At 39.8% G+C, this 144,179-nt stretch overlaps 3 protein-coding genes across 6 annotated transcripts in view; 1 reads left to right on the top strand and 2 right to left on the bottom strand.

The window, feature by feature from the left end:
• The window catches only part of LOC134883005 (ras-related protein Rap-1A-like), an 18,658-nt gene extending 3,654 nt beyond the window's left edge, over positions 1 to 15,004 (top strand). For 2 of the 4 annotated variants that reach the window (XM_063911080.1, XM_063911083.1), the window contains exons 2-8: positions 2,136 to 2,224; positions 3,215 to 3,283; positions 3,563 to 3,619; positions 4,396 to 4,536; positions 8,417 to 8,560; positions 8,966 to 9,092; positions 13,890 to 15,004. In XM_063911080.1, coding sequence (XP_063767150.1) covers positions 2,168 to 2,224; positions 3,215 to 3,283; positions 3,563 to 3,619; positions 4,396 to 4,536; positions 8,417 to 8,560; positions 8,966 to 9,055 — 558 coding nt within the window. In that variant the 5' untranslated portion in view covers positions 2,136 to 2,167 and the 3' untranslated portion in view covers positions 9,056 to 9,092; positions 13,890 to 15,004. Of the gene's footprint in view, positions 1 to 2,130; positions 2,225 to 3,214; positions 3,284 to 3,562; positions 3,620 to 4,395; positions 4,537 to 8,416; positions 8,561 to 8,965; positions 9,093 to 13,889 lie in introns of all 4 variants that reach the window. The other 2 variants (XM_063911082.1, XM_063911084.1) reach the window with 1 other exon arrangement.
• A 28,854-nt stretch (positions 15,005 to 43,858) lies between these two features.
• On the bottom strand, positions 43,859 to 57,806 carry inka2 (inka box actin regulator 2). The gene is made up of 2 exons (XM_063910059.1): positions 57,302 to 57,806; positions 43,859 to 47,384 (listed from the first exon to the last, which is right to left on the bottom strand). The coding sequence occupies exons 1-2, from the start codon at positions 57,371 to 57,373 to the stop codon at positions 46,134 to 46,136; spliced, it is 1,323 nt and encodes a 440-aa protein (XP_063766129.1). The 5' UTR covers positions 57,374 to 57,806; the 3' UTR covers positions 43,859 to 46,133.
• A 3,892-nt stretch (positions 57,807 to 61,698) lies between these two features.
• On the bottom strand, positions 61,699 to 133,870 carry LOC134883132 (potassium voltage-gated channel subfamily D member 3-like). The gene is made up of 7 exons (XM_063911331.1): positions 133,786 to 133,870; positions 131,342 to 132,516; positions 77,053 to 77,215; positions 69,850 to 69,951; positions 66,602 to 66,694; positions 65,367 to 65,623; positions 61,699 to 64,663 (listed from the first exon to the last, which is right to left on the bottom strand). Exons 2-7 carry the CDS (start codon positions 132,445 to 132,447, stop codon positions 64,426 to 64,428), a joined length of 1,959 nt encoding a protein of 652 aa, XP_063767401.1. The 5' UTR covers positions 132,448 to 132,516; positions 133,786 to 133,870; the 3' UTR covers positions 61,699 to 64,425.
• Between the last annotated feature and the right edge of the window lie 10,309 nt (positions 133,871 to 144,179).

Raw genomic sequence — 144,179 nt, 5'->3', positions numbered from 1 at the left:
CTTTGCTGAGCTCTTCAAGTACCTTTTTGGTTGTGTATTTTAAGTTGATTGCAAAACTACTAATTATGACGTTTATTTCCCAAATGTCTATTGTCCCAATGCTTTATTTATGGATTGAAAATAGCATATATTCAGTAGCATCAGAATTTGTTATAAATATTAAAACATTTAACGATACAAAGTTGGGTACACTTCAAATGCTATCTACCTCATCAGATTTTGCACCTCCTAAATCTCTTTACTTTTTACCATACATTTTTCTACTGGTTACATATATTTTTAGCTTCGGTGATACTTTTGTTAAGATGGGAAATGGGTAGGGATTTATTTTTTGTCTCATACAATGTGTATATGTAGTCACCCTGCCTTTCCTGGAAAAAAGTCAATCAGTTCCTCAATCATCAGAAAAGTAAATAAATAGTTTTATTACAAATGCAAGGGATTCAGTTGGAACACAACCAGTCCCTTAAAACATTTTTGTTGTAAAATGAAACCAATAAGCCTGAGAAATACTGCATCTTTGGGTCCTCCCACATATCTGCAGCACCTCAGCTTGGCCTTTCCTTTGAGGATATTTAATCACAGATAAAATTGACTGTGCACTTTTTGGACGAGGAATCATTCTCCATAACGTCCTCTGAAGCAGTGGCATAATAATCTAACAGTCACTATCACAGAGTGGGTTCCTGATGTCACCTCTCTTGAATCCTCGGCATACATACAAGACCCATGACATGTGGATAGCTGACAATCAGGCCTAGCCTAAACTCAAGTGTGACATTGTCTTTATGACATTGTATATGTTACGCCGTGCATGCACTTGACTCTGTTCTTGAATGTTTACATGAGTGCAGCAGGGAGTATTTGCATAGCACTCGTGCGCCCTGGTTCGTTTTTTCCCCCTTCCCTTGGCTCCTCCCTAATCGTGCAAGGAGAACTTCTCTTTGTTGTGTAGAGGATTAGTGAATATGAATTATTCACAGTCCGCTCTTCATATCCCACATGGTCACTGCTTGCGATTGAAGTATTTTAACTGATTGTTGCAACAAAGGATTATTTTAGTCAAATATTTATTTTCCTAATTATTAGGTCTATAACCTCTTCAGATCACTAGTTGTGTTGGAGTAACATTTCGAAACAAACCACAAAGGCATTCAGTTGACTGAGGAGGAGTTGACTGGGGGAGCAAAGAACCCATATAATGTCACTCTTAAAAAAAGGAGTCTCGAAACAATCTATTGGTCATCTCACTTACTTTGGTTCCAATTAACTCCCCTATTTCTTGAAATTAAAAATCAAGACAAAAACCTAGGAGTTTCTCGTGGCAGAGTAAGGTTTTTTCTTTGTTTTGCAGTCCAAACCGGTCTTTTGTTAGAACAATAGCTTTTACATTAATATCATTTGTTATGATCCAGAAATCCCCCTCTTCTTTCAGCACCATCCCTCAGTGTAGCGGGCTCTGCTGACACAGTTGGCCAACCCTACCGACTTTATCCTTTAGTAATTAGGAGCCTCTGCATCACTTAAAGGGATATTCCAGTTATTTCCCAATTTCCTCCCCACTGCAGTTTCCACTTCCCTCAGCTGTTTTCTGTCATTAGTCAAAAAGGCTGCCACTATACTGCTGTTTTACAAAACCCAACTGGAGTGACTCCAACATCTGACAGCAGGGTGTGTTTTGGGATGTGAATGCCAGATGATTGTGTCATTATGAGGAATATCTGCCAGATCCATGTATCATCTCCTTTCAGTTCCCTCCACACACACACACACACACACACACACACACACACACACACACACACACACACACACACACACACACACACACACACACACACACACACACACACACACAGCTGGTTTGTGTTAGAGAGGGGTCACATACTATTCACCTCCTCCACCCTGAAGCAGCTCCACTTATGGGTGTTCCCTCCATTGTTGTGCTGCTTCTTGTCCATAACCTCCAGGAATGACTAGAATCTTTCCTCTCCCGAGTGGAAAAACTCTGAGAGACTGGGAAATTCCTTTGTTTTGCTTGAAAAGTTAGACGTTGTTTTGTTTTGTCCTCTATCTTTGCACCCCTTTCTCATCTTGTTTCTCCCATTTGGCTTTTCTTCTTTTGTCCAGTGCAGACTGTTGGGCTGTCCGGTGAAGCAAACCCGCCATGCGTGAATACAAGCTCGTGGTGTTAGGCTCTGGAGGTGTGGGCAAGTCCGCTCTGGTGAGTATTCCCTCCTCAACCCCTTCCTGCACCCCCCCCACTCTAACACCTCTGCAGTGTGTTTCTTTTAGACTTCGCTGGGACTACAACAAGTGAATAAAGCTTTTAGTTGTTGGAGAAAAGTTTGTTGTTAAAGAATTTAGGGAATTTTTGACACAGGCTGCCACAACACCACATGTGAAAGCGTCTGATCCTCTTTTTTAACCCCAACATTTTTGCTTTTGCTTTTCCTTTATGGGTGCTAACATGCTTGTGTTTCCTGACAAATGTCTCCGTTCCCAGAAAATGCTCAGTACAGTTCTTTCAAAAGACTAGATAAAGAATATAGAGATAAACGTTTGTATTCCAAAATAAACTGATTGTGCCAGAGATGTGCTGATGAATTACAACATTAAAAAAAAAAGATATAGAATAACAATAAGTTACAAATGAGGTATAATAAAAAAGAAGACCAATATTTCTCGTGGTATAAGGTTAAGCTAATGCTAGCCTTGCCATTGGTTCTAGATGTGAAAATCCATTTCCAATTTTAACATTTTCATTAAGAAAAGACACCAAGTCTTGAACTTCTAAATATCTTGTTGTCATTAATAATTTGTAAATTTTCAGAAGGCCATAATCGTCTGTGAAATATGTCCTTCTGAGCTAACTTTGACCAGGTATCGCTGTCGCGCTAGTCTCTGAAACTGGCAGGCTGACATGTTTAGTCCTTAAGACATTATCAGGTGAAATGGGTCCACCCTTAACGTAAACTCAGGTCAGGCGCAAAGCTAAATGCCATGTGTGTCCATAAGATTAATCAGAAAACACTGGGCTTCAGTTGAACTTATCTTCCGACGGGCTCCATCACGAACATCCTCTTCCTCAGTGCCCTGCCGTGTTGTTGTGACAGCACAGCGGGAACACGCTTGCCCCTCTGGATGTATTGCTGTTGTGGCCCGGCAGGTCACATTGATCTGACGTTGTCTTGCTCTGTGTCTTCTCTTACAGACAGTTCAGTTTGTACAGGGAATCTTTGTGGAAAAATATGACCCTACAATAGAAGACTCGTACAGAAAGGTGAGTGTCCCTTGAGGGGGGAGAGAGAGGGGGGAGAGTGCTGGAATGAGCTGATTGTTAGCAGCTGCTCTTCAGGATCATTTCATGATATTGAGCTCTCTCATCTAACTCCCTTCATCCCTCTGTTTCTCTCCTTTTTTTCATTCCTGTCCTTCTACATGTACCATCTCCTCCACTGTTGTATCTGCCTCTTAGTTTGTATTCAGTGCAGTATTTTACTGATGTGCCCATTGACCTGAAATAAAGCTTGACATTATGTTTCCCTTTTTTTTCTCACAGCAAGTTGAGGTAGATGGGCAACAATGTATGCTTGAAATTCTCGACACAGCAGGCACAGTAAGTGAACTCTTTATCACTGAAGTCTCTATCGATTCCATGCACGACTGTATTAAACTGTATTGACCACAGTATAGGTAATGGGGAAGCTCCTTTCTTCTAGAATAGTGATTTATTTTGGGATAAAACAGAAATCACCGGCACAAGATGGGAGGTTTTGTAGGACAAATTAAGAGCTGTCAAATGTCTTGACTATTAGATGGATTACCATGATATTTGCTGCAGATTTTCACCTCTCTGTTAGCGATCAATTTAAGATTTAACTGATCACTTCAAATCTCACCAACATTATTGTATGGTTCAAGTTTATTTTGTCATATGCACAAGATTTAAAGTGAAACTAAATCCTTAGGCACGTAAGCATGCTCACATACTGAGCTAATATGGTGAATGTAACATAGCTTGTTTGTAAGCTGATGTTGTTAGAATTTAGCTTAAAGCCTTACAGCATGTCTGTAGGCTCACAGTCTTGTTGTCAGGAATATCTCCATCTTTAATCCAGCAGAAGCAACATGCATGTTAATGTGCGTTTCTAGTGGAAAATCGTGGGCTGCTGGTATTTCACACACACTGCACAATGGTGTGAGTGTGCTGTGGAAAGACTTGACGGAGATCCAGCAACACCACCACCACACTTAATCTGTCACTATGTACAGAATCTCAGAACAGGTCACAATATTGTGATTATGTGTTATACGTAAAGGACATTAACAATAAATGCTCAGGGAAAATATGACAGAGCTCATGCCTTTCCTGTTTTATTTCCTGCTTTGCAGGAGCAGTTCACGGCGATGAGGGACTTGTACATGAAGAATGGCCAAGGCTTCGCTCTGGTATACTCCATCACAGCACAGTCCACCTTCAACGACCTGCAGGACCTGAGAGAACAGATTCTACGAGTAAAGGACACAGAGGATGTAAGTCTGCACTCTTTGGCCTTTTAGCATATTAGCATCAGCTCATCCGCATGTTCACAGAAGTTTTTCCTCATTGTGTATCAAGGTTAAATGGGTTGTAGAGACACAGAAAATGTAAAACAGCACAGAAACAAGCTTTGTACTTCTCGGTTCTCAGCCGCCTACATTGATCAGGAGCTGATTGTACTGTTGCTATGGTTACTATTCAACTCTGTAATCACTGCATCTTATGCCAGTAATTACACATTTGTATTACCTAAACATATTGCACACGGTGTCATGTCTGTGTTATATAGTGAAAACTCTTACTGAAACTAGTGTATTGTACTCAGCCTAGCACTGGCTAATATTAGCGTCACGCAGGTCTCTGTGGTTTTTCTTCATCTGTTTAACATGGACAGAGCCAGAGTCCCTGCTAAGTTAAGAGGCCAGTAAAAATGAGGGGAATGTCTTTTTCTCTTTAGTCTTGCTTTTAACAGACATGCACTGTGGTTTCCCCCTCCATGTCTGCCCCTCAGCTTGGATCTGTAACAGCAAATAAAAAAGAGGACGTGTCACGTCATTATTTTCCCGGTTTGCTTTTTCTTCAAGGCACATTTCAATTTTTTCTCTGGTAAATTGTGAGGCTGTAAAGTGAGTAAGCTCTTCATCCACTCTGTACTGGCCCAGATACTGCGTCAGCAGGATTTCAGATGCCCTTTTTTGGTGATCTCAAGAGAGAGTGAATGTTACCATAACCCTCTCTCTCCTTACTCTTTCCCTCCCTTGCTCTCTCCCTGTTCCCTGTCAACCGTCTAGCCGCTCTGCAGCCGGTCGCAGAAGTTCTAAAATCTTCTCTGTCCATCTTTTTGGTTTGTCCCTCTCTTGCTCCCGTTCTTCTGTATCTGTGCCAGTATAATCCTGTTACTCTGTGCCCCCCCCCCCTCTTCTCAATGGCCTTCCTTGTGGTCTTAATGTGGTCTGGCACTCTGTGTGGGTGATTGGACTGTCAGGGATGATGTGCAAGGAAAACCTCAGCTCATCAGAAACACACTGGATTGTGGGGCTGCGGTGCTTCATTGGAGCGTACTTGGTTATGGGGCTGAGGTGAGCCTCAGGCTAACAGATGGATTGCAGGATCAGTGGCTGCAAGAAAACAGTTGACGTCCCTTTTTTCTTCTCAAACTGGTTCCATTTGATTATTTCCTCGGTTTGTTCTTATCTGGGTACTATGGCCACCCGTTAGCTATCAGACCGCTGGTTATTCAAGCTTTTAACTACAATGACCAGAACATCTGTTTATCTTTCTTTGCCCTTTGCAGGAATGCACTACCTAAGGAAATGCTTAAAAAAGGTCTCTTTCCATCCAAGAGGACAGTCTTTTTTTTATTTGGTGAAAGCTTTCAAACTATTTCTAAAGCAGACCTTCTGGTTACTGATGCAGCTGTTCTCATTCTCAGCTTTTCCACGCACCATTTACTGCAAAGCTTGCAAAACGTACGGACTCACTTGAAATTTCCGAGCTCAATTAACAAGCCTTTAATGACTGCACATTTGAACACAGTAGGGTGAAATTCCATCTCCTTAAAAAAAATCATTGGACAATGAAGTGCGTGAGCCCTCACCAGTGCATTAAGAGCTCACTCCCTTTACTTCCTTCTATAATTCTTATGTAAGAGAGATCTTGTGACTTTTCTGGGGCCATCTCCGTCTCTACTTGTGTGACTCTGATGGTACTAATGCCTGACTCCATTCTTGTGACTCACAGCTCCATTCATTTGGGCTACTCCCCTTTTCTGAGTTCCCCACAATCAGATCTTTAGCATGCCATTGTGGGACAGGACCTGTCTGTAGCACGTTAACAGCGTCTGAACGGTCTCTCTGTGGCCTGCCCGGATTCCTCCAGTCTGCTTATGCTGCTGACTGTGAACATTTTTTCTTCCCTGCATACCTCTATCCTACCATCCCCTCTCTCCATCCTTTTTATCCCAGCTTGGCTCACAGTTTGTGTTAGCAGGGCATACCACTGGTTCTCCCAGGACCCCTGGGAGAAATGTCATTCAGCAGTCCAGTGGGCTTGTTTGGGTATCAAACATCAAGCAGCAACCTCCACGGGGTTAATCTAAACATCGCAGCTTCCTGTCGTCTGCCCCACAGCCCGGAGAGAGCGAGGGAGAAAAGAGAAAAAAAAAGATCCTGGAATATTCATCCAGTGCTTTCAAAAGTGTTACATTTTCTGGAGGAGCGTGGCCACACCGCTGTCAAAAACGACCCCTGAACAGTAGCCTTGTGGGTGGGAGAAGGTCTCAAGTTTAAACAAGTTGGCGCATGTTGGGGTTTTACCATGTTGCTTACAAAAATTCTGTTTTTCCACAAGACATATCTGGGTGTCATTTCTGGATCATGAGAAGTCCGCAAAGGCAGGATTTCCCATGCATGGATTTATTTGTTGCAGTCCCACCACCACAAATAGATTTCCCCAGTTGATATTATTGGCGCCTGTCGTGCTGCCTGCCAAATTTTCCACCAGTTGATTACGTCTCTCGGTTGTTAGGCTTCACCACACAGACACATATCCTGTGAACCCCTGGAAAACTTAAACATACATTGGACTCTATCTCTGACTTGAGCCTTTTTCTGTTGTCATACAATTTTACAGCGGCTGTTAGTATAGCAAGGCTAAGTTTAAATGCAGACTGATCGCAAACGCACACACACTGTCTATCACACACATTATCACGTAATTCCAGAGAGCAGCCGGAGCGTGGAATCCAGCTGAAATGTTCAAATTCAGGAAGGAAAGCGATGTTATCCCGGCTGGGCGGGGCTGCATTGACTTCCTTTCAGGCCAGCATGCTCCCTAGATAGACGGTCAGGAAACGGCAGGCAGGATGAGACGCATCCCGACACCCTGGCTGCCCTGAGCTCGGCCCGCTGTGACAGTTTGGGTCCGATGTTATGCCCAGAATATTCTCTCTTCCTCAGAGAGTTTTTGTTTTTTTGACCTTGGCTGGTAAAACATCTGACTTGTTCCACAAAGAAGAAGTGTCGGGTATTTGGGAGACTCCAAAACCAACTGCACATGAACAGTGGTTGTGTTCTCAGCTTAGGATTTCCTTTTTCTAAAGAAAGAAAACCAAAAGAAACTGCAAGTCCATATTGATTTCTTAATTTATTTTTTAACCTAAAGGATTTGACTGCCTGCCCCCAGGGATGGATTGATTTTCTTCATTGTCTTTGTGACCCTGTAATCCAGACTTCAAATGGAAATGAATAAGCTCTTAATAATAATGTCCCCACTGTGTACTTTATGGATGCGCATGAGTGCATATTGTGCTGCTTATACTCTCACTTCCTCCTTCCCAACGTCAATACTTTGCACTGGACAGTTATAGACTTTTATGTCACCAGTGTTCTCCGCAATTATGTTAAAGGAGAGCTGTGCCTATAGGATTTAGATTTGTTGTTCATCTTTTAAGGGGAAATTCTTTATCGAACACGCATATGTTCGTATGTACTGCACTTTTGTGCAATATCCAACCTTCGTGTAGAATTCCTGGCATTTTCACAAATATTCCTCTCTACTAGTCCCCTTTCCCCTTTTTTTCCTCCTGTTTATTTTTATGGGCTTACTTATGAACCTATGGGTGTTACCACTGAGAATAATTGCAGGATACATCTGTGTTCAATTAGCATTTTTCAGTGCTTCAGATCTGTTCTTCTTCCACTTAAAGGTGCTGTCAACTTTGTATTTATTAAGATAATAACAATGCTGCCATGGTATATAAATGAAGTTTTTTAAAGAAAGAATGCTATTTATATTGCATGTGTGAAATGAATTGTATTTTTATGACACAAAGTCACAAACACGCCTCACACTCTTTCTTCTGCTTGTCCTCAGGTGCCGATGATCTTGGTGGGGAACAAGTGCGACTTGGAGGATGAGCGTGTGGTGGGGAAGGAGCAGGGCCAGAACCTGGCCAGACAGTGGAACCACTGTGCCTTTTTAGAGTCCTCTGCTAAGTCAAAGATCAACGTCCTCGATGTGCGTATACCCAGAAACGAATCACTGGTTAACCTGCACAAACATCTAGTCTTCAAAGATCAGTCACAATATTATTTATTTCTCAGGGATTTATTGAAATGCTGACCTAGTTGTAAAAATAACCTCATCTGAGTTTTGTTTCCTGTAAACAAAGACTGGTATGGTGTATGTAAGATGCAAGAGCTAATGAGCTCAGTCGGATTAAACCTGATACTCGGTGCTACTCCCTTGTTAAATCTGAAGTGTTTAAACAGCGGCATCAATCCATTAAGTAATGAGGCTTCAAGTGATTTCTTAAAGGCGCCACAGTGTGTTTGAACCTGCCTTGTTAGAAAGAGGAGATATGATTTTACCGATGTTCCCTCCCTGAAAGTCTTTGTTTTGCTTTTCGCCTCTTTTTCGCAGATCTTCTATGACCTGGTCAGACAGATAAATAGGAAAACGCCAGTGGAAAAGAAGAAGGCGAAAAAGAAATCCAACTGTGTCCTGCTTTAAAAGACCCCCTCCAGCCCCTGCAGCAGCTCTGAGCCAGGTGTGTATCTAACATTTCACATAGTGTGAGTCACAAAGGCCCAGCAGCTCACCTTTTTGTGAGGTCATGATGCACAGGCTGGCTGTCAGGTTAATTAGTGTTGCATAAGAGCTTTGATCTTTCTATGTCGTCCCTCATGATGCTCCTCGGTTTTAGTTCATCACAGTCTATGATGGGTCTCTTGGCCTGCAGTGAAGTGAAGTCAAATGAATCTGATAGCCTGATTTTACATCATGTAAACAGTGGTTACTGTGCCTTCTTGAGCTTCTTAAGTAGGACTTGAGAAGCTAGGAGAGAGTGGAGAAACAAGGAGGAGCAATTAAGAGAGAGCCCCCCCTTATCGCAAATAGATGTGCAACAGATACTATAACTGGGAAATGGTACAAAAAAAAGTTTCTATTGGTTCCATTTATTCTAAATGAACTCACTTCACATAAACACCTCAACTGGATTCATCGAACCGGACTGAGTACAGGTGTTATGGATTTATTATATTATCCTATATACTCCTTTAATGCTCTGCCCCGCTGTAACCTTTTGCCTCTCAGCTACCTGAGGCTTATGCTGCGTGGGCATGGAAATCCTGACCGGAAACAGAAAGTCATTAACTCCCAATAAAAAACGTATAGCCCTCAGGCTAATGACAAACTGCCAAAAAGGAGCCAACGAGACGCAGCAGAAACTTGGTGCTCCTGAAACTACCTTGTGCAACCCACAGAAAACAAATGTGCACAAGGAAAGTACCTGTGGCTGAAGCCGCCCTCGTCAAGTGGATTGATAACGCCTGACGAAAGGCATAATACTTGAGAGTGAGCCAGTAAATACAACTCTGTCAATTGAATGACTCTATATTCATGAAATAAATATACAAACATAAAATAAATGGTAATCTGCAAGAGAAATAAAGAAAAACAAAACAAATGATGCCATCAATTTTCACAAACCTATCACAATAAGGGGTTTTATCTGTTGGCATTCCAGTGCAATTTATTGGAGTTGCAGGGTTCTTCTTCTGTGTACTGGGTTAGAAAATGTAGTCATTATCTGAAGAGGAACTATTCCTTGTGACAACAGATCAGATGTCTATTATAAGTTGTATGTCTGGAACGTGTCTTGTCCCGTGACAGAGAAAAGCATTTCTTTGATACTGATTAGCTAAAGATCCAATAAATGTTTCAGGACACATCCCCTGCGTCGGCCTTCAAAAGTGTGAAGTGCTTTCATTAGCAATTCCTTTGCATCCTTGTTGCTGTTGAATGAATGAGTCACTGTATGATGGCTGGCTTTAAATGTGGACCTCAGCAGAATGCAGCTGCGGGTTTAGTCTGAGGAAATCCAAATCTGTTATTTAGATTGTTTCCCAACGAAAATCAGAATCGCTTCTTCTTTTGTTTTTAAAAACCTTTTACAACATTTTTTATAATTATGTCGGACAGTGAATGAGGAAGTCTGAGAAACAGCCTAAATCAGGCTGCTTATTCCCGTCAGTCCTTCCTAACTAGATACTTTTGACTGGCCTGTTAATGATCTGTATTGTATGAGATGCAATAAAGATACTAGGCACTGGATTGCTGCTTGACAGTACATTTAAATTATCCTGGAAGCTCTTTTTGTAAATATTGTTTTCCTTTTGTCCATCCTACTGTAATTGTAAGGACATATTTATACATTCAGTTGGTCTTATGCAGCCAGGAATGGTTAAGGAAAAGCTTATTTAGTTTTAGTTTCGTAGCAAAATCTTTTTTATCATCCCACAGTATATTTGGTCATATTTCCCAATTCTAATTTTAGCTGCTGCTCATATAAACAGAAGGCCAGGGGTTATTATGCGCTCCTGATAACATTTCACCCCTGTTAACCCTCTGCTCAGTCTCGGTAAAGATGTTTCCACCCTGAAGTGGAAAGATGACTGTAGGTTCAGTTGTTTGAGCAGGTCTAGATACATATGATGACCTTTCTCCAGACTCACATGGAGATTACTACTCTTGGTGTCAGTATTTCCAAACATTGAAGGTAATAGCCTAATGTGTTCCCTATGGCTGGTTGGAAAAACCTGCGTCTACTCAAAGGCCTTCATGGTGTTACACTTGATTGTAGACTATAAGAATGTGTTGAGGGGAAAAGTTTAAAAGGAGAGCTTGACAACAAAAGGCTGTTATGAAGATACATGTGGACCCCTTTTTTATTAAAGTTGACTAACCATTTAAGAACAAGGATTTCAGTATCATTGTCATAGTAACTATACTCTATGCCGACATGAACCTTTGATGAATCTCCTACAAAAGTCAACAGTGACCTTCCTCAGACCGCATTACACACAGTGTTAAAGGTATAGTTTGGATTTGGTCTGGGGTCGTATGAGGTTCTGATCCAGGGTCAGTGCATTACCTACAGTAGATGAAGGTTAGCGCACCCCCACTTTGGAGAAATTGGCAGCAAAACAAAAAAAGTGGTTATTTGCATAAAAACAGACAATACAAAAGATCTGATTTCCCCTGTCAATCTACTGTAGGTGACACCATGGAGAACTACCTCATACAACCCCAATTCAACATATCAGAACAGTTCCTAAGACACATTTTGGGCCTTGTTGTCAGAACAAAACCCCAATGTTGCCAAAGAGCAGAGATCGTATACCCACCTCCACTTTTCACTTCACAGGTTGGGTGGGAAATAAAATGTTTGATATGACAGATAACAAGGGATTAGTTAACAGACAGTGCCATTGTGCCCGGCCCAGACATCAGGGTTACTGAACCACCCACTGCGTTCCCCGTCTGAATCCATCTGTGTTGGTCATTTAGTGGTCCGGTGTGTGTGTGAGAGAGGGGCCTCTGTCAGCAGGCCCTGGGGCGGTGTCTGCCCCCCACACCCCCCACTCCACCTTGCTCCGTTCACACACTGGCCGGCCCAATGAACCATCACTAATGGGATTACAGCCCCACTGTTCCACTGCTCACAACACAATCTCATTCACTGTATGAGAGAGAGGGGTTACAGTGCCAGCCTCGGACAGCACAGACCGAGAGAGTTAATGGGACACTTCACTTTGTACAACATGGGCACTTTCCAGTTTGCTGACCTCATGAGCTGAACCCTTTTGATTTTAGCTGCTGCTGTGTTCACTAGGACAGAAATTCAAAGGAAGCTGATACTTGATATGATGGCATATTGATTCCTAAGATGCAGGCTTGGAGAGTATTTACAGTTTTGTGCTGACATTTTTAAACGTGGCCTGCTGGATTCAAGGTGTTAAAGTAAGACGTAGTTACAGGCATCCTTTTTAGACTTTTGTGCACGTACAGTTTGTTCTTCTCTGCTCAGTGTTGAGTCAGATGTGCCCACATGTTGTTTTATCACCACATTGCATGACTTTGCCATTAGAGTTTATAGACTTGGTAATTGCGCTTCGGCTTTTCTTTTAGAACTTTGTAGTCTAGGACTTCACTTAGATGTTACTCCCGCTGGAAGCCTTGAATGCAACTTTAATAGACTTCACAATAAACTCTTTTCAAAGCTGAAGCGCAGGTGAAACCAATGGCATTGAACATGGCTGCTTTCCATGTTAGCGCCCTGGTTGGTCATGCCAGCGAGCTGCAGTAGATTGCATAAGAGCACGGCCCTGGAACATTTATTTGGAGCGTAGCCATCGGTAATCTTGATTATAACCTCTGTGCTTGGTAAATATCACAAGTCAACATGTCTGCTGTGAAAACACTCTACTGGTTTACCTCCACTCTGGCAACCAGACTACACCCCGTCACTGTTCATGACAACCACTTTGCTTTTAATAAAAAACACAAGCCACTTCCCCAACCAAAAAATTAAACCGTTCCATTAAAGTTTACAAATAATTTACTTCATTAAGAATCAAATTAATCTGTAGTCATTTTATCTGCATTTTTCTTGGATGAAATCCATGATTTTTATACAACTAGGGCAATAAATCATCCAGATACAAACTCAGAGCGGCAGACACATGGTCGAGCTTTAATGGCCAAGGTAAAAGGTGTGTGTCTGCTCAGCTAATACGTAATGAGTGCACCTGATTTTTACTTTCTTTATAAATGTACAGCCTATTTATTATTTTGTCATATTGAGTGTCGGTTATTTTCATTTCAGTGAGCTAAGTGCAAATACCATGAGGATACAAATTCTGAACATTAAGTTATTTCTCAAGCACAATAGCAACCACTCTTTGAAGGCTTTTCTTTTGGGGCTCTATCCTTGTCCAAATCGATTATCTAAGGAAAGAGTGTGTTGCATGCTTTACGTATTGTAAAGCCCCTCAAGGCACATTTGTCATATTAAGCTATCTAAACAGGATTGCCTTTATCTTAGTTCTAAGAATATACATTTGGAATGTGTTTCTCACCTTTTAAGACCAAAATATTACTCCGAGTAGCTTTATGTCCTGGCTTTTAATGTCCCTGAATGTTCTTTTTTACACCTACGTTTTCCTCCCACAGATTTAATGCCATCCACCGACCAATAGAGGGCATTACATTACATTTCACTTAGCTGATATAGCTTTTCTCCAAAGGGACTTAAAATAAATGCAATAAAACATAAGGTTACGAACTTGAAACAATAAAAAAAGGTGCAGATATATTGGCTTCAAATAAGCAAAGCCATTGAAAGTGCTGGTGCATTAGTTTTATATAGGTTTAACCCTTCAAGTGCTACATTTGCATGTCTTTGTGTGAGGTTTAATGGCCCAAAACAAGGGCACAGAGTGCTTGTTTTTTCTAAATCTGTCATGCTGAATGTGTACTTAACCACTTTGTTGTGTTGCAGAAATGCTGTAATGAAGAACTGTTGCCCTGATTGGAACGTGCCAGCATTCCAACAGCCCCCCCACCACCCACTTCCCCAACCCCTCCATCAGCCATACACGGTGAATCAGCTGAACTGCTCCTATCAAAGACGAGGATGACCTGCACCAGAGAGAGAGAGAGAGAGAGAGAGAGAGAGAGAAAGGGAGAGTGAGGGAGAAAGAAAGAGAGATGGGCAGAGTGAAGAGAGAGATGGAAAAGACAGTAAGAAAGAGAGAAGACTGTTCTCTCGCCTCCGAGGACCTTCCTCTGTGTCTCAGTTTCAGTGTGAACCCTTAACAGACAGTCTCCATTTTCTCCACCAACAAACGCCACAAACTTATGATGATAAAAGCCTCTGAAAGTTTAAAAAAAAAGTGTCCATGAGCCGCCTACATGGCCAAAGATCAGCCCCCCCTCGTTTTCATTTTTGGACCGCTAAACAAAAAGATAATAGCAGCGATGAAAAGAAGGAAAACAAAGTTAGAACTTCAGTATTTTTCATCTTTTTCAATATCAATATCGTAGTTGAAAGACATGGAAGTTGACCTCTTTTTATTTGTATGATTATAAATATTCAAAAACGAGCATGAAAAAAATGCATCAGTTATTAAGTGTAGATGTTTTCAAGTGGAAAAGTGAGATTTTTTTTATAGCCATACACCTATTCTCCATGCCTGTCATGTCAGTGATGATAGATCAAGGTCTATAATATGTATTATTATTTTTATTATATATTTTTTTCTTTGTTCGCCCTGTTGTTCATGGACTTCTCTTCTGCAAATATCTCTCTCTGATGTGACTTAATTTTATACTCCGTCACTGGGATTTCATAGCTCCCATAATATATTCTAATGCCATTTTTTGCATAATAATGCTTCAGATAAAAATGGGTCTTTTATAGAAGAAATATGGGGAAAAATAAGGATTGATTTCTATGTCTCTTGAAGCTGAAATATATTATACTAAACCAACTCTAATAATGCTTCGTGTTTTTCTGTCAATGATGTTCCAGCTTTTATGGATTATTAAAGTACATTTTAGTACATTTTCATTATATTGGTCAATGTATTTTTGTGAATTAAACTTTTATCCAAAGCAGATTTGACTTATTTGAGAAGAGTGTAATTAAACGTTTTTGTTTTTATTCAAATGTTTGGAAACTTATATGGGACAAAAGTGAGTAACTTGTTGGGAAACGCAAGTTATATATTATAGAGAAGACATTACTGTACTGTTAGGGTGGTGGCTAAGTCCATAGGGACTTGGCTTGGGAATCTGAAGGTCCCGCAGAGACCAAGTGCTCCCCGGGCGTCGTACATAATGGCACTAGTCCTAACACTAGGATGGGTCAAATGCAGTGATATCCTGAATTTCTCCACGGTATAGATAAAGGTCCATCTTACAACCAGCCTATTTAAGAGTACTTATTACCCTTTTCAGCAGTTTCCTGTAGTCCTGTAGTTGTCTGTAGGTTTTTGTGCATGTAATTGATCTGCAAAGCTAAAATCTCAAAGTTTTTGACCCCATAATGATAACATAACGGCGTCACTATTTAACAAATGCGCTTCTGTTGCCTAGAGCTCAAACACATTGTACGTGATAGGCTAAGGGGCTGGACATCTCTAAGCGGTTGACCACTCTCAACAGAGCCAATCAGAGCAGATTAGGCTCTAGTTTCAGACAGAGGGTGAAAAGAAGTGCAGTATGAGGAAAAAGATAATGAGCATAATATGGCCCCTTTAAGTGTATGATGCTCTGTGTTGCACATCATGTTTGCCTTACTTCTAAAGACCACTAGGTGTCAGTATAGGTACAGAAATGTTTCCCAGATTCAAAGCCTGCAATCCCATCACTTAGTTATATAATGTGGAATAATGTGACTATCACGGGGAAACTAGGGCATCTTTTCCATGATAATTATTCTTTACACAAATAAAGCGTGCTTAGTCAAAAGAAGGGAGGATGGGGCCGTCGTTTAGCTCTGTTGATAGAGCTGACGGACCATGTACTGGGGTTTGGTCCCCTGGTTTGGAACCATGTGCTGCGTGTCATCCCCTTTGTCTCCCCCTTTCATATCTATCACTCTATTGAAGGCACTGTTTGCCCAGAAAAATCTTTAAAAAAAAAGAAGGATGGCATATATGGCCATCAACCCCCACAGTGTTGCTGCTGCTTTACACACCGAGCCCCCACCTGGATTATATCTTTCCTCACCTGAAAGACAGGATTTACTGTAATCTTCTCTTCCTGGTTCTTACAGTTCAAAGTGTAAGGAAAGCAGGTGGGATTTAAAAATCCGGCTACATTCAATGAATATTACAGGATTTTTGTTTGGCTAATTTCTTGAGTATTAAGTGAAAGTTAGGTGTAATAGCACCGCTTAAACAGAAATGGTGGATTTGATTGGGATTTCAGCTTGAACTGCATGTTTAGGATACATGTTTAATCACTAACAAATCGAAGCTTGTGCTTTTATACCAGGAATTGCATCTGTGATTGTACTTAAAAAAAAAAAAAGAAGACATTATTCCTCTTAAAACTGAATTGCGGTCATATGACACTACAGAGGTTTTACAGCTGTATTTGCTCTGGTATGACCAGTGAGTTTTGGGGGCTAAAGTAAGCTTACATGCTTTAGCAATAAACAACTTACAACATACTGCCTGTAAGGGCTTGGGCAATATGGATAACATCCTCCACCAATGCGTTATTCATTTACTCATTTGATACAGTATGGGCTGTATAGGGCTGCATTATTGGTTATTTATGCCAAATATTTCCTTGAATAATAGCTTGATCTTAAAATATTAAAAAGTAGGAAGACATTTTAAAATATGTCGTCAAGCCAACGGATTAAAACTTACTGAATCATCTAGTGTTATTAAAACTTGTGGCATTTTTAAAAGAAGTGACAATGAGTCAAAATAGATATACATTATATTTTCTATATTATGTTTTCTGGAAAAATCTATAACAAATTATTGGATTTTTTTCCAAATGTCCGATAATTGCACTTCATCTAAATAGTGCAAAATTTGTTAAACATAAAAAAATACTGCAATAAATCTGAATACAGTAATCAAATACACCCATAATAAATAGAAAGATACCTATACACAGTTAACTTGTCTGGTAAATGATATGGAACATACAGTATATTAAAATCAAACCCTGTTTATGCTATATTCTATTAGTATTACCAAAAGTGTCCGTGTTTTATCAGGAGTTTTATCAGCCAGCAACCCATGAGCACAAGTCTTTAAACTTTTTTTCTAGAGGAAAAATGAAACTGCTGCATCATCTAAGCTCCTTATGTCTCAGAGGGGACGTGTGAAGCAGAGGAGGATGCTAAATGTCTGCTGGTGAGGACAGTGCAGGGGGGATTAGAGCGTGTGACTCACTTCTTCTTCTTGTTTTTTTTACTCTTATCACCTACGCTGCAGCCTTGATCGGGCCCTTAATCCCTTTAGTGGTGGAGACACGGAGTAATACCAAAACACTTTTGCATTTATTATCCTCTCTGTGATATAATGCCTGCTGTCATCCTCCAGACTCCCCCAGTCTGAAGTTTCTACAGCGTCTCCGAGTCCCATCGGAAAAGCAGAAGGATGTTTTGGTACCAGGTGGGCTTGAGTTGAATCAAAGCACTTTCTTTCTGAGACTTACAAAATGTGACCCTCACTAGTATACAGCAACTGGAGCCTGGATCAAACACAGTTTAATAAGCTTAATATCTTCATGCCTTTACTCTGTATGACCAAAAGTAAATGGACTCCCGTCCTCATTGTGTGCTTTGAAGTGGGGGTATCATGATTTGGATATGCTACTTTTTGTTAATTTTAAAAATCTTAATGCCACAGCAAACAATAATATTTTAATGTGCCTCCAATTGTGTGGCAACAGTTTAGGAACCAATATCTACCTGTTTCAACATTCAACAATAACCTCATTTACAAAAACTATCAGCAGTTACTCCAAATGGGACAATTGTGTTGTTGCCGTTTCTAGCTCCAGTTTTGTTCACGTGGAGCAGACAGCAGTTTGCCCCCACCTTAAAAATTACATTTATCGATGGAAAATGTACAAAAACACAAATAATTCACTAAACCTAATATTTGGACAAACTACTTCAAGAAGAATTCGCCATCAACAGATATAACCACAGATATCTTCATGCGAAAATGATTGGGTGTTGATGTGTTATGTTAAAAGCAGACCTGTGACATCACAAGCTGAATTTTTGCAGCTGCTGGTGAGCGTCATGACATCTAGATGCTGTTGATTAGGTTTTCTTTTGTAGGTCTTCTGTTTGATTGGCCTCCACCTCATCAAACATCTTTTGGAAGAACTCGATCGTTTTAATGTCCAACTCAAATGTCCTACCTTACTCGAGCTGTTGTTCCTGTTCTGCAGTGTGGTCCAAAAAGTGCTATGGAAAGACTTCCTAGAAGATTGGCAGAAGATGTATGCCCTGGCATCGTCAACAATCACTTATGACATATCTCAACAACTATTTGACAAATTGCTATGATTTTCATATTCCCCAGAGGATAAAATCTTAAGACTTGATGGTTTTCTTTTACTTTTTTGTGAAATTTCTCAACAGCTGGAAGTAAATGTAATGAATTGTGATACAAAAAATAATGCTCCCCTTTAAGATAACGCCTAAAATGTCTAATATAGAGTCATTATCTGTTACCAAGTTTTAATTTGTCTAGTCTTCTGCTACACTAATGGCATCCCATCAATTCGCCTGTACTTCAAGATGGTAACGCCCACTTCTTCATTGGAAAATATATTGTTTCCCAGGTAGTGCTATTTGTCAAAAATGCCCCCTTTAAGCATCTAAATCACATCTTCAACAGAGTTTGAGATCTTTATTGTACAATGGCGCCATAAAACACTTACTCATAATTACTGGGATGGATGAATATTTAAAAAGGGGGCTCATAACAACAGCAAGCTTTGATCCATTAAAGGTCCCTGAACCTATTATAAAAGATTATATATTTCTGCTGTAATGTCATTCCCCCTAGACCCCCCCCCCCCCCACACACACACCCTTTCCCCTTTCTCCTCTTCCCCTCCCCAGATCAATTAACAGATTAGTGGTTGTGTGGAGTAGATTGAAGGGCTGGGCTCGGCATATCATCTGTGTCTAATGCATTTTCTGGAGAGGAGCGAACATGAGCTTCACTGTCGAGGGAATATTGACAGTTTGGAGTGCAAGGTTACGTTTTCCCTCTGAGGATTCATCATCTGCTTTTTCCTGTCTATAATTTATTTATTTAGGTAATTCTCTTATTTTCCACATAAGGATACAGTTCTTTATCCTATTTTATTCAGCATATGTGTTTCACAGTAATGCAAAAAGGCTGTGAAATTTATTTCTCAAATTGTTATAAATTCTGTCTTTTTTTTCTATAAGATTTACAGTCTTTTTTCTATGAATGATTTTGTTGTTTAGGTGCATATGAAACTGCTATGTTTATATTTCCTAATTAATGAATATTTAAAGATTTAAATCTGCACTGTCTCTGCATGGCTTCTACATAACCCACACTCATATGTAGAGTTAACACGGTCTACCCTGTCCGTTTTACTATAACCTGCTTTCCCTATCGTAGTTTATTCCCTCCACACGTTGTTGAACATATCATTTTTCTATTACCATGGATCGCCTGCCTGCCTGTAATGTGATTGCACAGTTTTGTAATTAAAATGAAGGGCTTCAGTTCTCATTAGCAGTGGCACCTAATTGAAAAACGAGGAGGTTTCCCCCTCCGGTATTCCTTGATGTTTGAGCAAGGAATAAGAGGCAATTTGTTCCCAGCAGCTTCCACCTGTATTTACACAGGCAGTCTGTGTCTTTGTTTACACTCACATATATAGCTGCACAGGTTCGGGGCGTCACTGTTTAGACAGCAGTGTGACTCTTTCATTATTTTAGTCCAAATGCAGAAAATTGGAGGCACTAGGTCTATTTAAATGATCAAAATTCAAGTTATGTTGTTTATGCAACGGCAACATTTAAACCTGTTGTACTGTTATGTAGTATTTCTGTAAAAATGTATATGTACAACTTATGTAGCTATATGTCTGAGATTCATTTCAGACATATTCTGTATGATAATACTGCTATGTGAAAGCCTCAAACTTAAATCTTGTAACTTCACTAGCCCTACACCTACGATAGTCCATATGTATGTCCTAACCTTGACCGAAGACTACCTAATTAAATACAAGTTAGTATAATTACTTTGATCATTATTGCATTCCTCTAATATTTGCGCAGTAGATCTTATTTGAAATGCTTCACACTTCAAGCAATCTTTGAGATATATGAAACATCACAAAGTGCTTCACCTGTAAATGAAGCTCGGTCCTGTAAGGCTTCTTGATTCACGGCCTTTAAGCTTTGTGATGACAAGAGACAATAGAAAAATCAATGGTAATGTGTTTAAAAGCCAGAGTGGCAGCGGCTTTCTGAGGACGGTGCTGTTGGCAGCAGCTCCAGTCAATTACTCTTTAGTGATACGTCTCAGCAGCACTGTGTCTCTGTCTGGAGATTGTGCTAATGCATCACCGCCTCTGATCGTGAATGAAAAATGACCTTTGTGAAGTGGTTTCATCCCAATCATCAGACAGAAAGGGGGCAGCTATTGTTTAGAGGGAATTAACAAAAGGGAATATTTATCTTGAGGTGTTTCAGTAGATAGAATATTGACCGTAAATATAAATGTTTGTGGCCTCATAAGGGGTAATGTCTTTCTTTCAAGACTTGCTGTTTTTTACAGATATTTTCACAGATATGCAGACTAAAGCTGATCATAAAGACGACACATTGTTCTAATACAGACATATAATACAACGCATTATCACCTTTTCACATTCTGAACAAAGCTTTTGACTTAATTTTAATTACTCACTGATTCTATATTCACATTTTTTCACTATTGCTTCCTTTCAACTCAATGACGGTAACAAGTTTAAGCAGCATTTTTTGACAATCATGCGTTCATTCTTTACCTTAAAAATAGCAGTTGTATATAACCTTTTCAAATCCAAAGTTCTTCATAACTTTGCTCGGTTGTCATTAAGATGGAATTGTTGAATTATGATGATTTTATCCATAACAACTGTTTAATGTGTTTTATCTTTTTAGCATGTATTTATAGTTCAACACTTGCAAGCTCATGTGATACAGTATTTACAGACGGTGAAAAGTGGTTAATTACTCAGAAATACAAGCATTTAGATGCACCAAAGGATGAAATTACAGAACAAAACTGAACGCTCAACCCATAACAAGAGTCCAACAGTCCACAGTCATGCTACCGTCTCCGTGAAGCTGTATTTGGTTTTAGTTTTCATAGGTATTTGGTCATGAACCAAAGAAGGGGATACATTTACATTTTGAACAGATGATGCCACAACATGAAAAGTTTATACCATTTATTCTGATTGAAACGTGATTACATGACAGTCCAATGGTTGTACCAAAATTGCCTCACAGAGGGGCACAAAAAGCAGTATGATTTATCCTCTGGGGATCATGATTGTAAAATGTTCTTTTGTCAAATAATCCACGTTTTGGATCAGATTACTTGCGAAAAACACAAAGAAATGTAATATATGACCCAAAAACATGATATAATAAATCCCAAACAACACGTTTTGCACCGCATCTCATTAGACAGAACACATGTACAGCAAGAACTCTCCAAGGGCCTAAACATCAAGGCAAATAAATGCACACAGTAATTAAAAAATGTTTGTAATCAGGCTTAATTTTACACAAACAACACACATTGCAGTAACAATCAAAAGAAGAAGCAGCTCTTGAGAAAATGTCTTTCTTCTTCTTCCTTAAATTACAGCATTACATAACAAAACAACCTCCCTGATGTTGAGTTTACATTATGGGTAGTGTTTGTATGATTATTCAACACATCACCGTGCTTGTGCTGAAGAAGCACAAAAAATACCCTAATGGGAAATCTCAATGCGGTAAAGTTCTTTCTGGATTCTTAATGAAAAGATTTGGGATTCAGATCATTACTTGCACATCCTCTGATTGAGTCGCTCGTCCTCCACGATGCATGATTTCATTATTGATTCATCTCTCATTGCATTTTTGGAGCCCGATCTTCAGATTTTTATATTTGTTAGGTTTTCAATTTTAGTCTGTAACATCCCAACCTCTTTGTCAGGTGAAACTTAATGCATTTTTTCTGCTGTATTCACATGCTAAATGATTGTAGCATATTTTTTACATGCTAATCATACATGACAGACTGATACTCCAGCTGCTAAACATGTCTCCTCTGACTCATCCTCTGGAAATGTCAATAGCTCATTAGAAGAGGGCTCTCCTCTCTTGTTGTCACGGGGCTCTTTTCATCATTACCTCATTTTCCCTCCTGGTCACAAGCTCCCACATGTCTATTACACTCCACAATGAGTGTGTATATGTGTGTATGCGTGTGTACGCGTGTGTTTGTGTGTGTGGTCATTAGAGGGGGGGGGGGGGGGGGCGATAAATGCAGTGCTGTTAGTAATGTCTCAATAGCAATTCTCTCCAAGGCCCTGACTGCGCTGCTCCCCCTCTTTGCTAATCTAACCTCGTCCCCACCCCTCTGTGATATAGTAGCAGGTCATTGGCCTGCATAGTTATTCGTGGAGGCGAGGACACATGATGTACCCGTATAACCTCTGTCACCACATCTATTCTGGGATTTAATAAGACAAATCTTTTTTTTCTTCATTTTTTCTTACTTTTTGATACATCTTAATGAATCAATTGCATTAGGGTCTAATCTATTTATCTGTTGAATACCTGCAATCTCCTGCAGTATATTCTTTATTGTGTAATTGCTCGTTCGGGGGTTGATTTTACTGGAAATAAAAATCTATTCTTGTCACTAGCAGATGCCGTAGTAAATTGTGTCCTTGAAAAACATTTTGTAGTCTTTTGTTTTTTTTGGTGCTTCACTATTTGATGTATTCTTTTTATTTCCATTCATTTATTTATGCTTTTTCTTGCAGACCATAACCAGCCGTGCACTACAGTAAATGGGCTTTGCCCCTGAGGTGCTCCTCAAACACAGACACACATTCTTTATGATGCAGCTGCTGACGTCTGGTCGTTTACAGACAAAGCGTCTGAACATGGAGTCTGCTTGTCGAGACACATTTTACATGCTTTCCTCAATTAAATCATGTAGTCATGTACAGAAAAAGGCTGTTAAACTTTCATGAGATGTGAACACACAGGTTACAAAAAAGTTACACACTATAGCAACAATGTATGTTGCAGGGAAACTGAGAGGCAGTAGACCTTGGGTGTTAAATATCTGTGCCATTAACCACCTTACACCTAAGTGAGGGCTGAAAAAGCACTCTGCCATTGATTTTACCCCAACAAAGAAGTGGAGCGGACCTTGCATTATTACATGGCTTCAAATCATAGAGATACAGGAGCATTTTCCTCATGGATTAAGCCACATTAAGGGCACACTCTCTGTCAAATGAGCTCTTGTCAGGGGATGAAACCCTATCCCTGTGTAGCTCATGGAGGAGAGCTTCACCCTCCTGAGTGTGATGGCCACTTTCTGCATGCAGTCACGTTTGCAGGCCGACATGGAGGAGGAAAACGTCTGGAACAATGGAAAAACAAGGGTGGGGGTTGGTGTAGTGTTTTTTCCGCAACCAGGGGAAATGCGGCTTGGAGCTTGAAATCAGAGCCAATGGAGATCGCTGTGCTCTCATTGAGTCCCGCTCTCCTGTTCTGCTGACTTGGACGTTTGTGGCTGTAATGAATATCTTGCCCGGGATTGTGGAGGCTTCCCTGCTCTGTATTCAGCTGCAGCTCAACACAAAGTAGACTCCATGACTCTATGGATGGATGGTTGGACCTTTTTTTCCCCCTCTGCTCTACTCTTTGATGAAATTCATTGCTAATGTATTAAGGGTTTTATTGTGCACTGAATTGGTTTTCATAATCTGCTCTCAGTGCATAGGGCAGATAAATCAGGCCTCAGAAAATACTTTTCCAGGTATAATTGCTGACACATCCAGTCCTCACCTGGGGAATGTGATTTGGTAACACTGTCACGCTTCACTTCTGGTGGAATAAGAATGACAACACCAGAAAGTGCACTGAAATGTGAAAAAACAGTATCTTTGGTTAATATGGAATTGATTTAAAAGCTTGCCAAGAAAAATCTTATTCTCAATGAGAAACCCTTTTGTAAAAAACAATAAATGAATAACTAAATAACACACAATGACATATTCTGATTCATTCCAGGTATTGTAAACATTCACTAACAAACATGAGGCTATCTTCTTTTCATCCCCATGTGGTTCTCTGCTACACAGTCAGAGATGACTGAACTGAACACTGAGCTGCTTATTGGAGCATGATTTCACACTGAAGGACCCACAGCTAAATATCACCCAGATGAGCAGCCATTTCACCACAACAATAGCTAATTGAAAGCAGCACCCAGGCTCTCCAAGGCAGGGTTGGGCTCTATTGAAATCGTGCAGGTTTATATTTTGTTCCAAGGAGATTCTCAAGACGTGAGTGTCCACAGCTGCTGTCGGCGTCAAGTGGCCTGAGTGGCCCTAATTTCCTGCAGTGTAACACAGTCTGCATATAAGGCTGCTGCATAGTCACTTATAGGAGCGAGGTGAGGTGGGAGTGATTTTGATTGATGATCCTGCAGAGATCGCAAGGATACATGATACTAAAAGACCTTCACATTGTGGGTGCTGCGATTTAGCATTTCCAAAGTGATGGTATTTTGTGTTTTTTTTTGTACAAACGACTGTACAGGTTTAAAAACGCAGACTTCTTAAGACCACCAGATATGCAAAAGTAATTAAACAAGTATAAGGCAGTGAGTAAGGTATCCAGCAGAAATGCAATGAATTGTGAACAAAAATGACAAATCATGATGCTAAAGTCTGTCCGTGTGTGTGTGTGTGTGTGTGTGTATGTGTGTGTGTGTGTGTGTGTGTGTGTGTGTGTGTGTGTGCGTGTGTGTGTGTGTGTGTGTGTGTGTGTGTGTGTGTGTGTGTGTGTGTGTGTGTGTGTGTGTGTGTGTGTGTGTGCGTGTGCATTTGTGTGTGTTTGTGTATGTCATAAAAGCATTTACAGCCTAAGGCAAATTGCAACACTTTAAAATGCATATCAAATTATTCGAAATGATGATATGAAATGATGTCTCTTTTACATTGTTTGCTATTTTTTGTTTGTTTGTTTGTTGAGTTTCTCTTTTAATTATGTAAAAATGCAAAGCCTACCTGAAGCTGTGATGTTGCACAATAACATTCATTTTTAAACACGAATGTATGATTCCAATCTTTCACTTTTAGTGTAGACTGTATTTTAAGGGACTAACAGTTCATAACACACTCACTACTAAGTTCAGATGGAAAGGTGAGAGGCGTGGGTGGGAAATGAATTTTTGAAAGCTGGAAATCTCAGCAACTGGAAAAGTAATCACTGGTCTGTGTCACTAAACTGAACCAAGATATCAAAAACATAGCATGTTTTGTTTGAGTAAGGTTTGTCACTGTCTAGTGATGCTGCTTTCATTCAGGGCATACAAAAAGATGGACAGAAAAAAAGGAATACAGATGTTTTTATTTTTCTCCAATGCAATAACACCTCAAATCCCTCACAAATACTCACCATGGAGCCTCACAGCTGAAGTACTTGTTGCAGGGCTGTTGCGCTGGATTGCATATCGCCGTTTTGTGTCCTGCTGTTACTGATAGAGGCTAAACTTTGATATCAGAGCCTAGCATGTTGTCTGAATGTTGGACGTTTTGCATCCATGTGAAGCAAATCTGCTTCCATTGGAGCCAACCTGCCAACATCAGGCCCCTTCTGAGTGTGTGATCACTCTGGAGATCCCTGCTGTGTGGAGAGTGTGTGTGCATGTCTGTGTGTATATTTCTGTACACCAGCATAAATGTTAGCAGCGTGCAATCACGCATGTTGATGAGTTGGATGTGTGTGTAACATTTAGCAACTGCTAACATGCTAATAACATGGAACAGCTATGAATACATGATGTGGATAAAGGAAGATAGATAGATAGAGTGTGTGTGTGTGTGTGTGTGTGTATGTGTATGTGTGTGTGTGTGTGTGTGTGTGTGTGTGTGTGTGTGTGTGTGTGTGTGTGTGTGTGTGTGTGTGTGTGTGTGTGTGTGTGTGTGTGTGTGTGTGTGTGTGTGTATGTGTGTGTGTGTGTGTGTGTGCGTGCTTCCAGGTGATCGTGCTGCTCTTCCTCGGTGGTTTGAAGGTCGGCTCAGGCTGTTTTGAGCCTGCAGGGCTTTCTGTCAATCTGTCTGCTCCTATCACATCTCCATCTTTATAATGATGAGATTGGGGCTCTGAGAAGGCTGAAGGTACTTTAATTAATGCATTCATTCGCTCTGGCAGGCCGACAGACAGACACACACCTGAATATGCACAGAGGCAGTGGGATGTAGCATTTTTATAACTGATTCAGTGGCCTGTTGTAATGATGGTATTGGCAGCACAAAATGAAGATGTTGATCCATGTGGTACTTATTATTGTAAAATTAATCTTTTAAAGAACACACATTTTTTGGAATCAATCAAATTGTGTTTAAAACATGTCCCTCAAAACCACTAATGTCAGTCTTGTGTTGGTGCTAGAGTTAAAGTCAAAGCATCAAAAACAGCATAATGATAACTCAGTCTGTGTGACCGTGCTCACATTTCTCCTAAAGCTGAAGCTAAGACTCAATTAATAATGTAAGATCTAGAGCGAAACCCTGCTGCTAGTCCTCAACCACTAAATGTTTGTGGGATTTTGGGAGAACAGTGGACATGCTGAGAGCGATTTTAAGGGGAAATTGACCTTTTTTGGTTCAGACAGTTCCGTTTGCTCATGTTAACATGAAAGCATGAAGAAGCCCTGCTGAGGGAAATCCTTGATTAGTGTTTATGTTATGTTTTTTTTTCTTCATGTTCACAAATGCACAGCGGCATTAACAGGCATGAATGAAGAAACTTGATTTCTCCGCTTTTTTCTTACATCAGTGGCCCATATGAGCATATCAATGCGCCTCCGCCTTTCAGTGTGTGCACATGTTTCTGCTGAAGATGCACTGATGTTTAAAAGTATGTCATCTGGTAAAATCATTAGAGCTCAGCCAAACGCCAACGGGATAATCATCAACCACAAACTCGTTGCTTCAGAAAGCAACACACCATCCAGTTTCTGGAAAAAATGTTAAGCCTTTGTCCGAATTACCACCTTCAAGTGGTGTTTGCCTTGTTAAAGAGGAATACAACTGAACTTGAGGGGTTTGGATGAAAAACAAAGAGGTTCAAAGACCCATCATCATCATCATCTCTGGGCCTCTGGGCTTTGAGTTTATTGCCAGAGTTCCTGCTTTGTAAATAAACTCCAAACAACCGCTGCTCTGTTTTTTACTTTACCACAGGGAATGTATCAGTGTGTGTATTTAATGAATGTGAATGTGAATCTGCATACGAGTGGAGTTTTGGACTTTTTTGTGGATGTAATTAATGTTTTAGTTGATCCATGTGTCTATTAGTGTGCTTTGTGTGCATGCCAGCATTCAGGGTTTGCTGTGTGGGGTTTCATGCGATATAAAGGAAATATCTCCCAGACCGGCAGCAAAAATAGTTTTGGTGTATCCAGTCAAGAGGACTTGCCATATTTAACACACAGTGCTCCTACTGATCAAAACAAGACACTTAAGCAGTAACAATTACTGTCAGTGTGCTGTAATAATTAACATGTATGTTAATTGTCCGCACAACAGGGAGCATTCAGGGTAAGGAACAATCTGTGTGTCTGTCATTTACTTTACAGTGTTACAGCTCAGCTGCAGCTGTAACGAAGAAGACAGGCCCCATTTAATTCAGACATGGTGGCTGAAGCAGTATTGGGGGGGAAGGGAGCAGCCATAGGGTCTTTTACACACTCTGTCACATGTCCTCCCTGCACCTTGGGCTGCAATCGCCTTTCTCTCCTCCAGTGTTGCTGGAGACATGATGAGCACAGAATACCCGTCTGGCTTTAATTACTGCTTCATCAAGGACAAAGCGGTATTTAAAACACCGAAAGGAGTGAGGATAACAAAAGCATCAACAATCAAAGATTTGGACTGATTAGATGTTTTGCACTCAGGTTTCGTTGTTTTTCAACAGACATTAGAGGATGTGTGGATGACATTTGAAAAGCAGCTTTTATTCATATTTCATTGAACATGTTGAATAGTAGTAGCATTGGAAAGGGAGAACACATAGCAGTTTCGATCAACATCACAGGGCGGTTGGATACATGAATTATATATTATATATATTTCACTTAGCTGAGGCGCGTTGGCATTAGCAGAGGTCTGTGCTCTTGTGCTGACCTTAAGTATTATTATGATACAGTTTTATTCTACTGATGCCTTTTCATTTAAGCACCATCTAATGATTCAGCCTGTTGGGATGGAACAACATGTTTTTCAATTGTGAGTTATAAATTGATTAAAGCTTTCCACATTATGATTATGGCTCATTATTTAACAATTGATCATACTTGCTACTAAGTTGATATTTTGTTTCATATGCAACTGTTAATTAACCACACACTATAGCTGTCAAAAATGTAGTGTGCTCACTAGTAGCCAACATAAAAATGCTTTAAAAAGGTACAAGAACAAGTACTTCAAAATGTACTTAATATAAGTACATTTCCTCACAAGATGTATGTGTCTTACATTGCAGAAAAACAATATGAACATGAATTCTTGACTCTGGGGACAGTTGATATGAGAAGTTAAGACCCATCGGAGTTGTACATCAGCAACTCAGTGATGTTTTGTCTGCTGAAAACAAGCTGAACTGTGTTTCCATTTGGCCCTGAGGAGCAACAGTAATAAAAGCAGCAGGACAGTCTGTAACACCAGGAGCCCCCTGGGGCCCTGCTGCCTCCACCCACACACACACACACACACACACACACACACACACACACACACACACACACACACACACACACACACACACACACACACACACACACACACACACACACACACACACACACACACACACACACACAGATCTGTACATACATGCAGACATGGGGATGCAGTAAACACACACACACATGGCCTTGTACTTGAACATTTATAAGGACACACATGCAGTACTCTCTGGTTGCATCTCAGGCCAGGTGAAGCTTGAATATCTCTATCATAGCTCACAAAAGGATGAAGACAAATCTGTGATGTATCGGGAAAAATAATTCTGCAAAGGATTTTACCAAGGAAATGAAAGTCTTTGCCCTCTGTATGATTCCTTTTAGCTCCTGAGAATCAAACCTGTGAGGTGTTTCTTTTTGATATTACATGCTAGCCTGATGCTGCTATTTTTAGCTCCTTAAGAGTCTTAGTGCAGCACAAAATCTCCTCTCTCCTAAAATGAAGAAATTCAAAAAGATATAGCTTATTTATTATTGAAAAGAAGTCTCCACACTCATGCAGGCTCTGAGGCAGAGCTTTGAGCTAAATGCTAATGTCAACTTGTTAGTTTATCATTAGAGCTAATGCAAAGAACAGCTGAGGTTGATTTGCAGGATTTTTTGTTATAAAGTACTGGACAATTTTACATTTCGATATGATGATGGCGATAAATGAAAATTGATTTCATTTATTTATGGCACTGCGCATTGAACTTGCTTTCACAAACAGCCCTTTACATTTCATATCCCTCATTAAATTAAGCTAGAAGCAGGAACTGAAATGTCCTGACTCATTTCTTGTGCAAATAGGGCAACATGAGCCTACAGGTTCAAAAAGTATGGGCTTGTTACAGGGATGAATATACCAACTGGCAAAAGTGGTGAAGTGTATCTATGAGTAATTTTCTCCCATGGGGAATACTACTGTTGCCTTTGAGCAAGTCACACAACAGAAAAGCACTATGATGTAGCTGGGCAGCTCCAATAAAATATATTTATAACTGACCCTAATTTGTCATGTGGTTTCATGTGATTTCTGTGTCATTGCGGCTTTTGTTTATCTGTGGCTCAATGAACCTCAGTGACTCTGCGGAGCTAGCTAGCTTATATGTGATGGGTTAACCAAATGATTGGTTTGTTTTAAAGTGCACTCCATATATTGATCGCAAGACTCTTTAGTGCTATAAATATATAGATTGTGCTTCTCATTGTCTGGATACAAGAGGTCAAAGGTCTAAATCTCTGGACTCAAACATATCTCTTTGGATATATATCACTGTCAAACCGCTTGTTTGAAACTGAAATTTGATCTATTAGGCACAAAATAAGTCCTGATTCAACTATGATGCATCCTAATGGCTCTGGTGATCACTTTAATTCTGTAAAAATGTTTGAGTTAACTTTCATTGACTTTTTCATCTAAGTCTACCATGAGGTCAGCATTTAAATTTGTCCAAACCTTATGAAGATAATGTGCAAACCAAATGTAGAGCTGCTTTTTGAGTTTAGTCCTTAGTAAACGTGTATGGAATTAAACCTGCTCAAATCAGCACATCTTACTTAGATATGTATAATCCTTATGTTGGCATATAGCTCAGAACAAACTGTCTTGCTGCAAGCGCACTGTATTTCTGGGCAATGTAACATTTCAAAAGAGAACTAAATGGTTTTATAGTATAGGTTAAATTGAGGCCACTCTAAACTTCAACAAGTATATATTTCTGTTGATATATTTATCCTAAACTACAGTAGATCATGTTTAATCGTATTGCATAAAAGCTTGTCAAAACCTTCAGAGCTGTACGGGACCCACAGACTGATGTGAAAGAAAAGGACAGCTAGTGTTCAGTGGGTCATTGCTACTCAAGAGTTGTCTGTAAATTCCTGTCACTACTGCAGAGTGTTGGAGTCCTACAGCAAGAATACAGAAATAGAAACATTTATGAATCCAAGTAGAGAGAGATTCACCCACCTGGGGCCTGCCACATGCATTCCAGCTAAGATGACACAGAAAAGGAAGCTTTGACACAGAAATAAAGCCAGCAGAGATTGTAGCCTAATGGGTTAGTGTTCCAGTAGTGGGCTTTTCTGCACCAGAAGATGATGTGATGTAAGGCTACACAACAGCGGCTTTCAGCCAGCAGTGTAACCGTGCCCTGGTCTGACTTCATACAGCTCATGCATTGACACACTCTCCTTGCATATTCATGTGCCGAGGGAAAAGGATTTTGTTGCTCTGAAGAACTATAAAAGTCAGCCGTTAAATGTTTGATAGCGGCTGCTGTGCTGAACTTTGAGGATGAAGAGCAGCATGGAAGAGGAGACAATGTGGCATGAACTGAGACTTGAGCCAAGCTAAAAAGCAAAACTCTCAATATTCTCCCTACAACAAGATCAAACGGTGTATGCTGCTATAAATACAAAATGCAAATTAGCTGCATTTTCTTTCCTTTTTTTCTCTACTTCATCAAGTTTCATGATTGGTTCTGAATCTGGGGTCGTGCTTAACACTCACGATAGTAGGCAACCAGATACTGTTAGATGAGATTGGGTTGATTTATTTTATAACCCTCGGTCTCTTCCCAGCTGGACGTGCCTGGAACACCTCCCTAGAGAGGCGCCCAGGTGGCATCCTCACTAGGTGCCCGAACCACCTCAACTGGCTCCTTTCAACGCGAAGGAGCAGCGGTTCAACTCCGAGTCCCTCCCGGATGACTGAACTTCTCACCTTATCCCTAAGGGAGATGCCAGCCACCCTGCGGAGAAATCCCATTTCGGCTGCTTGTATCCGCAATCTCGTTCTTTTGGTCATGACCCATCCTTCATGACCATAGGTGAGGGTAGGAACGAAGATGGCCCGTTAGACAGAGAGCTTTGCCTTCTGGTTCAGCTCTCTTTTCGTCACAACGGTGCGGTAAAGTGACTGCAGTACCGCTCCCGCTGCTCCGATTCCGATTCGAACAAGACCCCGAGATACTTGAACTCCTTCACTTGTGGTAAAGCCTCATTCCCTAGCTGGAGTGGACAGTCCATCGGTTTCCTGCTGAGAACCATGGCCTCAGATTTGGAGATGCTGATCCTAATCCCAGCCGCTTCACACTTGGCCGCAAACTGATCCAGTGAGTGCTGAAGGTCACAGACCGATGAAGCCATTAGGACCACATCATCTGCAAAAAGCAGTGGTGCAATCCTTAGCCCACCAAACTGCAGACCCCCTCCCCCACGACTACGCCTCGGAATCCTGTCCATGAATATCACAAACAGGATTGGTGACAAAGCGCAGCCCTGGCGGAGGCCAACCCTCACCGGAAATCGGTCCAACGTGCTACCGAGAACCCGGACACAGCTCTCGCTTTGGTAGTACTGGATTGGAGTATTGGATGGCCCTGAGTAGAGACCCCCTCACCCCATACTCCCGCAGCACCTCCCACAGTATCTCCCTGGGAACCCGGTCATACGCCGTCTCCAAATCCACAAAGCACATGTAGACCGGATAAGCGTACTCCCAGGCCCTCTCCAGGATCCTTGTGAGAGTGAAAAGCTGGTCCATCGTTCCACGACCAAGACGAAATCCGAATTGTTCCTCCTCAAGCTGAGGTTCGACAATCTGCCAGACCCTCCTTTCCAGCACCTTAGAGTAAACTTTCCCGGGGAGGCTGAGTAATGTGATGCCTCTGTAATTGGCACACACCCTCTGATCCCCCTTTTTAAAAAGGGGAACCACCAACCCGGTCTGCCACTCCTTCGGTACTGTTTCCGACTTCCACGCAATGTTGATGAGACGTGTCAACCATGACTGTCCCTCAACACCCAGAGCCTTCAGCATTTCTGGGCGGATCTAATCCACTGCCTAGGGTGCTCTGGTACCACGTACACTTATGAGCATCCTTATGTTCGAACATGGTGTTTGTTATGGCCAATCCATGACTAGCACAGAAGTCCAGTAACAAACCACCACTCCGGTTCAGATCAGGGGGGCCGTTCCTTACAAGAAGTAAGGTTCCAGAGCCGACGCTGTGCGTAGAGGTGAGCCTCACCAGAAGTGACGTTCCACGTCCCCAAAGCCAGCTTCTGCCGCCCCGGTCTGGTCCGTCGAGACCCTCTGCTTTCACTGCCACCCTTCTGGCAGCTCACCCGACCCCTTCGCTGTTTCCCGTCGGGGAAGCGGAGGTGTTACCCACTTTGCTTATTCGAACTGTGCCTGGCCGGGCTCCGTGGCAAGCCAGACGGTCGCTGAAGAGTCCTCCTTCTGGGTCTGGCTCCAGAAGTGGACCCCGGGCTTCCTCCGGGCCGAGTATCCTCACTTTCATGTATGTTTTCCATGAGGTCTTTTGAACCAATCTTAGTCTGGCCCCTTACCTGAGACCAATTTGCCATGGTAGACCCTACCAGGGACACAAGGTTCCAGACAACACAGCCCCCAGGTTCCTCGGGGCACACAAACCTCTCCACCACGATAAGGTGCTGGTTCTCGGAAATATTTCTCATAAAATGCATTTATATTTTAAACATTTAGCTGAAGTATTTATGCACTTCCAACAAGCTGGTTGCTATTTACTCTGAAAGGAATATGCGTTTGAGTCGACACACTTTGTCTGATATGGAGAGTGGAACAATGACTCGCAAATTACAGGAATAATAAAGCAACAAAGCTTTTAGTACAGCTTTTTTTCTTTTGTAGCAGTTTATGTGTTATTATTTTAGCTTGGATTTTCTAGCCAACTTGTATATTCAGAATATTAGTTTTTTTAAATGTATGTCCCCCAAACCCTTAAATCCATATTACAGCCTTACTAGTATAGCTCATAGTGTATGTTGTAGCTTTTTTAATTTGCACATTTTTACTTTATGCTTTTCTCAACAGTGTTTATTAGGCAAATACTTCACTCCTGAAAATGTTTTGACGGTGTAGATGATCAGGAATTTCATTGCAATTGAATGAAGTTGAAAGAAAAGGTGCAATGGTGTAACATAGCACAAACTGTCTCTCAGTTATATGTGAAGCTTTTGCATCTGTGCATATGTGTTTAAACTCTTTAATGGTGCAATGCTTTGCAATAGTCATCTTGTGTCGACTGTACTTTGAGGGTCTTCACTCACTGTCCATTTCCTACTTTAGTCTCAATCTCACCACACTGGGTTTGTTTCGGATCAAATCAGTGTGCCCTCTAATCACCGGGCCCCAACAGCTGCACCGGGTCTTTGTGGGGCTGTGCCATGCCCAGCTGCTCCACAGGGGTTAAAGTTGAAACCGCACATCTTTAATTTGGGATATATCTGGGCTAGTGAATCACAGAGCTGAAGACGATGAGGTTGACTGAGGGTCATTCATTACCCTGCTCTCTGCACGCCCTCACACACAAACACACACACACACACACACACACACACACACACACACACACACACACACACACACACACACACACTCACACTCAGAATTTCTACATGAGTTTGTGTGAAATTCAAGTGTACACATTGCCCTTTTGTTATTTTGTCTCATTATTTTCATTTTTATGCATCTAATTTAGAACCTGGTTAGGTTTTATGCACACATGCAGTGACACACACTCACACACTGTGCCCTCCACGTCTCATCAGGCTTCCCCATACTGCTGTTCCTCCTCAGGGACAGTGCTGGATGTCTCATCTCATCCTGTCACCCTCCTCTTTCTCCTCTCCCTCCATCGACTAAAATAAAGGGCAGAGAAGCTTTCCTCCCTTTCCTCCTATCCCTTTTACCGCTTTGCTTTTGCTTATACTGCTCACTAAACACAGTAGGCTGGGAGATCACCAAAGGTTGAGGAAATGGTCTAAAATTCATAACATTATTGCAACTATTTCTCACCTTCTGAACTGATGCAACACAAGGGTTATGTTAGCAATATGTCTATCATACCCACAACGTCTGCACACTGTGAATGTGCCGTCTGAGAGCAATGAGGACATACACTGCAATTTAGTCACTTTTTAAACATCAAATACTCAAAATCATCAGAAGGATCGACATTCTTATCTAAACTAAAAAAAAAAAAGCTTATTATTTTCAGTATATTTATGAACTCAGGGCTTATTTACAGCAGCTCCCCTGACAGACAACATGAAGAACTTTACATTTTAATTTCATTAATGTGTATTCATCCACTTGGTGACAAAGACGTGCTTAGCACCAAGCGAGGTGAGATCTGAGAGAAATTCTAGGGAATATAATTACATTTTTATCAAACTTTGCAATTTGTACTAAGCCGTTTTAATTTGCCATTTGCATGAAAAGGCTTGGATGTAATAGATCCAGAACTTGACACTGCATAGCTCGCACTTGGCTGTGCAGCAGACTCTCTAAGCTCAGTTTTATTTTCTATTTCATGTTGAAGAAAAGAGGTGCTGAGGGTTAGCAGCAGGATCTGCCCGTAACATTTCAGCTGTGACTATCAGTGTTCATCAAACTGCAGCTTAGAGCTTTTGTGTGTATTATTTTGACTCAAGACGACTGTGTTACCAAGCACAATGGTCTGTCACTGAGAGTAAGAACTCAGGAGAAAGTGAGGGAAAGGCAGAACAGAAAGGAGAAGTAACTGCAGGAGGAAATTGAAGGGTGTGGAGATAAAGGAAAAGTGGGTGAACGGAAATAGCAGGGCAGCAGCAAGAGACAGATTAGGGATGCAAGTAAATTACATATGTGGGTGTGTGTGCTGTGTGTGTGCTTGGGAGGAGGTGGGTCAGTTCTAGGGCTTAAGAGCAGGGAAAGGTGACTTTTAAAACTATCCAAAACAGAAGTAACAATATTTTGTATCAGGGTGCTTTAAAATTGGGCCACAGTTTCATTATTTAGCCACGGAAAGGGCTGAAACTTTTAAAATCTGATTCAGTCTTCCATCTCTATAAATAATTTACCCAGCATTTTCCCCTAGAGTAGAGGGCAGAGTGAATAAATAAAGTTCACAACTAAAAGATAAATGCTGAGTCACACGGATGGTAAGAACAGAGTTGTAGTAGAATAATAATTAAACAAATATGTAACCGTCCTTAAAAACTCAAAATGCTTTGTATGTCTTTAAGGGAGTCAGTCATGCAGAGAAGACTCTCCAGCATGCATGAGAAGGAAGACGATGGGATTTTGTGGGCCAAACAATCCCAGGGTTATGATACCAGACAGAATTAGGGCCATGATATGCGAGTCCTTTCCTAGAAACCAATGAAGTGCGAGAGAAGGTACATTGTGAGGAAAAAGCAAAGCAGCACAAATAATTATGTATTTCTAATATTTTATGTTCAGATTCTATAGTTACTTAAATGTATTCTACTCCACAAAAATGAGATCGGATTCTACTACTCTCTACATAAGAGCTATAGTAACCAGTTGATCATGTGATCAGTTTATGATCCATTATTAGAGATTTAACTACCAAATGTATTTGAAGTACCTAAAATGAACCCCACACAATAATCTAATAATTTGACAATTAAACCCACAGTTACCATTCTGCATTATGAGTTGACTAGTTTGAGTACTTTTGATAATTCAAGAACTATTTGTTGCTGATTCTTTTCTACTTAGTAACTTATTTCTAATGGATTATGTGTATACTATGTTGGCATTGCTACCTTCACTTACATCTGAATTGTGTAGGTATACTCACACATGACACACTGTACCTGATGCAACATAAATCTAATGCACCTTCAGTATGAGAGCAGTGTATTTAAAGAGACAGTGCCCCGCCCCTCTGATTCGCTCTTAACCCACCTGTAAACACCTGCTGCTGATAGAGCAAGCATGCTAACGTCTTAATATCATAACTTCAAGATTACGTTGTGTAGGAATTACTGGGGTTACCGCTGCTGCTGTTTAGCTTTTTTGTGCATCAAGTATTGCCATTTTAAATCTAGAAGAGTTTCCCTGTCATTCCTGCTCTTGACCACCATACCCTTCTCCTTCTCATCTCAAAGGTAGGAACTAGCTGCTTATGCTAACGTGCATTTTGTGAGTTGTTGCTGTGTAGATTGGCTGTTTGATTGAGGGTTTCCCAGCTGCTGTATGAGGCAGCTAAAGTTGATGTGTGTGTTTCCCTTGGCTGCTAAATGCTGCTCCTCTGTTGCTGGCATAATGGCATGTGCAGGTGGCTTCAGTATTTCTTGTTTATGGCACAGTGAGTTATGCACTTCATGCTTTTCATTTTACACAGTGGTGTAATATATGGATACTTATGTTGAGTATTGTGAGAGTTATGGCCTAATGTTGAGTTGCTTGAGAGGTTTTCTGTCACATTGGAAACCAGATTTAGCTTAAAGTAGAGGGTACTTTTGTTTATTCTCAATAGGGAAGATGACAATGCTGTTATCTCGCACACTGTTCATTTGTAGCATTGTTTTTCTTAGTTATTGGCTTGATGAGATGCTAACATGGTCTTGTTACACACACTTCAAGTGATCACTGTTAAACATTTTATTTTGTACAAGAATAGAGATCTTTAAGGCAATGCATTTGTGCAGTCGATTATGCAGTGGAAGGCAACTCCAACAAACAAATATTTGGCCCCATACATTTCCCCTTTTATAGATTGCATTACACATTAAGCTAATTATTTCACCAATCTACTCTAGGTAGCCATGCATATGCAGCATGTGCAAATGACAAAGAACAAATATATTTTGTTTAACAAGCAAACAGTTGTTTCATTAAAAACGAAATGAACTGGTCCTGTTTTAACTGATTGTGGACCACAGTATCAGTGTCTTGTAGTGCAACATAACAAATACGTTTGGGTCAGCATTTCTGGCCAAACATAAGCCGCTGTAATCTTTAGCACTCACCAGCTAATAAGAAAAACATCTGCCCTATTTAAATTAGTTTATGTATTGTTTTGCCACACAGGTAAGCTAGGAAGTCTACATCTATATGTGCATCCATTATCACGTTTCTTAGTTTCCTGTGAGAAGTCAACTTAACCCTGCAAAATAATACTTCCAAGGAACAGATTGTTGGTGTTGATACCCCCAAAGAGACCTTGCAGCTTTGCTTCAGCCTGGAAATACATTAACTTTAAGGCTCAACTACAGGCATCTCTCTCTCTCTGTCTCCCTCACTGTGTACTTTAGTATTCCTCTCTTTTAAAGAAATGTCTTCTGGCTTCGAGATGAACATTGAGGAAATTGTGTGGAGGCGGCAGGGACAGACTGGTTGCTGGGTTTGTCAGACTGATCTGTTTTTGAGAATAAGGTTGAAAAGAGCAGACATTGAAAACCTTGAGTTATGCAAAGAAAAATATCAAATAATAAATGCCCAAATAGAAGACCGTTGATGACTTATGTTGAGTAACAAGATGCAGCGTTAAATAACTGTCTGTGGGTGTGAGTCAGAACTGGAGATTTGTGTTAAATCTGGATTAATGATAACGAAGAGCACCCATTGGCTCGCAGTTTTTGATTTAATGAAAGTAGGGAAGAGGGAGACCCCCTGGGGCTGTGTGTGTGTGTGTGTGTGTGTGTGTGTGTGTGTGTGTGTGTGTGTGTGTGTGTGTGTGTGTGTGTGTGTGTGTGTGTGTGTGTGTGTGTGTGTGTGTGTGTGTGTGCGTGTGTGAGAGAGATCTGGGTGCAAGTGTGTGTGTGTTTGTGTGTGTGTGTGTGTGTGTGAGATCTGTGTGCAGGAATGACAGACAAATTGAGAGAGGAATAAATTACTTGAGCAAAGAGTGGAGGAGGGAATGAGGGAGGGAGGGAGTGTGTGTACATTAGTGTATATTTGTGTGTGTGTGTGTGTGTCCATTTGTGTTTAAAACAGTGAGAGAGCAAATAGCCACTTCACGAGAGAAACACCCTGCAGAGATAAGTCCGGCTGAGTACAAGACTCAATTATTTACTGTTTGAAGGGTTTAGGAGAATTGGGTGGGATTGGAGGGGCTTCATGAGAATTGATGCTTTTGTTGCTGAGGGGGTGGAGAGGTTTAAACGGAACCCGCTGAGATGTTAGCAGGGGTCACCTCTGATCTGAGAGCGTGTTGGTCATGTTGGTGTTAGTGGGTTTGTCTTCCCCTCCGCCTTGCAGCAGGAAACCAGCTCCTGTTTAATGATGATGAACGGTCTGACGCTGTTGAGGGGAAATAAAAAGCTTCACGCTGCGGCTCTGCAGGCAGTCGCATCAGAAGGTGCTGCGATGAAATCATCCCCTAAATTATAGCAGAGGAACGGTGAATGGGAACAGCACTTAATAAGATGTTGTCAGTGTGGGAGGCAGCAGGCTTCATGCTGCCTGTGTTGACATCATTTGAATAAATAGAAACAAATTAGACCCCGTCTTTTTCCACATTGTCACTGCTGCAAATGTGATGGTGGCTGTGTTATTCATGTTATAGAGCGACACTCATTATATAATCTATCTGATGATGATTTCCAAGATTCATTGTTTGGTTTGAGGACCATCTTGGTATTATTTACTGTACCCACCATCTAAAACAGCTCTAATGTGAGAAATAGTTAACTTTCATTTAGCTTTACACATTACATTAAGGCTTAAACTAATTTATTTTTGAATGATTCTGTCTTGTTCAAAAGATTGAAAAGTTCAAGCTAAAAGATGTCTTTAGATTCCTTGCAAATACACTCAACTATACACATTTTAAGGAGACACAAACTCTAAATGAGTTGATTTTATGTACCACTTTAAATCTTGTATTTACCAGAGATGTGCTGATAAGATTCTTTCTCATATGAAATAACTAATTCAGCATGTAAAAATCCGAGGAGGTGGGAGAGAAACCCCCTCTAGAGGGAACTTTGGGAATTAAGCCTTTGCAGACCCTTTACATGCACACAAAAAACGTATATAACACTCTACAGGAAAGAGAAAACCCAAAAAAAGCAATTAGTCAATAATGTAAGACAGAGAAAAATAGAAACCCCTCACATTTGTCAAGTTTCATTTAAATTGATTGTTTATCCTCTAAGCAATCGACTAACTGTTGAAGCTCCAGATAAATTCCAACAGCAAAACGTCACTCCATCAGATTGAACCCCCCATGAAGATCACATGGGGAGGACACAGCAGGAGTCAGAGAGCCCTGAAACAACAGCACCAACACTTCTGCCAGTCTGTGTTGAGTTAGAGCAACGTCAGACTCCATTTGTACAAATACACGTTGGATTCTTCAGATTCACCAAAGAGTGGCAGGCAGAGAGGAGATCAAAGCGTGGAAACATTCCTGGGTATTAGGTTCACCTGTCAGAGTACCTCAAGACATCAATCTGGTCTTCAGAGGAGGTCGCTCTGCGCAGAGCTTCATGTTGCATCCAACAAAAAAGATGGTGCTGTTTTTTGTCAGGTTGAAATAATGGGCACTGCTGGGATCTATCATGAAACACAGGTTCTATGTTCAGAAACGTATCCCCTCGTGAAGAACGTTACAGATTAAGTTTGGGGCATTTTATCAAAGGAAGTCAACGGGTTCATTTTACTCAAAACGACTGACTGTAGTTCTCCTGCACTACTAACTCGCATCATTACCAGATATTGGTTTGTTGGTCATTGAAGTTAACACATCTATTCACATCGATGGATTGCTACACCCTTTGCAAATTACTAACACATTAATTCAATTATCAAAAGAGGTGATTTATGTTCAAGCAATCCACTTATTGACTCTCCGATGCAGGATTTTATGCATAGCAATGGAACGGGGTCAATGCATTAAGTATTATTTTTGCATGGTTGGCCTAAATGCAACATATATTGATCTCAGAAGATATGATATCAGATTGATATGTTTCGCTATAAAATAGAAAAGGAGTGGGGCTTTCTTACTACTATAGAGTTCACCAGCACACATTGTAAGTCTACAAACATTTTGTTTTGTCTCTTAAATTGCATATCCTTTTTAATTAATCTACAAATGACCATATATTTGTTTTATCTCGTGCGTGCAGTACACCCCCTATCTTACACATTTATTTGACAGTTGTACACATTGATCATGTTAAACTACACATACATAAAGGACTAAGAGTGTATGTTAGTGCCATGAACCTTTTGAAAGCGTTGTTAATGCATTTCTAGTGTAAAGCTGCCCCCATTGCCCCTTATTACAAGCATGGGTTAATAATGTTTAATGCACTATCATTTCATGTGTGAAGTTCCACTTTGCATGCATTAGCAGAAGAAGAGAGAGAGAGATTTATCTTGTACTATAATCTTCGCACCACAAAGAGGCCAGATGTTTAATCCTAAATAATTCCCCCTAGATTTAACTGTTGCATTTATCTCTTTGCCAAATCTGTCTGTGCTTTGTGGCTTCACGATGTAGTCTTTCATTTCCAAAAGTGAGGGTGTTTATGTGCTACTACAAATGACCTATGTTTTTTTTTTTTTTTAGCTTCAGCATGTGTGTGTGAAGAGAGCTCGTGTTTCCTGTGGGAACTCCTTGCAGAAAGCCGCACTGAGTGACAATTCTGGACTTTTAGTTGCTGACGATTATAAAAAGTGAAACGTGAGCACATTCCTGAGGTTCAAGGTGGAGCTGTGTGGCGACACAGCTGAAGGCTCATTGAAAGATGAGCACTTAGCAGGAAATTAGCGTACAGTGAGACCCAGGGGTCACAGAAACATACATGCACACACATAAATGCAAATAACCGATTGCCTTTACACCTCCCCCCACTGATGATGACCCCTTTTTTATATATGATCATCACATGCATCCCATCATTAGGCAATACGCCATAGTTGACAGCTGAATTGTAACACGAGTGCCTCTGTGTTCAGTCCTCGTTTTAATCTGAGCTCTGCAGACTCTCTGATTTATTAACTTCTACACTGCACTCAGGCAATGCGTTTCCCAGATTTGGGAAGGAAGTGTTTTGCAGTGAGACTGTGAGAGAGCGACAGCTGACTAACCAGAGAGGAGAGGAGGGGGGAGAGAGAAGGGGGTAACGGGGGGGGGGGGGGGGGGGGGGGGTAGTGGACAGTCAGTGTCGACTGCTGAGGGATCCCGGGGGAAGCCAGAAGAGAAGGGACTAAGGTTGCAGCTGTTGTTTTACACACACACACACACACACACACACACACACACACACACACACACACACACACACACACACACACACACACACACACACACACACACACACACGCACACAGCTTATTCTTAGCCCACATCTAAATGAACTCGGACTCTTATTATAATCTTGAATGCTCACTGACCTGTTCGAGGAGTGTGATGTAAAGTTGCAAGTGTTCCTGTGAGCTGGTGTTAAAGCTGATCCGAACACATCCGGCAGATGAATAGTTTGTCAGACTTCACTTTATTTAGGTTTCAGAGTATGAAACATTAGCACAACAAACATAATGGCCTTTTATTCATGCTGATTGTTGCTTCGAGGAACTGATGACTTATGTGGTCTGTGAATTCAGAAAATAACGTAACACATCCTCAAATTGCTTCCCATGATTGGATTCTTTAGATTTTCTGTCAATTGACTTATTGATTAATCAACTGATGATGAATGTGCGAGTTAAAACCAGTGATGTGGCCTTAAAACCACTCTACAAACTGCAGTAGGGAAGGCTTCGTGTTAAATGCATCTTTGTTTTCAGCCACTTTTTTTGGAGGATTAAAGTTATTTTATTTATGTATCTTTGAAAGAGAATATTGAAAATAACTCAAAAAACGAAAAGCTTACTTATGTCTAACTAACAATCGTACGAGAAAATTATGTTATGTGGTATGAAACAACAGAAACTAGTCTGTTTTTCTTTAATCTGCAGATTATTTTAATGATTAATTGAATTATTTATATATATATATATATATATATACACAATATATATATATATATTGTGTATATATATATATATATATATATATATACACAATATATATATATATACACAATATATATATATATACACAATATATATATATATATTGTGTATATATATATATATATATATATATATATATATATATATCTTTAGATATATTTTTCTAAAACATCACTCAATTAAGTTTCCTGTCAAACAGTCACAAAACAGAGATATTTAGTTTAAATTTGAATACAAAAGTTGAATACAAAATATTCAAAAACTAACAACCTGTAATTAACACAAATAGTTTGACTCCACTAGTAAGTTGTGATAAAAGTAGTTGTTGAGTTTTTGGTTGATCTATTAATCAGTTATACGATAAATAGTTTAAGCCACAACATATCTGGAGAGTTATTTCTACACTGTACAGCAGAGCTGTTTTACAGCAGCTCTCTGACTTCGGCAGTAGGTATGACTTTTTCTTGGTTTCCTCAGGGACAGAAAGATGATTGGGACTGGTTTGATGTGGATCTCATAAAAAGCATCTCAGGGATTGAGTGTCACAAAGTGAAGAACTGCAGGTCTGTAGAGTTCATGATGCTTTTCTTTTATTTATTGAAGAACTGGATGGAGATGTTGTACGGTTTTAGAATTGATTTAGTGCACAACTTGATGCAGTGAGTGACTTGCTGGCTCTGCCCTTTTAGTCATGCAGCAGCACTTTACAGTAGTGAGGATGCAGAGCACAGCAGAAACAAATCAGAGAGCTGCGGCTCGAAGCCAAAGCTGGTAGCTAAAGTCTGACATTTAATTTAATTTACTTTTTCTGTTTCTCACTTTTTAGTCTATTAATTTACTTTTTTTGATGCTAGGCTCTGAATGTATGAAAAGTAAATGTGGTGGTTTTTGAAATGTGGTGATAATGTGTTTGAATTAAAAAGTAAACATCTCTGCAAATGTTACGAAATAGGATCGCTTGATTCCCCTAAAAGCTGTAGAAAAGTGTCACAAAACTCCATCGCCAAGTTGGTTATTGAAATATATGTGATTATGTAAGGACATCTTATCCATTTCAAGCTTTGCCAGAAGAATCACAAGAGAAAACACAATGAAAACACAAAGTTAAGACGCAGAAAACAATTCTTTCTGAAATCAGATTTAATTAACAAAAAGTCAGTGACAGTTTTACAGTGCACATGACACAAAATCACTACTGAAGGTTCGCAGAACCCTGATGAAAAATATCCACAACAGTGCTGAAAATGACACTTAGACAACTGTAAATAGAAAGTAATAAATGTAACCCTTACATACACATACTGTGTAATATGACATCTCACACTTCTCAGCAGAAACCAACTGTGTGAGTTGGACCCTCTGAATGTACAGTTGTGTGTGTATTGACCTGAATACTGAGACAACACCATATGGATCAAATGGCCAAGACACTCAAAAGACCTCAGGCCTAATCCCTGCTGGCTAACTTGATTGGTCTGGGATCCTATTTAATCTGAGTGAAATTAACAGATTTTTTACATAATGATATATTAGAGCATCAGATTGTCCTTGCATAACAGTAGTCCTCTAAAAACAATGTATTTAACTTCAGAGCGGGCAGTGCCATCCATTATCCTGAGGGAATCCTGAAGTTTCAGTGAAATTGTGAAGGAAGCTTTAGTTTGTTTTAAACTGTTATGAGGCTGCTTGAAATCAAAAACACTGAGTCAGTTTATGATTATACTAGAGAATAGATACTGCGACATTTACTCATGAGTTTGTGGTTGAAGTACGGTTGTTTAATGTAACCTTCCTGTGATATACAGAATAATGATAACCATGCAATGGGAATATTACATTAAATGTTTGTTATTGCTGCTGCTTGGTTGATGAAAAATATGTACAATGCTCTGTACATTGATCCTGTGTGATGGAGATTACAGGTCTTTACAGGTCTTTTTAACTGTCTCATCCCTGTGACAGTCCTATTAATTATTCACCTGTGTGTATATATACAGTTTATAACACTGTTGTCAAAACTCAGTTCATCCTCACAGCTTTGGGATTAAACAGGCCGTGTTTGAATCTTCTTGGAGGCCGTGGCGAACAAGCTTTACATAACGACTGGGTACCAGATGGCAGTCAGTCAGTCAGTCAGTCGGTTCTCCATGTTGGCTCTGCCATCTTAACCCCCTCCTCTCTCTGACAGTTGACTGAACATGTGCCATGTCTACGCAGCAGAGGAGAAACTAGCATTTCTAAATAGGGCTGAGCAATTTATTGATAGTTTATCATTTTCGTATTGTCATACTAGTTATCATCTTAAATGTTGCTTATGGTATTATCACAAGAGTTGCCTTATCCTGAATTTGAAGATTGTGTTACAGTAAAATAACCATTCAGTCATTATAGTCACATTAATGATGATGTGTGACAGCATCGAAAGTCAACACAACAATATAATCAGGATATTGAGGTATTTGATCAATGATATCCTATTCTAAGATTTTCCTAATATCGCCCGGCCCTATTTCTAACATGACCACAACCTAGCTGATAACGAGGGAGGAGTCTCAAAGCTGAATGTGCAGTATTGGAACGAGTCATGCACTGTATTGCTGTTACGTCTTTTTAGGCAAGATGAGACTTCTCTTAACTGTACTGTAAATACATTAAGCGGTGTCTTGTAGTACACTCCTGTGTAACATTCATACCCTGAGCAAGGTGAATGAGGATGCGTTCAGTTAAACCTGAGTTTCCAAGTCACTCAAGGCCTGCTGGAAACAAAAGTGAGCTTATGACCGAGTTCAGTGGCAGTGCGTTCAGTAACAGCTGTTGAAGCATCACTTATAAAAACTGTAACCATGCAATCTAACAGTTGGTGTTTCTATTCATAGATCCAAAGAAGTATGATATAGATAGACAGATTCCCTTAGCATTAGCAGTAAAAACGTCTATGGATTATTAAATGGAAATCTGTAGTAATGGTGACATTCTGAGAAAGATGTCCATTTTAGTGTACCGTCTTTTAAATTATAAGGAAAACCCAGTCATACATGCACTCACAAATAACCATAAATTGGAATAATACAAAACTTGCAGCGTAAGTGAAAAAAAGTCTCTCTTTAAAGCTGTCGCACACTCTGGAGCACACACCCACACACTTGGACGCACACACAGCAAACAAGGTTTAGTTTTTTTGGATTGTCAGACAAAATGTTGCCCTGACAATGTTGTTCTGGGTGAAGATTTCATCCGTTCATTTTTGGAAGATAACTGTGGCCAAGCCTCTTGTTCAGTCATTCATTCATTCCCACTCCAGCACCGCCCAAAACCCCCAAAGCACCTGTTGCTCACTCAGTTTGGCATCACTGACAGTCTGTAGGCCAGAGACTCACTGTCAGACCCACACAGCTGTGTTGTAGTCAAACAAGGGCTGCATTTTCTCTAGACCAGTCTCTGGCTGTCTCCTGTCTAAATAAATCCCAGCAAATGGCTGCTGGTGGACTTGGGGAAAATTGTGTTGGTGGTTTCTCTCTGCTTCAGCTAGATTAACACACGGCCTGCCTTTGCCTTGCTGTCCATTTGCCCAGAAGGGCAGATAGAAGCTGCCTTTTGAACTTTTGGGAGCCACTTTCTTTGGCCTTTTGAAGAGGTCGCCCTCTGACATCTCAGGAGCCATCCAGCCTGGCCTCTCCTTGAGCAGCTTGTCCCTGTCGGGCCGGACGCTGCGCAGGAACTTCTTGAAGATGTTTGTGGTTAAAGAGAACTTCCTGCAGATCTCTTGTGAGCGGCTGATGCGTAGAGGGTGAGCTGGAGTGTCCGGCCTGTCCACTGCTCCGTCTGCTATACTCCCTTCCCTCATCTTCCTCCTTTCTTCTTCTTCCTCTTCTTCACCCTCTTCCCTCTCCACCTCCGGCAGGTCAAGCCAGTTGCCCACAAGGTCTGCGAAGACGTTGTCGCCCAGCACTAAGGGCTGGCGGTTGCGGCTGCGACTCATGAGTGAAGAAGTCCAGTCACTGGCGTCGTCTGTGCTGTCCTGGGAGTATTCGCTGTCCAATGAAGGGCCTTCTCTGGACAGGCTGTACAGGATCCCAGGCAGGTCCACTGCCTGGGCACGAGGGGGAGCCTGTGGCTGAGCATAGGGCTCCGGTGGAGGGTTCCCCACCATTGGTCCGTAGAAATCCACCTGCGGGGCTGAATATCCTGACCACCTCTTGGCGGGTATGGACTCAAGGTCCTTCTCACTTTGAATGTTTCGGTCGCTTAGTTCACTTCCCTCAGTCTCGCTCTCCATGCTGGATGCAGAGGAAGACGAGGTTCCCAGGCTGCTTCTGATTCGAGATAGACTCCTGTTATCTCGGCTGATGGTGTTTCTGCTTCCCATTGAGGGACTTGGCATCGGACTCATGCTGGAGTCCTCGGGCGTAGTTTGGATAAAGCAGCGCCCACAATCCTTGCCTGAGGTTGAAGATGCTGTAGCTGAGGCTTCAGGGGAAGCTGAATGTTGTAGTCCTCGGTTTATTGGCCGACCTGAAATGTCAATGTTCTCTAGGGCTGTCTGAACCTGAAGGAGCTTGAGTTCCTGAAGGGCTCCCATCATTGAATTCATCTGTTCGTGGAGCCCATCTCCGGCTTCTTTCATGCACAGCTGCAGGGAGACAGAGAGAAAGAGATTAAATAAGACATGAGGCAAAATCTAAAATGTCCAGTTTAGTTTAAGAGATAAAAGCCTTGTAGAGATCATCAATTCAAATAATTTGACTCCTCAGCCGCCTGCAGGACCCATGTAACACATCAAAGGATTCATAACTGCCCCCCTCTTTAAATAATTTATCTCAGCACCAGCACAATTACACACCGTTAATGAATAAAAATCACAGTCATATTCCTGCTTTTTGTCTGTCTGTCGGTTGAACTCCTCTCTTTTATGTTTCAGGCTGCATGTTGTTTAATTATGGGTCATGTGACCTAGTTTGGGATGACAGGCCAGGGTCCCATATGGCCTGTGTATGAGACAGGATCCAAACCATGACAGCTGTGAAATAGACTAGCTTTCTATTTTTTTCTCAGCCTTTATCTCTTTTACCCGGTTTCAATCCATTTACAGTACTTGAATCCATATTGGCTCCTTCCCAAGAGCTCTTTGTCTTCACTCTTACTTCTCTGTGCAGCAATAATTATACGCTCTGCTTTTTTCCTCTTCTTACTCTCTGCTTTGATCTGTTTAAGAGTCTGCGTCATGTGATCTGCACTAACCGTCTTCTCCTGAAGGCAGACAGAAAGCCCAGAGGCAGCATCTTGACCCGTGTCTAAACTTGTAGGCTTGAATCATTGACCTAGACATTCTGCATTGTTCTGTTGATATAACAACAAGTTTATCTTCATCTCAGAACATGCTCACATTAACATTTATGGCAACTGTTGGAGTAGTAAACCTGCCGTGAACCCTCCTATTATTAAAAAAAAAAGAAAATTGAAGATGAGAGAAGGCATGCAAAGAATTACAAAGCCGTGCCAGAAGTCTGTGGGAAAAGTTTGATTCAAACTTCTAAGACACACCTACAGCAGATACCAAGATCAACACTTTTTTTCCCCATCGTACTTGTAAAGAAACTTTCAGTTAAACCATAACAACATAAATGACTCTCAACTGAACAGATGCATTTTAGTAAAGAGCACATTAAACAGGCCTCCATGACAACAACATCATCTGATATACTGAGAAACTTTCAGGACTGATTCTATAAAACAAATTTCTATCTCTACATATCCAAACCCACACCTTACCTTCTATAAAGTGTCACAAAGCAGGAAGTATAGTTATCCCGGTCTGCCTCTCTGCCAGCCTGTCACTGTCTCTCACCTTTCTAACGGATCAGTCTGACTGCCCCTATATGTATCCCTCTCCAATCGGGGGACACCGCTGGGCGTGACAGCCAATCAGCGCTGCCCGTCTAGACTTTAATCCTCAAACCATAGGGGGGTGGGGTCACTCAGGCAGAAACGGACTGACAATGAGAGGAGTGAGAGGAGAGGGGAGACGGCGAGTGAGAGTCAGCAGGATATGCAGGGATGGAAAGAGGGGAGGGGGAGAAAGCGCGGGGGGGGAGGAGGGTAGGGATCCCTCGCCATATGCTGAGATGTCGAAGAGAAAACTGTTGATGGATTTAATTATGGATGACACCATAAGAACACATGAGGGGGGTGTATGTGAGGGAGGGGGTGTAACAGCACCAGCCTGTGATACTTAATCTTGAGGGAGCAGTGATTTTGTTGACCCCAAGGGTGGGAAAAGTAGCTGCTACAACAACTGACGGTACAGCATCATAAACAGAGCAACTTATAAGCACTGTGAGAGCAGGGACTGTTGCAGGATGTGGGTTTTCTGGGAAACAGACACATGGGATAGATAGAAAAACATCTTGGAAATGAGTTTTTCTTAGACACTGGGATATACAGTATGCGGTCAGTTTGGTCCACTTCTTTGCCCAGAATAAAATATTGCAAATTTTGTATGGATATCCTTATGGAAATTCATGGTCCCTGAAGTATGGTGGCTGAAAGGGGCAAACAGCCAAAAATACTTCTATTAGGGGGTTTTGTTTATGCAACGCTTTAAGTAAACAATGCACATATTTTTTAAATGCTGCGTGTTGGTAAAGATGTTTCTTCATTTGCATTGCATTTGTGTTTTTTTTATTTGCATTGTTTTTGAACCGGAAGCACTTTTTTCCTAATGGTGTTTTGGGCGGTTGTAACTCATTTGCCCCCGTCAGCCATCTTTCTTGAGTTTGATGCTTACTGATTATGTTACTGACTGTTTTTTCCCCTAACTTTTACTTTGGAAACATGACATTTTGGACTAATGACTACATTTTTAAATCATTTGATGAATAAATCATAAGTCATTTAATCTGTAAAAGGAAACTTGAATCGCCTTTAATTTAGAAAAGGAAAAAAAGGAGGAAATATTAAGAAGTTGATAAGCTGTTATCGGCTGTATGACTTGATAAATCATTTAAAACCATTATCAGTAATGATTCATTTTCTGCTAATTTATATCAGCACTATATACTCAAGGTCACCTCACATAGTCTGTATCTTGAAATTTACCGGACCCCCTGCACCATTAACCATAATTTGCTAGGGTTAAAACACTCTGATCATCAATAACATATGGCTGAGTAGGTTCTCTGGGAGGAGAACAGCCTTTAAGATGAGATAATAAGCCTATCAATGCACATGCTGGGTACAAAAGCCTCCGAGCTTCCTGAAGGCTCGCTAAATTAGGCAGTGAAGGTACGTGTAATTAGCACAATCAGGTTGTCTCTTGTCTTTTTGTCTTCCACATATGGTTGACATCATTAGCTATAATTGGCTGTGCCCAGGGAGAGGGTGGGAGAAAGTGCATAATTACGGTTTACTTTCCTCCACATCAAAGGTCAACAAGTCTGGAGACGAGATGATGTGCGGAGTTATGTATTGTCGTTACATCCTCCGAGGCAGACATGTGGCTTCGATGAAGTTTATGCAGGGATCAGCTGAGGGATTACCGCACACTGAGCTGCCTCTGAAATCGGCACCACTTAAATGCATTAAATCTGTTTTTGAAATATTATCTGCTAAGCACACCATTCTCATGCAGTGTAAAAGGGCTGCACCTGTTTGCACACGGAAAAAAAAAAAAAACTAATTTAATGCTCACATGCAACTTCTCCATTATTCCCGCAACGCAGACGTTTCCCTTGGCTATTTAAAACACACTGAGTTGTTTACTTGATTTTCTATTCTAAGGCTACATTAATAATTCATATTGTGCCCTGCGGAACAAACACAAGAGCAGTAGTAAACTAACCCCTTACTATTCAACCTTTTCAATGCCATCTTACTCCAGGCGCTCCGCTGCCATTTCAAGGCTGAACTTTGTGTCCCAAATATGTCAGCCTTTGCAAACTTCATTCTGCCATCGCTCATGAGGATAAAAGTGATTTTGAAATAATGTCACGCTGCATTATTTTCTAGTTTCAACACAGACTTTTTCATCCTGAGATTAGTCACTGTATTAATGTGTGAATCAGCTCAGGGTCTTACTAGGACAAAGACACTGAGGATGCAGACGTGACAGGAGCCAAACAAGCACCTTGAGGCTGTCTTATCTTATCTAGTGAGAGAAGTCGAATGAAATTGGGACTGCGTGGGAATGTCTGTAATGTCCAGAAACACTGGCATCCTTAACCTAGTCTTATGAAATCTTTCTTTTGAACTCAAGCCTCCAAACAATTCAACCCATTTATCAAGCGTATATTTCTATTTAAGAGAGCAGGCAGAGTGAAAATTAGCTGAACGCATAAAAGAAACCCAAAAAGCCGCTGTCCAGATTCAACCCCTTCCCCCCCACTGCTTTTTATTCTTTGGCTGCTGTGATGCCAGCCAACCAGACATAATTGCCAATTAAAGGCTGAATGCTTCAAAGTTTAAGAACAATGGCCAGCAGTCTCTCAATTAATGTCGAATGAAGGCTTATTAAAAGATCTGGCAATTGTAATTTAAGAATAATTGATTGGCAATTCATTTTAAAAATATTTTTACTTTAAGATCCTTCTACTGTGAAGATGCATCCAGAGTCTGTTCAATACGCATTCGAGTAAATAAAATACCAAAGTGTAAATACATCAACGTGTCTGTTTAGATTGAGCTCCCCGCCTTCATATATGCACCCTTGTTATAACCTCCTTCAGTAATGGAGGGAACAAATAAATTCACTGTGCAAACACACTGAGCTCACACATCCGCACATGCCCAAACACGCCTCGCTTGAATGGAGCTAGTGTCTTTTATAACGCACGTTTGAATGCTGTGTTCACTGACATACATTAACTGGATTGTTGAGTGAGAAATAAACACACAAACAAGAACTCAAAAACAAACCAGCGCTCTGTTCTGGCTATAAAATCCAACCTATTCACTGTTGTTGTTTATTTGTTATTAGCTAGAGGGGGAGGAAGCAGTGAGGCCAAGGTTACCAGGCCCAAAATGTCTTGTTTAGAAAGGGCTGGCCAGCAGCAGCTAGTTTACTCCACCATCCCTCCACCTCTATCCCTAATTAAAAATGAATGGTGGGCTGTTTGGGTCAAGGATAGAAATGGGGTCTCTGTCCGGGGATACAGAGAGGGACTCTGTGCCTGAGCCTCTGGACACGCTGTGGACAGCCCCGAGGTTGCAATCAAAAGGGCAATAAAAGCTGTGCTTGAGCGTTCACTGAAAGAAATGATTTACAGTGCAACGTGCCAATGAATGCCTCTTTTGACAAAAAAGGTTACTGTACATGGTGGCCCTGTTTGGTCCTCAGGGTCAGGAGAGGAAGAAATGTGAATTATGTTCAACCAAAGAAAGTGGCACACAAATAACTCGTGTATGATGTCATGACAAATTGGTCTATATATTCACACATTGTATTATATCGTGTCATTTTGTGATTATCTTCTAATTTTGCATGTTTTGCTATATAATTGTTCTTAACATAGGGGTTTGTTATCCTGAATTTAAAAAACAACAACAACGGTGTCACTCCCTCTCTCAGTAGTAAATAACTTTGCATTTTTACTAGCTTGTTTTCTGCAGATTTTGAAATAATTGTTCCACAGATTTCTGCCTCAATTCCCATTCAATTAAGCTAGATAGAATTTATTTGTTGATTCCCAGCACCAAAAAACCCAGCAACAACTCATCAGAATTAGTGTCCTGGCTCCTGTGTCTATTCAGAGACCTCCCAAGAAACAGATAGCACCTGTCCTTAGTGCAAATGCGTGGATACAATGTCTAATTTTAGCTGACAAAGTCCCTTTAGTGGCTACATGGCAAGGAGACAGTGGGTGGTTAAATAGCTTGTTTCCTGCTAGGGCTCATTAATGCCATTACAAAAAACGCTCATGTGGGACACACAAGATGATTAGGATATGTATACTCATCTTTGGCAGATGATTTTTTTTGGGGAGAAAATCTGGGACCCAAATCTGTTTTCTTGCTGGCTGAAATCTTCAGTGAAAGCAATGATCATTAGTCAGATCTTTGATAGCTCACGAATTGACGTCAGCATCTTGTAAAGTATGTGGGCAGTGAAAGTGCGCAGCCACTTCTCCTGCCCACAGTTTTGACATCGAGTGTGACGTGTTGAATCTGCCTCATTTTAGTCTCACAATAAGTAACTTAATTTTTCAGCAGCAACAAAAGTTCATTGAGTTAAAAGATTTATCAAGAGTGAATGGGGCTCCATTAATGCATTATATACTGTATAAGGCACATCATAAAGTGCTAATGTACAGTTGTCCGGTGGGGCATACAGAGCAGACAACATTTAAAGTTTGTAGTGTATACAGATGCTGTGTTATAAATACAAAGAGGGTAAATGTGCCCCTCAAATCTGCACCAATTCATATTTCTATATTCACAATTGACTGAATGAGTATGTGTAATCTATTAATGAACCCACTGAGAATTACCTCCCAAATCTGGAGTTTTCTATCAGCTAAAGTCTGCATCTTTATCTCCTCAGTTCACTCTAACCCTTTCAGTGATTTTTTTCAATCGATTTCACTAAGGATAGCTGATGACTATTAAGGAGCATTTCAAATTATAACGAATCTTGAACATACATTTGTCAGGTATATAGAAAGATGACTCTTAATAAATTCCAGAGTTCTGATAATAATATCGCCTACACTCAAATAAGTTTATAAAGCGATAATTTGTCAGGTTTCTGTTCAAAGCTTCTTCCGCAGCCCCCAAGTGGCCATAAGAAATCAATGACTGCTGCTTTATTACATTCTACAAGACATCTTCCTCTTAGTAGCAGAACTGTTCCAAAAATCCAATTTCTTTTTGCCACTGAGAAAGCAATAATGTCAGACAAAATGTAATCTGAAAGCCCCAAAGACACGACTACATGAGAGAACACAATGTTGACCTAGACCTCGGTCAGAGCAACACCCATGTGAAATAATCACATATTTTCCTTCAAATGAAAGCAAACACAGCCCGATCATGGACCAGCGGTGTCACATTTACCACTGAAGTGTCTCTTCATACAGTGAATCCTAAATGTCTTCAGGAGTCATGTCCACTCTGTGAACTGTGATGAAGCAGGTTATGTGCGCACAGTCTCATAATCATAAAGAGGCTTTGCAAAAAGGTTAGCGGTTCCATCTCAAATACAATGATCACTCATGCAAAAGCCCACAGCTGCCACCAACAGCAAGGCCAATTTTAGCCTAGGGGAAGGAAGGGCAGGTTGGAGAACAGTAGCCAGGAGGGAGGCTCCATTAAAAACAAGCTTAAAGTTATACCACTAGACTTCTTTGTATTGTGTGCACTTTTCTAATCCCACACCCTAGGGGTAACAAAGGTCTTGGAACTTTGTGGCACACATGCTTTACAGACTAAACTCTATTTTTCCTCAGATTTCATGACCTCATGCTTGCTGTCTTTGGTTTCGAATTCCAAGCCATGTCATGTTTTGAAATGCGCCTCAGGTGTGAGAGTGATAAAGGAGGATGATGCATGTGAAGTCAGCTTCAGATGCGATGACACCAAAAGGTTTGACTTATGCTTTTCATGTCTGAAATGCAGGTGTGAACCCTGCATTTAGACAAGATGACTCAAAGGCATGTCAGCATTTGTATCTTCGACTCTTAGCAGGCAGGAAGGACTTATGTTTTTTTTTTTCATGACTCTTTGTGTGTTGTGTGAATAATGAGTCATGCATGTTGGAGCTTAAGAATATTTCATTGTTAACCTTATATCCTCAGGATTTCTATGGAGCCTTGCAGGGCTATTTATAGGAATAAATGGTAGCCAACAGCCTGTTGACAAACCGTTTACAGTTGGTAGAAAGCTGGAAAACCGTGATACAATTCTGCCTTTAGAAATAATCTGTCAGCTTTGAGCTTTAGTATCTCTGGCATGTTAGATGTGGTCAGCAGTCAGGAGAAATAGCCCGGGACCTTGTCGGGTGAGGGGTCAAATGTTGCAGTGTGAACTGACACTACCCCACACAGAGTGACTTCTGACCCCTGACACAGTGTTCACACTTTCATATGGCACTATTCTTCTTTTGGAACTGATGGTGTATTTGTTTTCCATGTGATGGAGGTAACAGTTGTTATTTACAATAATTTAACAATAGGAATGCTAGGCTAATATTTCTCTCATGCTGCAGACACTTCAAAACATTGCACATTTGTTATTAAAACGTGTGCTTTCCAAAGTTGGTAAGCATTTTCAAATGAATGCTGTACAGTTTAAGGACTCTGGATTTATATTTCCACCTATTCATGGCAACCATCATTGTCCAAATTTTGATTAAGATATGAAAATCAATGAGTAGATTCCTAGAAAACTTTGCCGGGTTCAGGACCTTTAAATCAATGCCTACATCTCTAAATCTTTATGTGTTTCAGAGAGATTTGGTATTGTACTCTTTAATAGCTCTTTTTGAAGATTGGATTAGAAAGAGGACATTGTATTACTTTGAAGGGCAGGGAATATACAAGAAGAAAAAAGGCCATAAAGAGATGATAAGTGGGGATGAGATTGACGCAGCCGTGTAGGATTTTATATGGTTATTTACAACACTTTTAAATAAACAGAAAGCGGCAAAGATAAACAGTCAATCACAATAATGAAGTGAAATGAGTTGATAATCGTCTGAAACCTCTGGATCATTTAACTGGCCTCAAATGTGCATTTGCTTATCACGCTGAACATTAAGTCTGCATTCATTATTGTCTGTTAAAGGGGCATGGGTAATGTGCATTCAAATCATTATGCAATTAAGCTGCATTATCACAATGATGAATCTTTGCCTAAATGAAGTGAGACTTAATATTGAATGTGATGGATTACACAACTCAACTAAATTCAACTACCTTCCAAGTGATCTGCCTACAACACAACATGTAATGGAAACCAATGGCTTCCTGAGACTGAAAAAATGTCTTTAAGACAGCACCATGATATGAAACATGGTTCTCTGTGATTTAGGGTGTATGTGATTTGTAGTTAATTACTAAAACATGCAAAACAAATGTAACGTCCTTTTGAAGTGATATTGAAGACTGATTACTCGGCACGCAGTAGGTGTAATACGATTGTTAGATGTCTGCGTTACAGATGGAGCTGGTTTATTGCTCTCCAGTGGGAAGTTGATGAAAATCTGTCACAGTATAAGAAAATTGACAACCTTGGCATACACAGCCCTCCGTTTTTCTGAACAACAGATTGCATCCCACATGGTCCTTTGCAGGGGGACCCTGCCTCGGCTTTTTAACCGGCATCTGCTCTCTGTTCTCCTGCTTGAGCCCCGGCATGGCGAGGCCCTTTTTCTATCATGTTACCAAACAGCGATATGGCAGCTTTAACGCAACATGTCCTCCTGGCACTAACGTCTACTACCCTAAAACCTCAAGTGCCACTTCACAGACGTGTGGCTAATTTGGAGAAGTGAATTCACAAAAGTCACAGAGCAGATCATGTTGCAATACACGCTGCCATGCAAGGTTTTTCTGTGGGCCAGTGGCTGGGTTTAAAAAAAAAAGAAAAATCTGTGTGTGCTTTGAAGATGATTCCAAATGAAATCTGTGCCAGTTAAGGCTCCTTTGAAAATGGGTCTACATTTTGTAACTGCCAGATGATGTGGGTGTGAGGTGGCAGCTTACTGATTTTGTTTCTACATTTCAAGGATGGGGGGTAAGAGATAGCACTCTAGATTTGCCATCAAACCCAATAGTTTATCAGAGGGGAGGAGATCATATTCAAGCCATAGTAATGTGATGAAACTCGCTGTTACTTCCAGTTTCATTTAAAGTGAGACCTTACAGCAATCTATTGTAGGGCTGCAACTGATCATAATTTTTTTAGGTGGTTAATCTATTGGTTATTTGTTAAAATAAATATGGTTTGTTTCCCGAAGCTTTTTGTCAATAAACATTCTCAAAACCTAAGATGTTCTGTTAACAGTGATATTCAACAGATCAAAGCAGAAAACCCTTAGCACTTCCACTTTAAAATTACATTATTAGACTATCAGACTGTATTTTTTCAATTATCACTCAATTATGATTCTTAATGCATACAACTATTTATTTTATGACCCATCCTAGGAGTATTCCTCATTGAGAGAAAAGGAGAAACAATATTGAGCTCATTAGGATTAAAACATCTGTCCCAGATGCGTGGACAGAGAGGAGGAGATGCACCCATGCCTCTGGTATGCTAAAAGCTTTAAGCCTACAAAGATTAAGGCGATTTAAAAATACACATGCACCCCCAGCTGAAGCGAAAGAACTACAGTATGACAGAGGTTTGTCTGGACACACAATATGCAAAGAAAGAGCCATGACGTTATTTTGTTATTTATTTCCTAAGGATCAAGCATATATATTTTCTTTGCGCGCACTTAAATGTGCCAATTTCCACGTTTAAAACTACATGTTTCATATGCACAATAATAAAGTAGAACAAAATCATTCAGAGTCGCTTGTAGTAGTGGAAGTATACAGCACAACATACCAGTTCTTGTTTCAGTCGCCTCAGACACGAATCCATGTTTTTGCATTCTGGTTTGGAGAGTGGTTGTTCCATTTTTTGAAAAACAAGAATTTCAGATGAATTGCTTCGCCAGTCGCCGTTTGAGCATGACTATGAGAGCATTCTGCTTGCAGCACAATTAAAACAACGCTCTCGTGGAGAGCAGCAAACAAAATGCAATTGGAGATGCGCAAATCCTGCTGAGGAATGCGCGCGCGTCACTTAATGACGCGAAGCCTGTAGTTAAATTAAAAGTCCTGATGACGAAAATGCCTTTACTCCAAAAAATAATAATGATGTCCTTCTTGTGGCTTCATCAGCAGACTCAGTCCGTGTATGCGTGTCTCAGTGGCTGCTGGATGACTACTGTCAGCCTGCTGTGAGTGTGTGTGTGTGAGTGTGTGTGTGTGTGTGTGTGTGTCGTTTTTTTCCCTCTGCTATTCCACCATTCAAGAGGAGCGCTTACGTTGCCCATCCAATTTCCTCCAATGAGCGAGCCTCTCAGGAAGGCTAAATCTTATTCAAACTAGGATCCGTCATTTATTATGAAAGAGTAGCCTAGATTTGTCTGTGTTGCTTGTAATGATTTCCAAGAGATACGAAGGGATACAAAAAACATCTGGAAATAAGATCAGATAGTTAAAGCTACTAAAAAAAAGCACTACAACAGTTAATGTCTCTATTCCGTAACATTGATTGACCAGTAGAAGCCAATGTGACAAATCTTTGGACTGGAAAAGGAAGTTGGAGGAGGAAGTGTCTAAAAGAAACATATGTGTCATGTAACGAGTCATAGGGACAGTTTCCTGGCTACCTTCACTGCCTCACACAGGAAACACCTGAGCTGAGGCTTTTGTTGCCTGACCCGGTTATAATGCTTCATTAGCAAGGGAAGGAAGTAAGGATCCTATTCTGGAAGTTGTTTTTCACTCTCACAATATAGATTCAACATCTCTAAAAAGATAAAAAATCACTTACTGCATCTCCTGAAATCAGAAGTTGTCAAGGAGCTATATTAGGTCTGCTTTACTATGAAATTATTGTTTTGCTGAACAGAAAAGGGGGACATTTTATAGAAACTACTTAATAGTCCACACAACTACGTTATTTACATTAGGGAAAATGCAATACATTCTATATACATCCTTAGCATTTTCATCATTTAAATAACATAAATATGTATACTCCATTTGCTTGATGTAATGAAGACTGCAGCCTAAGAACTGCATTAATTATCTGCAGACATAAATGTATCTCATACAGTGCACAACTTGATTTTAAGCCATCCATTTGAGTGTGACGATGCCATGCTTTATATCTTAATCAGCATCTGGATGACGAAAGGGGTCAAGTTAATCTTCCAGCGGGTTGCTTTATGATTCGGAACAATTGCAGATCCAATGTGACCTCCAACCTGCAGCTGCTTCTCCTGCATTTGTCCACTTCCTCCCAGCTGTCAGCATGCATGCATACTGGAAAAGGATGTGTCTCCTCGGATCACTCAGCACTGGCAGCACAAGCAGCGGCAGCAACGGTCTATACATCCACACTTATATTACTCTCTTATAATATCATCCTGTTTGTGAAGTGTGAACGGTTATTTTCACATTTTCATCGTCAGGTCAAACATAAATCAAACTACTAGTAAAAACTAAAAAAATGTATAACTAAACTTGTAACTTAAAAGCACTGCAGTGTTTTGGTTGTTGGAGTTTAAACCTAAACAATGGAAAAATTATATTCTGCCTTGTTTCATCAACATACCAAAGCATATCGCAAGATGGGAAACTGAAGACTTGCTTTAGCTGCAATATGAGAGTGTCTCAATGCAAGAGCCCTGTTGGACTTCCACCTTTTTAGGCAAATTGCAAGCAACCATCATTTGTGGACATGATGCCGCTCTGTTTGTGATCTGTGCATTGGCATGGCTTGTGAATTCCTTCTGTGTAACAGGTCCTTGAGCATTAGTCTGCTTTTTATTCAAATTTTAAATCTGGAGTTATACAAAGTAACTTCAGGATTAGTCCGCTCTGTTTGAAGTTCATATAAATGATTCATTAGGTCTATTAATAGTCTTACTACAAGAAAGCAGATATGTCTTAGTGTTATGTCACTCCTCTGTAGTGTAGCAGTGGTAATTAAAGAGAAGATGATATGGCTTTCATGTTTTGAAAAAGGACCAGGCAGTGTGATCATGCGGTGTCTTCTTAATGTAATGTAAGTGCCATTCCTTAACTGTTAAATAATATATCCACGTCAGTCTCTTTAACTGTCATGGTATCGTGTCTCTATATTATCATGTTACACATACCAAGCTCACACAAGGAGGGAAATAATTCTATTACTATAGCGCTTTTTCTTTCAGAAATATGTGATTTCTTGTGATGGGTCCATAGGTTATGGATAAGGTTTTGTAACAGGTTCTTAGGTTGTTTAAACTTAGTTGTAAAGTCTAACAGCAGAAAGTTAGTCTATAATATATTGATGATACATTTAGATTTGAAACAAATTACACTGACTCCAGCTCCTCAAATCTGAATTTTCCATTTTTTTCTTAAATGAGTCAAATTAATATTTTTTGGTTGGACAAAATAAATATGAACACTTCTTCTCTGGCTCATTTGGCATTGTTTCTGGTGTGATCCCTGTGAAGATAGTATTGTTACTCATTATTTACCTAAGGTACAAACCTCTTTTTCCATTGTGTTTTCTTTAAGTAGACTTGCATGTTATAGTCTGTCCGCCAAATATGTTAGTGCACTGCCATCTAAATGCCAGGATGTGTCACTGCAGACTTGCGTCGATCTCTAGGAGCTTTTCCGTAGGAACCTGGCGACCTAAAGGTTTAAGATGCTGACCATTTTCATCTTTTTTTTAATCTCAAATGAAGGTAAATTGCATGTTGTATTTTCAATGCATTGTGTGGCAGCAGTTTAGTGCCAAAAGGGTTTATTTTGTAATACAATTTACTGTGTAGTGACAGAAACCTTTGAATAAACTCACTCACATTATCGTACTTTTGCATCTAAAACGTATTGTTGTATTTGATAACCTTTTGTATAATTTCTACCAGACTGAGGCTGATCAAAAGCCATTGCCTACATCCAACTAGCCCCCACAGCAGTGAGTGAGTCACAGTCTGATGAGTCCTCCCGTCCCCCCCTCTGTGTGATACCGTGAGCCATACGACCACTAATGATGGGTTATGAGCTGCCAAACATCGCAGTCTCTCTTGTGGCTGGGAGTGAGTTGAGAGTGAAACACCTGGTTAAAGACATGAAAGTGGTGTTTAGGACTTTAGTCAGAAACATAAAGCAACGTTGGACTTTGTGCATCATGTTATATTACAGCACAAGAAGTGCTCATTCTTCTTCTTCTCTATCTTTGCCTTTGCAAAGTTTGTGTTAACATAACGTTATGTTCATTTATGATGTCTCATTTGGTGACTATTTTATTGAATTACTATTGAAGATAAAATCTGTTTTATTATGTCTACATTTAAGATGTAGGTAGGTGTAGGGAGATGCTTTTTGAATACACCTTCACTTATGATTTGTAATGATACATTGCTGACAAATATCTTAACATTTTATTTCAGATAATAAAAGTTGAAACGGTCCATTAAAAAGTGATGACTATTATTGAAAAAGCCTTTTAGTTATTTAAACACCTTATTATTGGATGTCATCACTGAATCATTTTCCTGTTATAATAAATAAAAACTTCAGTAATAAAATCAATCAGATAATCTCAACGAAATATGATTTGTGTACCATGCTGACACCTAGTGGGACATGGTTGCATGTGGGAAAATATTCAGTGTTTGAAACTAGGTAATAGAAGAAAAATATGTATTCTTTTAGTGATCGGTACATCATGTGCAGTGGTGGTTGAATTATTTAGTTCCTTTACTTAATTATTATACTTGAAGTATTAAAAGTACTAAGTGTATAGGCCCATTGTGGGTGATATGCTATGTATATTGTATATCAATAGATTATTGTTTCTTATCCATTATTTTATAAAGCAAGTTCTACATTTGATTTGTAATTGCTGGATTTCAGGCTGATTTGAACTATTTCACAGAAAGGCCTGCAACTAATGATAATTTTCATTATACAAGTTTAATGATTTAGCTATAGTGCTTACGTTTACTTCAGTAACAACATCGATCAATTCAACTGTGTTAATTCAACTTTTCAACAAGCTTTGAACTGTGTTGAGTTATCTAAAAAAAGACTTATATTTCCATTTAAGTGTTATGAAGTTGGTGACAGGAGCAAGAAGAAAGGACAGGCTCCATTGTTGTGGCAGATTGTATTTCTCATCAGTCACTTCATAGCTGTTATAACAAATAAACTGACAGAGTACCGTAAAGACAGAAAAAGACAGAAAGCTCAGCTCAAAAAGATTAAAAAAAAACACAAACAGCAATGCCAAGACTTTTCAAAAAGCGACCCCCACAATGCCCTTTGATACCAACTCCATCTTATAATCACAACAAATGTTCATCAAACATCATCATCCGTGTGAGAGCAGGGCTTTCTGTTGTTGAAGCCGGTGTAGCCTACTGTGTGAAACTGTGAGAAGCTCTAATGTATAACGTGTCAATCAAGATCCAAGTTTTGGAGTTATAAATAATAGCTTTGAGCATAAACACTGAAAGGAAAAAGTATCTAAAGGGTTGTCAGTTTTTTACCTAGTTTTATTATAAAGAGTTGAACTACTTTATTTTTCCTACAGAGGAAGGAAAAGTGTTTCTTTTGGCACAAGTACGTTCACCATGGTTTTAAAACATGACACACTACAGGAAAGAACACAAAGTATACCGATACAGTCAAAACTATTTCATTTGATCGTAGCTTCCACTTTAACAAAACAATGAAGACAAATACACACTTAATCTAGTTGATACATATAACCATAGCACACTTTGCAAGAAGTCACAAACTATTCCATACACCGGGCGTCAATCCACTTCAAATAAAAAAGTTAGGTTAGAACATAAACCTGACACAATGACCTTTAATTAATTCCTAATTATTTTTGTTTTAGTGTCAGAATGCATCATTGCTGCTATCTTTTGGCCATCTTTGAGATTGTCATGTTCGAGCTGCCTTACTGTCCAAGTCTCAAAGCTCCTTATTAACCTCGGACGTTTTTTTGAGAGAACTATCCTGGCTCAAAGTCCTCTTAGTGGCCTTTTTTCAAGGATTTTCTACTCTATCGCATAATATTTTACCCAGTTGTCAGAGATAGATCTGTTAAAATGTATTCTCTGCCGCCATTGTAATTTCATTCCCAGATCTCTGTTTTCTTATCTATATTTACCTAAATGTAAAGCAATGTTGCATTGCGGTGGATGCTATATAATAACCAACATGACAACAAACTTGAAAGCAAACTACAATCCGGTGGTGAAAAGACATTTGAAAGCACAGGAAAAGCCAGAAAAGGGACCTTGCATTTTGATTATCTTTCAAACAAGCACATTTGTAAATGAGAATACTTTAAGTTTTGAAATAAATGTAATACCTGTTCTTAGCATACTCTAATGCAGCTTACATCTCCTGAATCCACTGCAGTGAAGTATCGTCTCTGCATTGACAGTTTAACTCAATACACAACATGGTACAACCAATTGAGCATTTACATTTTGGCTTTGTTAAAATGATCAGATGCCCCAGATACATTTTTATATTTGCATGTTACCTTTTTGTAAAAAAAGAAATCTGGTTTTAGTGTGGCTTTTACGTTTGAAAAACATGGATTGAACATCAGTTGCCCTCCCTGTACTGTTATGCAGTGGCTGCTTGAAATGAGAGTGGTGCTCAACCTTTTTTGCTTTGATTACCTAAAATGCCCACTCATGCTCATGATGAACACACACATTATTATTTTCTCATGTCCCTTCATCCTACAACACTTAACGAGTACAAGCAGCGCAACAGCTGCAGCTTTAATTATTCCACACGACTAAAAGCACCAATCACATTTATACAGCATCATGTAGTCGTCTGGTAAAAATGTACTGTATGCATTTAAGGGATATGGCTGTAAATATTGAATATTTTTCACAGGCCAAAGCTTATTCCTTTGTACCGTAGACCGCTATAAACACACATCAGTAATCTAAATGTTGTTTAATTACAGTGAACATGGACACTGACGCTTTCCCACAAAGACCTTTCTGCTGCCCTCAGTTGCAATCTTGGTATGTATTCATCCGCAGCTGGAAAAATCCCACATATCGGCACTATTTATGCTTGGTATGTAACATTTGCTTTAAACGTCAGTGCCAAGATGGTTAATTGATTCTGTCTTTAGTAGGAACAAGTAGTCTTGAGTGCAGACTTGTTTTTTGAATCATCATCATCATCATTTAAAGTAATTGTGTTGAAACTTCTCACCTCATTTTGAAAACCTTTAAGGTATGAAGACAGTGTCAGGTCAGCCTCAGACTCAGTCAGAAATAAACATTTGAAAAAAAAACCCTGGTCTCTTTTCAGTTTTAGCTCAATTCAAGCTCACATTTCAGTCATATGATATCAGCAGCATCGTACCTTGACTTTTCAAATGATGCTGTAAATAAACTTAAAACTTTAATTGTTTTTTTACCTCAAAATACTCAAGACAAACCACACATAAAACAAACGGGAGCATTCAAATTCAAGTAAACACATTTAAAAACGTTTCTGCATCTTTCTTTAAAAACATATTGTAGTCAACAAAATATCTTTACAGTTTCACGGTGAATTCACTTTAAATTTGACTGTGAATTTGTGGTACTTTTACAGCATCTGCTGATGTACGGATATGCTCACTGCAGAATGTCTTTCAGTCTTTTCCCCACTGCCTGCTGTCAAACATCTGCTACTGCTGTTAGAAACTATTAGAAATGCAGTGGCTATTTTTTTCAATTCAGATATCTACAATCCTGTACCTCAGTAATGTTTACACATCATACGTCTTCTTTAAAACTCCTCTGGAGTACAGCCTCTCTCTGACCCTGTGAGACGGGACGGGGTGCGTCCATATGACTTGCTTCGCTTCCTCCTCCCTCCGTTTCTCTCCTCCAGCTGAGATGAGTTACCCCTGTCAGAGGGTCACAGAGCGGACACTTTGAAGATGTTGGTGACAGCTGAACTCGCTGTGGTCTGGATGCTCGGAGCTGCAGGGTGACCTGGGGGAGGGGGCGGCCTTCTCTGTGGGGGGCCCCGGAGGCTGTCGGCATCGAGGTTTAAAGCGGGAGGTGACGGGAGGCTGATGATCGCTGTGGTGATACGTCCGCCTTTGCAGTTGATCCTGACATTGTCGTTAGTTTTCAAGTTGAGTTTTGAGCGACTACAAAAAGGGAGATGTAAAATAAAAAATGAACAATGTTATGATGTATGTTAAACAACACAACATATGTTTAAAGTGGACGTCTTTACGTTTTTAATGAGATACTATATCTTTACCTTTCTTTTTAGTCACTATACAGTAATTGTACTTTATTTTTTTCAACGTACAATACTCAAGTTTTACAATGTTTGCAATTGAATCACAAGCATCCCAGCTGTGCAACAGGCATGAAACTGTACAGGTGTGTAGCAGAATAAGTAAGGGAATTCAATTGGGGAAGAGCCAATGCTTTCCCACCTTAAGTCAGATTCAACAGTATGGCTGGTGTGATCCCATTTTTTTGATAAATCTTTTCCTTAATTTAAGGGTGGGTACATCCTTTAGAGCTATTCCCTATTCTCTTGCATTCATTTAGTAACCACATCACAGTAGCCACATTATGGGATTTTTCTCCACATTTTCGAAAAACAGTTACATATCTAGAGTCTTGTTTCTGAAATAGACAAGCCACTATATTGTCCTCTACTGTGCCTTTAAATGCCATGAGAAGGATACAGGATTTCAAAACCATGGCACAGAAAACCAAACATTCAGCAGAACTGACTGGAAATATTATTAGCTGCTTTATTTTAGCATTTAGCAATTTTAGATACAGGCTCCCTCGGAAGCAGCTGCATGTTTCTGGTGCTCTGTATTTTTTTACCTGGTGGTTTGTGACTCCCCAGACCCTATGTGGATGGCACTGAGCTCCTGCAGGGGGCGCTGCTGTGTTGGGACGGGGTCGCTGCAGGGCATGCTGGCGTTGGGCAGAGGAGTGTTTCTCTTTGTCCTGCAGCCACAGCAGGTGCCCACAGAGCCGTCGTCATTGCTGTTTAAAGACGGGCTGCGTGAGTGGTAGTTCTGCACCGCTGTGTCCAAACTGTTCTGCTCGTATATCTGCTCGTCTACAAACTCATGAGCCTGGAAACACGAAACAGTACGGTGGTTTAAATACAGGTGCAGAAAGAGGAAAAGACCATTTGAAGGAAATAATAGGAAAATAACAATAATTACAACTGATATAATATTGAACCAGAAGAACATTCATAAACTCACTCAGTATATTTGCTGAATGGAGAGAGTATCAGTGTCTTTTACAAATCAATTTCTTTACACTGAAAACTTTTGCAAAACTAGAGTCAACATGATTTTGAATCAAAGTCGGCTTACATAAGTGTCAAACTGATATATTAACATTTTTAGGCTTTTTGACAATAATTTATTTCTTGCTGATGTTGAGGCAAATATGAGACGAGAGGAGAAACCTTAATGTCATGGCGATATACATCCTTGACAGCAACAAATCTCCAATTATAAAATATCAGTTAAGAATAAAAAACAAACAGGGAATACACATGATTATGAAGTCTTTGCAGGTTGAGTGTGTGGATGCCAGGGGTGGTATGAAACTAAGTACTTGGGGTTGGGTTTAGTTAGGTGTCATTCATGATTCTGGATAATTGTGATCGGCATTTATTTAAATAATCCTCAGATTAATCCATAACAAAAAAACACAGTTTTTTCCTGCATTTGGTACTTTTCCTGATTTTACTTGCACACTATTTCTCCAGTAACGTTTGAATGCAACAATGTTCAACAAAGTTAACTACTTAACTTTAATAACATTGTTATTATTGCATTTCCAAGGTAAATAAGCACTTCCCTCACCACTGACACCATCACAAACTTTTGTGATATGTGTTTTCCTCATTAGGTTTTTAGTTTAGGTGCACCTTCAACCCTGTAAATATTCAATATTTAAAAACATTTTCCTATGTTATGCAAACCTGATTATCATGATTTAATAACACATAGTTTCAACCACATCATGAAGTTAGTAGATATTTTTGCTCTGTAAGTGTTGGTATCAGAGACAGAGGAGTGATCGAGTGTACCCACAGTGGTTTTCTCCAGACAGTTCAGTAGGTGGTGGTGTTGGCTCTCTAACAGAGACGTTGACTTATTCAGCTTCTGCTCATCCTCTTCTGTATCCTTAGTAAGCCACACACACAAACACACACGCACAAACACACACACACAAAATTGATGAATGTTGACAAATTATATTGTAGGTGTTTCTTCTTGACTTATTAAAGCCTCTCTTTCTGTGCTCGAAATGAACTCTCAGAGGTGACTAGGTCTGCTCCATATGTCCCATTGTTTAATTCACTCATTAATATTATCATTAGTAGTATTCATTTTATTATTTTTTATCATTATCAGGTAACTGACTAATCCTGCTGCTTGCTTTCAGATAACTTACTTGCTAATTAATGACATAGTGGGCCATATTTCCACTCCGTGTGAATTGATCCCTCTGACTTGGCAAGTAGTTTGTTTATAACTAATTGTCCCATTTTGTATCTTTGTGCCATTATAGCTATAATTGCCTTACTTTGGTAACTTGTGTAAGCAAGCTCCAAAATACCTTCCCCTTTATTGAACTTATAAATTATAAAACAGTGTTGTTGCCAGGTCTCTTCCTTCATTATCTAAGTAGGTAACACTGACCACATGTGATGCTCCAGGCAGCTGAACTGATATTGATGTGTGAAGCTTCACAAAAAAAAAAAGGTGGAGAAGAGTTGAGGAAAATAGAAAACTTCTGGAAACATTTTTTTTTGGTGTTTCTCCAAACAGGACTCTGATTCAAAGCTTCGGCTCCAATATAGCTTAGTCTCAAAGCAATCACAATTGCCAAAAAACATGAAAACTGAAAACAAATTAATTCCCTCCCCACAGCACACATTGCTACTCAAAGGATTTGGGTGGGTGGCGATCCAGCCCAAGGACTCGCATTCAAATTCCAGACGCATGAACAATACAGTGATGCGCGCATGAGGTGTCTTCTGATGTTTCAATGTGTGGATCTGCCCTGTGGCAGAGGCACTTTCAAATATAACGTATAGAGACTGAGACCTGCGTCAAGTTTACCCTCATATAAGAAGCTAATTTGGTATAATCCATTTAGAAAGTCATTTTGATAGTGTTGAACTCACTGTGAAAGGTACAGTATTTTAAACTCAGGTTTAACTTGTCTTAGCTACAAGGCTAAGAGCTGTTTTTTATTAAATGGTCCATTTGTTGTTTGATATGACATTAACAGGTACATCTCTTGGTGTATTTGAACCCATGTATAAATGATGCCATTCAATAAGCAACACTATATTGGTTTGGTTATGATTTCTGCAGTAATGTCTTATATAACGTTTATTTATCGATCATTCAACTAGCTGTTTTTGTCAAAGAAAGGCATTCTCACCTTGCTATTTTATTCAACAGTTTCTCAATTGATATTCCAGTAAATGCACTACCTCGGTCATGAAAAACGTAACTCAAAAATTAATAAATGACATAAACCATGATATAGATTTTTTCCTGTGTTTCACATTCCTGTAAACCAAAATCTTATCTTCAGCTTATATTTGTTGTCTTACCTACATTTCTTACAATTTTTACGGCAATCTGTCTATCGCCATTTTTCCAACATGTGCAGAAGAGCACAGGAAATACGACAGAGCTGTGATTGTGAACCCCATTTCTCCTTTCCTATATAACTCTTGACTGGTTCTGTCCTGTAACCCACTATGTTGGCAGCAAATTGGAGTTTACCATATCAGAACAACTCCTGTCACTCTAAAGTAAAAGAGAAACAACAGCAGCTAAAGGGATAAAGCTGTAAGGCCTTTCTGATGAAGCTTATAATGAAACTTGACAGGATTATCAATAAATCACCCTCTACGATAATGAGCCTGTGATCTGGGTAACAAATAAATGGCTGTCAGAAAATTAAAAAGCCTTCAGGCGAGATGAAAATCTAGCAGACCAGAACTTCTAATCTAACTGTAGGTTGTGGAAGAAGCAGTCGTTTTGTCATATGTCATATCCACACTCGACCCCACCCCAGACCCCTGCGCTGACTGACAGCAGTGACAACACCTTGATTTGATGCGGCAGAACTCTGGCAGCTTCATCAAACACGCAAAGGAAGACGGGTCGCTCAGCGCCCACAGATGGCATTTATATGATAATTCTAACCACTTATAAACACCCATGAGCTTTCGCACTGGACTCTATTAGATCCAAATGCATTTCAGTTTCCATCTGCAAGGACAGGAGCGTGTCACTGAAAGCAAGACTTATGGACAGGAAGAATATCGGCAATTTGCTCATGCATAACCAAGCACATGGTAGAGACAAGTTAAAACTAAAAAGGGATGAGTATGAAATCTAAGAACTAATTAGACGGGTTTATGTACTGTAGCTCGGACGTGTTCATATTCAACCTCATCATCTCCACTTTATAAGCATGTGTTTACAACTTGTTTTGTTGCCTCTTAGTTGCCACGAAAAATGGCTATTGCAGGTTTTTGTTACGGTGATGACAAGACACATAACATAACAACATTGCAGTCTATAGTCATAGAGAGGAGGAAAGACAGGAAATGTTGTACCTCTGCACAAAGGACAGAAACATTGTGTACCTTCTGTAGGAACACGAGTTGTGTGGGGTTTGAGTGTCCTCCGCGGCCTTATTGCTGCACTTTTGAAGTTAGCTGAAGCCATTTTTTTAATTCATTAACCGTCTAATTATCACCAAGAGCAATTAAAAGACAAGCAAGGGAAGCAATAACAACTCTTTGTGGATTGACTTTACCAGTTTTACAGATGTGGAATAAATTAAATCTGGGACTAAAAAATAATATAGCACAAGCATTGTTTGTGATGACACTGATAACACATGCATGTTGGATTATTGGCATCACTGCTGCTATCACCCCTGCCATGTATGACAACCAGAAAGTAATAACGCGAAATTCTTCTGCTTTCATTGCCGCTAAATGACTTCTAAATTGTCCTTTGCTTAATTATAGCAGTAATTGTTTGTCAGTGTGTGTAAATGTTAATTTGTGTATACTGCAGATGTGATTGTTTTGCTTGTAAGCTATTATGTTGCAGGGAACTGAAATAATTACTAGAAGGATGTTTGACAAGGAACAATATGATTAATCTCTCATACTGAATTACAATCTGCTGACACTTCATGTCATTTTTAATGAACACATTGAACATCTGAGTAATCACGGCGCCCACTTGGTCGCGCTGTTGGTGGTTGTTGGTGTGCAGAGGTTGGAGGTTGTACTCACCGTCAGCTCCAGCAGTTCGTTAAGCAGGCCGTTGCATTTGTTGTGCAGGAAGGTGTTGGCGCTGCTGGACTTGGATATTCTTATCCTGGCAAGTCTGGCTTTCTGGGCGTGGGAAGAAGAGGAAGAGGGCACAGTATCAGACAGGGTGGGCGGGGGGTGGAGGGGTCACTGAAGATGATTTATGCAGTATTTAATGGTGCGAAAATGCAAACTCATCACCAAAGCTCTGTAGTAATTTCACAGATTCTGCCGTATAGCTTATCCCTGCAATTTTAAATTATTTTTCAATGAAGATTTACATATGAGAACAAAACTATATAGAAACTAACCACCAATATACATTCGAGAACATGGCTAAGAGTGTTCAGACTGAATTTACTGGGAACTATTTTAATAATTGGTTTAATGTGTTTCTTATAGCAAAGTCAAATACACTACTAACAGTCTCTAGTTCAAATGTTTCCAAAGGGACAATTTCCTGTTGTTAGTTGTCATATGTTTAAGTAAACTAAATGTCTCTCTGGGTTTGATTGTTGGTTGTACAAAAGAAGTAATTTTAAGGTATTTAGCCTTTGTCAGGGAAGACAATTAAGACCTATGCCTAATTTTCGAGATACTATACAACCAATTGATTGTCAAGGACAAACTAAATGTGGAGATTAAATAAAGGTTATTTGAAAATGAAAATAATCCTTATTTATATTTTATGAGCTGGGGGTAGACACAATCTTTTTTTGACAAGTTACAGTTAAGAAAGTATCAAAAGTAGAGTTTCAGATGAATTTCACATGGATGTAATAAGATGAGATCATGATCATGTTTTGTTTTGATCGAACATTTTTTTAATCACATTTTCTGATGCTAATATGTTTTGTCGTCTCTTTTCTCATTCCATTGATATGTTGCTATTCTAAATTGTTGTTTATTTCTAACAAAATCGTATGTTGATTATGAGACTTCAGCTAATGGGGATGCAAATAAACGATGAATAACGCCTTTTTAAAGCTGAAATTCTTTATGTGAGACCACATTCTAATACATTTCAGATTTATCCTTTCAAAAAAGATAATGAAGATTTAATATTAACCACTAGAGAAATAGATGGGAATGCTAATGCCAGTTGCTGTGAGCGAATGAAACACAACTTAAGGATCGTTTAGGTCAGATTCTGAACCCTGAGAGCCTGAGAAGTTTGGAACACTGGACCTGTCTGGTGAATATAAAACTGCATTCGCTTTCATAGCCTGTTTGCCACCTCTCTTTGACTGCAATGAGGTGTAGCAAAAGATAAAGGTGATAACTCCTCCAAAAGAGAGATGTGATAACTGAACAGAGCGCGAGAGGCAGACAGGAAATGAGAGAGAAATCATATTGGGAATTTCTAAAAATGAAGAGGATATTAGGACGACTCTGCCTCAAGTGCTTTTGGACATGTAAGGGGAGAGAATTCTTTAACCTTGTCCTGCTGCTTTCTCTCCAAGATAAATGCATTTCAGAAATAGGAGACAGGCAGAGCAATATCTGCTTCCAAGATGCGAATGAAAAGTAATGGAATTAGTTTGGATGTCTTAGAAATTGTCTGTCAGACCGCAGATACACATGAAGGTGAGAGGAAGGCTATGGAACTGAGATATAATAGTAATGATTGTGTATGTACGTGCTCAGTTTGTGAAATGGAGAGGCAGAGGGGAAAAAAAGGACACAACTTTTGGATGCTTCTTTCCACAAAGCTTCCGCCAAATTGTGAATGAATTTGAAAGACAGTGCTTTCGAGTGCTGCCTGCATTTCTGTTTGATCAAAAGCTCAACTTGACACATGGACAGAAAGGAAAAATGAAAATATAACTAACTCTGATCTGACTGATGTGGTGATGAGTATTTCAACTTCTGCAAAGGACCAAGGAGACTTAATATTTTTGAGGAATCGTGACTCTGAGCTGATGAAATCATGAATCTATTTGAAGTCCAGGCAAGTCCTGGGTGGATGAAGTCTTGAGGCAGAGGTACTCACTGGACCACAGTTTACCAAAGAAAAGGATATAGTGTAGTGCAATCAGATTATTTTGTCCTTAATCATCAAACTCAAGGAAGATAGAACCACATGTTTTTCCTATAAGAACATTACCCAAATCACCATCAAGTCTCAAGTCATGATTTAAAGGATAAGGCTTTTGTTTTTTCTTTCAAGAAAAAGAACGTCATAAAAAAGCAATGATTGATAACATTGTCCCTCTCTTATCTTAATGCCCTGAGGAACGGTCAAAACCAGTTAAGAGTTGTTGAAAAATAACCAGTTTGTTACTATTATAGTCTTCACTGATTCTGGCTCACACATTTCCCATTTTGCATCTTTAAGTTAAACCTTTGTGGGCTGGTACTTTACCTGGTCTTTCTGTTCTAAACTTGTAGTCTACCCAAACAACCCTGATTAGGTCGTTACACATTTTGAAGACATTGTGCTAAAACAATTTCTCCTTTTACAACATATTACGCAAAGGATTCTTAAAAACACCTGTCCGCTGCGGTACTGAAGAAGAATAAAGTGCATTTGTTTGGGACTATTTTCAACTGTGGATTATTATAAATGGTGAGCTTCAGTGATAACAGACACAGGGTGATAGACTAAATAGACTACAGTACTTGTGGTGATACAGTAGTGATGAAGGAACATATCACCAATGTTATCTGTGTTTTTTTTCCCGGTCAAGGTTATGGGCAACAATTAAGGATTATCAGAAATGATTCCTATTGCTAGAAAAGGACTGTAAAATTACACGCTGTGCAGAGAATGTTTTTTTTCCTCTTGAGCCACCACCCGTCTCTCAGTGTGCTCCATTTGACTTCTCCTGCCCCACCACCAGAGTTCATTTACTGCCTTGACACTGATGGCGACCTCACTGAACTACTCTGATGTGAAATAATAACAATATTCTTCTTCTATTGGGCTAGCTGTCGACTCATCAGGGAATTAGGCACATTGGTATCAGGGGTTGTTTCTCCTGCTAGCTATGCCATCTGTGGGTGACTGAACATGAATAGGAGACACTGCACTCTACGCGCAGACACATACACACACACACACCACAACACAACAACACACACACACACACACACACACACACACACACACACACACACACCACACACACCACAGTTAGTAGGGAATGACGATTACTAAGCCTAATTTAGACTCCCATCTTTCTATTTTCTGACTGTGAGGCTACAATGGGTACATTAGAAGACCTTTTTGGTAAAGGCAAATCCCCAGATGACTGCATAATTGTAATGGGAGCCTGGAGCAGCCTGTTGTTAGAGAAGAATGAAGACGAATTAGATCTAGAGAGGAAGGTAAGGCCAGGAGAAATGGAGAATACGAGGAGTTAGAAAGGATGAACTCTGCTTTTGAGGAAGGAAATAGCCTAAGGTGCACAGTAAATGTGTTTTTTTAACCTTTTTACAGTTGTGGGCATAGGCAAGACACCGTAAGAACAAACAATTACACAGGGCATCCAGCAAAGCAATCCTGCACCAAAAAAATCTGATTCACCAAAGAAGTATAGATTACTTTCCTGGGGTCATTTAAATAAGCTATGAGCAATATTTAATAGTTTATTCAATTTCTATGTAAAAGGGGTTGATCGTAGTGATGAAGCCACAGAGAATTAGCATCAGATGCATTTTCTCTGACCTTTATATCATCTTTAAGCTTATTGTTTTGATTTTACAGCTTGCATCTGTTCTGTTTCGATTTTGTCTCACTGCTCTTATTATCGTTGTTTATGGCATTCATAGACATTTTATTGCAGTAAACAGATGCTTAAAAACCTACTACACTCCACCTGTCGTCTGGAGACTGACAATAATGCTGATCAAGTCTTTTCCACTCACTTCTATCTATAAACTTCTGAAGAGCAAGTCCAGGAATACCTATAATTCTTAATATAGTTTTTCAAATCACATCAGGCCAGTGTTGTTCTTAAAAAAATCAACATCTTCCTGATATGGTATTCAGACGGATTCAGTGATTTTATCTTCCATCATATTCGGTCTCTCCTGCTGTCAGTAGTTGTTGCTAGGCATCGGTTCCATTCATGCCCATATACACGTATCGATATCGAAACAATATTCAATAGTCAATGAAGAGGTTATTAAGTTAAGGATTTAAAAGCTGCCTTTTTAGGGGTTTACATATCACATCTTATTTATAGTGAGCACATTTGACTGCATTCGAAGTGTAGTAACAGTGTTCAAATGGATCATACTTTTTGTGTCAAAGGCGTGCATCATATGCAGTTGTGTAGTCAAACCGTCTTTTAAACGATTACAATTAGAGTGCAGCATCCCATGAAAAGGTGGTGTGTGACTGAATCCCCCTAGCCCTAATGAAGTGCCATTGAAACAGATTTTCGAGTGGGGGTAGTAGCCAAACAGTGGTACTAGACTCCCATTAACTTACATTGGAAAAGAAATGAACCATTACATTTTTTGGAGCTCAACAATCAAGTACAAACTCTTGTATAGCCCTTGTTTAAATCATGAGTGTCTATTCCTCACCCTTAATTTGACTGACCGGAGGAGAGGCTCACCGAAAACTCAAGTGCATGCTCTATAAGCAAAAGGCCGCTGATGATCTGAGTACTTTCTGACAATCGCTCCTTTTTTGGCTTCTTCGGCCACTGGGCAAGTTTCATAGGGATGAATTGGGCCCTGCCTCCGATGCTGTATCCATTTCTCTTTATACAGTGGGGCAAAAAAGTATTTAGTCAGCCACCAATTGCGCAAGTTCTCCCATTTAAAAAGATGAGAGAGGCCTGTAATTTTTATCATAGGTATACCTCAACTGTGAGAGACAAAATGAGAAAAAAAAAAAATCCAGGAAATCACATTGTAGGATTTTTAATGAATTTATTTCAAATTATTGTGGAAAATAAGTATTTGGTCAATAACAAAAGTTTATCTCAATACTTTGTTATATACCCTTTGTTGGCAATGACAGAGGTCAAACGTTTTCTGTAAGTCTTCACAAGGTTTTCACACACTGTTGCTGGTATTTTGGCCCATTCCTCCATGCAGATCTCCTCTAAAGCAGTGATGTTTTGGGGCTGTCGCTGGGCAACACGGACTTTCAACTCCCTCCAAAGATTTTCTATGGGGTTGAGATCTGGAGACTGGCTAGGCCACTCCAGGACCTTGAAATGCTTCTTACGAAGCCACTCCTTCGTTGCCCTGGCGGTGTGTTTGGGATCATTGTCATGCTGAAAGACCCAGCCACGCTTCATCTTCAGTGCCCTTGCTGATGGAAGGAGGTTTTCACTCAAAATCTCACAATACATGGCCCCGTTCATTCTTTCCTTTACACGGATCAGTCGTCCTGGTCCCTTTGCAGAAAAACAGCCCCAAAGCATGATGTTTCCACCCCCATGCTTCACAGTAGGTATGGTGTTCTTTGGATGCAACTCTGCATTCTTTCTCCTCCAAACACGACGAGTTGAGTTTTTACCAAAAAGTTCTATTTTGGTTTCATCTGACCATATAACATCTCCCAATCCTCTTCTGGATCATCCAAATGCCCTCTAGCAAACTTCAGACGGGCCTGTACTGGCTTAAGCAGGGGGACACGTCTGGAACTGCAGGATTTAAGCCCCTGGCGGCGTAGTGTGTTACTGATGGTAGCCTCTGTTACTTTGGTCCCAGCTCTCTGCAGGTCATTCACTAGGTCCCCCCGTGTGGTTCTGGGATTTTTGCTCACCGTTCTTGTGATCATTTTGACCCCACGGGGTGAGATCTTGCGTGGAGCCCCAGATCGAGGGAGATTAGCAGTGGTCTTGTATGTCTTCCATTTTCTAATAATTGCTCCCACAGTTGATTTCTTCACACCAAGCTGCTTACCTATTGCAGATTCAGTTTTCCCAGCCTGGTGCAGATCTACAATTTTGTCTCTGGTCTCCTTTGACAGCTCTTTGGTCTTGGCCATAGTGGAGTTTGGAGTATGACTGTTTGAGGTCGTTGACAGGTGTCTTTTATACTGATAATGAGTTCAAAAAGGTGCCATTAATACAGGTAACGAGTGGAGGACAGAGGAGCCTCTTAAAGAAGAAGTTACAGGTCTGTGAGAGCCAGAAATCTTGCTTGTTTGTAGATGACCAAATACTTATTTTACCGAGGAATTTACCAATTAATTCATTAAAAATCCTACAATGTGATTTCCTGGATTGTTTCCCCCATTCTGTCTCTCATAGTTGAAGTGTACCTATGATGAAAATTACAGGCATCTCTCATCTTTTTAAATGGGAGAACTTGCACAATTGGTGGCTGACTAAATACTTTTTTGCCCCACTGTACATCCATTGACTCCCTCCATACAACTTCACTATTACCTGGTCAAATTGAGTTTAAATAACTTCTTTCTCCTTACACTTCTGCTGATTCAAAGCAGAACTGTGTATTAATGAGCAAACCAGTCACTGAGGATTATTATATCACTATGGATTCATACCAGACTTTTCCCTCCTCAATTAGCTATCAGCTGCTGCTCTCAAACTTAATAGCGCTCTTATCTAGCCCTGTAGAAAAAGGTCAAGCCCACTGGGTGAGTGTAGTGAGTGGATAGCTAACATTCAGTACTTGGATTTAAAGTGTGTGTGTGTGAGACAAAGATAGAGAGAGAGAGATAAGGAGTGTGTGTCTGTGGAAGGATGTTGAATAATGTGGGTCTGAAGGGCAAAAAATGTCCTTTGTGTGTGTGATGGTGTTGAAAAATGTGAGAAGATGTAGGTTGAAGGAGAGGTATTTGAAATGCAGACGTGCAATTCATAATTGGGGTCAATCGCCTGAATGTAAAATGTACGATCTTTGCTTTTGAAAAAACTCAGTCATCAAGAACTGTCTGCCCTTTGTCATTATTTTAATGAACTGAATATATATATTTTAAAAATACCTAAAAGGGGATTTCAGGCTTAACAATTAGGATCCACTTCCAGCGTTTTCTCTCAACCCTCTTATTCATTGGAATTGACATCATAACATCTTATAGTACTAAAATCTCCTGCAGTACTTTGGTCTTTTGTACATAGAAAATGTTTGCACCTGTCATGGTAAGTTAATATTGCAGGTATCCAACAGCTGCAACACAAACGCACTAATTTAACCCAACGACTTTCCCTGCTGAAGAATACGCGATGAAATAAAGACCCTGATTTTTACCTTCTGAGCTCGCCGTTTGTCTGCTCTCTGGTTCTGGTGGTAGATCCGACTGAAGTTGGAGACGATGACAGGGACAGGCAGAGCAATCACCAGCACGCCGCTCAGTGAGCAGATGGAGCCGAAGATCTTACCAGCAATCGTTTTTGGTACCATGTCTCCATACCTAATAATGGGACAGATGGGGAAAGGATAGACAAAGTGATGGAACAGATACATTTAGACTGACGATACACCACGTATGTTCAATGCCCATTCCATGAAGAACCTGTTTGGAAATCCAATCTTTCAATCAGGTTTTTGTTTCGGTAAGCCATTGCAATTTGGATTCAGCAGGAAAGGGTGGTTATTCTGTGTTGCCCGGTCCCCCCCAAAAAAAAAGATTTAAAAGAGAGATTATTGTTGCATGTTTCTGTATTGACAAATTTGATACTTTTTTTCTTCACTTTGTTACAACTCCTGTTGGTCTCAGTTTCTCTCAGGCCCCAATAAATGAATTACACAGGTGACTGGCCGCTTTAACAGGTAAAGGTAAACTAAGTAGTACAGACGTAAAGAGATATAGGAGAGTGATACTGTTATTTATGCAGCTCAGACCGGGCATAACAAAGCCATGCCAGTGGGATCTAGAGCCAGGAAGAAGAATCCAAGGTTGGCTCGCTGGGTAAAGCTGTGGGACATGATGGACGTGTAGTGGAACAAATTGATTTTAAAATACTGTGTTCCCAGACCAGCTTGTGAGTGGGGCGGCAGAAGAAGTGAAATCATCTGCTGGAGAGGCCGCTGACAGCATGTTCAAGTGATGTGAAGCAATCGGAAATAATGTTTTCTGGTGCATGATCGGGACCATTTTCAAGGGAAAAAAGAGACAACTAGACAGAGAAAAGACGAGCGCAAATTCTCCGAACCACAGTCCCTGTCAGACTGATTTTCCTCAAGGGCCATTTCTAAAAGAGATTGAGCCTGGGGTTTGATTTTGATCTTAAAAGTTTCACTAGAACACTTGCTCTTGTCACTGGCCTTTTATTATCTCGTGCTCTCTGGCTGGTAAGCCTCTGAGTTTCCTCTCCACTGCATTCTCGACACAACAAGACTCTTGACAGGTAAGCCCCATGCACTGTTGACTGCTGTGTCTCTGGAGGGCCGCTCTCAGAACAGACGTGGGTGGGTGCTGGCTTTCCACTTTTTTTTTGTTTGTTTGTTTTTGGTCCCACTCTCATGAAAGCACTATAATCACTCTACTTACCTCCTGCTTACTACCCACAATCTGAAGAGCTGGGGGATTATCACAAACCCAGCATTCTGCTCTGCCAAAATAAATATTTACAAGGGACGAACGTGATTTTGCTCAAATCCTCTTTGAACATTAGTGTTTCTCTAATTCTTTTTCTTACAAAGTAGAAAGGAGCACAGATGAAGCAGATCACAAATAATAACCCAAATGAGACAACACTTACTTTACACAATGTTACAACTACTTTTTCCTATCTGACAGACCTGAGGATTATAATCCAGTGAATAATCTTACTTCACAACAAAAATGTAATGTTGATTACTGCCAATAAAGATGGATTTCTGAGTTATTAACCACGTTTGCAAGTAGAAAAAATACTTTGGTTTCATTTCCAGATTTAAACTTCTCATAGTGTTTGAGGGCTCATAGCAGGCAAACGTATGTGAACAGCAAGAAAAGAAAGCAGAGATTCAAAAATATGAAGGATTATTGACAAGCAGTGGAGGTTTGACCACAGGACTGTTGTTATTGTTGTTGAGTCCTGCTGCTGGCTGCCAGGAAATCAGACAAATGATTTCAGATTGCTCCGCTCACTGTCAGCAGTTGAGGGATGACACTCTCTTGGTTGTGTCTCATCCTACTTTGTGATAATAATGTTTGACACATCATACTGAGCCAAGGGATGACTAGTTAGCTGTGAAGGCTTTTATGGAGGTATTCTTTAATTTACAGTGGGAATCACCTGCTGTGACCTATCACTTCTCTCAATAAAACATTAAAATCCAGCTTGTTATTGAAAACTTCATTAACGCACACCATGCATCTTTTTTATTTTTACTTTTTACAGCTATTTTAAAGCATCTGAATTCAAATCATCCCTTAAATTGTTTCTTAATATTGAATGATCACTGCCTCAACCTTTGTAACATACCACACAAATGCACCACTATTGAACAAGACACTGCCAGATCTTGTTGAACAGTGGTAAAATTACCAAATAATTCTCTTTACCAGAAAAAGGCCCGGACCAAGGACAAAACATTTTGTTTTAAAACAAAGCATTATTAAATGGGCAAATTTGCCAATAACAGCGCAGATTGCTTCATAATCATCCGACGAAAAATACTTTGGAAATCATTTAAAATAAATAATAAACTTAATCATTTGAGTTAACTAAATAAATGTATATTGGGATGAAATTAAAGCCACTTTAATTAATGCAAGTGATATTAACAGCGGTAACAAGGCAGTTCGAAGAGGTGCATAGCAATATAATGAAAATGTTTTGTTTTGTTTTTGGTGTTTATAACTTTAGACATTTTACAAGCTGCTGATACGAGAGGTTACATGAATATAGACTGAATTAAATTCAATAATTTGAATCTTGTCTTTTAAGTAGTTGTGGTCATTATTAAAAATACATCCTTCGTGAAAAAAATTATGAATTAAACAGAAATCTTAAAATACGGTGGGACAGTGGGACAGTTCAACAATATAATACATCCTTAAAAATCTCATGACAAAATTTGAAGCAAGGATGAAAGGATCAAAGGAGTCCACAAATATGAACATTAAGTGAATAATCCCTAAAGAAACCCCTGAATGATTAATGGTTTAATAAACAACAACTAATGACCATGGGGCACACTTAGCCTCTGGTGCCAAAAATACACACATGACTCATCTTTACCTCACCCTATCACCCTTTTATTTTTTAGGATTTATGTGTTGTAATCACCTCCAAGTTGTGCCAAACAAGGCCACATACAACATTAGGGTATATTGTATTTATTCGTAGCATTTTATATGGATTTGTAAGGCATTTTGACTAATCCCACGACTGCAATTTGCATAAACGTTTCACACAGTAGTGGGCAGCTGAAGTACGAAATGTCAAGAGTTATAAACGTCCACTCATTAAAATATTTCAGATTAATTAAATACTCAATATGTCTCAGACAGTTTTAAAAATAAAAATTGCTTTTTCTGTATACATAATGCAAAACACTGCAGGCTTGTCTCCCAGATGGTATGGTATTCCTTGATGAAAGGACAACAGCTGTTAACCTGTTCAAATCAATACATTGATATGAGCTACTTTGCTATTCCAGTATAGGGTAAATTAAGTAAACAATGAATTATTCAGGAAAAGCCTGAAAGAAAGTTAAACAATGCAACAAGGCACCAAACACAGCAGCAGTGCAATTTTCCCAATAAACTTATTTTGCTTATTCCATCGGCCACAGCATGAAACAGGTGGACAGCTTGTTTTATCCTTCATTAAAAGAAACAGTAGCTTCCACATGGAAAAGGGGCGTGCTCCTGAAGAAACTGAATTGGACAGGGCGTGCTGCATCAAAAAGGTAAAATGAAACCAAAGCTGTCAATCTGGCTAAATGATTTCTGCTTATGGGAGGTAGAAATGTTAGTGTCAAACTAAGTCAAATACTGTTAAAGCTGTGATAAATAACACAAGAGCTGTTATGCAAGAAAAGCTAAAGGACAAACCGATTTTTCAAGTTATGCAGGTAGGGACGTTGGTATTCTTGCTCTGACAGGAGTAAAAGGGCATATGCTCCAAATTGTCATTTTGAATAATTTCTTGAAGATTGATCACCTGTATGACCAGAAAATGCTCAGAAAACCCATAGAGTTAATCCACACACACACACACACACACACGCACACACACACACACACACACACACACACACACCTAAGCTTTAAAGGCCAAATAGACAGCTGGGATAAGTGGGATTGACTTACAGCTCTCAAGTTTATTATGGACTCAAACAGAACATTTCAGACATTTTTTGGCTTCTGAAAAATAATAGGTCTTCTGATGAAAGATGAAAGATTCAACTTTATTGTCATTGCACAGAGTACAAGTACTAGGACAACGAAATGCGGTCTCTGCATTTGACCCATCCTAGTGTTAGGAGCAGTGGGCTGCCATTATGTACGGCGCCCGGGGAGCAGTGTAGGTAACCAGTGTCTTGCTCAGGGACACCACGGTGGCACTTGGTCTTTCGGGGACTTGAACTGGTGACCTTCCAGTTCCCAGGCCAAGCCCCTATGGACTTTGCCACCACCGCCCGTATCTGATAAGATAACAACCATTGGACATGCGGCAGAGCAGGTGAAGTGGCTAAAGAGGCAGGGTCAGTATGTTAACAGAGTAAACACATTTATGTCTGGAGATGGCCTAAGCTCCTTATGCATTGAATCCAAGTATAAACTACAACTTCTCTTGGACACCCCCAGGAAGGAATTTTGAGCATGCCTCCATCTTCAGTACAAGGCAAGTCTTAAAGGGAAGAAAATAAAGGGCAAAAACATAAAGTTCAATATTTACTTTGAACCAGCTTCGAGTTCATTACTCTTTAACAAGAACGTCATCAAAATTTCTAAAAAGTCAGATGCTCCTGGTGTCAATGGTCTTCCACGGAAGCCATCAAACAAAATGAGGGATTTATTTTCCATCTTCCCATATTGTTTCAACTCATGGATTTTCATTGAAACAGTGAATTATTTAAACATGTGAAGTCTAAGCCTTGAAAATACCAGTTTACTAAACATCGGATGATCCTTTCAAGTGTTTCAGGGATTAACTAAAACACAGTAATACAAATCTCCTCAATATGTGGTTAGCAGCAAAAATCTGATTGATTTTCTTTGTCACAGACACATATTTGCAGTGTGACACTGCAGGTTAAATAGGAGATCTCTTTGCATGATGTTTACATAATCTGCCTTGAGTCTGAATGACTCTAACAGCATGCTACTGGAATCAGTGTTGGATAATCCCATTATGAGTAAAGAGTTTGGAATATGTCAATCCACTTTGCCAGGCCGACAAGCAATCACCTAACAAAGATGCTGTAGGCAGTGCTTGCGATTGTTAAAAAAAAGAAAAAGTTTTACGAATATATTTATAATATTGATGGTGTATAATGTAGGTTTGACCTTTCCTTTTATAGTGTTTTTCTTTCCTAAAAAAAGACAGTGTTAACAATGGAACATGTGATTACCGAGGTAAAGACAATATTAGTTTTCTTAAACGAAATTTGTATTATTTAAAAAAAAAAAAATCTACTTATCATGATCATAAGGTCCTGGGAAGATTGGAAGAACAACAATGGGAAGAACAACAACATTTGCCAGGGCACGAAACACATGCAGAGTTCCACCTAATTTGAAGGTGAAACTGAACCATAGCCAAATGAACCATAATGTTAGAAATGCAATACATTTATAAACTACAGTTGTTTACATAGAGAGCAGTGGAACAAACAACAATAAAATACATATCACCATTTTACCAAGTAGATGAAAAGCCTCCACTGTGACATGTTTACCTGGTTTAATGTTCAAAAAGTGCTTTATTTTCTGAAACAAAAACTCAGTCTGTGCTGATTAGTTAGCTGGCCGGCTCTGTTGTGATTGGTCAACCGCTAAGAGATGTTCCGCCCCTTAGCCTCTCATGTAAAATGTGTTGAAGAGCTAGCCAATGGAAGTGCTTAAAAGTAAACGAAGGACTACAATCAAGGCATTTCAGGCAGCGTTGGAGAGAAACCGCCTTTGGGATTTTAGCCTTTGCAGACCATTTACATGCACAAAAACCTATATAACATACTGCAGGAATGGGAAAACCCCAAAAAGCATAATGGGGCCTCTTTAATGAATTCAGCAGACATAGAGCAACATAAGCAGTTACTGTTGTTTGGCCACCTGGCAAATGTCAGTCCAATACTCAATCTAGTTTTTAGCCATGTGTTGTTTCACACTGTTCCCCAGCTGTTTGCTAACTTTGTCAGTCTGCTGTTTGGTGCAGGGCATGTAGTAGGTTTATTGGAAAAAAAATGTTTTTGCTGCTTGCTGGAGATGACGTTGATGAGAGCCGTCAGAGAGATTAAAAGCAGAAAAAATGCAAGTCATGAAAATCATAGATAAAGCTGCAAACAGTGCTTCACAGAGCTAAGACAAACCGCAGCAGAGTCATTTGAAAACAATCTCTAATTCATAGCTTAACACGGCTATTTAGACCATTGTTACCATAACAATAGTGATTAGTGCAGCTTTAAAAATGGCTTGCCATACTTGCTCTGTCAGATCTGTTTTTAGCAATGTCCCTGTGCTACACAATCTCAGAAATTAATTGGCTTACAGTGCTGAAGATCAAAACCCTATTACATTTGAAATACCCTGGAATCCCACAAGCTACAGCAACATTACAAACCATAGGTTGTCAAAGCTCACAAGGTACACAATAACACACAGACTTATTTACTGCATTAGTACATTATTAAGATAGTAGAAGGAGTCACGTGATCAGCTGGACAGAGATGGCGGCTTAAAGTTTAGCTCCTAGCCCAACCATGTCAAATAGTTGTTTTATTTGGTTCCAACTTCGACATTTTACCATTTTCCATCCATCCATCTCCTGCTTTTCCGTCAGGGTCGCGGAGGTAACAGCTCCAGCAGAGAGCCCCAAACTTTCCTTTCCCTGGCCACATCAACCAGCTCTGACTGGGGGATTCCAAGACGCTCCCAGGCCAGCGAAGAGATATAATCCCTCCACCTGGTCCTAGGTCTACCCCTCGGTCTCTTCCCAGCTGGACGTGCCTGGAACACTTCCCTAGGGAGGCGCCCAGGTGGCATCCTCACTAGGTGCCCGAACCACCTCAACTGGCTCCTTTCAACGCAAAGGAGCAGCGGTTCTACTCCGAGTCCCTCCCGATGACTGAACTTCTCACCTTATCCCTAAGGGAGATGCCAGCCACCCTGCGGAGAAATCCCATTTTGGCCGCTTGTATCCGCGATCTCGTTCTTTTGGTCATGACCCATCCTTCATGACCATAGGTGAGGGTAGGAACGAAGATGGCCCGGTAGACAGAGAGCTTTGCCTTCTGGCTCAGCTCTCTTTTCGTCACAACGGTGCGGTAAAGCGACTGCAGTACCGCTCCCGCTGCTCCGATTCTCCGGCCCATCTCAAGCTCCATTGTTCCCTCACTCGAGAACAAGACCCCGAGATACTTGAACTCCTTCACTTGGGGTAAGGCTTCATTCCCTACCTGGAGTGGACAGTCCATCGGTTTCCTGCTGAGAACCATGGCCTCAGATTTGGAGGTGCTGATCCTCATCCCAGCCGCTTCACACTCGGCCGCGAACCGATTCAGTGAGTGCTGAAGGTCACAGACCGATGAAGCCATTAGGACCACATCATCTGCAAAAAGCAGTGGTGCAATCCTTAGCCCACCGAACTGCAAACCCCCTCCCCCTCGACTACGCCTCGAAATCCTGTCCATGAATATCACAAACAGGATTGGTGACAAAGCGCAGCCATGGCGGAGGGCAACCCTCACCGGAAATCGATCCGACGTGCTGCTGAGGACCCGGACACAGCTCTCGCTTTGAGAGTACAGAGATTGGATGGCCCTGAGCAGAGACCCCCTCACCCCATACTCCCGCAGCACCTCCCACAGTATCTCCCTGGGAACCGGTCATACGCCTTCTCCAAATCCACAAAGCACATGTAGACCGGATGAGCGTACTCCCAGGCCCCCTCCAGGATCCTTGTGAGAGTGAAAAGCTGGTCCGTCGTTCCACGACCAGGACGAAAACCGCATTGTTCCTCTTCAATCTGAGGTTCGACAATCGGCCGGACCCTCCTTTCCAGCACCTTAGAGTAAACTTTCCCGGAGACGCTGAGTAATGTGATGCCTCTGCAATTGGTACACACCCTCTGATCCCCCTTTTTAAAGACAGGAACCACCACCCCGGTCTGCCACTCCTTCGGTACTGTTTCCGACTTCCACGCAATGTTGATGAGACGTGTCAACCATGACAGTCCCTCAACACCCAGAGAATTCAGCATTTCTGGGCGGATCTCCTCCACCCCCGGGGCTTTGCCACTGTGGAGCTGTTTAACTATCTCTGTGACTTCCCCCCGTGAGATTGGAATTGATCCTCCTTCATACTCCAGCTCCGCCTCTAACATAGAGTGCGGAGTTGTCGGATTCAGGAGTTCCTCAAAGTGTTCCTTCCACCGCCCTAACACACTATCAGTTGAGGTCAACAGCGCCCCATCCTTACTGTACACAGCTTGGATGGTACCCTGCTTCCCCCTCCTGAGGTGTCGGACGGTTTTCCAGCACAATTTTGGTGCCGACCGAAAGTCCTTCTCCATGACTTCTCCGAACTTCTCCCACACCCGCTGCTTTGCCTCGGCCACGGCTGAGGCTGCTGCCCTTTGGGCCTGTCGATACCTTGCAACTGCGTCAGGAGTACCCAGGGATAACATATCCCGGAAGGCCTCCTTCTTCAGTCGGACGGCTTCCCTGACCACCGGTGTCCACCACGAGGTTCGAGGGTTACCGCCCCTTGAGGTACCTAAGACCTTGAGACCACATCTCCCTGCCGCAGCTTCGGCAATAGAGGCTTTGAACACCACCCACTCTGGTTCAATGTCCCCAGCCTCCACAGGGATGCCTGAAAAGCTCCGCGGGAGGTGTGAGTTGAAGGCCTCCTGGACATGGGACTCCTCCAGACGTTCCCAGTTCACCCGCACTACACATTTGGGCTTACCAGGTCTGTCCAGAGGCTTCCTCCGCCACTCGACCCAACTCACCACCAGATGGTGATCAGTTGACAACTCCGCCCCTCTCTTCACCCGAGTGTCCAAAACATGCGGCCTCAGGTCCGATGATACGATAACAAAATCGATCATGGACCTTCTGCCTAGGGTGCTCTGGTACCATGTACACTTATGAGCATCCTTATGTTCGAACATGGTGTTTGTTATGGCCAATCCATGACTAGCACAGAAGTCCAGTAGCAAACCACCACTCCGGTTCAGATCAGGGGGGCCGTTCCTCCCAATCACGCCCCTCCAAGTGTCTCCATCATTGCCCACGTGTGCGTTGAAGTCTCCCAGCAAGACTAAGGAGTCCCCTTCAGGAGCCCCATACAGGACTTCTTTCAGGGTCTCCAAGAAGGCCGAATACTCTGAACTGCTGTTTGGTGTATAAGCACACACAACAGTCAGACTTTTCCCCCCCATGACCCGCAGGCGTAGGGAGGCGACCCTCTCGTCCACTGGGGTAAACTCCAACAAAGCGGCACTCAACCGGGGGCTTGTGAGTATCCCCACACCCGCTCGGCGCCTCACACCTTGGGCAACTCCGGAGAAGAATAGAGTCCAACCCTTATCCAGAAGTAAGGTTCCAGAGCCGACGCTGTGCGTAGAGGTGAGCCCCGACCAGATCCAACTGGTAACGCTCCACCTCCCGCACAAGCTCCGGCTCCTTCCCCCCCAGAGAGGTGACATTCCACGTCCCCAAAGCAAGCTTCTGTCGCCTGAGTCTGGTCCGTCGAAACCCTCTGCTTTCACTGCCACCCTTCTGGCAGCGCACCCGACCCCATCGTTGTTTCCCGTAGGTGGTGGGCCCGCGGGACGGAGAAGCGGAGGTGTTGCCCACGTTGCTTTTTCGGGCTGTGCCCGGCCGGGCTCTGTGGCAAGCCCGGCCACCAGACGTTCGCTGACGAGTCCTCCTTCTGGGCCTGGCTCCAGAAGGGGACCCCGGGCTTCCTCCGGGCCGGGTATCCTCGCTTCCAATTTTGTTATTCATGGAGTCTTTTTGAACAAATCTTAGTCTGGCCCCTTACCTGAGACCAATTTGCCATGGGAGACCCTACCAGGAACACAAGGTTCCAGACAACACAGCCCCCAGGTTCATCGGGGCACACAAACCTCTCCACCACGCAATAAAGAGAAAAAGAAAAAGAAAAGAAAGAAAGGTGTTGGTTCTCGGAAAATTTTACCATTTTATGTTCGATAAAGTCAGTTAAAGCAGAATGGCAAGCAAAGGCAGACCTCAACGCAACGATACTGATGCCATTGCCGAGGCATTGCTGGAGAAGCAGCGAAGCTACTTAGAGCCGCGTCTTGCTCGGATTCAACAGGTGGGGATCGACAACGACGAGAAGCTAACTGCTATTCAAACACAGCTAGCATCTCTTACTGCAAGCCTTGGCTCTATCAGGTCTGATGTGGACAACCTAAAAACTACAGTGGAAAGCAACTCAAGCGTACTTGATAGTCATGGCCACGCTTTTCAAGAGCTGGAGGCGAAGCTAGCTGATATGGAGGACAGAAACCGAAGGTGCAATATTCGTGTCATTGGTTTGAAAGAGGGGCTAGAAGGCTCTAATGCTATTCAATATCTTTCGCGCTCCTTGTCTGAGTGGTTCCCACAACTGGCAGAGGTTCAGATCGATATTATGAGAGCTCACCGAATCTACAGTGATAGGCCTGGATCAAAGAAGAATGCCACTACTAATCGTACACTGATTTTCAACGTGCTTCGCTACACAACCAGGCAGGCGATTTTACAGGCTGCGCGGAAATCTCCTCTCATCATCGATGGTCGGAAAATTCGCTTCTCCCCGGATTACAGCAACCACACGGTCAAACGTCGCCAAGCATTTCACCAAGCTATGGATTCAGCACGAGCCAAGGCGCTTGATTTTTTCCTGCTCTATCCGGCAACTCTGAAGATAAAGGAAGGCGCCCAGTATAGAGCATTCACCTCCGCTGAGGATGCTGAGGACTTCGTGAACCGAGTTGCCTTTCATCCACCTGCTGCAACAGAGATGACCGACGCATCGGATTCTACTGCGGGAAATGCCTTGGAGGAAGAGCAGGAATAATGCATCTGCTTGTTGACCATGGACCTTTGGTTTGTCTTAATATCCTTGTTCTAGTGTTATTACACGGTTATCTGCTATGATTACAGAGACTGAATGCCATATCATAGGTAAGGTTACCTAGGCATAGTAGCTAGGTTAACCAGGCCTTCACTGCCTGCGATTTTGTGCTTTTTGTTTTTCACGAGAAATGTGCTTTATTTTTAGTTTATTTAATGTGGAACCAGTTGCCGTTGCAACCAGGTACTTGTGGGCTACGTGTCCGTTTTTGCTGCCCCATATCCATTCTGGATCACAGACCTACTTTGAGTGTTAGCCCTTTGGCGATGTTTCCCCCCCTTCACCCGCTTTCCCCTCCGTATCACTGTCTCGTCTGTTGTTGTTCTCTGTCTTACGTGTTTTGTGTCGTGAGGGACTTAACTTTGTATGTTAGGAGTTAACGAAGTGAAGAGCGGTAGCACTATACTTCTCCACATACACTTTCATTTAGAGCGCAGCCTTTTTGATAATGGGTGATCTTTCATTTTTAATTTGGAATTGTGGTGGAGTGAATGCCCCTCATAAACGAGCCATCTCTTTGGGCTTACTAAAAAAGAGAAACGTTGACATTGCATTATTACAGGAGACGTATTTGCTACAGGCTGACACTGGCCGTTTAGCCAATAGATTCTATCACACAATTGCATCTTCCTCAGCGAGCACAAAAACAAAAGGAGTAGCCATTGTTGTCAAACGAAATCTCCCACTTAAAGTTCTGTCCTCTTGGTCGGATGATACAGGCAGGATTGTGATCTCCACGATAGAATAGGGAATAGGGATAGAATAAGAAAATTGCTCTAGTGTCGGCTTATGCGCCAAATGTTTTTGATGCCAACTTCTATAATACGCTCACCAATCAAATGTTGGAGTTAACGGACTACTCTTTTATTGTTGGTGCGGATTTCAATGCTGTTTGGGACCCACAGATTGATTGGTCGAACGCAAAGGCCACAGGGGAGCAGGCTCAGTCTACAAATGCTCTGAAATCATGGGCTTGGGGCTTATAGATATTTGGCGTGCAGTTAACCCCACCTGTAAGGATTACTCCTTTTTCTTTCTTTTTGCATCCCCTCATTTATTTAACTCAATTGATACAGTGGTGCTACTCCCAATGGCACTATCTCTGACCATAAAGGGGTCCTCTGCTCCACCACCCTAGGCCGACTCTCTCAAGGTGCTGTTAGATGGCGTTTCAATTCCTCTTTATTGAATAATGAATCCTATGTCGCACAGTTTATTGCAGAATTCCAGATATTTGCAGGAATTAATGTTGGCTCTGTAGAAGATCTTGTGGGACGCGATAAAAGGTTTTATTAGGAGCAATACCATACTATTCTGCTCAAATGCAAACAAAGCTAGGTCTCTCCAACTGCAAAACCTCGAAGCTGAATTCACCAGATTAGACTCATTGATGCAAACAAGTTTTACTGATCAAATAGCTTTAGAACGGTCACTAGTCAAGAAAGAAATAAACAACATTCTGAAACGGAAATCTGAATTTCTAATTCATAGAATGAGACAGCGTTATTATATCCAGGGCGCTAGACCTAGTCATCTTCTTGCCATGAGAATCAGGTCCAGTGACCATTTTTCAGACATCCCTGCCATTAAATCTTCAGATGGCAATCAGAAGTGACCCTGTTGAAATAAATAAATCCTTTCAGATATTTTATGCTAATTTGTATGAATCAGAGGTTACTTTAGATAAAACACACTGTGACAGATGGTTAAATCAGCTTGACTTGCCTCAATTATCAGTAGAGGAATCAGCTGACTTAGACAATGTGATCACTATAGAAGAATTAAGAATGGCAGTACAGAGTATGCAAAAGGGAAAGTCACCAGGTTTTGATGGGATCCCCCCTGAATTTTATGTTACTTTTTGGGAACAGTTGGGTCCATTCCTGCTTGACATGGTGAACTTCTCAATTGAAAAGGGTGAATTTTCAAGGGATGTTAACACTGCCTTAATATCCTTACTCTTGAAAAAGGATAAGGATCCTACAGAGTGCTCTAGCTATCGTCCCCTTAGCCTGTTAAACACTGATTTAAAATCCTTGCTAAGCTCCTAGCCTGTCGTTTGGAGTCACATACAGTATGTCAAAATTAATAAATTCTGACCAAACAGGATTCATAAAAACAAGATTGGCAGCAGATAATGTTAGACGCCTTCTCCACATTGTTGATGCTGCAGGAGACATTAAGACACCCGTGTCACTTCTCTCTCTTGACGCGATGAAAGCTTTTGACAGACTTGAGTGGTCATTCCTATGGTCAGTCTTAGAGGTGATGGGCTTTGGTAACACTTTCATTGGCATGATTAAAGTTATGTATTCTAACCCTTCAGCCCGAGTCTTAACAGGACGCACCTTCTCCTCTTTATTTCCCGTTTCTAGATCTTCACGCCAAGGTTGCCCCCTGAGTCCTGCATTATTTGTCCTTTCTCTTGAGCCTCTGGCTCAAGCCATTCGCCAATCCTCTGTGGTGTCACCAATACGCATTCGAAATACGCAGCATCACCTCTCATTGTTTGCGGATGATGTTATGGTCTTTTTAGAAAACGCCTCTCAGTCTCTCCCTCACCTTTTATCCTTATGCTAACATCCCCATTGTTAAACAGTTTAAATACTTAGGTATTGAGGTTTTTCCTTGTTTAAACCAGATTATTAAGCATAACTATTCTGTTGCTCTGAACAACATATTGAAAGATATGGAAAAATGGATGAGTCTCCCCATGTCTATTCAAGCCCGTATCTCTGTGGTTAAAATGAACGTTTTACCCAGGATTAATGTTGTGAGCTCTATGCTACCTCTTTCCCCTCCTTCTGATTATTGGCACAAATTAGAGTCAGCAGTATCTAAATTTATTTGGAATGGCAAACGGCCGAGACTTAAAAAGTCTACTCTGCAGAGGAGGAAAGAGGATGGTGGTCTTTCAGTTCCCAATTTCAAACTTTATTTTTGGTCCTTTGCGTTAATGCCTCTCCTTCCATTGTTCGACCCAGATACCTCTTTGTGCTGGCGTGCTTTAGAAAGTGCTATGACAGAACCATGGTCACTCCATGACGTTCTTTTTGCCAATATCTCTAATAAACAGTGCCAGCTGCGCTTTGGCCCCATTATCTCTCATCTTATCAAAACTTGGAGAGTAGTTGAAACATATTGCCATATACCATGCAATTGGCATACACTTTCTCCACTATTCAACAATAAAGCACTCCTGATTGGTGGGAGGCCTATAACAGCGCCACATTGGGAACAGAGGGGGGTTCATTATCTAAAAGACATTTTTAGCGTGACTGGCTAGTTACCTTTTTCCGACTTACAAAATTCCTTCAGTCTACCACGTTCCTCATTTTTCTTTTACCTTCAATTAAGATCAGCACTCAAGGCATATGGTGTCCCCTGGCAGAGATCTTTGCCCATCCATCCTATCCGGAAATGATTTACAATGCAGCAAAAAACCAGCGGTATGGTATCCAAGCTTTATCAGTTTTTGGTGATACCTGGCCGCTTCAGCCTTCCTATTGAGAGGATCTGGGAACGCAATTGCCCAGACCTGGACATTGATCTCGACTGGCATGATGTATGGTCTAACATTCCAGAAATATCACGCAATCCAGACCATCAGCAGATTCACTACAATTTCATTCATAGGACATATCTCACGCCTGTGAAAATGCATCACATGAAAGTAATTACCAGTCCGTTATGCACTTTCTGTCCACTAAAAGCTCAAGGTACATATCTTCACATGTTCTGGGAATGCTCTCCTGTTTGTCAGTTTTGGAACAATATTGCATCCAAGTTATCTGCCTTGCTTAATGATACTGTACCTGTAACTATCAGTGTCTTGATTCTAAATGATTTGTCAGTGCTTCAGCTCTCTAAAATTCAAAAGCGTGCTACATTTGCCGGACTTACAGCCGCTAAGAGAATGATTGCAACCCGTTGGAAACCACCTCATGACTTGTCTATTCGAACATGGACCCTTTCCTTTTTGGATGTCATATATATGGAGATCTCTACAGCTCGTATAAATGGAGCATCAGAAAAGACTTTGGGCACTTGGCTCAACATTGCAGAGTCTTTGAAAATATGCTGTAGATGTGTGCTATAGCCTTCTTAATTCTATTTGCACATATGGTTGGTCCCTTATGTCTTATTATATGTCTGTTCCTCCGTCAATGTTATTTGTTTGTTTGTTTGTTTATGTGTGTGCTTGTGCATGTCTGTTTCTATATGTCTTATTAGTAAGCTGCAGACATCATTCTTACTGTTGTGTTTTATTATGTCTCCCTCCCCTTTCCTTCTTCCCTCCCTGTGTGTTTTTTGGTCCTGGGACACCTCTTTTTGTCTCAGCATATAGTTTGTAATTTGAAAGAGCGCTCATGTGATGGTGCTCTGCCACCCTGTGTGATTATTCTGAATAAAAACATTTGATCACAAAAAAAAAAAGATAGTAGAAGAACTGGACATTCTGAGTTCAGCTGTGTTTTCTTTTGCAATTTTTAACAGTAATGAACACAACAGTAATGAGTGCTAAATGATTCTGAAATGTATATTTCTGTTGACAGCTGCTATCTGAACATAACATTTCGCGTTCCCTGAAGTCATAATTCACAACACATTTTTGACCCAATCTTTTCCTCTCATCAGAACAGCAGCACCACAAAAACCAATGTGCTCTGCTAAAACTCAAGAAAGTGAACATGAGCAATGGCTCTCTTCACCATCTTTCCAGTGGGACCGCGGGGTTACACAAGCTTCTGTACCAATATTTACACACAATATACTGTCTCTGTTTTCTACTGAAGAAAAAGCAGGAGACTGGGTGATAACAACAGAAACAGGAGGGGAGAAAGAACGAGAGGTTAACAACCCAATGTCTTTTGTAACACACTAAGGCTCGCAAGGGGTGTGAGATTTCACTTTTTTTGTGACCTGCTGCCACTGGATACATAGCACCATTAATCATAACCTATGTGAGCTCCTGTTTAAATCAGAGGCTGGTCTATCTCAACAGGGAGGGTTAACAGCAAGGGCGGACTAAGCTGCCACACAGAGCAGGTTAAAACATGACCTTAAAAACTGTGATTTTACATAAAAGCACTAACAGAAGTTCATTATTGGTCAACAGATGATGAATGAGGGACCAGGGGGGAATAAAGACACATTTTCATAACTTCTCTTCATACAACTCCCTGTTCATTCATACAGCTACAATTTACCCATCCTGCCCCGTACTGCCACTGTCCTCTTTAGGGTGATTTTCTTTTCCAACATAGTTTTTACAGTATCTCTGGTCCTCTGAATATTTCAGACAAATGTTTCTTCTTTAACAAAACCTGATTTACATGCACTGAGCAAACTGAAATGTTTACTTTAATTAAATGTATTATGTCAACACATTTCACATAGCAGTATTAGGTTAGTTGAAAGCAATAATATTAAGTTGAACTTATAGTATTATTGCTTTCAATTAACCTATTACAGTTTTGTTAAATCTGTTGACAGAATACATTTAATTAAAGTCAATGTTTGTATTTTTTCAGTTTGTATATGATCACTACTTTTAATATGCCAACTAATGGTCGTTTGACAAGGTCTTTCATATAAAAAAGTAACCAATTAAAATACATTTATTGTAATGTTCATATAATCATGTCAGACCTTAAAAAAGTATCTAGGTACAAACTTCATTGTTTGGGTGCAGACACACAAGAAATATATTGTATACATTTGAATTAAAAAGGAGTTTCACCGAGAAATTCAGCTTTTTTAAGGCGGTGTATAGCCTGGCCATCATTTTGAAGTTGTCACACTCCCACAGCTGCCTCAGGGTCTGCATTGCACCAACAGTGTTACATCATGGAAAACAATTTATTCTCTTGTCCATCTCTGTGACTGTTACATCCGCCTGACGAACTTCTGTTCAAGCCGTGTACTGTTTAGTTGACAATCACTACAGATAATATTACTTTACATAAACTCACTTTAAACTCTGCATTATGCAATTCTTGTTCTTATGTATTTGTTTATTATGGTGTCCACAAATCGATGAGAACAGGAAATGTCACATAGTCATATTAGGGGTGTTGATCATGCTTACGATCAAATGTAATGTCAGAACTATCAGCTTAATATACTAAGGTTTCATTCGTAAAACTGCCCCATCATTCATCTAACTATACTTGACTGATGGGCCAGGCTTTCCCAAAAGGTCATAAAAAAAAGTCAGGGTTCAAGAATAAGAAATGAGTAAATGAGAAAATGTTTCTACATGTATGGACTTTGTTTGAGGCCTAAATAGGTCAAAGGATTGTATTAAGAAAAATGATAATACAATATTATATAATAAGAAACATCTCTTTGGTAACAACAAAACAACAAGCAAGATGTGTTGGAAGGGGTCACAAGCCAAAGGTTGGTAACCTTTGACAAAGGTTGGTTTAATCTTTGACAATATGTTGTGTTTTAAAAATGCTTAATATGAATCTTGATTTTAAATTCCAATCTATAAAGGACCAACCATATCACTCTGATAAATATAAATGCATAAACATGTGTTCGGTATCGTCACAAGGCTGAACAGGCCCACAGTTACGATAAAATATAACAGAAAAAGTGATGAGAAATCATTTTCAGGATAAGAATATGAAAATGCTCCTGGATGGAGGCAGATGTCTGTTTATAAAATGTTCACAAAGTTAGTCAGACAACTTTAAATTAGTTTAATGCTGCATGTCTTTCTATTCCTTCTCCAGCCCCATGCACTGAATTATTGCGCTCTGTTCTTTTTGTCTGTTTGTAAATGCAGCCCGGGCTTCATCAGAGTTTCTCCCTATGCAGTCAGAAAGGTTTCATTGACAAGTTCAGCTGAACAATCATCAGAAGTAATGAAGCATAGTGTCCTGTGGATGTGACAGGAAATTCGTATTTGTCTTTTGTGTTTTCACTCTCTTGCAGAGATGTGGTGTGTGCAGCTCAGAGAAGTGCCGGGGCAGCAGAACATTCAGGAACATTTGTGTTTCAGTGCTAAGCTGTGCAAGCAACAGAAATTGTATCAGCTTTTGGTATTATGGAAAAAAAACTTCAATGAGAATTAAGCCTGCTAAAATGTTGTTTCAATGGATGTGGATTATTACCAGCATTGATAACAAACAAAGCTTTAAAACAAAGCATTGTTTTGTTCTAAATCACATTCTTCTTCCTGCTGAGCAGAAGATTTATAGTGGTATCCTAATTTGACTGCAATGAATGGCAAACACACTTATTCATACAGAATGATGAACACATCTGTATGTTTGAAATGTCTGAAAATGATGAAATACGGAGTAAAAACCGAGCAAATGTTTGCAAAGACTTTGTAAGCGTTTTAATCGGGAACTGAAGTATTTGAGAAAAAATCCTTTTCAAACAAAACCTCTTCACCTTGCTGATGAACAGCACCCATTGTTATTGGTCTCCTTTCCACCTCATTCAATTCAGGAACACACTGCATCATCCACCTCATAAAAAATACCCAGAATATTCGACTAAATAGAAATGTACATGATAACCAGTACACAGCACGTTATCTATGAAACCCTGAGTATGATTTTAGTCCAAAGGATATATATTTGTCAATTTATCCTATCAAACAAATTGTGTGAATTGTAATAATTATCTATTTTTGAGTTATGGCAGAAAACATTGTGTTTGGCCTATCACGTACAATATGTTGGAGCGCTATCCAAAAGAAGCACAAGTGTTACGTAGGATATCACTACGTATGTCGTGGAAGTAAACTAAGTGGTGAGTCTAATGTTGGAAAAGAGGAGTCATAATTTAAGCAAACAATCTAATTAATTTGTTTCTCATCTCTGTTTGGCTTCTGCTTCTGGTCCTTCGCGCCTTCTCTGTCACTGTGGGTGTATCCAGTGGAAGGAGCTGTAGCTCTTGATCCATGGTTCTCAACTATAATGTGAGGGATTGCAACACAGTTAGTGGTGGATCAGGGAACTTCCTCCTGTGTTGTATTGGGGGCATGGAAATGAAAATATGCTATCCTGTCTTTCCTTCCCTAATGAGCCAATCTGGTAATGCTGTGATTTAATTCCATCACAGGAGCAATAAAGAACTCTGCACAGACTGGTCAGGAACTACATTAAATTGACAAAATATCAAAGGACAGCTGGATATGACATGCCAACCCGCTGTCCTACAAATTACTTTGACAATCTATGAGAGCCAGAAGCCAAGCAGAATGCCTGTACAGTGTTTGAGAGCTAATCAGTTCACACCTCGGTTTATGTGTATGCATAGAGCCCTATTTACATTAAAGGCCATCCTAAACCAGCTGTATAAAATATAAATTGACTTTAAATATCCCTAAAAGCGTGGCTCCAGTGATGCTGACTTGCTATCGTGTACTCCCCCTAATAAGAAGCACCAGGACTCCATAATTAAGAAAACATGATATAAATGAATGTACAAAAGTTCAGCTTTATACCACTGCCTAGTTGAAAGGCGGCCCTACAGTTACAGTTAACCTATAGGTCACAATGTGTCATTCACACAATGAGAGTCAGTAGAAATACATGGCGAACATGGTAAGGCTAAAATATATTAGTATTATATTTAGCAGGTTTAGCCTCATGTTAGCCCTCTTAATTGTGCGTATTAGCATGATAACATTAGCCTATAAGCCTTGAACAAACAAAGATATTGGAAAAATTAAAAGGTGCATCTTCCAATATGCTTTAATGTTCATCGGGAGGTGAACGTTATATAGTTTTTGGAACAATGGGGTCATACAATCTTGAAACAGTCAACTGTATCTGTAACCGGATAATTCTCCAAGGTAACGGATGTTTCCTTATTATGGCAAAGAGAGGCAAGTGCATTTCACTTTATTTGTTATATTTATTTTTCTTGTGGTCCATCTCTATGAGTTGGTTTTTCATTCCTCTTTCTTTTTCTGAGCCAATTTAAAGACTAAAACTAACTACCCTCCGCTCCTTTCTCAGACAGGCTGCAATGATGAAAAAAGAAAATCCTTTTATCTAGTTCCTTTTGGTCTCAAGGTAAAAAAAAATTATGGCATTTTTTACAGTATTGATGTCCAATTATCGAGTTTCTCTTTCAAAACACTATTCTTATGCCAGTAACAGACTACTGCCAAACACCCACTGTGGCTGCGTTATTACAAAATAGACACAACACAGATGACTCGGGTAGAGCAGTATTGGCAGGAAAAGCAAAAAAAATGAGATGATGCGAGTCAGAGAGTAGGGACCTGTTACCCACCACAGATGGTCAACCAGACACAGCTGATCACTAGTGAGGAAGACATGGTTTACTGGATTACAGCAACCCTTCTGGACATGGCTCTCCAAACAGCTGTTCAAGTACATTTCAGCATCAAAATTAAAACAACCAAGGACGTTAAGGGGCAGTTTCAACAAATCTGAACAAAGGATTAAAGGCTGAAAGCTACCGTCCCATGTGATAGTATGCAGTTGTAAATTAAAAGACAAAAAAATGCAATACAATTACTGAGATAATCTGTTGGTTTAATAAAACCCAACAATGCTGCAAAAGATAAATCACATTCGCTCACATACCTCCACTAAACATCTTCCCACGTGTCCCACCTTCTCTTACGGTTCACCCTCCTCATGTCCAACCTCCAATCAGCTGTTTCTCCATCATGCTCCATTAGAGAGCACAATATGAGAACAGAAATGAAAGAGCTTTCTTTGGGATCTTTTAAAAAAGCCTCCTAAGTAGGTTACGGGAGAAAGTAGGCTGCCAGAAAAGCTCGGGAGACTCAAGGAGCTACTGTTGTATCACTCAAGAGGAGTGGCATCCCACTTCAGCAGTCCGCATAAAGAGAAGGATACAAATGGGGTATTTGTGATGAAGCAAGTAATGTGTAATTAGCCTTTAAAGTTGTCTTAGAGCAGAAGAAGAATTTGGAGTGAGGTAGATGGCAAATGCAAAGCCTTGAGTGAATGATTCAACTCCAACCCCAAATGTATTCAGCCTTCTTTCATTTGGAGTTTTTGGAATTAATTCCACAATATTTAATGTTTGCTTGGTAAAGATCAATTACTTTCTGCTATGGGAAGTTTAGTGTGATGTAGCGTAGAATCTTAGAAGCTAATGCTAGCATGCTAATTTCCCTGGTTTTCAGAAGTAATCCCCATTTATTACATTTGAATTAGAATAACATTTCTTATAGATAATATTAGTTTGGTGTGGGGCAGACGAAACATACTGTATGTAGAAGTATTACATAAAATTGTTTTTTTACTAATCAGCAACCTATGGCTTTAATTACAGACTTCTAATCATTTGATTAGCATCCACCCAGGATGTTAAGTGGAGGATTTTAGAGAGACTTAATTGTAAGCAGTTAATTAATGTGTCCTGTGTTTGCATTGTACTGTCTCTGGCATGCGCCTTGTTGGATATAACAGCTTCTTGTCAAATTATTTTAGACTTGGTCAGGTAAAGTGGTGAAAACATTCAAAATGTCTAAGCATACACCAGTGGTGAACTGTCAGGGCCTTCTATATATTCAGAGAAGAACCTGGAACCCTCAGATACAAACAAATTCAATTGAATTAATTATATAAATACAATTTAAATAGAATGAATAATGAATATCCTATCTGTGTTGTTGATCTGTAATATTAAAGTGTTACGTTGATTTGTTTGTCTTTCTCGGGCCAAGCACTACGAGTGGTTTTGTGTTAGAAAAAATGCAACCAATCAGATATTTTTCTGGGACTCTGGGAATAATATCCTTCGACCAGGGTATTATATATCCTTAATAGAATGCCCTGGCCCTTAAACTGAATGAGAGCGTATGTTTGGATTGACAATTTGGGGGTGTTTACAGATGGTCCATTTGTGATAGTCACGGTTCGCCACTGGCATACACTAATTATTTGGGGGACTTTTCTTAAAGGTAGCTAAAATAACTCTTGATGATGCCATAGTTCACAGCAGTAGGGTGCATTGCCGTTTATGCCAGTTCTCCTGTGAATATTAAGTGGGTAGAATTTTGAATGGTGAACATTAACTAAAGACATGAAATGCCAGAAGACAAATAAACTAAGCCTAATCTCAAACCCTTGATATTGGGCTAACTTTCCAGAATTGGTGCATTCCCTAAATTAAAGCCTAACATAAGCTTTTTAACTTCATAAAAGTGATTTATTTCTCATCCCAACAGTGATTCATAAAATGTTGGGTGAATGCAGACAAAGGATGTTTTGATTGAAAGCAATAAAGGTTTTCCCGCCAGAATAAAACCAGCGGCGGGTTCGACTGCAGTTATAAGGTAAACTCCTTTTACTGTAGGCGACTGTATTCCCTTTAAAACAAATACTTTTTTGGATGGAAAAACTATGCTTTTTGAACTTAAATGCACATGTCACTGCCATGGTAACACTTCCTCAAAAAGTGCTAGTAAAACTGCTGAAATGATGAGTCACCATGATAAATGTAAATTCAATTTTAGCGTATTCTCATTCATGGCTGAAACTACACATGTCTTGTCAGAAGCGACACAGCGTGAAAAGGTTAACTTTGTGATCTCTCTGTTTCATCTCTGCTATCTCTATGATCTTTCTCTACATTATAAATGTGGGGCGAGGTATGACCAATCATAATTTGTTGAAAAACAACGGTGCAGTGACTAGGCATAAATTAGGGCTTGGTAAAAGTGTCATTAGAGAGAACACTTGATCAAGTTCACATTCAAAAGAAAAGTTTTTATACCCATTAATACAGATAAGACATAGCGCTGACAGCATGGACTTATCAACAGAAATTTCTAGGATGCCTCTTTCACTTTAGTCCCCAAACAAAATGCAGGTAAACAGAGCATAGGTCTGTGTGAATTTAGGCCTAGAGACAATGATAGGATTTTATTAAATGATAACAGAACAAAATGTAATTGTAGTTGTTTGGTTTTCCGTGAGAGACAAAACTAATGAGAGAATAGAACTAAAAGTCTACAAAGAAAATAACTGTTCCTCTGGAAATTGACAAGATCAAAAGGCAATAAACTAGCTTTGTGAAAAAAGGGTTGCATAAGCAGATGCCCTTTGAATCCGATCATGCAGTGAGACAAGTAAGAAATATAAGGGTCAGACATTGATGAACATGTTATATATTGTGGAAATGTCATCATGAAGTCAACCTCAATGATTCTTTCTGAGACTTTTGTTAAATATTAGAACACATATTTTCTCTTAAGCACTGCCAAATCATTTTTCCCGAAAAAAGCATGAATATTGTCTAAGTAAGTGATATCAAATACAATAGTTTAAGTATATTCAAATCTGAATTTCAACCTGCTTAATGAATTAGATTAGATTTTGAGCAATGCGGATTTATAATTAGCCACAGCATGAACACATCTTTGTACTTCAGCACTGTTCCTTAATAAAGACGTATACCCCACCCACAGGCACCCATTCAGCTCATTCACCCCAGCAATGGCTTTCGCACTCTGAAGTTCCTAATTAAGGCTTCTTTGTTTCCATTCTTTGGTTTACTAAACCGTGTGCCCTGGATGATTGGATTTAGGTTTTACTTTCTTTAATATCATCTGCACAACAACAACAACAATAAAAAAGTCTTTGACAATGAAAATCTTGGATCTTGTAGCCCTTTAGCAATGCTCATTAAATATATATATATATAAAAAGGAAATTCACGAGAGTAAAAGCTAAATAAGAAAGAGGACAAAAGAATATGCAAGTCCAAATATTCATATTATTTCATTATTATATCAAAACTATTCTCTACTTTTTTTTACTATATCACTATAACTTTAACACATCTTCAAAAGTAATAAACAAGACTACAAGTCTAAAGTTACCCTAATGATGAAATGAGGCCCAATAAACATTCACAAAACAAAACTTTTTGATTGTAAATATGCAAATCCTTCAATCATGCACAAAATACTGTGGCTTCCAAGGTGAATACTACTAGCCAGTTAACAAACTATTGTGAACTCCTAAACAGGAAATATAACGGTTCAGATGAAGTATGCACATATTGTCTCTGTAGTGTTACTTATATGGCTTGTGCGTGTGGATGAAAGAGAATGATATGCAGCGGATGCCTAGCTTCTCCGACCCCCCCACAGGAGTCTCTTTGAACTGATGTTGAAACCTGATCCAAACGTGTTCTACATGTAGGTTCAGTTGGGAGGGGCAAACTTCCTCTCATGTTTTAAGTTTTAGGGGTAAATGATGGATGGTTTGATTCAAATATATCAATGTTAGATTCAGGCAAAAAAACCTTTAGCTATCTAGGCAGGGTTTTTCTCTGATTTAGAGCTGCACACACTCGGTTGCTATTTTATTACCCAGCAAAAAAGAATGCAGATTAAAAAAAAATATTTAGATCCTAACTTAATAAGGTTTATAATGTCCAGGTTTAAAGTGTTTTAAAGAGGTGTCTCTTTATTCAACAGCATGCTCCATTTTAAGGCATTAGTCTGTGTTTCTGTTAAATTGTATAATGTTATACTGTGTTTCTGATATTTTCTCAACCCCACCAAGAGTAAACATGGTATGTTAGCAGGGTCTTATTGTCAAAATTATTGAATTTTGACAATAATATATTTTGACAAAAATTATTATATTTTGACTATAAGATATGAAGAGCTAACAATTCTAATATCTGTCGTTTTCTCAAGTGTGCGAGTACGTAATTCATACCAATAAATCACTTATAATATTTGAATCTCACTTTTGTTATGATATTGATTTCAATCATATCACCCATTTATTTGTACTTATTTTATTGATAAAACAGATCTACAGTACAACTTCTCTGATTAAAGCTGTTTTTCTGCAGTAGTGGGAAAATTCATAACTATAAGAAGGTATCCAAACCTTTAACCACAGCAATCATCACAGATAATACATAACTTGATTGTGTTTGACGCCTGGAATCTGATTTTAAAACTTGCAAATAATAATATGGACAGTCAGTCATAAATCATCAGAAAAAACAATTGGACTCCCTATGTAGTTGGAGCAATACCTTGATGTCTGTGTATGTGATGATACATTTAAATATATCCGATTAGACTTTCAGACTTATACGGAATTCAATATCTGCAATTTAACACTAATAAATCAGAAGCAGTGACGGCAGTTTTTAGCAGAGTAGAGGAAGCTGCAGTCAGACGGGTTCAGTTGGCTGTGATGGCAGCACACATTTCCAAAGAGAAACAGAGGCTCAATGTGAGGGAGAACTACTGCACCGCAAGGATTTTGTGAAGATGCCAGTTTTAGGTGTTTGTTTAAGTAATTCCAAGACTATTACCATCTGTTTGTGCTTGTCCTGCGTGTACTACGCCTTTAAACAAACACTATTTACTCTGCAGTTCCCCGGGCAAACATCTGCTCAGCCACGATAGGTACTAAATATTAGGCAGCAAAGCCTCCCAAAGCTACCGGGAAGTGGCAGAATAAATTATTCTTGACATTTTCCATGGGGGTGATAATGCAGGGTTTCTGCTCCAGCAGAAAACATTGTTTATTTACTTGTTTTGTTTCCATACTGCTTAATTAAATGTTTTCTCTCTATACGTGATGTGTGCATCTTCAAACTCAATTCTTAATACATTAACATTTAATATAAATTCAGGGTTTCCTGGTAGTTTCCATGGGATTTTCACCATTTCCCTCCACTTTTTCTTTTCAATCTCTATAACTCTATAACTCGTAATCACTATGTCCCTATGAGTCCCTCCAACTGCGAGCAGAGGTGTTAGCAATATGTAATAGGATAATAATAGATGTAGTAGATGTAATAGATGGCTTACAGACTCTGGGATTTTACTTTATGTATCTATCTTTCTATTGATGCACATGAGTTTACATTTTTATCACATCAATACTGAAATTAGGAGTGCATGTCGGTGTAGTGTTCCCATTTTATGCCATTTGTATTCCTTTAAAGAGCGATTATATGGAACCTCTCTTTAAAACATTGTTACGTTAATCTTTCATTTAATGTGGTTATTGATTATAGTTTCATAAAAGGGGCCTACCTGATATAAACCAATAGTGTATACATTTGTGTTTTGACAGTGTGTAACCTATACTCTACAAAGCTAGGAACATTCCTAAGGGGTCACGAGGACGTGACCTACATATCTGTAATAGGTTAGGTACGACAAGGACGATGTATGAAATGTGAAATGATTGTTAGGATCGGAATGTGTTTTAGCCATCTGTAGGCGGAGTCTAAACCTATATAAACGTATACGGATCTTTCTATCTTTAGAGAGCACTCCGCGATTGACTGCTTGTGAGCAAGGTAGTGTTTTCTCATTATTGTGTTGCTGTACAGCAAAATAATAATTAATCAACCATATCTGTGTTTGCACGTTATTGATCTTTCTCTGTATATCTTTCATATTGTGAGTGATTGAATCCACGACAACATCATTCAGTTTATGATCTTTTTCTTCAGCTTAAGGTGCACACACCACTACCTGGACTGGAGTCAGGAACAAACCTGAAGCATGACCACGGGACAAAAACAAGCTTTACTAGGACTAAAGCGGATCCTTGAAACTTTATCAGTGCAAAGTAAGACTTAACCTTCACTGTGATGTATTTGCTTGTCATTTGTATGACAAACAAACTGCATCACAGGGCCTGTCAGTTGCCTCTATACCTGATAAATGAGTGTAATGAGTAATGAATGATGAGTATCATACCAACAACTGCTATGGATGTTAAATAAACTACCTTTACCATATTAAATCTCTCCATTCCTCTTAAAGCCCTGCAGAGATTTACTGTGTGTGTGTGTGTGTGTGTGTGTGTGTGTGTGTGTGTGTGTGTGTGTGTGTGTGTGTGTGTGTGTGTGTGTGTGTATGTGTGTGTGTGTGTGTGTGTGTGTGTGTATGTGTGTGTGTGTGTGTGTGTGTGTGTGTGTGTGTGTGCGTGTGTGTGTGTGTGTGTGTGTGTGTGTGTGTGTGTGTGTGTGTGTGTGTGTGTGTGTGTGTGTGTGTGTGTGTGTGTGTGTGTGTGTGTGTGTGTGTGTGTACCTGTGCAAATGTGATTCACGCTTGCACCAACTCACACTGATTATATCAGATAATGTCATGTGTTTTGCAGGCTGATGTTAAGGTCCGGGCACATGGAGGAATGCAAGCGAGGAGAGGTGGATATGAACAGGATTGAGCAAAAAAGATATACATAAACAATGAAGAGCACGGGGGGAGATAAGGCCTGCATGATGCTTCCAGTGGGGTTGTTATGAATGAAGATTAATCTTGATTTGGACTTCCACTGTACTTCAATAAATAACTTATTAAAAAAGAAAGATAGGCAACAGCAAACATTATGTGCATGAGTGAAGAAAGGGAAATAAAATGTTTCTATTGCATGATTTATTTATGTTGTGTCTTACATGAATAAAGTTTTCTTTTCTGCACAATAATGTAAGGATTTGTGTAAAATTTAGATTTATACTTAATAGAACTGTAACTTATTAAAGTGTTTTTAATCATGACAAAAAAACTGACCATACACCACCAAAAAAAAGTGAATAAAAACCATTATACATGAGTGAGTTTAACAGTTACAATCTGCTGTATCAGGTTTTATCAGGAATTTGAAAATGTACATAAAAACTGTTGTACAGTAACACGCCTTTAATGCCTATTCAGAAAATAAATCTGACTTTTACATCTGCACTGAAAAAACTAAAACGTTGACTTTAAATAAGTGTATTAGGTCAGCAAATGTCACTGTATTAAGTTAGGTGAAAGCGATAATAATAGGTTGAACCTTGCATTTTTTTAATTAAGCTTCAACTAACCTAATACAGTAATGTGAAATGTGTTTAGAAAATACATTTAATTAAATTTAAAGTTTTACTTCTTTCAGCGTGGGACAAGGGGCATTCGAAAGAAAAAATGTTAACTAGGTTTAAAACATCTGCATCGGCCTTATTACCAATCCTTATGACAAAAAAAAATCCTGAATATATTCAGCGACAGTAACTTCTCAACACTCACAGACACAGAAGTGCTGCTCAGTCACAAGTTATTCTTCTCTGGGCTCACAGAGCAATGGTCAGCCAATGATGGACCCTGGGTTGAATGAAAGATTGAAAAGCAACACGCTGTATAGTTTGCACCAAGTCATTGAAGTATGGATGAAGTTCTGGAAAAGTCCTGAAGATAGCGTGCAGGGGTAGATCTTAAGTTCTGTGGTACTTGTTATTCACTTGGCATCAGGCCATGCTCTTGTTATGAAGTGTGACAGGGAACAAGGTGTCCGCTCTTGTCTCTTAAGATCAGTCCTTACTCACTGACAGGCTTGGAACTGAAAGGCAATGCAGGTGATGGTTTATGAAGAAAGGGGGCTGGAAGAAGAAGTGAGCACTGGATTTGATCAAATCAGTTCCACAATAGCTTGGGGCATGAGGACATGAGATGAGAGAAATTACAAGTCAGGAAAAATGTGTAGAGCTTCTTCACATTCAATGTATGGCGGAAAAAAGGGGAAAAGGTTTCACATGTGTATGCATGGCACTACCTGACTGTCAAGAATATAACAAAAGGATAAAAGAAATCACACATTTCGACGCGTCAGAAATACACTGTTATTGATTCTTCAGAAGCTCCATACTCCCCTTCACACCTCATCCCTCTCCTATCATCCCCCCTGCTTTCATCTCATAGAGGACCGGTTGGTAAGGGAGAGAGCTATTCAGAGCCCTCCACCTACTGTGGGCCTCAGCAGGGGAGTCTACAGCCAAACGTACCCCTCAGTACCATTCATACTTTGAGGATTCACCTCATGACCTTTCAAACTGACCTCAACCTTTAGCAGCCAGCTGAAAGGCACGAGGAAACCAGCTCCCAGTTCCTCTGCATTTTAACTAGAGCCTCTAACAGTTTTCAGTCAATGAAAACAGCAGGTCAGCCCTGGTCAAAAAGTAATTTGCATTTTGACAGTAATGTCAGGTTAAACAAAGAGTCTAATGACAGTGTTATATCTAAGTTTAACAGGATGCAGTAGTAGTGCCGAGTCTTTTAGAAATAAGTTTTACAGGCATTTTGTAAAATTTGAATTTTGAGCTGATGACGAAATGTGAGTGGATCACCCAGGTTATTACAAATCATACTGAAAGTAACACAAATACCTGTAGCTATAACTTCATGGTAATCCCTCCAATAAATAATAAGACATTTCACAAAGTCCATCAAAGTCATTCAGATTATTTCTCTCTGCACCATTGATACCTGTACCAAATGGGATGGCAATCCATTCCTTTGTTGGAAAGATAATTCAATTAAATATCACAGAATCACGAAATTTTATGAGACTTTTTATTTCATTTCGTATATATACAAAAGTTCATGGGAATCTATCCAATGACTGTTGAGATAGATCAGACAACTGGTAATTGTTTGGAGTGGATAATTCACTTCCTGAAAATACACAAACATAAAGAGAAAGTTCCCAGCAGCTGGAAGGAGATAATACAAAGGGCTTAGGATTGTTGTAACACAGACAATGACATCCAATAAAAGCATTTGAACTTTAAGCTTGTTCACTTGTGCTCTATTGAGAGGCAAGCTGCTTCCACAGAAATCAAATAACTCAGTCAACCTTTGCCACCACTTACGATTGCTGAGTGCAATTCACCTAGAACAAGGTCCTGCAATTTAAAAATCACCTTTGTGTTGTTGTCTGGGGGAGTCATTTTATGTCCATATGTCAGTGGCTGAGAAACACGTTGTTTACCCCAATCACAGAGCGAGCAGAAGCACTGCAGATTCCACATATTAAATCCTGCAACTCTGCTCGACCTCTCCAATGGCCAGGTAAAAAGCTCTAGGGGATGTAGAGGATGACAAATAAATAACCCATTTAATGTGGCAGACACAGGGAAACAGATGTTAGCCCTGCACACACTTTATAGAGGAGGCACAAGTCAGGGGGGAAATAATCTTTTCATATTTTTTCAAACCAGAAAATTCAATAGGTTTTTCTTTCAATAAGATATCCACCTGTGAATGATTTGACTTTCTCAAACTCTTCAGTATATCAAATTATTTTTCAGTATGAATATGTGATGGCCCTGCATTATATATGAAGAAGAATCGGAGGATGAAACCCTCTTTATTTGTCACATACATGCACACAGCAGAGCACACACAGTGAAATTGGTCCTCTGCATTTAACCCATCCTAGTGCTAGGAGCAGTGGGCAGCTACCGTGCAGCGCCCGGGGAGCAATGGGGAGGGGGGATTGGAGGTGTCTGGTGCCTTGCTCAAGGGCAGGGCCCAGGAGGTGAACTGGGACCACGGTCTCTGCATTTGACCCATCCTAGTGTTAGGAGCAGTGGGCTGCCCTTATGTACGGCGCCCAGTGTAGGTAATGGTGTCCCTTGCTCAGGGACACCATGGCAACAACTTGGTCTATCGGGGACTTGAACTGGTGACCTTCCAGTTCCCAGGCCAAGCCCCATTGGACTTTGCCACCACCGCCCCATGTACATATATATATACTGCAAATAAACACAGCTATATTATAAGAAATAGGGTAAATTATCCCGTCTTACTATTTTAGCACTGAATTACAGGTAGAATTTGTCCTGGGCTGACAGGAGTTTCTCTGCTGTTCCTCACAAAGTTTTTTCCAAGTATTGATTGACACTGTACTGTGACAAGCACCTTTTCACATATTCTCAATACAGAATATGTGAGCCCATCCAATAACTGCTTTCAGCTAAATTACAGTTACTGACATTTTTACAGCCTTTCCAGAAAAATAAGTTATTAATTATGAATGCAGTTGACCAGTTTTGGCTTGGGTCAAGCAGAATGTTGTCTTTTAATAATCATTGGACAGCATTCTGCTCACACATGGATCAAAAACACAGAATTGTTTTGGAGTTCAGCCTGACACATTCATTATTCATTAGAGCAGGGAATATCCTGCACTAGCCTGCAGTGTTCAGTATACTCTGCATCAGATTACCAAGCAAATTTGAAACTTGTAGTATCTCAATTCCAGCCATATCCTTTTCGTGATTAATAACATTTGTCTTCATTATCTGAAGAAGACCAGGGTAGACCATTGTTGCTTTCACAAAATGTTTGCACAATGAAAACTCTGATAGAAAATCATAATTAATGTGGATATAATAACAAAGTGGGTAAAGGCAAATAATAGAAAATTCTCATCATCATCTTTGAAACAGAAAGACAAAGACTAAATCTACTGCGATGTCCACAATCTAAGACAATATAAGACAATAAGTCTCATATCACAATCACTATAAAATATACGGCCCTAATCTGAAGCATACGCAGCTGTACTGAGATATTACCTAAGATAATTCCTTAATATGAACCTAATTTCTGTTAAAAATAACATCACGTTTGGTGTGGAAATCACGTGGAGTTTGTGAGGAGTCGAGACTCTGTCACAGGCGACTGCACATGTAAACTCAGACCACGTTGGACTCATGTGAACTTGTGTTCATGGGGTCTCTGGAGGACCCCTGTGCTGTGTAATCAGGCTCTCATCTGGCTCTGCCTCTGCCTGCAGCCCAGGGGACTGGGCTTGTGTTAACACCATGACAGCATACGTAAGCTCCACCACAACAGAGTTAAAATCACATTAACAGATGCCCTATTTGGCTGCAGTACTTTAATTAACACCAATGAGGCTTCCACTTTCCGTTGAGTTTTATGTTCTATCATCACTCCATTATCTACATTTCAGTCAATTTTGTTGTCCTTTAGGAAGTTTGTTTTGCGGTTGCTTAAAAACATGGCCCGTGAGATTGTATTTCTCTCCTGATGGAATTCGAGATGAGCACAGCCATTTCATAATGAAATTCAGGGCACATATGGAGTGTTATTATTTTATTTTTGGAAACAGGGCAAAGGAACAATTGTCCAACTAAAAGTAAAAGTATCAGTGCAGAACTATCTACGCTACAGATGGTCCTCATTATCATAGCAATGGTATTTACATAAAAAATCACACATTGATTGATTTACTATGTAATTTTAGCCTTGGTGAGGTGATCAAATTAAACAAAAATAAAAAGGAAACTATTACCTGATTACTTACAATGTTACAAGAACAGTGTAGATTGTACAATCTGTATGAAGTATATGTATGTAAATAAATATTATGTATATTTTTTTAATTCGTTTTTGGAAACATTTGCGATAAAGTAGATCATACCTGCGAAAGATGTATCTACATAGACAGTCAGCGATATTCAATTTTCTGCTCAAAGCAGACATAATCAAATTGTATATTAACTCCTCCTGCATCCCACAAGATGCAGTTTATGTGCTGATAGTTTTGAAATACATCTGTCTATCCCAGACGAAAAAAAGAGAACATTATTTCATTGGTTGTGCACCACTACAGCAGTGCTGCACGTACTGGCCTATTATCAGTGGCGAAAGTAGATTTTTATTTCTAAAAAAACTCATATTGGCAGACCCATCAACTCTTTCATTTTATGATAAGCAGAGGATAATCCAGCCTAATCTAGTTTTTCCTGCTGTTTTGTATTTAATTGTGCCAATAAACTTGTAGTGTTATAAGAAATAAATGCTTAAAAGTTTAAATTGCAAGTGTTACACAATCATAAGCTTTAAACTCTGACTGCACTTCATTTATTGTTTTATTTCATTACGTTCTAATCTTCAAATGCACAGTTTAATTTTTATCTCTGGAAAATAAACTTAAATGGGTTTAAAGTTTGCCTGTGTGCCTTGACTATAGAGAAATGTGAACCCGCTTAAACACTTGTATACTTGAAATAACTTATACTAAAACTTTCAATTAACAATAAAAAATCCAATGAAACACTGATGCAGCAGTTAACCACACACATATTAAATTAAGCCCTGATGGCCTCATATCCTTTAAAGAACTCTTTGAACGCAACACAACACAGCTGCCTGAATGTCACAGAAATAATGTGTTCAGTGGCATAAACAAAGCCTGATACTCTTTAAGACATCAGCCTTTGTGGCACGAGCATTTCAGCAATGTTGATGGCTGACTGTGGTCTTAATCTACATTATGTTTATGTTGTGTGCTTCGAAGATTTAGTTTAAGGGCTGCACTGTTGATTTATGACAAGTTTGTGAACATATTCACAGTTTATCCATCAATGAAAACAGAATGGCTTCTTCATAGACACTTTGCAAACAGAATATTAGTGAGCAAACGTGTTATTGATGATCTTGTGATGGCTGTGCCTGCAGGAGGCCACCTGTTTGTATGTGGGCGGGCATCCATCATATCCAACATGCAGAATCATTATCATTAAAGATTTCCTCTGGATGATGGTTTTAATGTAATGACATCAGGCATTGTTAAGTTTAGCTCTTCCTGAAAGTAGAATTACTTCAGCATTTCATGAGATACAGTACATAGTCAATGCTCAAGGGAGTGTTGGCTCTATGCCTGATGCCTGCACAACATATTTAATGGTTTGGAGTAGTTTCAAATACTGCTTTGATCCACAGATGTGACCACAGGAGTCCTGAGAGTTAGGGCAGTTAACATCAATGATGTCTGCCTGTTAGTTCAAAATTGTTCTCTCTCTGTAGTCTTGGCTGAGTCTAAATGTCACGTCTAATGTGTTTCTGAGAATCATCTGCTTCATCTTTTGCCTGTTTGCAACGGGGGTCTGTTGCAACACTGACTCATTGATATTATACTAGTTTGAGAGAAAATAACGTCTAATTGCAACATTACGAGTTGAATAAGTGGGAGGGTGGGAGACGGACATAAAGACAAACTAAGATGTGTGAAGAGTTGAAGATGGTGAGTAAAAAGAGTTCATTTGAAAGCCTGGCTGAAAAATTGATTGTGCCTGAGTGGTCATCTTGTGATTCACTTACAGTATGAAAGGGCCAAGGCATCATCATCAACCACTGCAGCATTAATCACCAGATACTGTAAGTGGGGTCTGCTGTATCAAACGAGACAACACAATGAAGGATGTAAAGCTAATGCAAGTGTTAATCTGCTAACAGGCAACATGAGGAGCACTCAGTTTGGAACAAAAAGTATAAAAAAGCCTTTTCATGTAGGTAAAAATGTTTTAAAGGCTTCAGGTTTATCCCAGTCTTTCCAATGTCTACTCTTGGTAACTCAGTCCAAGTAACAAATCTGTTAATTAGTCAGTTTTTTCTTAACTTTCAAATAAATCGATTGAGCATTTAACTAATGGAAACAATTGCCTTCCATGATAAGTGTGCAGGAGGTATCGAACAGGCAGAAGCTCAGAAACCTACAGTAAATGCAAAACATTCTAGGAAGTATATGCAAAGGAGCTAACAATATTGAAACTTGAATTTGATTATCCAAGTACAAAATCCTTAGGACATTTATTCAACAGAACAGTATAATTAAGGACGTGAGATGACAAATCTATCCAACTATGCAGAGTTAAAAGTTATTTTCATAACAGATAGAGAAAACACAGTAAACAGAACTCTTCACTATGTTTTGAATAACAGATTCCAGGAAATTTCCCAAGAAAACATTTAGTCAGTTTCAATCAAACGCATCACATTCAGCACTAATGGATTTAGCAATACCTTTATGGTTTGGCCCGAAATAACCTGTCCGAAACCATGATAAGGTTCAGTAGCACAGAACACATGTTACCCTCTGGATGAAATGCTGCTTGGCTCATTTACATTACTTGTCTTAGTAAAAACATGTTTAAATTGAACATTTGCATTGGCAAAACTTTGCCATCACAGTCATTTGAATCAGACTTCCGTAAATATCCCTCAGAGCCAGTCAGCATGGCTCTTAACATAAGAAAACTGCACTAAGAGGAGCGCTTTTTGTGTCATTTGGTGTATGAATGGGAGTATGTTGTGCAGAGAAAAGATGGATCATTTTGCAGTTCACTCCTGGTGAGGTACTGTGAACATTATTGGCTCGATAAATCGAAAGCATCAAGCCTGACATCACAACAAGGACTTTCTCAAATAGTAAGCCCTGAAGCCCACTTCTAAAGTAAAATATAGACAATACATGTTTGGAGGAATCAGTTTTTGTAAGATTCACTATATTATGGCCAATTTTACATAAAAAATCGATGTCTAGAGGAGCATTTCCTATGGCAACAGTGATACTGTATCTGTGCCAAAGCTCCTGCAACCACAAGGTTTTCCAGGACGAGCACCAAACAAGACAGCCTGTCTATTGTGTTGAGGACAGTAGAGAAACACATTGCTGACAGCTCAAGGGAATGAAGCATTGTGCTGCTGCTTCGTTTAAAGAGACAATGACAAAGAAAAGGCCACAATAATCTAGACTGAGTCGATTCGTCTCCATGGTGACTCCTCACTTTTAAGAGCTGCCCTGATTCCTCCAGCCTGACTTGGTGCTAACAAGATATTTTTTTTTAGCAGAGTTTGAACATAGATAACAGCTCACAATGACAGTCTTACTGGGATCACCATGAGTAATAAGCTATTACAATGTTGGGTATCTACAATGCCTTACACATCCAAAGTACACCCCAAAAAGCATATTTCACCTGAGTAGACTTCTTCTTATAAAGCTGTGCTCAGTGTCCAGATTTTTTTAGCAACTTTAACTTTGACGTAACTCAATTAATGAACTTTTGGTGTCACCCTGTTCCATTCACAAGTTTTGTCTCCTTAGTTATGGTCTTACCAATCTACAGTAGGGGGATTTCTTGCTAACATATTGCCATTCTGATGATCACGATAGAAGAACGTATATATGTTACTTTGTTAGACAACACAAAGATCAGATTTATCCTTTGTAATTGATTTTAAAAAGATGTTCAGCTTTGTATAGAAAAGGGCTTGAGTTAATCAGCTAATGATATCCTAAATGCATATAGCATAGCTTTATCTTTATGTGACGGTGGGTGTCCAACGTTTTTCCTACAGTCGAGCAATACAAATTCTGTCTTTGTTGCCAGTTTTGAAATAAAAGTTGTGGTTACAATTTCCAAAGAGACATCCAACAGAAGATTGGCAGTGGCTGTGGTATATGTATTTACAGAATTTAACTTGACTCTAAAAAGGAAAATGTGGGAGATGAATTTAAAATGCAGTTATTGTATTATTTGAAGTGACTATTTTGTCTAAGACTATGGTATGTTTGACAAGCACAACACTATCAGCCTGAGATGAAAATTAATTTGTATTTGTTCTTTTCTTGATCCGACTGTAGGGAATTAGCTACTGATTTTATTGTAGGATTGTGGAAAAAGCTGTGGGGATATGAAAAATATATTTATTAGAGAGCTCACTTAGTGACTTCTCCCAAGATGATGGTTATGTCCTTGTGCTGCAAGTCTTTTTGAAACTACAACACCTTTGAAAGAGATAAAAAACATTTGGTTATTCTTCGGTCGTAAACCGATTGCTGCCGAGTATTATAAATGGTTCAGAGTTATTACTGTATGTGAAGTCCAAAAAGAGCCATCAGCTTGCATCTTCATGTGTGTTCAGTTTTCCATTCCATTGACTCTTTCCCCCCCATCTTTAAATCCAGATCTGAATGGCTTGTTGAATCTCATGTTTTCTGACAGAGGCAGCCCTCATACACTGCCTGGGATTTCTTATTTCACAGTTTGTGGTTGGGTGGGCACCCCAGATAGTCAAATGCATGTGCACAAGCACTGCAAAACAGAATTATTCATTATACGTCGCCTTTAACTCTGCAGCTCAGTATGGAATGACTCTGTCTTGAATTCTTGCAGGACTTATCTCCTCTCCCTCTCTTTCTGGTATTTGTGTTGTTTGAAGGCATGAAGTAAGTTTATAGACACGCAGTTTGTGTAGCTTCAACCGGTTAAAGTGTTCCTGGGCGCTATTTTGACTCACTGCAGGCAGCCCACTCTCTGTCCAATATTGAAAGTTTCTAATAACCCTCAGACTTTGGACCAGTCTGCTGAACGGTCGGGAAAAAGAAAAACAGCAATTTGACAAGGTGTTAAATGAACTTCTGCATTTCGGTTAGATTGACATTTGAGAGTTGAAGTAAGAGTAACAGAATAGTTTGAAAGTTGACATCTCTGAGACGACTGCCTCACATAAGTTGGGATGCCTCAAGGTGAAAACCAAATGATGAAGTAAATTATTGTGACAACTAACATTAAATCCTAAGAGTCCTTATTTATCAGGAGTCAAAGCTTTATGCCCCCACTGCTGGAGAAATCACTCCGGAGATAATAGTGCTTATAAAAACGCTATGTTTATGTAATTGAGTTCTGTCAGCCCAACAGATTTGTCATTATAGCATCAGCTAAATATAGAGGTGAGCGAAGCCCTCATGTAACCTCATAAAAAGGATGTCAAGTATTTCCAGGATGAAGGAGCAAAGCCGCTGAGGAAGGATGGATGAGAATGAGATATTTCCAGAAACAAGAAATGTTAACTCACATTAAATCCTCCGGACTTCCTGCTATGACCTGTGAACAGTGGGCAATATCTATACGATTGTTTAAATAACATATTTTGGCTTGGACACAAAATTATTATCCGAGCAATGTTTACTTGCTGAGTAAATCATTATTCATCATCACAATTTCATATATTTCAATATGTTAGTAAATGCCAGATTGACTGTGTTTTGTGCGCCTTTTTCAGGATCACTTATCTCCTTTCATCAAACAGAAACATTAGCATAGGAGTGTAGTTGGCAAGACATCAGAGGTGCACTTTAAGCGCTACCAGGTAATTATACAGATGTCCTTCATGAGTATGCATTTAAGAGAAGGTTGTACAAATAACAGGAGCGGTGCAGTTTATTTACTTTTGAATTTAAATCTTTTCACCGCTGATCAACAAGATAGATAGGACATTTATTTAATCTGTATTTTATAGATATTTCTATGACAGTAGAACAAATATTATTATTATGAAAACGAAGATAAAGAGAAAATCAGGGGAACTTGAATTTCGTTAGGAATCCTACCCTGGGCACCATGAATATCTGTTTGACATTTCATAGCAATGCATCAGACAAATTGCTTCATCAAAAAATGAAAATGTCAACATGCTGGGTAGTACTAAAGCCAAGATCAGGGGATACCAAGAGAGCTGGATTCATCCTCTGAGGGTCATGAATGTCTGAAAAAAATATCCTCCAAAGATGTTGAGGCATTTCAGTCTGGACCAAAGAGGTTGACTGAGTGACTTCACTGGTGTCACTGCCAAGAAACTCTCTCTTTTGTTACCGGCCTACTGAGCTGAATCTAAGTTCTGACTACATATGAAATGTCACTATAGACGGTCTGCAATCCCAATTGTTAACTAAACATGACAGATGTAAAAACATCTTTTAAACCTTTACTTATGATACTGTTTTTATATGACTAAGTGACATCCTCCAGACACAACGATTATTACTCCTCAGTAAACCTCCTCCTACCATCTTCTAAAAAGGATCAGAAACAACAAGCAAGGATGTGTTAGCTTGAGGATGGAAGCACAAGGAATCAATAGAGGCAATCACTGTTAGATTTGAGGAGATGGCTGTGTGGCAAACTAATCTATGCAATTTCTTGTAGACTCTTATGAAGACATGACAAAAAGGTTATTCCCATGTGTAGAATAAATGGAAATAATATTTCACCCTTTGCCAAAAAGAAATTCCATTAAATTACACCAATAGTGCAACTGACATTGTTGCCTTGTTATCGGCCATTCAGAAATTTCAAAAACAACAAGGGTGTCCAAATAAGCCAATCAAGAATAAATGCTAATATAATGAGACTAATAATTAGTCTTAGGACCCTGAAAGCAAATACTAATATGGGAGTCATTTTAAAGAGACAGAAAGGAGTACAACTAATCATCAGAATCAGAAATACTTTATTTATTTATGCCAAACTGGGACATTTTGTCAGCGAAATACAAAAGAAGAAGCATAACAAATAACAAATAATTAGAAGTAAAAATATAAATAAAAATGAGTGAAAGTGAGAAATATACAAATGTCAAGGTGTGCATGTTATGTCCAGTTCACAAGAGAGGCTATGGAGCGAGCAGCGAGTTGTCTGCCAGCCAGGGGGGAATTATTGTAATGTTATTGCAGTTGGCAGGATTTTCTCCTGTATCTGTCCTTGTGACAGCGAAGCAGTTTGTTCAAGTCCTCCTCTCCACCACAGCCTCAAAGTTGTCCAGTTGGATGCCGATGAGCTTTTTTAATTAGTTTTTTTTTTAAACTCTGCTGGTGTCACAGGCTCTGATGCTGCCTACCCCAGCAGACGGCAGCAAAGAAGAGTGCACTAGCAACAACAGACTAGTAGAAGATCTCCAACATCTTGCTGCACACGTTGAAGGATCTCAGCTTCCTCAGGAAGTAGAGTCGGCTTATTCCCTTCTTGTACACAGCGTCAGTGATGGCCCTCCAGTTCAATCCATTGTCTATGTGCACTCTCAGGTACTTGTAATCCTCCACCACAGCCACATCCTCTCACAGAATGCACAGGGGCAGTGGAGACGCCCTCTTCCTCCTGAAGTCAATGACCATCTCTCTGGTCTTGGCCACATTGGATGGTTTCTTCCAGTCCACTCCACAAAATCCTCCACCAGTGCTCTGTACTCCTCCTCCTGTCCATCCCTTATACACCCTACTACTGCAGAGTCATCCGAAAATTTCTGCAGGTGGCATGACCCTGAGTTGTATTGAAAGTCAGTGGTGTATAAGGTAAACAGGAAGGGAGACAGCACAGTTCCCTGTCGGGCTCCTGTACTACCGACCGACACATCAGACAGAACACTGCCCAGCCGGACATACTGTGACTTGTCTGTGAGGTAGTTGGCAATCCAGGAGATGGTGGACACATCTACCCTCATAGCCTGCAGCTTGTCACTCAGTAGCCATGGCTGGATCGTGTTGAATGCACTGGAGAAATCAAAGAAGGTGATGCTCACAGAGCATCCCAACCCATCCAGGTACGAGTGAGCACGCTGCAGCAAGGAGATAATGGCATCGTCCACCCCCAAGCGAGGCTTGTACTTTACTCTAAAGCAGTAATATGTATGTTTGTTTATAATGAATTAATTTAAATTGTATAAAGGACAAACGTTAACATGTAGATGTCTTGAGTGACAGCTGGGTGTTGTCACAAGTCACTTTGTACAGTCTATGGTCACTAGTTGCTATACTGCATTCTGCAGTTTCGCCTTGGCCCGCATCAACGTCACCGATAATCTCACTCTTTGCCTATTTTTGGATTAGCCCTGAGTTAGAGTTATCACTAGCAAGATGGTGACGGCCAGAGCCACCACAACTCTTCAGCAACCTGTGGCCACAGTGAAAGAGACTAGATCAACTTTTTAGACAGGCTATGAATGGGAAACACACAATAGTTGTAAGTTATGTTTCATTGCAAAAGTGTCAAGTCTGTATATCTATTGCTGGATTTTAGAGGTAAAAAAATGCAAAACATTGGAAGATACAGAACTACTCAAGACGCCATAAGACAGGCTATTTGAGGGATATGATACCAAAGAGAGAATTATTTCTAATTCTCAAACTCCACAGATAGACGGCTAACCTGACGTCGTCATCAGCATCAGGAACAAATCAGTCAAACAACAGGACACAGTCCAGAGTAACACACACAGCTAAAACTTTGTTGAAATGAAAATGGGAGCTTCTGAACAAATAACAAAATCTTCAGATAGTTTGGAAAATGCTTTTCTGTTGCTGTGAAATAATGTTTATAGTATCTCCTCATTTATAAACATAATAAAATGCTGATGGCACCACAACTATATAGTGTAATGTTAAGCCAAAATGACAACAAATGACAATTAAATAAGTTCAAATAAAAACATATATAATAAACAATTTCACACATTTTGCATGTACAGGACATCATGATCTAGCTTCGTGCAGCCAACAGAAGTCCATGAGTGTCACGTGTTGTGTGAAACCTTTTTAATGTTGGCTTTTGAGATTCAGAATTAATGCTGTGGACAGTCATGGCAGATGATTATTTTGTTGCTCATAGGAGAACCAATCTGCCAGCCCAAGCTGCTATTTATTATGAACTGCCGAGGAATGGAGGCACTTCACTTGCTCAATTTACTTCTCCAGTTGGTTTGTCATTATCTCCTGTCAGCCGCGCAATTCCATTTTAATAGCTATGAATGGGCTGTCCTAATTTCAATGGATTGTCTAATTTATTTAATTTTCTCTCAACATGCTCAGTAAAACTGATGGAAAACATAGGGAAAAACTACTGAAACAAACATGTTTGTTTGATAGGGAACATGAAGTCTGCAAAAAAATCATTGCTGTGTAGAGAAAGCAAAAAGAGAGACAGCAGTAGAAAAAACTACTAATGCATCAGAATGTGAAAAGTGAAAAGCTTGATGGGACGGAAATTTTATATTTCCAGAAGTAAACCCAAGTTCATCCGAGTGTGGGAATTTAGCACAGGAGAGAAATGTTGGCAAACTGAAGTGCAGCAGAAAACATTTTGGTTTCTTCCATGCAGGGCAGGAATCTGAGAGTTAGTGGGAAATGTAATATCCTCTAGCTACATTGTTTTTCTCTTTTAGCTTGTCAGCCTGACATTTAAACTATCAAAATGGATTTAATAAAGTCACCAGGCTAAATTCAATAGATGCAATCCAATACTTGTCAAAAGTTCAGTCATCAGAGGAATTTAAACCTCTATAGCTCCACTATACCCAGCCTCTCCTGAGACGCTCTATTCGTTTTCTCCAAAATCTCTAGACATCATAGGCCATCAACAAACTCAGGTCACTATCTTCCTGACTACAGAAAGTGAAGGTGACACCTGCAAATACGCATTACGTGACACAAATTGTCTCGCAGATGGTATGCTTATGTGTGTGTATGGTCGTACAGCTTTTGATATCCTCTCTCCACACACACTTTTCTAACATCAGATTAGGACTATTTTTTAAAACATAATTACCCAAACCTGAGAAACCTTGTCAAAGATTGTGCTTGCTTACAATAGAGTAGTGTTTAAACAGAGGTCTCAAACACGTATTTTATCACATCATCATATTTTATAACATGGCAAATGATCTGAAGGCATGGAGCTTCTGTATAAGGAAGCATTTTAAGGTAGAGGCAAAACATCAGCAACACACAGTTTAAGGCATGACAGTCTGCTCGTTTAATCTGATAAGAAAATGAAATGTGAAGTCAGCAAATACCAGAAAGTAAATGAATTGCAATAAATTCATTTACATGGATTATGATGCATGCGATTATTACTCAAACACCATATGGCACCTGCTGTAAGCCTAAATATGGTAGGTATCCATATAATCTCACTTTGTGTCAAGGCGTAATTTATAAGCTTCCTTGACAATAAGTAATTGAAGCTGGATTTAAATATAGTCTTAAATACCCTAAAAAGAGATTAATGGCTGTTCTGAATCACATGCATGCAGCATGGAGATGATAATAAAAATGCAATGAATATATTGGATCTCTGAGTTCTGACATTATATTGTGTAGTGAGTCATCGCTTTCTAAATAAATGTGGTCACTCCGTGTATTGAGTGTTTTTGACAGGGGTTTTTCACCCATGAATACATACCAGGAGCGGTCAGGGGTTTTCTAGAAAAATATAGTATGAGGGCGATACTGTCTTGACGCTGATCTTGTACAGAAGATATACATTCTCGTGAGATCAACAACGCGACTTCGGAGCTCCGTAAAAACAAAGCTGTCTATGTCGTCTGACGGTCTATTTGACATGGCTTTCATATTTTTGGAGTAATTATAGAGTTTTTGAGGAACGGAAATACTGCTTCTGGTATCACTTTAAAATTGTACCAGGAAAAATCGGCATTTTGGGATGAGGACACACACTGAAAGTATGAGGTTTATACAAAACTCTGGGAGTGATTACTTTTATACAGTGAGTCTATAAATGAACAGTTTTTTGACCGGGCTGTCCAAATCAAATAAGAAAATCTATTATAAATACAGCCTTCCAAAAACTGCATCAACAGCAGCAGAATCCATTAGGATTATGGCAAAAATCAATAGCCATAAGGAATTTAAATACAAATCCAATAAGAGCACTTCCGGTAGTATGGGAATTAAAGTACTACAAGGTTGACACATAACAGCCCGAAAAATGCATTTACTTGTAGGCCTACCAGCTTCTATGTAGCTCTCAACATTACAACTTCACAGGTTTTTATGAAACACTGACTGAACATTATTCAAACAATAAAGTAAAACCAACAAAAAAGCACATTTTTTAAATGCATGTGAATTAGAACAGCCAGTAATCTTTTTCTAGGGTTTTATAGACATCAACTATATTTAAGTCCAGCTTCAATGATGTTTGTCAAAGAAGCTTAAAAAACAGCCCTTGACATGAAAATAAATGTAATGATAAACAATATGGGAAACAGAACACAACTTTAAATCTACAAGTGGCTGAACAGAACATAGATCTAGAGAGACAGGTTTTCTCCTTGTTTTTCTTTTCAGTAACAAAGGCTGTGCACTTGGCTTCACAGCACCTGAATTCAAAACTCAAAATTAGTTGTGAAAAAAAGTAACAATCCTCAGAAAGGCTCTTTATTCTGCAAATAGAGAGAGGTCACCGCAGCCATGAGATGTCAGCATAATTGGCATCCAGAGCTGTTCAAGAGCTGTGATTCAATTCAAGAGAGATGTGGTCGAGAATGGAGCTGCAGGCCGGTTTGATTGATGATAACAATTGTGAATGGAGCTTTTTATGGAGGCATTGGCTCTGTTGAATGTTGATCGGTACATTGGAACATTTTTAAAGATCGGTTTACTTTTGCTTTGGTTTCTGTTATCGATGCACTGCAATACAAAAAAAAGTTTCACGAGAACTTTGTCAGCACATTTATATATTCATTGACTGTTTGCAGTAGTTAAGTTAAAAAACATAGGTCTGAATTATCTTGTGTGAGTAACCAAGCCATAACACGTTAAAGTTTGACGTTTTTAACTTGTTTTTTTATAAAGGTTATGGTTTCCCTCAGTCTCTAAAAGTGGTTTGCTGCTCTAAGAAGATACAGCCAATTATTATATTACAGAAACAGTGATGTTTTTGAATGCGTTTTTCTTTGTTATGCTTCACACCTGGGTGCATTGTGTTCCTGTCTTTTGCACGTCTGTAAGCAATGCAGTTGAAATACTATTTGAAAAAAATGGAAATTCATCAACAGTTTTTAAAACGGCTATCACACATCTTTCATACAATTGTCCTGTTTAGTTACTTCACTACGGCTCAAATATTAGCGAATCAACAGCCAAAAAACAAACACTCAGCTGAAACACAAAGAACACAAGGGCTTAGTGCTACACTGCTCCATATTACATTTTCATCAAACAATCTGTAATTCAATCCACATACTCGTTTTATACTGCATATACATGTAGTGTTTATGCAATCATCACTTTCAGCAGTGACATCGAGAGACACATCTGTTTTCTTCTTCAGCACATTTCCACTTCTCACTGCTTTTCATGTTGAAAGCAGCGTCATTGTTCATTCCTATTTGGTTCAGAAGGTTGCACTTCATTTCTTTTTTTTTTAACAGAGCACAGCTGGAGGCAACAAAAATGAAATTCAGGTCAGACTGACAGACAGTCGTGGCTTTAATGGCAACAATAAATCAGAGCAGCTTGTGTATGAAAAAACACTTGTTTATGGCATTAATTGTTACATCAGCATAGTGCCACAGACTTCAGCTTCAGCTTCTGGGTGTTTAAACAAGATACACAATGTCATATTCATTATCAGATTAGAATCGGAGGATGAACCCCTCATTATTGGTCACACACATGCACACAGCAGAGCACACACAGTGAAAAGTGTCCTCTGCATTTAAACCATCCTAGTACTAGGAGCAGTGGGCAGCTTTTGTGCAGCGCCCGGAGACCAATGGGTAGGGGGGATTGGAGGTGTCCGGTGCCTTGCTCAAGGGCAACACAGCAGGGCCTAGGAGGTGAACTGGGACCTCTCCAAGTAGCAGTCCCCTTTCCATATTTCAAGTCTATTCGGGTTCTTGAACCGGCAACCCTACAATTCCCAGTCCAAGCCCCTACTGACTGAGCCATTGCTGGACAATGAATTATTAAATTCATTAAAACAGTTTGTGCTGTACACTGAAAGACCAAGTGCTACCGAGGTGTCCCTGTCCCTGAGCAAAGCACTGCTCCCTACACTGCTTCCCGGGCACCGTACATAAGGGCAACCCACTGCTCCTAACACTAGGATGGGTCAAATGCAGAATATCAATTTCCCCTCTGTGGGACAATTAAGGGTATATTCTTCTTTCTCTCCCCTACAGGACATGTACTGAGTAAATTAGTGATTAAGGCCAAACCTACAGTAGTCTAATGAGCCACCATTGCTGCAACATGCAAAATAATTTAGCATGCCAACCTATCTGCCAATGATTCCTTATTATAGTGACATTTCAGAATACCAAATGTGTAATAAAAAAAGTAGGGATTTCTGGCCTAACTTCACCTACTTAGAAGAAACATGGAAAAGAAAATTAAATTTAACGGTCGAAACTCCAACATAATTGAAACTGTTCTTTATAATACTACAAGTGTGTGGTTTTTAACCTTTCAACTGATGCAGCAGACTGAACACCACTAAAATTAAGATGAATGTCACAAAACATCCACCCCTGATTTATCAAAACCCGATGCCACTCAAATGCAGAATTAACACTTATGGTGATAAGCTATAGCTGCTCAAGTCAGTGAAACATTCATAGTCACCTTTCTGTTGTATGTCATGAGGAAACAGGATACACAAATACACCCTTTGAATATTAATCCAGTGTGTGCCTTAATTATGAAACCCACAAATTTTGATTACTTTTGCTGTCCAATCAGAAAGCTCATTATGATCATGAATCTCCTCTTTCTCCTCTTGAAATAAAAACATCCTCGCTTTCAGTTGTCATAGTGAAGGGAGGAATATAAACTTGATTCAAATAAATACTTCACTTTATATATTTTAATAATATCTCAGGAACAATTGCTGCATATGAATTGATATTTAAATGTGAAAAGGACACATGAGACCATATCCTGGAGCTTCGTTTGAGACCATAATGGAAACAAAGACTGGTATTATTAGTTTCATTTTCACTATTATTTTTTAAAGAAACTTTAACAGTTCCACCGCTCATCCCTGTCCTCCTTCGCAGCACGTTGAAGGTTAATAAGTACATGTTCTTTACCTTTCTCTGAGCTAAACCCCTGCCAGCTGTGTAGTGAGATAAGGGCCAACTATCTAAAAATAACCGGCTCATTCGGGGTACAGAGCATGCCGTGTCATTCACGGTTCTCCTTTGTGCCCTGATACAAACATCTTGAGATAGCATGTTGGAAACTCTATTAGATATCATCGCGTCTTCTGTCTTCCTTCTTGGCTTCCTTCCTTCCTTTTCTTTTGATTCGACGGTCGCTTACTTTATTTTCCTTTTTGCCTAACGCCTTCTACTCGCTTGCCTTTCTTCATTGTCCTCCATCTCATCCCATTTCCTCCCACTTACACATTGTTAAAATATTTCTTCTATGCCTTGCTCTTCTGGACTTTCCATTATCTTAAAATATGTCTTCACTACTCCTCCCATTGTCAACTTTAGAGCTCCTCATTCAATCACAAAGTCACCTACACACACACTCCGCTCCAAGGCCACTCCGCTAACAGCCTGTTACCTCTTTCGCTTTGGGTGAAAACAAACATGAAGCTTCTTATGGATAAGAACTTTAAAACATGCAAGCATCCCCTTTTACTTTAAGTCACCAAATAATACAACTTAAACAGCAGGATGTTTAAAAGGGTGCTTAATGTCTCTATTTGTGGCAATTCTCTCTTGTTTCTCGTCACAGATATTGGCATCCACTGCCAAACACACACCAGCTGCTCTTTATCTGAGTCTGATGTGGAAAGCAAGAGAAAAAAAAAATGTAAGTAGTTCATAGCTCTTGAATACAGCAGAAAAACGTATGCACGTAAGGCGACATGAAACAAAACCAATGCTAGTTGCAAAACATGTAAAAGTAGTCTTCTCTCCATTAGATTTGTTTCATAACAGAATCACACTTTAACAACCACTTAGTGATTTGTTAAGGGAAAAAAAGATACTTCAGCAGGTTTATTATAAGCTCTTAAAAAATAAAACAAAGCACAAGTCCAGCTGCCTCATTGCGTACTGTAGTGGTTAAAGCTGCTGGCAGTTATTTCAGTGTTTCATCAACGCTTGTGAAGTATGAAAAACAATCATTAAATTATGCTGGCAAAAGGGAGAGTCCTAAATAATTACAGGTAGAAAGAGAAAAAGAGATGAAAGAAAATAGATGTAAGAACATAAAAATTGGAGTCCAGTGACAGCAGAAAAAGAGAGGGAACAGTTCGGCCTTTTCAAGCTAGACTCCTCTGAAGATGGATAAATGATTGCTCAGAAATCCTGAAATTAATTGTTTTCAGAAAGTTGTGAACATAATTGATTCGATTTATTAAAAACTTTTAATTATAACAACTGTTTTATAAGGTGTTGAAAGTCAGTTAGAGCACAACTGAAGTTGCAATTTAATGATTTAAGTCTATAAATGCCACTGTAGTTTTAAAGCTGCACTACCAATACACTACATCATTTGCCAATTGTATTGTTCAATACAAATCCCCATAAATCCAATCATCATTTAACTCTAAGGTTCCCTCAGTTCAATCACACTTTTTTAGTCTCTTCTGCTTTCTTTTAGTTTTATGGCCCACAACTTTATGGTTATGGTTCAGTCCCACTGTTACATTACATTACATGTCACTTATTAGATTATTTTATCCATAGTGACTTACATACTCAATGCAGTCCCCAGAGGAGCAATGTGGGGTTAAGTGTCTTGCCCAGTGATACAAGTTCACTTTTTTTCAGAAGAAAAAAAAATGTGATAAAGCAAAACATAGTAAATATTGGTATTGCAATCATCAAGTGGCCATACTTAATCTGAAATGTCACACTTAAAGGAGAGGTTTAAAACAGCCCCTCAGAACCGGGGGAGAAATTTGGGGATAATGGCACGCATTTTCAGACAGACAGCCTGTCCAAGAATACATAGTTACACTCAGTTGTACAAGTGACAGAAAAGGTTGAGCCAAAGTTAAAGTAAGAGAGCTTGGCTGAGAAGTGAAACACTTGCCTCTGAAGTAATGGCCCTTTGTAATTGTGATGTGATAGAAAGGCAATCTAAAAGCTGTGACCACATGACAACCACTGAATGGACAGAAAGAAATGGTGACGTATTTGAACTTTGAATACAGAAAGTGTTCTCTAAGAGATGCACTTTTGTATTGCTTTAAAGAAATGTGTGTGGTTGGTTTACAGAGGATGTCAAAGCCTCCATCGCACACCAGGGAAAAATTGCTCTTGCTGTAAAACCAGAATGATACCCATTTTGTGATAATTTAAGGAAGACTTCTTCTTGCCAGAATATAGCAGCCTAAGAGTCTGGACTGAGGCCAAAGTATTGTGAGATGTGTTTGTGCCACTTTCGAGCTATACTGCTGTGCCCCGTCAATGTAACTGCTTATTCGGTGCATACCTCATGGTTCACGCAGAGGAAGCAGATTTTATGATTTGACAGAATTGTTTTACACTTGCTGCTGCTCTCCCCCCAAGAAAGGTTACTCAAAGGCAGAAGTTACGCATCTTATTGTAAAAAAGACAGCGCTACAGCCTTTTCAGCCAATTTCTTTGGTACACTGCCGTCAACTAAAGGTCAGCATACAAATGTGTTTTGTTAAGGACAGTTTGTGAGAGAAAGCACATGATACGCTGGGATAAAGCATTACCACACCGGGTAAAAGAGTGAGAAATAGCAAGAAGGAACAGGGGTCGTTAAGCTTTTGAGACCACACTATCCTTTGCAAGTTTAATTCTTTTTAAATGAGTTTAGGTGTTAAATGGACCTGTGTTAGAGCTAAATTAAATTCCACAGCTATCATTAGAAAGGTTTCTATTAAAGAGCCCTGTGTTGGGAAATTGGCTCCAAGAACATATTGGCCCGATAAGGCAGGAATATTTCTAATTTCCTACAAGCTGCACTCATTTTGACCCCCGGGATTCAGCAAGGCTGCAAAATAGCCCATTAACTCTATCTGAAAGCACGCTGCCATAGAAAACAGCACAATATGCAGCCTTTGATGAATCGTGTGAAAGAACATTCGTACTTACAAACTATGCAGCTCCACATTCCAGTACTGGCTTAGAGACCCTGAATTATTAACAAAACAATGTATATATTTCCAAAATTAATTGGCCTTCAAAACTTGTCATTTCTGTTGCCATTAATCCATTATTTACAGTTTACACAACACATCAAGCAAACAAACAGTAGGAAAACTAGAAAATAAATCAAAGAATACACAACTTCAAACCAATCCGTTTTTTTTCACACAATAAGATACCACATTTAAGTCAATGAAGACAAAGGATACTTAAGTTATTACATGTCCACTTTTAAAACAAAAATACTCAATCAAATGTTTCGATTAACCCCCTACATAAGATACTTGGTCTTATGTAAGACACTTGGTCTTATGTAGGGGGTTAATGAATCCTTTTACACAAAGCCGTATGCCGAGCTAAGAACGCCATTACGAATACCTTTCATCAAAACCAGGCCGGAGATTATTGCTTCCTTTGTTGTCTCCGGCCTGCACTTATGCCTTCAGAGTTTCTTATTGAAGTTTTACAATGCCATGAAGGTCATTGGTCAATTGAGACAATTAACCTTATTTACTAAAATATTAATGAGCAACACAAACAATAAGACAAAGAACAGACAAATAACTAATGAGTAGTTGTTGAAAGATGCCAGCTTCTGAAAGATTAAAACTAAAAACAGCGATGTTAATGGACACGGTGAAAGGAGTCTGTGTGGCTACTTTCTTCGTGTGGAGAGACGTGTAAATGCGCATTTATTGGGCTCAAATGTCAATCGACAGAAAGTGAAATCACAATAATTGTGATGAACAACTTATCAGTCAAGCCATATCCAAAACATTAATTGCTTGTCAAATGTTACATGTTGTACTGTGTTTGCCATATTGATGTAATTAAATTAAATACTCTTTGGTTTTGACATTTGAGCTTGGGGAATTTGAGATGTTTCTTTCATTTTTTCCCCCATTTTTTCACATGACATTTTTTGTAAGCGCTTTTTAGAATTACGCATCAATTGTTTTTGGAACAGACACCTCTAAAACATCCTATGTCAGTCCCTTTTAAAAATTAAAAACAAATTACCCCAAAAACATCTCATTACTTCCTGCTTTTGGACCCTGATAGACGCCATAATTAAAAAGGCTGCTTGTCACATGAGCATTAGACATGAGCATTAGACATGAGCGTTGGACACAGTTTTGGACGTTTGTTACTCACGCAATTGTTTCTCTCTTTTGTTGACATGTTAACACATACAGAATATGGCCCAAACAAACATGGGCAGATGACACACTTTAGATGATGCAGATCCGTGTGGCAACAAAGACATCAGAAGTATAGAATGAGCTTAATTGATTGACAAAAACAATCTCCCTAGATTAACAGATTGTGAAAACAATCATTAAGTGCAGCCTGTGCTACAGTAGTGTACTCCATGAATGTTGACACTATAAAAAACACTGAAGCAAGAGTCAGAGAAAGTTTTATTTGGCCTTTTCTCACTTCACAACTTCCTTCTCGTTGCAACCAACGCTTCATTACAGAGTTAATGTGAACATGAGGAACGACTCATCTGACCTCCCTCTTCCTGCCTTTGGCCCCTAGGCCCAGTCCACACTGTCTAATGGAGATGTTGAGCAGAGAACGCAGAGGGGAGCGAGCTAAAAGTCTCTCTGAAGAAAATAGCAGATTATATATAGCCACTGATTAAGGCAGGGATGGGAACATGACCTACATGCATAACAACATTTTCTCTCACTTTCCGCCACAGAACACGCCTCCGTCCAGGACCAGGACTCTACAACTGGGAGAATCGCTCTAATTATAACACCAGAGTCAGATTTCAATGCACACCTCATTAATATATCTCTCATTATTGGGTTAATACTTTTTTTTTTGGGAGGCGTGGGAGACTTAGGAGGAGCTGGTCATGAACCTTTGCTTCCCATGCAGCTGTCATGCAGGTAAAACAAAACAGCCATTATCTTAGATTATAGTTAAACAGATTACTTCCTTTTGCACACAGAGCCTGCTCCTAAAATAGTTACTCCTCTGGGATACTCAGTGGGGGTGAGGGAGCAGAGTGAGAAAGGTAAGGAGAGAAAGAAAGGACTTTCTCTGTCCTCATCAACCTTTTGGGTTCTGTCCCACTGATTCCTATGACCACATATCAGGTCGGCTCCAACAGCGACAATACCGGCAGGCAGCCGCAGCGAGTGCACCTTGCTGGGATTCAATCCAGATCCTTTTATCAGCCACCTGAGGTTGATTTAACACCCTGGTTCCTGGATGGTAAAAAGCAACTGATTATACACCTAGTCAGTCCCTTTCCCCCCCCTCATCTCCCTCAGCTCCCTCAGCGCCAGCCCATTACCCAGAACTGCTGCGCTGCGCTGTCTGGGCTCATGCAGACACAGAGAGGATGCAGAGGGGCAGGTCACAGAGCCGAGACAAGATCAAAGTCTATGTATGTTTGAACGGTTCAACAAATACATGTGTGTATGTGCTCTTTGGGATAGATATATCTATCTGATTAAAATGCTGTAGGGCTTGACTGTAAGCTGCCAGAAGTATTCACATTGTTGCAAAATGTCTTTTCGAGCGCCTTTTTTCATTATGTCCTTTGGAAATTAATAAATCCTCCTTTTTGGCCTTTACATTGTTCAATTGTTGTTTAATTGTTTGTGTGTGTTTCGGGATGGCTTCTTTAACTACCTTGCTGAGCAGTTGGAGGTGTGCAGCATGTCGCCTGTAACTCTTCCACCAACAGCTCACTGTGGCTGCTCCTTTTTGTTCTGTTACTCCTTGCTATATTTAAACCTGATTCACTGTCAAAAATGCCCAAAATGCCCATGTCTTGCCACAAATATGTTATTCTTCTTGTGACCTCTTCACAATAAAAGCTGCCTTGTGTTCAGCTGAATTGAAATAGATTGTTGTAAGAAAACCTACAATTTTTAGGTAAGAAAGAAGTGCCATTTTTGATAATTATAAATTAAAGTGTATCTGCATAGAGTTGTTGGCTGCCATAATTGTGCCTACACATTGCATTATGTGAAGTGTAGGATCTAATGTTTTTGAGGTTGTACTCTACATAACCTAATGTATTAAGGTACAGTACTAAATTGGTTGATTAACCCTTTAATTTGGGTACAGCCAGGATTGAAATGATGGAGAGACAGTGCAAGGGGTTCTACACTAAATGAGATGCATGTAATATATGTGTGGTTGTTGCCAAATGTTCGGGATTTGTTGAAAACTCTTGGTAAAACCAAACACATATTTTACAATCTAGTGTAAATCATAATGACATTTGATGAAAACCTGCATGTTTTTGTCATATTAAAGCAAAGATCACTGGTTTGTTTTACATGATAGATACTGTAGGGACTGCAGAGATTTATTTCCCCCATGGCTTTTTATATGGATCAACAGATGGGTTATTGGTGACCTCATCACCTGAGCATGTGTGCCGTCAGCAGGTGAACTGATCGACAGGCAACAAGCAGAAGGGCACAAAGAGCGTCAGGAAAACTGCTGGCAGTTCACTTGCAGTTGTAATTATGCAGCAGATTAGCCTCTCTTATTGCAAACTAAAGAGTAGGTTGGGGGGAACATACTGTGCTAAGCACCAGTATTAAACATATTTTCTCTTCACCTACTTGCTTTTGTTTTGCTTGCGTGGGTTTGAGTTCTTCATAACAAAGACTGTACTGTTTGTTTTTTGCTTGAGTTTGTGGGGGGAAAGCCCTTGATTTTGGTTGTTTTGATCAAAAGAGTTTACAGTGCATGGTGCCGCAGCTGGCTACTATGCAGGTCATATTTAGATTGTCAGTAGACTAACAAAGCTCAGAGATGTATATAAAACTATATAAAACACTCTCAATCACTTGCAGTAAGAATTCAAGCTTTCTCTCTTGATTATTGGCAGCACTCAAAAGAATGTATATACAGTTGGGAAATCATACAATGAGCAGATTTTTGTCCAAACGGAGAACATTATGTCTTATCATAAGATTTTCCAATGAAGGCAGACCTAATAGGCTGTATAGAGACATGATGAATTTGAGCACTCACAAAACGATTGTATCAGCCTTGAACATGCATCAATTGATAATCTCGCTGATTGTTAACGACTGTCCTTGGTCTGTTATGAATATCACTACAGACTGAAGTGTATATAGGTGGTCAGTGCAGCTGTCTATTGTGTGTCGGACATAATGGCTCCACACTCCACATTGTTCAGGGTTCATAATTTACATAATGCTTTCACCTTGGCATTTTCTATCCTTTTGTACTTGCGATACAAAAGCTCCTCTTATAACACGTACCATGCAAATACACGCACACACACAGGCATGCACACACACACCGCTGTAGCATAGGGAAGGTCAAGCAGCCTTTTAAGCCATTATGCTGCAGAGAGACAAATAAAGCCATTCTGATTAGGGGACTCATGCTTGACTTTTAATTTGGTTTCAGTTTTTTCATTTGTGAGAAGACAAAATGTTGACGTGACTTTGATGTGCAGCTTGACAGCCAACACATCAAGGGAATAGATATATTTTTTTCAAAAATGGGGGAAAAACCTTTTTAGCATAACTGTATTTTATCTATTCAACTTCAGTCTCCTTATTTAGCAAGATAATATAAGCTGTGTCATGCTGTAGCAGTCTTAATGCTCGTTTTAGTTCTCATAAATAAATACTTATTTTTTAAATACACAAAAAATGCAAATAGCGCATTTATTATTATGTTCAGAAACATTTATTTTAGTTCTGCAACCAACACATATACAGCACATCAAGAAAAGCTGAACTCCGCTCATCCTGGTTTGGGCGATGGACAAGGGCTGCATGGTGTGGGTGGTTTGTTGCCCTTGATAGACCGACTGGCGTACGTTGACACATTACGCACACATTGGGTACATCCCCATTAAGAGTTTGCAGTGTCTTATTTTAATTTAATTTTGAACTTTCAATTGAAACATAACAAAGAAGAAATAAGACAGCAAGTGTGTTTGTTTTACTCACCCTAGTGTAGTCATCGTCACGATAGTGTACCAGAAGGAAGCTGGGATGCTGGTGAACTTGCTGGAGCTGGAGCCCTTCTCCGCGTAGAACATGACCGTGGCAAAGATGATGATGGCCATGGTGAGCGAGAAGAGGAGGAAGCCTAGCTCTGAAGCACAACTCTTGAGTGTATAACCCAGGATCCGTAGGCCCTGCGAGTGACGGGAGAACTTGAAGATACGAAACACACGAAACACACGCAGCGTCACGAAGGCGCCGCTCACGTCTTCGTTGTTACTCATCACCAGGCCGATGTAGTATGGCAAAATGGCCACCACATCGATGATGCTCATCACTGAGCGCATGAAACGGTAGCGGCTTGGCGCAGCAAACAGGCGCAACAGGTACTCCACTGTGAATATCATGACGCAGGCGGTGTCCATGCAGAAGAAAGCCACTGTGTAGCGTTCACCACATGGCATGTCTTTCTGGTTGGCGGTGGAACCACAGGGTACTGTTTCTATCACATTCGTGATGACAGAGATGGCAATGAAGAAACCAGTGACATAGTAGAAGACCAGGGCCATGGTGGAAGTGTGCGGGTTCTCAAAGGCTCGCCACATTGTCTCCCTGCAGTTCATGTTGGGCAACTTCATGTCCTTGTTTTCCTCCTGATCATCTTGCAGCCGCTCTAAATTCTCCCTCTTTCTGTCCTTATATTCTTCGTAACAGCAGTCGCCAATGATTTCAGGGATGATGCCGAAGAAGGTCAACTCCTCATCATAGGCTGAGATGCACTCGTGGCGAGGGTAGTGGAGCTTACCTGTCCGGTAGAAGTTGAGGATGCTCCTGAAGGCATCAGGGTCCCGGTCAAAAAAGTACTCCTTGATATCCTCATTGTAAAAGAAGTCTTTTTCAGAGCTGCCTAGCAGGGTGTCAGGAAAACGGTCCAGAGTGGTTCTCCATGTCTGAAAGCGATGACCGCTGACATTAAGTACGATCAGCTCGTCCTTTCTCTTACTGTTACTGTCCTTTGGTGCAATAGGCATTGGGCAGTTGGCAACAGGCATCCATCCGATGGCTGCTGCCCTGGCAAAAGGCAGCCACGCTGCTACTCCTGTCGCCATTGTGAAGTTGAGTCTTCAAAGTGGTCCTCCTCACCTTCAGGGTCGATTCTCCTCAAAATCCACTGACATCTAAGGGGTTAAATCACAACAGAAAGAGGAAATAAAAGCTGAAAACACAACTCAATGCATGATCATCAAAATGATTACTGTTTGAAATCATGTCACTAAAAAAAGCAGCAGGAAGCTTTTGTCATTTTTAGTTCCAAATTAGTTTTAAATCTCTCTTCAATTTTCAGTCATTCTTCACTGCTTTCAAATCCATCAGAATCTACCAAAAATGTCATCCAATTTTGAAAACAAAGATGTAGGGCAACAGCTGAAGCAGTAGTGCTGGGAAATCAGAAAGGCGGATAAAGGTAAAGTCTAGTACTATTTCAGTTTAGATCTGCAAAGGTTATTTGATCATTAAAAAAGTCTATCGACAGAAAAATGATTGCCATCTTTGTTTTATAGTCAATCAATCACAAAATGTTTTTTTATGTCGAATGGCAAATAATGGTGTTTTAATCCTCCCAGATAGAAATGTACTGCTTTTCTGATGTGTATATTAACCTGAATATATTTGAGGTTTGGACTGCCAAAAGAACACATTTAGAGACATCAAATAGGATTTGGGGAAACTACAATGGACATTTCTCACAATTTTCCAACATTTAAAATACATGATTTGTCATGATGAAAATAATGAGAAACAATTGTCAGTTACAGCCCTTGTTCAGGTTTACCACAGAACTCCATCTTTAAATACGCCATTATTGAGAGCAAGGGCTGAAGCCTAAAACAGATTGCTAACAATGTGACTGATACACATTATTGATTTTCATTGGTGAAGCAGATAAACCCACATAAGCTACATACATTATTTCCTACAGTTAGATGTTTAAGAATAATGTGGTTCATCAGTTTAGCATCATCAACAAAGCCACAAAAGCCCAACCCTATCCGTCCTGAGCAGCATCATTAACTGTCCTGACTGCAAGCACTGAAACAAACCTGTTGCATCAGAATAAGGACGAAACTGCTCGAGATTGGTGATACCCTTAAAACATGTATCGGTGGTTTCATTTGAATAAATACAAATATATCTTTTTAGAAATAACCTTTATCACCCGGTCAGTGACAGTTAATTCACAAATATGTTTACACCTGACTATATAACGTTTCATTTATCTATACAATGCTTTCACACATGTTTGGTACAATGAAAGTACTTTTGCATGCAAGTAGCTGACTAACTTCCACACGAAATGCATTTAATCAACGTATGCTATTTTGAAACGAACCAATAGTCTATATTCTGAGGAATAAATTGGGACCGCAGCACATGTAAACACTCACCGATAAAGTGGAGAGGGACAAATCCCAACTCTTCCAAACCAGATCAGACTTCCTGTAAGTCCTCCGTTACCGGTGAGAGAACAAGAGCTCGGGTCCTTCCAGCGTGATGAAGCAGCGCCTCTTCCTCAGACACCGGCACGGAGCAGAGCGCTACAAACGCGGCTGATGAAGCAGAAGGAACCCGTCTGTGGGACCAAAGACAAAAAATGTTTAGATCTAGATTTGTACACGTTCTCTGATGGATTTCTACATCCTGGCTTATCTTTTGTTTTATCCCGTGATTGTCAGTGAAGTGAAATGTAAGGAGCAGCGCGCTTCTCTTTTCTCGAGCACAAAGTACAATGTGCGTCTCTCTCACTGCCAGCTCCGTGTCATCAGCCCTCCTTCTCTTTGCCTCACTTTACCATATGTGATAGACCTGTCACGTTGGCTTTATTCAACACTGTGGTGCTGCATTGCCTCGGCTACTACAGGAAACACCACTTTTGGAAAGGTGGGGACAGAGATACAGGATATTCAAAACCACACCTCAGTCATAGTAAAGTCATTATAGTCAATTTGAATATTATAAGTACCAAAGTAATGCAATATTACTGCCACAACATGTTTTCCCTCACATAATTAGATTTAGTTTAACATGACCTAAATGTATTGAGAGTTTCATGACAAAACTTAGTTGCACCCCCCCAATAACCCCCAAGTCTCACACTCTCTGCAACATGTGTTTTTCCCGACCAGAATACCGTAATATAAGAAGAGCTTAATTACATAAAAACTGTTCTTTTTCAACAAAACACATGCTTTTTTCGTCAGGCTGTTAACATATTTGTTGGGGTAATATCAGATTCGAGTGTGATCTGATCACAGTCCTGCTGACCCGCACACACACAAAGGGACACCAACAAAGAGAAGGTCTCCTGCATTTACTTTGTCCTTTCAACATACTCTGCATCATTAACTTATTGTATTTATTTATTTTTCTCACATGTATAAAGTGAACTTAATCTGCACTTCTTGTATACATGGTCTAGCAACATAACCTGCACTATTTGATTCTAATTGGTCCTACTCTGTTTCATTTTGCACTATTTTTATTTTCTTATTTTGTCTTATGTCCTATATGTTATATGTATAATATGTTGCATTGTTGGAGGAGCTCGGGTTTTTTTTAATTTTCATTGCCATAACTACACTGTAGCTGTGTACACGGGATAATCAAACACTTGAATCCTTTAATCCTTGACATCACACCCAGCAATGGTCATACAGAAGCTTACATGGATTCCAATGAAAGTCAGTGTTTATAGTTTCATTTATACGTTGATTTGCATTGGAAGCCAGCAAGAGTGCCGATGATAACTGACTTGTTATCATCACTTGATTACATTGATGAGTTAGTCAAAGGAAGCCCAATAGAGATTCATCATCAGCAAGGTAGACACAACAAGCCCACAGCCTCTACTTCCTATCGCACTCTTCAATCCCAGGCAGCATGGTCTGTAGGCACGTCAGGGGACCGCTGCGTCTGGATGAGGATGGTCTTTGAATGGGTGGCCTTGTGAGTGGCCGTTAGAGGCGAGAGAGAGGCAAAGTGAAAGTAAAAAAAGCACGAGTGAGACTGTGAGGCCTGGGTGTTAAGACAGAAAGGCTATTGATGGACTTCAGTAAATTCAGATGTTCAGATGAAGTTCTGGTGTAAAATATTTATGAATTATCTCTTTGAACTTTTCAAATTTCCAGGGAATCTAACACAAAGACACTTGCTTTTGTTTCATCTGTGGTCTCTCAGCGCTGTGGAGTCTGAGAATGAAAATATGTTTTAGGATTGTTTTTGTCTCCCCCCCACACTATAAAACCTTGTATTTTGTAGTGCAACCATTCTTTTTCAGAGAGCATTTCATAAACTTGATGCGTCGACCCACTGACACATCATTAAAAATTGCCATTGTCTCTCCCTCCATATGTGCAAACCACTTGGGTGGCAGTTTAACTTTAGAGAGGAACACTTAAATTACATTTTTCTCAGTATTTTGCATGATCCGGTAACAGTAGAGGCTTTCAAATATATAAAAAAAGAAGGATATCTTGACAGAGGAAATAATGTTTTCAAACCTTTTTTTAAATGAAATGTATGTTAAGGTTACGCAATTACTTTTAAAGCTGCATATTTTCCTGAACACTTAATCGTTCATAAGGGACATTTTCATTATTTCTCATTTTTGCAAACTCCCAAGCTTTATTTTCTTAAGTGTGCTCATTTACAAATAAACTAGTGTGAACAGATGTTTTGTACATTTGAGACCTTTTTAGCTCAAATTTCTATTGATAAAAAGGCAAGCAAAAAAAGTTTCAAGCTAAATCATACATATTCCAAATATGCACTGATAAGACTAAATGTCATTTTTGCAGGGAGTGTAGAAATGAAGGTAATCAATCACTGTTTATCATGTATTTAAATCTTGCACAGCAATTGGTATACTTTCTGTAGTTCATCATCCTATTTCTATGACCATGGCTAAAGCAACAGCTGAGATTTTAAGTTGTTTTTCATCTAGCTGTCCTGCACCTGGGGTCCCTGCATGCTGATTGGATGAACGCCACATTTGATGAATTATAGCCCCCTCAGAGACCAACTCCACGGCAGTACTGAACCTGATACAGACTCCATATGTTGCTATTTATGTGAGCCGTTTCTCATTCTGACGGGGGCATTTAAATAAGATGTCTACAATATGATGTTTTATCTAGACGAAAGCAATTGCTTCATGGTTATTTCTATTTGTTCATCCTCTTATCCTTCTTGTTTTCTTTGTCATGAGCAAAACATTCTGCACACTTGAGTTGTGGCATTCAGTCCATTGGGAAAATATGCTGCAAAAACTTTAAAACATAAAAAGATGATTTATCTGTAGAAATATAGTATGTAAATAAAAACAACAACGAATTCACAACAAAACTTACACCTTTATTTCAAGTCAAATTCAGAATAAACCTCAAGTGAATATTTATAAAGGTATATGCACCACTTGGACTCAAATATTGCATTTGAATCAGAATCAGAAACAGGTTTAGTGCCAAGTAGGTTAACACATACGAGGAATTTGTCTTAGTGTTATGGTGCATACATACAGTACACAAAAAATGTGGAGCCGTTATAAAACATTTTTTTTACGATAACTATAATAACATAATAAATATAGTAATATTTAAATCGGAAATGGTTGAAATATATATATATATATACCTATTGTATATATTTCAACCATATTGAAATACAATGTGAGTAGCTGACATATTTTTTCTAATTAAGTCTGGTAAATTACTTCAGTTTAGAGTTGAATTTATTGTCAATGTACAGAATAGGAAAGGATCGTTCAATATCAGTTGAGTCAGCATTGGTGGGGGCTGAAGACTACAGGTTGGATGATGAAAAGAAAAGTCAAAAGTTTTGAATATTTAGATTTAAAAACAACAATGCACTGGTTCTTCCTTTTTTAACCACACAATATGAATATGTGAGTGCAACCAATGATGCAGGAACACAATGCTAACTTAGGGTTGTGATCTCCTTAAGCCTTGGATCTTCTCTCCTGTGGCTGATCTGTACACAACCGAGTACGTCATTGAACGTTTAATCCCACAGTAGCCTAATTGTAGCCTGAGCAGTTCTAGTGAGCGCACTTGAGAGAGTCAAAATGTAGTTTGAAAACCAGGGGCGACTGGGTCTTTGCAATAACAGACCCAGTCCCTTAGGAATGACTGCCTAATCAGGAGAGCCACATCTTTGTCCTATCTTAAATCTCTTTTAAAAACGCACATTCCTTTCTGTGTATGTCTAATAATCAAATCTAGTGTTATAATATTCTGTCATCTACCTTTTTAGATTAATTATTTTCCAAGTTCTTTTTAAAGGGTGGCATACACATACGTTAGGTAATATATTATAACAGTACAGCCCTATTTTATTCAATAAAGTGTTGGATCTCAGGTAAGTTAATACCCTTTTTAGTTTGAGAACCCAACCTTCGTTTAGTATCTTTTTTTTCTGCAATATCTTGAACTGCATAACTTGTAAATGTAAAACAGCCCTCACTTTATGACCCATGATGATTGCAAATGCTTTCGTATCCTGTAATCTTTCTGCCAAGCTCTGGTCCATTGAACATTTATCATGCGTAGGAATGTTTTAAATGAAAAGTGTTTGATGTCCATCCTTATCTGTTAAGAATCAGTGCACAGGCATTATAAATCTCCCCATTCATCACTAAAACATTCTTTACTGAATATAGAGATAGTTACAGGGAAGTTTCTACTGGGAATGAAGGCAGCTGTCACCTTTCTAAATCATGGAGTGCAATGCGTCACATTTTAAACACCATAAGGAAGACTTGGTGGTCAAAAAAGGAAGTGAAGGTAATAAGGTGGACATGAGCCACAGGCGCCCTCTGAACAATTACACAGCATGAGCAGCTTAAGAAGCAGTGGGCCGGAGAGGCTACAAGAAGAATAAGAAAGCAAAAAGAAAGAAACATAGAAAGACGGTAGTGTCTGCATCATTTTATGAAAAATCCCAAATCTGAAAAAAGTAAGTCAGCCCTTCAGTCTGACAGTATGGATCCAGAGAGATAGTGTGGGTGTGGATAAATGTGTTCAGATAAAAGCCAGTAGCATTGATTGTGTTTGAGCAATCATCTTATGAGTCACTTACAGAAAGCCCGGGCTTCATTATACAAACCACAACACGGCGTAACATGCATGAATGCAGGGAAAATCTAAAAAGAAAAACTAAATGTGGGTTGAATTCAGTGTTGACCAGCACCATCAGGCTAGCTGTGTTTAGCAGCTTCCCAATGAGGCTCATCACTAAATGTAAGAGAGAATTTATTTTGACTCTGGGAAAATCTAAAGCTTTGAACTCTAGGGCAAAATAAACACCATGCAAAATCGTATGTGAAATTCATAAGATAACATAGGGAAGTCAGTTGGGAGTGAATTGGGAAATTAGCATATATACACATGGCAATAAGTCTCACTGAGATGATGCTTAGAAATCTTTGTGGCAGAGTTTGAACTCATTTGTCACCAGCAAATGGACTCACAAAATGCAGGTGTGTTACACTAACCAATTACAAATTAAAGCTGTGATGAGAATGCACTTTAATGTAAGTCAATCTTTCTGAAAGTTGTTTTTGTAAGGCATTCTTTGTATATTTGCTGGTGCATCACATTTTGCTTTAAGATGAATATGCCTTTGAAGTACATAGCATACAGAAAATGTAAATGAATTATCTGAATGTTCACCTCAGTGTCTGAATACAAATACACATTTAATGTGAGGCCAAGGCTCTAAATGATTCATTTACATCAAGGACAAAGTGAAAATGCAATCTGAAAAATTAAGGTATAAATGTTAAGTGATGTTAACATGATGATTTCGACCTTACATGATGATTTCATTTTGTTGTCCAATTTAGTGATACCTTTAACTGTATGATGCAAGAAAAAGAAGACGTATAACATCACCCGTTATCTTCCATTGCCCTTCAGAAAATAGCAACGTTATCGTAGCTTAGTGTTTTAATTAAAACTCTAATGAGCGCTGTGAATGGGCCAAGGACTCCGAGGCTGATTTATGACAAAGTAATAAATTACATACAGTAATGAATATTTTCAATTATAAAGGTCCTGGCTGCCAAACCATCCTCAATGAGTTCAAAAATGACAAGCGTCGTAAGATAGCTAAGATCGGATCTGATGTGGAAGACAGAAGTACAATATTTAAACTTGCATTACAAATGAATGACAGACGCTTCCATGCACATTAAAGCAATGCCTGTAAATGTCAATGTTACATCAGAAGGATATCAAAGCCCAACTGGGTCTCTCCTGTCTTGGACTAGTTCATGTATAAATGTTTGCAACATTATCTGCTACTGTTATTTAGAGACATCAAAGCAGTATGCATGACAGTCACTATATTGTGGGAGGGAGGGAGGCAGGATGAACATGTTAAATAATATAAATATCATCAATATCATCTTAATAAATCATATTGTGCTGAAACGATGGGTTTAATAATTGATTACACAAATGACAGAAATGGGATTATAACAATTCTAAAAATCAAACATTGTATGAGAAACAAGACTGAGAGCCTACATCACGCTAGTGGCTCTGTGAGTTGTACTGAGAGAGATTGATGCTAACATCAGCATGCTAACATACTCCAGAATGCTGATCTGGTATAAGGTTTATGATGTTCACAATCTAAATTTAGCTTAAAGATTTGCTAATTACCACTAAACACGAGCACTAAAGTTCAACTGTGGCTGATGGGAATGTCATTAGTTTTTATTTGGTCATAAAGCAAAGTAGTGGAAAAACTAAAGTTTGACCTGATTGTGGCGCTAGAGGAAAAGTCAGGGGATCACCAAAGTAATTAGTATTCAACCTCTGGGCACCATACATATCATAATAATATAATATAATTTCATGACAATCCATCATAACGGCTGTACCTCCAGTTACATCTTGTGTTTCCCTGTCCCTTGTGTATCCTCCTGGGCTTCCCTGTTTATGCCTGCATGTGCGTGTGGGTGGACGACTCCCTTATTTCTTCTAGCCTTTACTGCTTCATGTAGCACACCTGCAATTGACCTACCCATCTTCTCTGCAGTATACTGTATCTACCTCAATTCCTCATCACCAGATCATTATTTCAGCCATAGTGTACCCTGTCTCAAGCCCCTTGAGTCGTGTGTTTAACTTTACATCTTGCATCGTGTTTTTGGCTCGTGTCTAACTTTGTCTCAATTTGCTGCAGGGTTAATTTCATGCCTGCCTGTTAATCTCCCTAACTTCCATTCAGCAATCCTGCCTGCAAGAGAGTAGCTTTCGAGCTAGCTTCATCAGCTACGCTCACATCCAGCTGTAAATCCTGTTCTGCCATGATTCACCGGCCACCAACTTCCATTTTCCCATTCTGCCTCCGCCTGCTTTACTTTCTTCCACATCTGTTCTCATTCCATAGAAACTCTGATAATAAACCCCTCCTATCCATTCTCATTCTCAGAGTCAGTGTCTACAGTGGGCTCCCTAAGTTGATTGAAAAAGCATCCAATGGTTTGTTGTTAAATCTGGACCAAAGTTATGATCTATGGCAGCAAGCATGGTGGGGTTTAAAAGCCAAAGCCTTTTACATCATCTGAAATATTGTGTTTTTACAGTTGAACAAACTAAAAATGTGCAAATAGGATGTTACTTTGAACTAAGGAAAGTTCCCAAAGGATTTATTTTACCCACTGTTTTCAGAAGTTTCTTGTCTAGGCAATTTATTGATTTATTAAATAAACTTAATACTAAATAAACTTATACTACTTGATACTTGAAAAAACAGTTTGTTGCGAATATAATATTTATTTTGGTTTCACTTGGAGCTGATGCATTAACAACTCTTTTCAAGTTGCCCTATTAGGAGGATTTTCACATTCACATTTGTATTGTGTGACTCTACTGTGATGATTGGACGCTTTAAAGTTCAAAAAGCTCTTTATTTTTCTCACACTGCGTGTTTTTTCACCCTCTGTCTGAAACCAGAGCCCAGTCTGCGCTGATTGGTTAGCTGACTGGCTCTGTTGTGATTGGTCAACCGCTTACAGATGTCCAGCCCCTTAGCCGATCCAAGGTGTTGGAGTGCTTGACAATATAGCGCAAGTGTTACATAGTGATGTCACCATGTTAGGGAAGTAAACAAAGAAGTCCAACTGAGGGGTTTCAGGCTAGGGATGGGGGGCAAGGGGATATTTGGATTTTAAGAGAGACTCTTCACTTCAGAAAGTCTAGGATGCTGACTTTTCAAAATAGTGTGTGTGTGTGTGTGTGTGTGTGTGTGTGTGTGTGTGTGTGTGTGTGTGTGTGTGTGTGTGTGTGTGTGTGTGTGTGTGTGTGTGTGTGTGTGTGTGTGTGTGTGTGTGTGTGTGTGTGTGTGTGTGTGTAGGGGAATGAAGGACACAAAAAAAGAGAAAAAAATACAAATCAAAGAAACTGGTAGAGTAGGTACCTGGGTGTGAACGCTGAGGCAAATCAGCCACAGGTCAGTGACCACGCAGAGATCTGAGGTGCGATTTTGTGTTGACATTTAGATGATATTTTCACGGGCAAAGCTAATTTTAACTTCAAAGCTATGTACATGCTCTGTCACAAAAACAATTTCAGTCCTCTACTTTGATTAAGACAACATGGGTTTTGGCTATCCTCCATTCATAGCTTCAGATACATTTTGGTCATGAATTTATTCAATGTTTTATGAAAAAGTTAAGAAAAGACTCACAGCGTAAACAATAAAGAAGGCAGACTGATATTTCTAGGCAGTTATTCTTTAAAGGAGTACATTTTTTTTCCAAACTGGAGGAATGTATATGGACATGTTGACCACACACGCTGTTTTATTATGTGTGCAGCTGTCATATGATTGACATTTTTCCACAAAAACAATTACACACACTTTTCATTCCTCTGTCCATGGGTATTTTACCTTCCATACAACATGGTAATCCTAAAATTGACTTGATGATATCATTACATCCAATTTTCTTTGGCTATTATTATACCTCATTTATAAAAGCTCTGTCACTAACCCTTTTCTGGGGATTTAATTTCCAACTCAATTAGATTAGAGTGAAGTATGACTGAGTACTTAACATTTTTGGACAGCAGAATTCAGACATTGGCCGTGTCCAATTTTCTCCTTGGAGTTGTATGTTCATGATGTGGGGGAAATACGTTATCTAAATACCTATATCCATTTGGCAGTTCTGCTTTAGATAGAGTTTTTTCGAGTCTCAGCTTATTCCTTCATCAATGATGCTTGAATTCTTTAAACTCAGTTCAAATCTTTCCCAAAACATTTTTCTACTTTTTTATGTTTCTCTTACACATTGCAATTTGTCCAGGTTTCCAATGTTCTTCCTTTAAGTGATGAAAATCACAGAATTTGGGGTTTATCCTCAGGGTCTTTGCCACAGTGAGAAAGAGTGGATTGCACAATGAATGGCCATAGAGCAAGAGAAAGGGAGCCTTCGAGACGTATAAACAAACAATCCACTTCAACTGGTCTGATTGGGCCTTTGAATCAATCTGTCTGGTGATAGATGATGGCAAAGCTGGAGGTAAACACTGCACTATATGAGCAGTCACAGCCTGTGATTTCACATCACAGAGAGAATTACTTTACTCACCTGAAAAGTCAAATGGTGTTTATTCGGGGCCAGCCGCAGATCAGCTGGATTTTGTTTAACACGCAGACTTTGATGAGTTCTAAACAAGAGTAACACATTTACTTTATCTGGACATGAAGACATTGTTCTGTCTCACTAAACCCTTGTTTTCTATTCAGTCAGAGTTTGCTATACCTGCTGCTTGTCTTCTTCTAAACAGCTACTGACATACATTTTTTCACATCAGTCGTTGATATTTTGGGATTACTTGCTCAGATTTTTGGTTTCTTACAGGAGTACAGCTGCAAATCCCCTCACACAGTTCTTTGATACAGAGGGGGGTAGAGCTACGCTTTGAAAGCCCTCAGCGTGCGTGTCTCTGAATCGATATTGTCATCATTTCAACATAAAAGTGAAACGTGGATGGCTTTCAGCTGAGAAACACCCTGCCACGCTCCGTCCTGTGGGATATCTCCACAAGCGCAAAAAGCAATCTATTCTTTGACTATTGATTAGTTACAGACAAAATTGGTTAAGGGGAAACCAAAAAGACATTTTTCATTTGTTCACTGGGGTGATATACTGTACATACACATTAGATATTTAAAAAGTGACTGATCAAAGACTTGATGAAACAGCCTGTGAAAATCAATACTTCCTAATATAAAAAAATAAAACACACTGACCATGAAGAGCCTAGGAATAAGGTCCATATTGGGCATACTTAACATTTATTTCTTACGAAGAAACGTAAACCATTCAGTAAACCCAAATGCTGCAAAATTAATCAAATGTTAATCACTATCATCATTTGGGCTTCCCACAATTAAATAAAGATGATCAACACTGATAATGATGTTTAAACACGTATGCTTGCTTATAGAGAAAACTGCATATTAAATATGGGCTTCCTAAACTAGTGGCCAGCCACCAAGAGAGGATCGAGATGCTTACGGTCATTTTAAGTGAGCTGTTGTGCCGCAGCATGGCAAAGCAGGGTCTCTGAAAAACTTTGTGAATGTTATGGATGGAGTTCAACAGGAGGAATAGGGATTTCACATAACCCAATACTTCAGTAGCAAGTCTATGTCAACATTTTGAAAATGTGACAGTACTTTTCTACAGCACCAACCGGGGTCTCGAGACCAAGGGCGTCTCATCATCAAGGGGACAATAGAA

This window comes from Eleginops maclovinus, chromosome 20, assembly GCF_036324505.1.
Source record: "Eleginops maclovinus isolate JMC-PN-2008 ecotype Puerto Natales chromosome 20, JC_Emac_rtc_rv5, whole genome shotgun sequence".
NCBI classification, from domain to species: Eukaryota; Metazoa; Chordata; class Actinopteri; order Perciformes; family Eleginopidae; genus Eleginops; species Eleginops maclovinus.
This window is presented reverse-complemented; position numbering and strand designations above follow the sequence as displayed.

Excerpts from the sequence above, each read along its gene's own strand:
- inka2 (XM_063910059.1), bottom strand. The coding sequence starts at position 57,373 with ATGGAACAACCACTCTCCAAACCAGAATGCAAAAACATGGATTCGTGT. Across the intron at positions 47,385-57,301 it reads GGCGACTGAAACAAGAACTG|CTGTGCATGAAAGAAGCCGG; the intron begins GTATGTTGTGCT and ends GTCTCCCTGCAG.
- LOC134883132 (XM_063911331.1), bottom strand. The coding sequence starts at position 132,447 with ATGGCGACAGGAGTAGCAGCGTGGCTGCCTTTTGCCAGGGCAGCAGCC. Across the intron at positions 66,695-69,849 it reads ACGAACTGCTGGAGCTGACG|GATACAGAAGAGGATGAGCA; the intron begins GTGAGTACAACC and ends TGGCTTACTAAG. Across the intron at positions 65,624-66,601 it reads ACTGTCTGGAGAAAACCACT|GCTCATGAGTTTGTAGACGA; the intron begins GTGGGTACACTC and ends TCGTGTTTCCAG.